This window comes from Pezoporus wallicus, unplaced genomic scaffold (genome assembly GCF_028554395.1).
Source record: "Pezoporus wallicus isolate ANWC-B61680 ecotype Strahan unplaced genomic scaffold, APGP_CSIRO_Pwel_v1 contig_5485, whole genome shotgun sequence".
Taxonomy (NCBI): Eukaryota; Metazoa; Chordata; class Aves; order Psittaciformes; family Psittacidae; genus Pezoporus; species Pezoporus wallicus.
In genome coordinates, this window is record NW_026641550.1 from 1,321,811 (window position 1) to 1,465,989 (window position 144,179).

Here is a 144,179-nt window from a genome sequence, read left to right on the forward strand (position 1 = left end):
ATCTGCCTCTCCTTAAATTGTGAAGGGTTTGGGATAGCAGCCCCAGGGAAGCCAGGTGTGAGTGAGCAGGATGTGTCACCCTTTACTCACAGGAAGAAAAACCTGAGGCAGAGATAGGCCATCACTCAACAAAGGCTTAAATGCATATTTGTGCCTCCTTCTTCTTGAGGACTTTTTGAAACGTGTTTAAATGCTTACTGAAATCCGGACCGCTGCGGTAGGCTTGCAGTTGTGCTTATATACTTCATAATTTGCCTTTGGTCCAGGAAAATTGAAGCAGGTCGCGTTTTTCCAGCATTTCTGTATGTTTTGTCCTATCAGGTGTCACCCGTTGGTACATACAAATGTGTCACCTGATGAGGTGACTAGAAACCCAGACCCGTGTTCAGCCCAGCTTTGACCAAGCTGACACCCTCTTTGTTGCCCCTTCTCCTTCAGGGCAGAGCAGCAGAGGGATTCAGGAGTAGGACCCATCATACAGATCCACCACACATACGCAGCTCATGGCAAGCCAACTCTTTCTGTCAATCTGTGGGCAGCCCTCCCCTCACAGAGCTATGAAAGCCTCCAGCCTAGCAAAACTGTCTCTTGTACCTACCGCACTGAAGACCACAGATCCAAAGCCTACCCTTATAACCCACGCATTTCAGGAGCAGTTCCAGGGAGAGCAAAAGAAACTGTTGTCCAAGCAATATATCCAGATGCAAGTACTTTGTTGCATGATTAAAAACGTAAGTTTGTTTCACCACCTAAAATTCATCCAGAGGGATTTTTTTAATAGATAGAATCATCCCTGGCAAAAGTCTTTTTGAACATACCTACCAGGACTACGCTCTAAGCTTGGCGCGTTGTGGCTTTTTGGCTTTGCTTTGTTTTCAAAAAGGGCTGATGAAAACCATTTTCATAAACTGACAGCAACAACCATAACACACGTACAAAAACAAGATAGCAGTCTCATACGGAAAATATTTCTGCTTTCGTTTTTATTTTATGAATACATATACAAGAGATGCATAATCTTCCATTATCCAGGCTTAAAAGTAACAGGTTGGTTTTGTTTGGTTTTTTTTTTGTTTTGTTTTTTGTTTTTTTTTTTCCAAAATAGCTTAAAGAGGAAAATAAAAAGAAGGATGAAGGAGGTGCAACATACCCAAACCATACAGTTGAAAACCTTGCTAAAATTACTGCTGAAATGTGAACACGTGGAAGGTGTGTCTCTGTGTGTGTGTACTGTTCTGTATTGTTAAAAGCCTCACCCAAGGCATTGATGTATATGAATAAAAAAAAATGCTTTGGCATAACCAGAGATTCCTCCATGCATGTTTTGTTGACATTTCTGAAATACTGGGAGAATAAAATCTGAGAATTATAACATATATCACTTTCTCTCCTTGGCAGGAATAACTTCAAATGCAGGGGGGAAATGAAGAAGAGTCTGTTGACAAGAGACTTTACTTCCATACTGACAGTTATATTAGCAGGATGCAGCAGGATGCAAACAGCTTCAAATAGAAGAGATGGAGATATATATTTTTATATATGTATATAATGTAAAAATGCTTATTTTATATGAGAAAGGAAGATTTGTCACGATAACATAAAATGAACCACTCTAAGACTAGCTTCCAGCAAAACGTTTTGCTTTATTGGATCTATTTTCTAGCTACAAGTCAAGCTGACATCTGTCAAGCTTTTTAACTTTTTATATGGCAGTCTATAAGAAATGTTTCATGCAACGTCTACAACGCTAAATACAGGGTAAATAACTGGGATTAAACAGGTGAGGAATAACAGACTATTATTAGGACCAATAACATCATAGTATGTACATATAGCCATATTATATTCTCATGTCTTCACAGTAATGTGCAAATGTGACAAATATGGCTTTAAATTTTTTTTACTAAAGAAAGTAAGACAGAATTATACAGAATAATGTTTTAAAACGCTTAGGAGGATTTCACCTGTTTGTGAAACCTGTTCAATCTTCATTGCATTAGGGTTAAGAAGCCACCCGAGCACGGAGATGTAGTTCAGGTGTACTTCCAGAAGGGGGCAGAGATTCCTAAGGCACAATATTAATGTTAAACATTTTTAATTTAAGTCATGCTATTTTATTTTAGTTTCGTTTTTAATTTTTTTTTTTGGTTATATGAAATAATAGGTTGGTTGTAGTTATATAATAAGCGGCTGATTGTAAAAAATACAATGTTAAAGGCTATACTACATGCCTACCTGTAGCTCCAGAAACGTCAGCTAATCTGAAAACACACTATACAGCGCTGCATATTAAACCTTTGTGGGTTTTTGGTAATATTCTTTTTCATACACGTAGCAGAGAGTTATAAGGCTTCTGTGGAATAATAACATTATAACTGAACAAATATTTTACACTCTTCCATAATGGTATTTACAGTTACTATAACTCGTATTTTGCCATTTGGTAAATAACATGTATCTTGTATGCATCCTTCTTGCCTATCTAAAGTGCTTGCTTAACTGCATGAGGAAAGAAAATGCATACCTGCTTTAGGTGCAACAAACCCTCAAAAGAAGTAGCTGAAATATTTGTTGTGGATCTGAAATGCATTCTTAGAAATTGAAATTATTGCTAAATTCAGTGCCCTCACTAGGCAATCATCTATATTATTTGTCATATATAAATATATGCATATATACTAGTATGTATGTACATGCATACACATTCATCTATCATGTAAAAGATAGATTTCAATTTTTTGTCCATCAACCTTTTTTAGTTTGTGCTATTCAACTCACTTGTGCTATGACTGAAGCCGGATTAAAATCAAAACCTTAACATGCTACTGCTAACAACCCTATGATTCATTAGCACATAATAAAGACAATATGTAAAAGAAAGCTGAGATGATGACAAATCAGGAGGCTTTTGAAATGCACTGAGAATAAGGCAATAGGCTGTACATTACAGCAGAGGAAAAGCTGAAGAAATTCTGGAATTCATAAACGCATCTTACTGGAGTAGGGATTGCTCTCCCTACTTTGCTGCAGAGTCCTACGCTTTTTTCCAATTATCACTCTCCAGAATGCAAGCTCTATAGTTTCTGCACCTACCAACACTTTTAATGGTAGCAAATTCAAAGCTTATTAAAAATGCCCTGATGCCACAACCTGGTAAAATAAGGCACTTCCAGGGCTGTATTCCAGCGGTGCCATGCCAAAAAGATCAGCACTGGGAAGAAGCACTCCGATTTTGCTGAGTTTCCTAGTTTTGTCCCATGAAATGCGCCCCTCCTCTTTCTTTCGAGATGATTTTCTTTACAAAAGCTGTTTCATCAGTTGAAGGTGAGGAGCTGCTTCTTTGTAAGCAAGAGATAAATCTTCAGTTCCTGACATTCAGTAAGGTGGAAGATCAGAGTGGTACCAGGCAATGTCTTCAGTCTATTCAATATCCCTCTACTTGAGCTGACATGCCAGCTGAGTCAAAAGTGTGTGTGGATTTCATATTAGGCCCGTACTGAAAGCTATGAATGGACATTGGTACTGGAAAGGTCATTCCTTATAATTTCATTTACTGCAAAGAAAGAAAACAAGAGAAAAGGAATGGATTAGCATCCCACTGCTGCAGACAGTTCTCTTCATCACAGAGTCCCTCCAGATTTGCATCCGTTCCTTGACAGCTTCAGTACAGCTCCAAACAGGAGGCGTAACATTACGAGATAGCTTGTACAGGCTGATCAAAGTGCAAACCAGCAGGATTAACCAAGGTTATCCACATGCTAAATACTTTGTAAAACCAGGCATCACAAGACAGCAGCATCCTGGATCCTTGATTGCATCCAACATATTTAACATTTCAAATCAGTTACAGAAAAAAACATTTCATTTGCTCTAGAACTGGATCGGAAATGTAAAGCAAAGAGAATCATAGGAAATCTTAGAATAATCTACTGCTTCCATTAGAAAAAAAAACACATTTGGAAAGTATGTTAGCCATGGTAGGTACTGATGGCAGAAAGCTGCTAGCCACTGAACCTGGGTATGTGCAGCTGCAATGCCTAGATAGACTACAACTTCATGTGCTGATTTTTTCCACTGTTGGATGGTATTAGCTAAAAAAACAACCCCAAAACAAACAGAAGAGAAGAACTGCTGCATGCTTGCCCAGACCCAGGAGCTGGTAACATATATAAATATATGCTCTCCTTTCATGGCAACCAACACACGTGGACACACAGTCTTTGCTCCTATCCGCACAGACAGATGGGAGGGACGAGCAAGTTAAAACCCTTGGCAAGAGTCAGAGGAAAGAATAAACAAGGTTCCCCATCTCAGCATCAGCCAGTCAGACTGCATCTCCACTGATAAAGTGTTGTTTTCTTTATTCACGAGTCTTCTTTCATTCTTTTCCCCCTCCCCTGCAGATCATCAAGCAATACAGTTTCCCACACTCCAATTATGTTCATTTATCAGCTTGTGATTTTTGGCAGATGGACAGGAAATGACTGAACCTGGCAAAGGCCATCTACAGTGGACTACACAACATCCCTTTTATTTCCACCCCACCTCCCTGCAGCGACTACCACCACCTGATTTACATGAAGATAGATAAAATGCCATCAGTAGGGCTATCACTGCTTCTGAGTTTCCCTGACATTGCTGGGAGTGGGAAACACATGCCCACGTCATGGAAGCACCACAGAAAAGCCCATGTTTTCCTTTCCTCGTGGGCTGCTGCTCGCAGCCATCCAGATAACTTCTTGTATTTACTGGAAAAGACCAAGCCTGTCTAAAAACAACTTCCTGAAGCAATTAGTTGGTTTGGGGTTTTGTTTCTTTTTTTTTTCCTTCTTTTTTTTTTTTTTCCTGCAGACCCATTGCCCATTTAGTAATTGCAGCACATGAATCAGGCAGGATTTGTGTCACAGGTCCTGGCCACCGAAACCACTTCTACTCATGGATACGCACACCATACTTCAGAAAGGAAACATCAGTTGTATTTGCAACTACCTATTTATGGCAGCAAACTAAGAGTGGTATGGAAATGCGATGTGAAGACAAAGCATTTCTTTCTCTTGAGAGTGCCAGTTCATCTTTAATATTACCAAACAATGGAAACAAACTCAAGCAGCAATTCCTGCTCTGTGTCAAAGACTGCCTTGCATGCATCCAAACACAGCAAGGAGTGCTACTCTGTTTACATGCTGCAAGACTCAGGACAGCTTTCAGGATCGAGCCTCTGCCTTGAATGCAAACAGCGCACTTCTGTAGGATGGTTCTTCCATGATGCTTTTGTAAAGATAGTTTCTTTGATAAACTTCTCAAAGTAACACTGGGTATGCAGCAAAACCACACAGTGATACCTTGGTGTTGAGCACGACAATGAAAACAAATCCTCATATAGGACAGCCAGTGTCACAGTTTTGCTAACTTTCTCTCAAAGTTTCTGTTACATCAAAGAAAACTAAGATACTACTCCAGGCTATCATCAGTCTTTGTACAGTCTTCAAAGTGCTTCAGCAAAATGTGAGCTAAGCATCATTGGTATTTCACAGAAGGGGACATGGAGGTGGAAAAGCAAAGGGGCTCCCCATCTCAGTTAGGATTAGCACTCAAATCTCAAACTAAAGCTACAGCACACACTGAGGTACTCCTGCTTGATTCACTCAGTAATACTTTCAAAAGTAACACCCTCCAGCCCACAAGCCCCTGCTTTCCTATTGAAGCATCTGTAAAAGTATTTCAGAAGAAACTTGATGACATGAGGGTCTAAGGGCCAAAGGTTCATCTCCAAATTGGCTGACTTTTCCAGCCATGCTAGGCACCCTCACCTGAATCTTCTGTCACTTAACCACTGTAGGACACATGGCTTACCCTAGAGACGACAAAACTTTTCATTTCAGCTGGAAGCCCATGTGCCTTGTCTGAGACCATAAGACCACCATGGTCCTTCGGCTGCATTCTCTCTAGATCTCAGGAGCCAAACCAATCTTTCCCCAGCTGAAATAACTCATAATTTAATTATTGACTCAAATAGGATACAGACTAGACCTTCAGCTTTATTCCTCAGTTTTATATGTTACTTTCTTAACATAGGTGGGCTTCTGGTACCTTTATGAGTAGCAGTCAAGTCTGGAGGCCTCATGTAACATCTGAGAGCTGTTCAACAACAGTCACTAGACGATGTCAGCATGGACTTGGGAGAAAAATGAACCTCAACTAAAGGGCAACCCTTGCCACCAGATCTCACAATACAACAGGGCAAACAACACAAAGAGGATGTTTATCATCTCCCTCATCCATGGTGGACCACGGATGGCATAGTTCAGACACAGGTCTCTATTTTTCTGTTGCTTGTTTACCTTTACCCACCACAGTGTTGAAAATGCAAAAATTCCCAATTAACACAGTGGAAAAAACCTACAGAGAGGGACAAGGGTGCACACAGAAGAAGGCCCAGGTGGGGCGACACATGATTTAGCAAAGCAGCTGATCTTGTAGAGGCAGACTGCTAGCAGAGAGCACTAAACATGAGAGCTGAAAGGGGAAGTGCGCTGAGAGCGGGCTTTCCCAAGCTGCCCGCCAAAGCACCTGAGGCTGGAAGGAAAACCCTCCGGCGGATGTGGACATGGGGAAACAGGTGGCAAGCACGTGAAGTGCCCTGAGAGACACTTGGTGGGTTTGGCCACAAGGATGATCTCCACCACCTCCAGCTGCAGGGTCTAGCACTCCTGTGAAGACACTTCTTTCTCCCTCCAGGGCTGAGAAACAAATGCTGAGCGAAAACTTGTTGGGGTAAAAATGCGTTTTGGGTCACTCAGAGTAGTTTCAAAACTCTTTAGCATCAACATTTTTTATTTTACATTTCTGGAAAATTTGCTTCTTTTAATAGTCCAAAACATATTAATTCTTCTGTTACATGCTAGGAAATGTTTTATTTTGGATCAACTGGAATCTTTTGGAATGTTCTGTTCAACCAAAATTGATTTTTTTTTTTAAGAAAACCTCAAATGTTCTTGTTGTAGGTTGACCCAAGATTGTCCTTCCCAACAGGAAATCAAAATTCTGTTACTGAAGTATGGCTCTGCCATCTGAAGCATCCTGTATGTCTGTCTGTACCAGTGTCACATCAACCAAAATGGCCAGCAGCCAATTTGTTGGGAAAGAGCACAGGAACCAGGTACACCCCCAGAGATGATTTCTCTAGTACACCTTTACTCTGCTGAAGGGCTTAGTGAGTAACAGGAATTCTGCATGCTCATTTCTAGTGAGCTTTGATGAACTTTCTTCTATTAAGTTTTCTAATAACCTTCTGAACCTGTTTTGGCCTTCACAGTTTCCTGCAGCAACAGGTTCCACACTTCAGGGATGTGCTGGTGGAAAAAGTACTTTCTTCTTGGTTTAAATTTGCTTCCTGATAATTTGATTCATGCATCATGTGAACGAGCTGATTGTTCCCTGTTCACCACCTCCTTTGCTGCCCATCACACTCCTTTCTCCTTGGTAACCTCAAGGCTCCACTTGGTCCTGTAGGACCACTGCAGAACTCCCCAGAGAGGTTAAGACATATTGCTCATGGAGAGAAAATAACTGGTGTTTTTCTCTTAGTTACCACCTTTCTAACAAAATGTTTAATTTATTTTTCAGGAGAGTCAGCTGGTTGCTGCTTTGAATGCTTGAGTTTTGGCTTACAAACCTGCTACTACAGGAGGATTGTGTGTGCTCCACAGAACAGCAGTATTCAGTGTAAGTGGTATTTTGGACTGGTTTTGAGCTTCATTCCTATAGCAAATGCTGGTCTTTGATTCTGCTGCTGCTTGGATACAGATCCATTCACATCTAAGTACCATTCCAGGAGCAGTTGTGTTTTGAACGAGTGCAACCTCTTTTGAAGAAAAGCTGCAAAGGCTTTATGCTCATTTTTAAAACAACATAACCTGAGTACTCAAAGACACCCATTCTACAGACAGATGAGATCCAAAGAATTACCTGTCTTGCTGAAGGCCCTACATACAGCTTAGCGGCAGATCTGGAACAGCATGCAAGATGTTTAATTTTCAATGCCTACATTAGCCCAACACTTCCCTTAAAGCAACAGGTTAACCCTATCAGATCAAACAGCTGAGTACAATGATTTACAGCACCTTTGTCATCAGATTTTTTTTCACTGTTTTTCTGCTGGCTTTAGGGAGGGGGGCCACTGTCGCTTTTATAGCTAACACCTACAGTTCCCCACAATGCCTTCCTTCAACTGATGGTTTTCCATTGTCATGTTCAGCTTTTCCACTGACAGAAAGTAAAAAAAATTAATAGTGCTGAGAAATGCAGGTAACACGTGACCTCTCTACCTGTCAAGGCGTCTGAAAGAGGAACCTTTCCTTTGCTAAACAGCAGATGCCACAGTAGCAGGATGTGGTGAGCTGTTACACCACATTTTAGTTTAATAAGGAGTTTTTTTCTTCTTGTATTTTAATTTTGCTTTAAAATGCCCTTGCAATGGAAATTTTTGCTTTACTAATTAGCAAAATCAGTATCTTACCGATGCAACAGTTTGGGTTCTTGCATGGAACAGGACAACCAGATATATCTGAACAAATGTGGGTTCCATATATAGATGTGAACTTCATAGGAAATGGAATATTTTTAACATTTGGTGGCTGTACATGGATTCCATCAACTGGCAAAACTTTAAATTTCTGCAGATTTCTGCTTTCCTTGTATCTGACTACTAAGAAGGGTAACATTGTGGCCTTTTGTTTTAACAGAATACCTTTTCTTCTGAGGTTCTGCCTTTCTGCTCAGATACTGATCTCACTCAAAGAAGCTACAAGGTCAGTGGTGCGGGGACAAGGTACATGCGGTGGGTTTCCACAGTGTGGGAGCTCTCTGGGGCCACAAATACAAAAGCTTGGAAGACTTCATACTCCTTGGGGTGAATGTTCCCAAGAATCTGAAAAAAACGGAAGGTGAGCTGAGAGCCACGGTCAAACACACAATTCAACAGTGCTGGCAAGGAACAAATCGAAAACGTATCCCATCTCTGTTCACTTTGTTAGTGGTAACATTAGGGGTCCAATTTCTGTCTGGGTTAAGCCGCTATCTCTTCACACATCGCACACCAATGGCTGTGGAAGTTAACAACCACCCTTCCATTGATTTCAGTCCACTTCAGCAGCAGCCCAGAAAGGCTTGTACAAGTAGACCGAGTAGCAGAGTTGTGGGTTGTGTTTACTGTTGCCCCCATTTCCAACCGCACACTTCTCTTTTACATGGGAACTCTGTGGCTCTGTGCTCCACTCTTCTTTAAGGGATGCAATAGACTTGAAGCCAAAGGGCACTGAGAGGTTTTTCACACAGCTGCCACCTTGTGATTTACTGGATATGTACATGTCCCTGTTCCTTCATAAATAGCAACAGCATCAGCTCAGTTCCTTCAGGATGGTTTTTAGTTTCCTTATCAATAGAAAAGCCACATGGAATGTCCCAGGACATCTAGGCCTTCAGGGTCACACCAAGCTTTTTTTCCACAGCTGACTAACCAACCTTTGCTTGTTACTTCTTGTTCACCTGTGACCTCTGGGGACCATCATCACTACGATGGAGCAGAGCTGAGGTGAGGGAGATTCAGATACCATAATGCTTTCTCACCAAAGATGAACAAAAGCAACCTGCTGTGACTGGTGCATGTGTCATGGAAAAAACAAGTAATACCAGCTGCATCTTTCAGGACACATGTGTGAAAAGCCTGTGTGAAATCACGTCTGGATTCTGCCATGTCCAGACAACAATGCTTCATCTTTCAGATCAGTGTAATTGCCCAAGCAATGCAGTGCCACGTTTGGGCACCACGTTTGGACCATGTTTGGCGCTGGTCAAACTGCACAGCTAGGTGTCACATTTGAGCAATCTCCGGAAATGAGCAGCAGTCTTGGAAGCAAAACTACCTTGATTTGGTTCATAGCTTTTGTCTTCCAGCAGAATTCACTAGTCAAGCCTTACATTAGTACAACTACAGCAACATCCAGGTCAGGGAACTCTCCAATACTTCATTACACAGTATGGACGTACCCCTAAGTGCTCTGAAATTCCACTGTTGGCAACAGCTCCCTGGTCACAAGCATTGTGGAGCAGGGATTGTGTTCTCCTCTCCACTGAGTACAGCTCTGACTATGCGGTCAGTGATATACTATATATATATATATATATATATATATATATATATATATATACACACACCATATACTATTCAGTATATGAACAGGGAAACATAACTCTGGAGTGAGTCTACAAGTCTGATGCTGACACCACGCTACCTGTAGTAATGCTTCTTAGTATGACGTTCACTTTGCTGTCTATAATTACTGCCCTCACATTTTTCCACCAGCAATGCCACATCTTGCTCCATCAGGCTCTTGTGCTTTTGTATGCCCTTCATTTCAAATGAAATTCTACATGTTAGCACCACTGAATTGGAATTCAATGTTACAAATAAATGCAGAGGAAGCAGAAATGCAGAAGTAAAAGATATGTTTCCTCTTATCTTCATGTACAAATTTTAGTTAAAGAAAAAAATGGTTAAATATAGTCACACAATACAGTGAGTAAAGAAATTAAGCTCCTGGTATAAACTCTATCCCACTAGAAAAATCCCACAGTTTTTATCAAGGTACCTATTTCCTGACTTCTGTCCTTTCTGACACATGAAAGCTGCAACAAACAAAATCACTGAAAGAAATAGGGCTGTCTTAGAGAAATTATTTTTCCAAAGCTAGTAAGTATTGTCCTGTGAATGAAAAAACAAATCAGAAAATTATACAAATTCCTGAGGTGCCAGCATGTAATGCGAAACTATAGATCACATTAAAGCTTAGTGAATTAAAAACCAAACAAAACAAGTCTTGTGAAGCAATGGAAAATATAACTTCAACACGTTCCATAAAGAAGTCAGATCTTCTATTACCTCAGGTGTCCTGGATGCGTTTAAACCTTAAACTTATTTTTATCTGTTTAATCATAATAAGCACCACCACAGGGCATGCTATTTTTGGAGACAGTGAATAGGACAGTGGAGCAAGTGAGTGACAACAAGTAGCAGGTTTTAATAAAACATGATCCCACCAATACGAACATTGGCTTGGCACGATGGATGGTATTGTTGTGCATGACAGACATTAACATGGAATTGTTTTCCTACCTGCTCTACCCTCTGCCTTATTGAGATCAACAACTCCAAACAAATGTGACATCTCCCACAGTGGCTGCACTGCGGAGGGCTAATGGGAACGGTTCCTCGCTGTAGTGTGATGACAGCACCGTGTGGCAGTAATTTAACTGGGGCTCTTGACTAGGTGCCCAGACTAAATTAGTCCCATCCTATCGCACCACAACTCCTGGGTTTGGATTTTTTTTATCCCTCCCATATGCAACCCTAGAAAACGCCCCACGTCTCCTGCTCTGCAAACATTTAGAGATTAATTCCCCAACTGCTGGGAATTAGCACAAGGATCGGGAGAGCCACAGTGATTCCCAGAACACTGGGGTCTAAACTTTAGCTCGTTTTTACTCCTAATCTGAGGGTGACCGTGCTCAACCTGCTTTAGCTTTTATACCAAAGAATCACAGAGTCAACAGGAATTTTCAGTAGCCCTTACTGAGGCCAACCCTGCCTGGAGCAGCTGGGGTTCGGGCTATGCAATGGCTGCAGAATCTGCCCCAGTATGATGCAAGCCACTTTTGACACACACACATACACACACGCGTGAGGGTAGGGCTGGGCAACGGAGAAATAAACCGCATTTTAACCAAAATTATGTGTTTACGTTCCTGAGAGCATCTGTAAGGGAAACAAAACAGATGTATTTTACACTTTACACAAAATTTCCACATAACAGAAGAACTACGCAAATGCTACCTAAAACCAGAGGTCGATACTGCTGGAAGCTCTGTAGGTACCAGTCGGGAAGCAATAAGGAAGAGCACGCACCGCTTTGCTACAGACAACAGCAATTTGCTCTCACTGTAGCAAATACAGCGATACAAACTGACCGTGGTGATCAGTTTTACTTTCTGGTTTAGCGCCCAACAGTCAAATAGCGTTGTCAGACCCTGGCATTCAAAAATAATGCCCCGAAGCATGACAAGTATGGATTCAAAATTGAAACAAATTTAAAGCAATTCTGCATTTGCCCGTTTTTTAGCCTCCAGACATCTCTGGCAGCATTTATTAAAACGCAAATGCAACAGAAATGAAACCTCATTTTTTTCCTCCTACTCTCATAGTTCTGATCCCACCCCACAAGGTTTGCTGTATCTCACAACTAGCAGTCAACTGTGGCATAGGCAACACTTGAGACATGAGGCTCTCAAAGCACCCATAGGTAGAAGAGTAGGGTTAAAGCCTCCCTGATGCCCCACGGGCTGGCAGGTCCTGAAATTTACAGGCAGTGAATGGAAGAGGGTAGTGGGTCTGGACCACGGTGGAAAGCTTTGAGCCCGATGCTGGAGGCTGCTACTTGGAGACCTCCTGCCCTGCCAAAGGACCATCCCATGTGCACGCATCCAGTCCAGCACTTCTGTTTCTGATGGCAGCTGGCACCAGCCTTTTGGGCCTCACATAGTAATTTGTATCAGGCCAGACCTGACCACATAACACAAGAAGGGGTTTCTCCATGTGCTAAAAAAGTGTCAGATTAGCTTTAGAAAAAATACCAAATTCTGAGGGTACAGAAGGAAAAAGCAAAAAGAGAATCCATAATCTCTATGACTTACTGATTTCAGAGTTTTTAAAAAGCCAAATAAGACTGAATTTCTCTATCGATTCTACAATTATTAATCTTTTTAGAAGCTTTTCCAACATTGCACATAATGAGCAATTCATCAAAGCATATTAGGTGCCACAGAAGTTGCATTCAGTATAAAGGGGTCATTAAGTTTCTTGTAATTGCACATTACTGAAGCTTTTGTTAGTTCTAAATCAAATCAATGGGATGTGCACGTATACTCTTTAATTGACTTTATGTAATAATAGTGTGGCCCCTAGTGATCATCTGGAATCCTCCAAAATTAGCCACCTTTTGCTGCTGTTCATAAAAAACAGCTCATGTGCAGTTGCGAATATCAAATAAAGCCAAGAAATAATGAATGGATGAAAGGAAAAAGCACCCTGGGTCACACAGGAGCATTTGCTGTGTGTCTTTTCTTCCTACAGCAGAGAACAGCCAAAAGACTCAGCTCTTCCTCCACTCAACCAGCTTCAAGGTCGGATAGACTTCAGTAGAAGTAACATTGGGCCTCAACAATAAAAGTGTCCTGGAGATATGTTTTTTGAGCAAGAAGGGTTGTTTTTTTAAATGTACCCTACTTGCCCTATTACCATCATCAATACCTCTTTCCTTTATAGCTCTTTTCACCAGCAAACCTCAAAGCGCATGCTAAACAGAAAAGATCAATGCTATTATTCACATCATCTAGCAAAGAGGGCACCGAGGCAGGGACAACGCTAGGATGCTGATGCATATACAAACATGATGTGCCTATGTGCTGCTTTGTGGGGTGACCACTGTTGGGCCACATTCCCACCAACGCTGTGGAGAAGGCTGAGCTTTGTTTGCTGACCCATAATTCACAGGAGGGTTGCTCAGGCGTACAGAATGATGGCCATGAGATGACTCAGTGCGTGGCCACATGCTGCTCAATGGAAGAGAAAAGCTGGGTGCAGCTATTGTGTTTGGTAAGAGAAAAGAAATCCACCTATGAGCCTGCTGGAGGCTAGGCTGGGGAAGGTCACACTAGCTGGGGGAAAGCCTTAGGTGATGGAAGATGGCTGCTAAGCCGTGGGCACAGAAGCAGGGCTAGCTCTGGGAATCTGCACTGGTGGCTGCAAATAGCCTGTGAAAAAACATGATGCAGGCAAATTGTCATGCAATTAATTTGCTTGTGCCATGATGACCTGGCCACCACCATAATGCGAGCTGTACGCAATGCCAAGGGATTTTATTTTAACCACGGCGGCATCTGTTGCTGAAGATCACTGCAGTTCAAAGAGGAATACATGTCCTCTCCGCCGCAGTGCCTTGGAGAAGAGTATTGGCAGTGGTTAATGATATTCTTGTGTTGGTTTTTCACCACACTAACTACACTAAGTAAGGACCTTTCCATGACAAAACTCCTGTACAGTTTGGCTCAAGTTTGATCCAAAGGCTGATTTAGTGGAGCCACACTGGTGACATATCAATACAAGCTGTGCCACAGTGGGGAAACCAACAACTGGGTGTTACAAGGTGCTCTTCCCAGCACAGTAGGTGCAGCTGTGAAAACCACTACATCCAGACAGCTGCTGGACTCCAGTACTCCTCAAATGCTAAAACCACATGAGGATGCAAGCCTCTCAAATTAGAGTAGCTGGAAGAACACTTTTATTCGTACATGGCCCCAGTGCAATAGAGCTGCAACATGGCAAAATGTCTTTTCCTCTTTTCCCCTCTCCCACATGCTGTGTTAAGCTGCAGAATGGCTCCTTAGGCTGGACTGGCAGAGCAATGTCAACAGAAAAAATACCAGGTATGGCTGCAAAAATTCAGTAAGAATCACAGCTGGGCTCTCAGGGAAGTAGGAAACCTTTCCCCTGGCAGCTCAGTGCTTGACATAAGAACTGTGCTGAAGCTCAGTGCTCTCCACTAACGGGGAAATTTATTGTGCCCCAAGAACGAAGCCCACAGGCAAACCTGAGGCCAGCACTAGAGAACTAGGAAAAAGGCACTTGAAAAACACAGGCATACAACACTCATCTCTCAAGCACACTTAAGGACCTGAAATTGTATTCAAAATGTTTGCATTACACTTTCCAAACAACCACTCGCTATGTGTGACAGACTTCTGCCTCATTTTGAGTACTTGGACTCAAAAAAACCCTCACTTCTTGATAGCTGAGAAATGACAGGGTGCTTCCACAGCCCAGGCTGTGATCTGGCAGCACATCCAAACTCCACTAGGAATTTGGCTTTCACTTTGAGAGGTGCTCCAGGCAACAAAATGAGTGGAAGAACTTTAACAGTAATTCAAGAGTAGCTTTAAAAAATTTATTAATGCTACAATGAAGAAAACTGGCTGCTTACATGAGATTCGGTCAGGTCAAGTCAGCCAGCTCAGATCGGGAGGTGAATGCATGGAGCCTAACACAGCAGCTTTGGAAAATCCACACTACTCATTGCTCAAGGGACAGGAGGCTCCCCACTCCCTCGGGCATACAGCCAGAACACGCAGACCCCAGGACCTAGCTGCAGCCATGCAGATGTGCAACATCTGGCTCAATCTTCAGAAGCATCCTTGTGACAGAAGTAACTCAGCAAGGATCAGCTCTTGCTGAAGACCTTGGGAATGTAACATTTTTCAGGCTGGGGCCTTAGGGACATAAAGGACATTTCATTGATGTGATGAAAGGGAAAAGTTAAGTGCAACGAAGGTTTTGATGAAAGGCTGCACAAGCTGATTGTTGTTTGCCCCATGCAACAGCCTTCCACCACACCTTTTGTAAAACACAGTTACACGAAACAAATTATTATCTCCAGTAGCTTCCGTCTACACACATTTCTGAAATACTTTCATTCCAAAATGTTTTGAGAGGAAACATTATAAAGAATGGAAACCTGGCAATTGATCAGATGGAAACCTCTGTTTCCATTTTACAGAATAGGAAAAAAAAGAGAATCATAAAAAGAATACCCAACATTAACTGCTAAGTAGGGAGATGAAAGATAAGCAGAGGCCAGCCACTAGGAGCACTCATGTGCGGCACGCATTTACCTGCGTTTGGACATGGTTCTGAAGGGTGGGTCAGACCTGTATTTGCCGTTCGTTCAAAACCACATAAACACTTAGCTAGGAACTGGGTTTTGACAGATGAAGATTCAATTTTCTTAAAAACTTACAAAACAAATACCCTGATGATTTTTTATTTTTTTTTCAAAGTATGGACGAAAGCCTTTTCTGGTCAAGACACTGAGCAAATATTTACAGGTGCTGGGGAGACACCGTTTCCTCCCTTTAGGCTTCAACCTGGTGTCTGCCACATAATTTTATCCATTCAATGAATTTTTTTTTCCAGACATCTGCCAAGAGGAAATAACTTTGCTGTATTGGGAGTCTGGGAATCCTAGAAAACAATCTTAAATCCATAAAATAATTGAAGTGCAGTTTTACTGAGCTGTTCAGTTCGATTCTGATTTTTACTACAATGTCAACAAGAGTTTAATTTGTTTTAAAGTTTAGGTTCTTAAATCTGAGTGATATACGGTAGTTTACAGCTTGCTGGCAAAGCTACTGTGGAAAAAAAAATGGAAAGTGCATATAAAGGCGGTTCTAAGTTTGACATTGTGAAAGCAGGGAGCAGTGCCAAGAGCAGCAAACAGCATGGCTTTCCCAATCCTGGCTGGCTTTAGGGACTGCTTGCTATTGACATCAGTCGCTATGGGATACATTTCCCTGCTCTAACAAATCTCATCTGGAGCCTGTAATTAAAAAAGAAATGTCTCAAAGTGTAATTTCTTTCCCTAAAACATTTACAGATGTTAACTAGATTGCTAATGGTGTGAGATGTCTGTGGGTGGACATCTTCCTCCTTATCTGCTGTGTCAAAGAGGAAGATTTGTTTATTCAAACCAGTTCTAAAGGTAGTATCTTTTCCGTGTATGCCTTTGTGTATGGGGGTGGTGTCTTTGTTTTCTAAACCACTTGCCAACTGAAAGGTGTGGAGGTGTTTATCATTTCTTCTTTTTTTCTTTTCTTTTAGAAGTCAACCCCAGAGTCGGCCTGATTGATTTAAAGGGTGTTCAAAGTGGCTGAAAATGTCTTCGCTTAGCAGATTAAGAAGTACCCTGATTTGTAAAATAATAATAGCAATAATAATGACAATAACAATAATAGTAGTAGTGATGTAAGCTTCTTGCTCCAGTGACTTTCCATCAGTGCCTTTGGCTGCTAAGCTGTGCTAAAAGCATTTATGGGAGCCTGCCGTATGACCGGTTAAGCTGATCTGCTTCAGGCACACACTAGACACAAGAGGGGAGAGTGTAAAAAGCTATGAGCTTTTAGAAACGCATGTCCCTGGGGAAGCGAGAGGGGGTTTTCTAACTGGTGAGGAAGGGTGCCAGCCCCAGCTCTGCTGCACCGATGGCATGAACGCTTGGAGCATCTCTCCAGTACTCTGCAGGAGGTGATGGCTGAAACTCTCCTTCCTGACACACACAGCCCAGACACAGTTGTCTGCTAGGGCCTTTCACCTTGCCAGCACCACACCCCCCCCCCCCCCCCCCCCCTTCTTTTTTTCCCTTTTTGCAACCGACTTTGATTGGAGCCAGAGCCTGTGGTAAATCAGAGGAATTTCTAGATTTTTCTGAGCGCTGTGAGCTCTCGCTGTTTTCCGGTACCTACTTCCTGCCATATCTAAAATAACAGCAGCTGCAGGGGCCTGATAGAGAAGAGCTCCAGGGGACAAATTCTCACAAATGGGGTGGGAAAGACAAAAAAAAAAAAAAAAAGGAAAAAAGAAAAGACAGTTATTAGGGAGCCGATAACACAGAGAGCCAGCATCAGATTCATTGTTGGAGTCGATAGCACCATAGGCTGTGGATGTTGTTGTCAGAAGAAAACAAGTACTATAAAATGGCCATGGGAATGATAAGTGTCCACGTTGGCTGGGATAACAGACATAGCTTTATAGCACTTGTCCTATTGTATGAAGTATCGTGGCTCGATTAGCTAATGTCTCCAAGGGCCAGATAAGTGAGGATGAATGTTCTGCCCTAGAAGCTTTCATGCTTTCTCTTTGTCATGGCTATCTATGGAGAATTGCAATAGAAAACTGCACACAGAGAGAAGGCCCCCAGCTTCAGAGAAAAAACGGTGCAGAAAATGGAAAATTGTTGAAATTATCCCATTTTCCATGAAGAATGCATGGTGCCATGTTACCATTGTCTTGTTACAGACCACAGGAAAAAGTACAGCAACTCAAGAAACCCCCAAAATGGCAGAAAGGGACCTTACACACCTGTACGACAACTACTTGGAGAAATTTCTCTTTCCAACTGGTATAAAGGGGGGCAGAAACAGGTACAGTGGTGCATTGACCCAAAATATACTTATACACTATTCAATAGAAAGTAGGGCTTCTTGAGATCACTTTGGCCTAGGCCTTGTAACCAACACAAACATTACTCTATATATCAGCACATCCAAACAACATCTTAAAACCCTGCAAGTCAGTCACGCTGTGCATATTGCATATGTCAGTCACTGACATATGCAATACAGACAGTATTTTAGATTATTGCATGTGCCATTAACCTTCACATATTAATGTAACATAATCTTTTGCAGTTACTCTGGGAACGATAACTTGTGTCTGCATCAACCTTTAGGCCCTTAAATTTTCATCCAGTATTATACATTTTCATGCATTTTTTTTAACATAGGACTTTTTAAAAGAAAATTAGGTGATAGGTTCTCATATGATAGTAAACTGGAGCCTAATCCAAGGAGCACAGAAGACAACAGAAGAATTCTTATTTGCTTCAATGGGCTTTGCATCAACTCCTTATTCAGTATCAGGCAGATATTTAAAGGTGGTCTACACATGCAAAAGTTACAGGGTATGATGGCTTGGCAGGAAAGAATCAGTCACTGTGTTGTAAACACCCTATTTTGCTCATTCCCTAAAGATTATTTGAAATGTTTTAATGCTGACATGCAAAAAAGACAAGTAGATCTGTTCTCTTATTTTGCCTGAATTTTGAAGCATGCACAGTCTCTCTGATGTCAGCAGACATACTTGATTCCTACCACTCAAAGAGGTCAATAACACTTATGTGTTTACTTCAATGTGTTTGCTTTAATGCATATGGTGTGTGGGTACAGTTTGATCCTAGAGCCCTATCCGCTTTCTAGGGAATAGTGGAAAACCATACACAGGGTTTTAGTAGCATATGGTTTTTCTTTTCTAGATCCTAAACCATTTCTCTAGGCCTAGAAGTCCTTCCTTTGCTTGCGTACACAGGCCAGCTGACAATTCTTAATTGTTAAAACAAGATGATGTTAAGCTATTTGGTTCTTCCCATCTCCAAAAGAGGCTCCTTAAAACTCAAATCATCTTCGGTTTGTGCTCAGGTAATAACACCTATAATTATGCAAAGCGGCCAAGTTTAGACAGACTAGATAATATTCTAGCCTAAACTCATAAAACCTGAACTAGTTAAAATACTTTGGTTTTATAAAAAGATGACCCTTGACAATAGAAAGAAAGTGAATTTGCATTTCTGCAAAAGTAGGAGTAGCTGGAAAATTGGAGGTATTGCCTAATCCTGTTTTAAGCACTGTTATGGCTGTGCTGTATTACATATGCTTATAGAGTAGTACATTTATGGTAAACTGGTTAAGGAATTTGGGAGTAGGATTAATAAACTTTCCTTTCACACCAGGCTAGATAAGATCACAAAAGGAGATCAACTGTCACAATTCTTAGCTTTTGTTCAAGAAAGGCAAGCATAGCGAAGGTCAGAGACAGACTAAAGAGCAGCACTGCAATTATTTATTGACATGGGACTGGAAAGAATATCACATAGCTACATGGAGCACAATTTGGACTTTAGACACATAGGAAAGAATGGTTCATTTTATGCCACTAATCATAGCCAAGGATTAAGATATTTTGGAAAAGCCCTATTATTTCTCATCCTGCAAACCAGGATTTCATTACTGGTAAATCATGAAATTTATGAAGTCCAGTCATACGAATTAATTTCCTTTTCTGATTTCCATTGGCATGTGAGATACAGATACAGAATATAAATAAAAGTCTGTAAAGGGAAAAAGATACACAGAATGTCTGTTTGTACTTAAAAGTGGGGTTACCTCAAATAAGGATGTAGCTAGAAGAACTGTCCCTGCAGCTAGTACATTCATTCTTAAATAGTGGATTTAGGGTCTGAACAGGTAGAAATCAGTGCAGCTGCAATACCTCTACATGGATTTATGATGACTTACTCTCGTCTCTATCAGAAATAACCAAAGGTAAATTCTCCCACTTTAAAATTTTCATTTTGCAGCAGCAATGTAAAATCTAAATGCCTTTTCCATGTTATGAGAAACATCTCCTTTTAGACATCTTAAAGAATTCTTGCAATCATCCTAGTGTGTCAAGGTATGGGGTTTTCCCCCTGCAGTGGTGCTTCCCCTCAATTAATGTTTTTCATACGAAATTTGAATCTGGCTTCAGACAACTTTCTGAACAGTGACATTTTTCAGGAAACAGGCACAGAAAGGCAGTGGCCCCCATCGCTCAGGGGACCGTGCACAACAGAAAGCATGATAGAGCCTCATTTGGCGTCACAAGCATCTGCCAGCTCCTTCCTCAAACAAGGTCTTAAATGACGGCAGAGAAATTATGTTGGTTGTTGCAGAAATCCAGATTTCATCATCAGAGAAACTATAAATATAGCAAATGAAACATCAGGTATATGGTTGGCTGATCTCTAGATGCCTGACCAAATGCTCTTAGGGTCATGACTCACACAATCAGACACAGGCAATCCTGTCTCTCATCACCTTCCTGACTAAAATAAAATAACAGTAAATTGGTTTCAAATTTCAAAAGCAGATTTTCTTTTCTTTTTTTTTTTGTTTCCCCTGAATATTCACCTAACAACCAAAGAAATGATCCATCCATTTGCAGATTTCTTGGAAGGAAATCTGGCATCTCTACCAGAAGTCTGCTTTCTTTTCATACTCTCCTCTGTGCTGAGTGCTTGAATCCAAAATATTCTTTATAATGATAAATTCTACCCCACTGTTAGCTAATTGTACTGTTAGACAAAGGCAGGCCCTGTTCCAGCACACTAGTTCACTGGGGCAGAAGGTACAGCTTGTGTGCAGCAGCCAGCAGGGCAGAGACTCTGGTACTAGATCTTAACAGTCAACAAAAACCTGGATCATACAGAAATATTTGCCTTTTGTTGCTTCTCTGGTTGAAGATGGTAATATTCCCCATAATAAAATTCAGTGGTAGGGAAGGGTTTAGAGAGGAATTTGCTCTTTTATTTGAGCAGATGATTTTTTTTTAAAAAGTATCTGAGTGATGTTGGTCTGGAAACACTTACAAATTTTTGATGAGACACCATTCAGTCCAGGTGCTTTTCCCAAGTTAATATTAAATATAGCTTTGGAAACTTCAGCAGATGTGCTGATCTTTTCTAGTTCACTTTTTTTTTTTTTTTTGCTACTACTCTGCCTTTATTTAAATAGCTGACTCTAATTGATTCTTTAATACAGTGATTCATAACGTGTTGTGAATCGTCTGTTAATTTACTTGTGACTGTTATTATTTCCCCTGATTTAACACATCCTGTTTTAGAACATCCATCGAAGTTGAAGGAAAATTTTTCTCGTGGCATTTGGATCATATCCTAATGTATTTGAATGCCATCTTTTAAAAGTTGCAAAGTAAGGGGATTTCCTGTTTTACTCTTCAATCGTGTAGCCTTGAAAATGAGCTTTTACAAATCCTCCTCTGCCATGTCAACGTCTTACCACTTCTACTCCTTCTAGCAGTGTTTTTTTCTAACTGGGGAAGAATCAATGGATAATATTTTCTGATTTTTATGATTTTTTATTAAATGCCCCATTAACCTGCAAGAGAAGTCTCATTTGGAGACTGCACACCACGTTCAGCTGATGTGACTATATTTACTCAAAGAGAACTTCCCACCCCTTCTTTGCTACCATATTTCTGAAGGGGTTTTGGGCTCCCTGTTGGAGCTTTCTCCACCCAGTGGTAGCACTGAAGCCCCTTCCTTGCTCCTTAGAAAGCCTGGCAATAGAGCATGGAAATAACTCCCTGGGTTGAGGATTCTGCCTAGTGGACCTGGACCACCGAAACCTCCTATCTCCACTCAATGCATCCATCTCGCTGCCCATCAGATAGATGGGCTCCTCTGGCTTGAGCTTACTCCCCAGATATACTCTCTCCTCAGATATTTGTAAGTTTAATGAGTGCACTGCTCATTCCACCATTCCCTCTCATTTTACTCTACATGTAAATGAGGGTGGGACAAAGTGAGATATTCTTTAGATACCCTTTGCTATGGCAGTCAAATCCTAGGCTATTACTACTCATTTCTACCATTTCAGTTTTAGACAAACTCCTCTCTCTCACACCCACACTCACCCCTCTTCTTCCAAAATTCACCTCTGCTCGTCCTTTTTTTTTTTTTTTTTTTAATGGGTCTGTTATATTTAACCCTCCTCTCATTTCTCTTTTTCTCAAGCCTTCTTTAAGTACACCACCAGGTAGTTTCACAGCCAGTCTGAAACTTCAAAATGCTTGCTAACCATGCTCAGCATCATGAGAAAGCTTCTGAGTTTTTTTTAGTTGTTTCCCAAAGAGAATAAATGTATATACACACATGTACTTGTTTGCACTTGTCACAGAGTGCCCTGATTCCTTGACTGTGCTGAATCCTTGCCAGGGAGGAGCCCCATGCAGAGCCCCTGCTTCAGCTGGGGGTCCTGGAGACCTGTCACACATATGCGACTCTGCCAGCAACTGTGCACCAGCTCAGCTGAGGGCTGCAGACAGCTCTGGACTTATAAGATAGCTACTAAAATAGAGCAAGAAGGTGTTTTCACATTAGCATTCCTTTGAGCAAACCTTTCATTGACTTCAGCAGTGCTGGTTCCTCTTTAGGACTTTAGTTTATCATTGAAATATTGTGAAATATCTGGAATATTGGACTGCAAAAGGTAAGTGTAAATCTGCAAAGGAGATGGCCACATTTACCTTTACAATTCTAGCTATATACTGAATAGGGCAGAAACCATCAGTTTGCCTGGCAACAATGGAGGTTTGCAGGGTCTGCCAAGTGGTGATCTGACACAGAATATCCAGTTGTGAGTCTGTGGTTTAAATGGACTGTAGTGGTGATTGTCTGGCCTGTAAAGGTCCAGCCTGGGTTTCTGGAAACAGTGAGAGAATTCCTGTGAAGTCCTCCAAAGCAGATATTGCTGCCATGCTGTCTGCTGATGCAGAAAGTGTAGTCTGCCTGTGGCTGATGGCAATTTCTGCCCAGGAATCACTTCTGCTTCTTTTTCTTTTGCAGTGAGGTCACATACTCCTTATGTGGAAGAAAAAAGAAGCAAAAATCCCTGAGAACTCTTTCAAAGTTACCTAGGAACTCAGGGACTGAAGCAGAGCAGCCACCTCCATTGCTGGCAGCCTTTCCAGGGCCCCCTTTCAAAGAGACCTCGTGCTGTGCCTGGGTGAGGTACATTGAGCCAGAGCATGCACTCATTACAGCTTTCTGCAAACCCTGAATTTGCACTGCATCAATTCTAGCAACTTCAGGAAGTTCTAGCCTTTGACTGCTAGGGCCCAAGGGACAGCTCTCTGTATCGTCTTGCGCAGCAGTTAACAGTTAATGAGTCCGGGAAACTTTTCACAAGAAAGAAAACAAACAAGAACGTGCTTAATTGAAAATAAATCAGGGCCAGTTTCTCACCTAACCTCTTTCAATATGACAATTTCACACATAGTCGTCTTAGACTGAGAAGAACATTTGAACCTCCCAGTACTACTGACCTAGAGACATATTACTATAAGAAGATGCCTGGAGAAGTTGCTAATGGCTCATGCAGATGCTCTGAGGTGAAAGTCCTTGTGTCAATAGCTGAGTTCAAGCACAGCCCAGAGTATGGTGGAGCAGAGCCATCACAGGGGAAAAAAAAAAAGGCAACTAATAGCAAAAAGATCATCTTTACCAGTTGCTTCGATTTTCAAAATAAAATCTGGAGAGCAAAAGCTCAGATGCTGGAGAAGGATATAGCAGCAGTGACAACGGCACCACAGAGGTATGCAGCAGCATGGAGCCAGGTTTCAGAGCTGCAACAGGCATTTCGGTTCAGAAACTGTGCACGACAGAAGGTCCTCAGGATGGGCTTCTCCTCCTGACCTCATGTTTCTAAAAGGTTTTACTCAACAGGCACCTGCAGCATTGAGTCATTCATGAGTAGAAGAGACTTAACATCACTTTTGCCCACCCCATATATATGCACATGGATACTTTATGTGTGTATGGAACTGCATATACGCAGGATAGAAATAGAAATTAAAATAAATATTCTTTAGTTTTGTATTTTTGGAGGCTTCTCTTCTGACATAAAATAGCATTTATTTTCTTTTTTTCTCCTTCCTAAGTAATTTGTGGAAGATTTTGCTTATGAGGTGGCAATGAAACACGTATTTTCCTTGAAGCACTAGAAAAAGAATGGCCTGCTGCTCCCAGGGTATCAAAATTGATTTGTAATACCTACTGCAATACCTGTTCTGCAACCCCAAAGGCATCACAAGAGTTATGAATGGAACAAATCTTCAGCCCTAGCTCCCATAGAAATCTAACATCAAGAGCAATCTGGACAGCACAGACATAATGAGTCAAATCTTGTCTTTTGCAGTCTCATATGGCTGCAGAAGGGACAAAATTAAGTAGAAAAATCATCCTTTGGTTGTGCAAAGGCAAGTGAGAAATGTTCTTGTGCATACACCATACTTGGATAACATGAGCTGTAACTATGTAAGGACCAAAGAATTTGATCCACTAATTATCAACTTTGATAGCCTGTGGCATCGCTTTTCAAGACTGTTCAAGTGCACATATTGCAATTCATGTGCTCAGGGACAGTACAGTTTGGGAATTTCAATACACTTGCAGCACCATCTTACTCCACTTTCTGGTATTTGTGCTGCAGTAAGCTTCAAAGTATTCAAAATGCAGAAGACTAAAATCAGGCAGAGGGCTCGTCCAGCTCTCTGGTTTGTAAACAAACCCAGCCAGGCTGGCCAGTGAGGGACAGGACCACGGTTTTCCTACTGTATTTCTCACTCACCAATTGTTTCCAGGTATTTTCAGTGACAGACGAGGAGGGGAACATTTTAAGGGTCTGCTTTTTTTCATAAGCTTCCTCCCAGCCTGGAGATAAGCCTGTTGTGGAAAGCCTGTGCCCCCTTTGGTTACAATCAGTGTTAGTTCCTCAGAGAGGAGGAAAGACCAGGAGCCAGGTTATCAAGCAGCCCATTCTCAACACGATGGTCAAGCTGCTATCAGGCCCATGACTGAGCCCCACAGTTGTCCGGCAGACACAGATGAAACAATCAACTGTGCTGCAGAGAAGTCTGCTAGAAAAAGCTCCCTCTCTGCCTATCAGCAACCAGATTTCAATGAATGCAGCTATTATGCACTTTAACTACCAGCCATATGCGTGGTCCTGTTCCCGACGAACCCAAAGGGAACGGTGTTATTGACTTAAGTGGGAGCAGAGGCAGGCCCTTCTTGTCTCTGAGATCAAGCAACACTAGAGCTTGCTAGCACTTAGCCAAGAGCGCTGTACGTGAAGTCAGAGAGTTTACTCATGAGAGTGCTTCCTCTGACACGTATGTGTTTGCTGGGCTGAGCCGGCAGCTTGCTTCAGCCCTGCTCTGCCGAGCGGCAGCAGGGGTCTGTGTGATGCTCTGCTTCCTGAAGAAGAGGGCTTTTCCACAACAACTTCCCCAGCAGTTGTTTCGCCAGGATGGGCTCAGGACATGAGAGCACGGGAGCCATACACAAGCCATGAGGCCACACCTGACTGGCTAACACTGCACAGCTCAGCAGAATTGTTTCAAACAACATGTTCCTAAAATGAATCGCATTAGAACAAAGCTTTCTCATGAAGCTTGTGCTTCTGCAAGCCACATATTTTCACTGGCCCTTCTCCAGGCTTAAAAGCAGATCTAAATGCCACCAAGGCTCACATACAGCAACTTCTTCCCTGATCGCCAAGGAAAGCTTACAGAAAATAACCCACAAAACCTTTATCATTTGAAACAGCAAAGCCAACAGCCATTACTATGGAAATAGGAGAGTGAATAGGGCATGGGAGTGAGAAGCAGCTTCTTCCCTTGCCAACTGCATGGCCACTAGCAAGGCTGCAATGTGAAGATGGCTCTTAGCTGAAAAGAGAGGGTGCAACATGGCTTCAGCTGATCACTTGATGACTCAAAATGTTTTAATGAGAAGGTGCTCATGCAGATGCACATCAAGCAAATACTGGGTTTTCAACACTAAAAATATTCTTGAGTATCAAGACACCGCAAAGTTCTGCCTGCTGATTTCTGCAGCTTTCCCATCACTTGGCTAGCCTCCTGCTCCCTCTGCCAGTGCCTCCCATCACCACATGAGTATGGAGGCGTTCAGGACTTCTCTGAAGGGGCTGGAAACTTCTTTGAAAGCGAGAGACTCAAGGACCTCCCTGGGAATCTAAGGGCTGATGCTAGAAGAGAGCAAAGTTCACTACTAGATTTCATAGCGTACTCAAGCTAAGAAGCAGGCAAGTCTGCTCTGTGGGCAACTGCACACATGGGAATGGAGAAAACCAGGAGTGACACCTAGTTTGGTCAGCTGCTCTCCTGGGGGCCTTCTTCTGGTGGGCCTCCAAGGAAACCCAATTCAGCAAACCTGATAGAAACAGCAAAACCCGATCCTGAAGGTGTGGGTTTTGTGTAAGAGGATACCCCTCAATCCAGACATGAGAGTCCACCAAAGGTCTGACTCGAATGCATTACTTCAGTCCTCCCTTACTCATCGTGTACAACCCAACCCCCAAATGTTAACGACTCAGCATGTTTTATCACAGTAGCATGTACACTTTCAATCATCATTAGAGACGAGGAGGGTCTAGGCTCAGGCACCAGGCCAGATTAAGTAAAACTTTCCATGAGGAAAGCTATTTGTTTTCTCCCAGAGCTGTGAGGCTTGGCCAAGAGAGAGGGAGGGAAAAGCTCTCCCAAGCCAGACTGAAGTGTAGACAGTGTTTCTGGACTTTGCAGACTACCTGCGTGTTGTTCTAATGACATGTGGACTACTAGAAATCACCGAGTGCACTCAGGAGTTTTCAAAGGCATAATTGTGGCAGCAGCAGACTAAACTTAATGCCTTGAGAGCCAATTGCTTTAATCGTGAAGCTGAGATGTATGAAAAAGGATACATTTCAGCAAAAGAATAATTCTGTCTGCTATGGTTCCTGTTCAAATAAACTATATCACCAAACCACGTGTATTTGAAGAATATAGAGGAGCGAAAAAAAGGAACATATGGTTTAGAGGCAGAAAACTTTCATATATACTGTATAGGAGATATATGGACTTGTCAGACATCTAACAGTTCAACACTGTAAGCAATTCATGGGAATGACATTAGCAATAGCTCATATTACATCCACGAGTTACAGCTTTTACTGCAAAAGTTATTTTTAAAAGAGCCATGTTTAAAATGAAATGGCTGGCAGGGCTGCAGCTTTCAGTAACACTTCACCTGTGGTTTTGCCACTTTTACATACTTATTGGGGGCTTAATGCTCCCAATTTACCTTTTCAGAGTAAAATAAAAGTCGCAATGAGTGCATTCATTGGCACAGTGCTATAAAACTCACAGCTGTGCAAAGACAATCACAAGAACAAAAGACTCCTTGTTTTAAAGAAGATGATGATGTGGTTCTGATACTTTCTGTTAGCCACGTATCTAAACATCAGATACCTTCATTTATGGCCTATGTATTTTCATCTTGCTACACAAAGATTTATAGATCTGATCAAGTCAAGATCGGGATAGAGACCTTTATGAAAGCACCCATGTGGAGAGGAGGAGGTTGAATTAATATACAAACCTTCAGACAAGAGATCTGTCTTTCAGATACTGTTATTCCAGTTCTGGCTCCAACACAGGACTCAAGGTGTTCTGGAAAACAGTTTTTTCAATGGTGGGTGGAACCCTGGCCCTGCTGCCAGCAACGGGAGTGTGCTCCTGATTTCAATACGGCTGGGACTGCATCTCAAAAGCCAAGCTTTGAACCCAGGCAAAGATTATAGAAGCCAAGATCTTCAACTTCAGTACTCAAATACACCTTGATTAAAGAATCGTCCAGGATGCTGCTTTGCTTTCCAATAAAGAACTACTTTTGTAAAGTTCTGTGCATTAATATAACAAATGGGGCCACAGCATATACAATACACCTGAGAGTGTGTTCGCATCTGCTGAGAACATAAGTCATACATTTTTTCCTGTTGGTACCAATGTGTTTCCCCCTTGCTTTTTTGAAACAGCTTCATTTTCATCTCTCATGAAAACTACTTTCTTTGATGTTTCTCGCGGCAGGAAGTAATTTCATAACTGAGCGTCATTTTGTGGCAGGTAGAAAATCTAATAGCTTATGGGAGTGCCAGTTACAACCTGAAAAATGTTTCTTGGCATTAGCATGCCTAATTGAACTCTCTCCATCCTGGTGAAATAAAAGATTTGGAGCTCAGTTCTGTGTTCCACCCAGGCTACACTAGGTCCAGGAAAGGGAAATGGGGATAAGGAAGGTGATTTCTAGCCACCTTCAGCATCTCCTGTTGTGAGCCTGGCCAGTTCCCAGCTGCCTGAACATCCTGAAAGCTGTGTGAACTTACACTCCACTGCTTCTGGCTTGGGGTTTCTTCTACCATTAAGAAAAGCATTTAATATTTGGAAAAATTAACTGAGCTGCCCTGGTCAACAAAAAAAAAAGCCGGATTAGTTTAAGAGCAGACCGGCACAGCTTTTGACCCAAGTCCTAGTTAGAGGCCTGGAAAGAGGAGCACGTTCATAAGTGCGATACAAATCTGGAAAATTTTCACATCCCCTTGAGAGGCCAACTGGTTCAAGGGACCAGGGGGAGTCCTTATCAGCTCACAGCTTCCCCAAACTGGCCATCCTTTCCGGGCAATGCTAGTTCCACTTCACGCCTCAAAGGGATTGTACAGTACATTAGACTTATTGATCCCCAAATAAAATGTTTCCTCTTAAAAGCAATTACTGCATGGACTAGTACTGAAGAGGTCCCTTTATGAGCTCCAATACTCTAGCACACCACACTACTCCAGGTTAGATCTGAACTACGAATGTCATGTAACCTTCACTGTCTAGGGCAGGGGTGGCATACACACATGCTTAGACCTTGTGTTGTCTGCCGAGGTGCTCCAGCAAGAGCTTCTGGCAGGGAGGACAGGAGACACCTCCGTTCCTGCTGCAAAGGACCATGGGCTTCTGCAGAGGACCAAGATCAGGCATCACTTTCACCTTTCAACCACTTTTAATCAACTCTTGCTGTGAAAGCAGCAAAGGGAATCAGCCATAATCTACGTTAGGAGGTTGATTTCAGAATTATTTGAAATGAGTGCTGGTATACAAGCGAGGTACCTTTCAATATCAACAGCGCAGCCATAATATATCAGGTATCACTTTATGGGGTGACTTTAAATATGTTCTACAAGTTGACTCATATGTTCACATACTGAAATGGACAGCACATTTAATGAGTAGCCCAGGTGGCTACTGTAGATTTTGATTTAAAATAAGATTGCCAAGACCAAAACTTATGTGCCAAAATGTGCTCTTCATGTGCTCTTCATGTGCTTCCTTTATATCACTTCAGCTGCCCACCATTACAGAAGCAGAAAAATGTCATATATAGGATATATATTTATATAAATTCACTGACTCTTTTTTTCCATTTATATTCTGCAGTATAGATGGTCTATATTTGGAGATACTCCAGACCAAAAGGAATGAATGTTGCTTTGATCCCATAAGCTGAAACTAAAAAATTTCTGTTATACCTAGTCCAAGATTGCTATACATATATTAGATATATAAATCAAACCTCACCGAAGTGGTTACCAAACATAATCTGGCATAGCCAGTTAGATATTTTATTTGTCTGGTAATCCAGTAAACATGTTAAATGTCTATACCTCAAACTCTGTATTACTTTCAGGCAAAAGTGGAGGTATTAAATAGCTACATAACACAGTGAAAATAGATACACTTTTTTAACAGAGTGATGCTTTGAGAATGTAATTTCTAATGTTATTAAAATATTTCATTACTTTTAAATTACTTTAGGGAGGGATGAGGGAAAGAATTGATACACTTATAGTAGCAAGTAAAGTAGCAGGCAAGGAAAGCAGTCAAGTACGTTTGACCTCTCCTGGCTTTCGTATTGTTCACAGGTGCAAACGTTATAAAAATACTGAAAAAAGTTTAAATCATGCTGTAGGAAGGGATCAGAACTGAACCAGTGAGATAACAAATTATAAAGAGGTAAAGCAGCAGTCAAAAAACTGACTGTCCTTACTCACGGGTATGATTTAATATTCTGCTTTTCAGAATATGGCCATAAAGCACAGATATCCCCACCCACTCCTCCTCCAAGGAAAACACTTAAAAATGGATATGATACTAACAAGAAACAACGGTGATGGCTTAAAAGCTCCTATAAAATAAAATAAATAAATTTAAAATAAAATAAAATTAAATACAACAAAATTAAATAAAATTAATAAAAATAAAGTCATGTAAAATGAGTTGCTCCCATTTGGTATGAGCCACTCTGCAAAACCCATTCTCCCTTATTCCACAGTTAGGGCCAGAAGTCTGAATAAAATGGCATCAGCACAGAGGCACGGTACATGTGAAGTGCTTTTAATTTTCATTGCAGATCTTGGTGAAGAGTACCTACCAGGAGATCCACGAGGAGCAATTATTTGTGGTTCCCAGGCAGTTACCATAGTGTCCAAGCTGCCCTCTGAGACTGTGAGAGGCAGCCCAGATGTCATCTTTCCATAACTAACAGGTGAGAAGGGTATTTTTTACTGAGAAAGGATGGGTTGATTAGATAGTTACTGGGGAGGATAAGATAATATCAGATGTAGCTTCAAGTCACATTTACTGAGGCCTAGGGGTGGGCTGCTGCCACCCAGAGGGGTCCCACTGCACTCCCTGACCTGCAGCAACAAGCCTCTTGGCCCTCTCGTGGGCTGGACTCTGCTATTGGACCCAGGGGATGAGGTTCCATGAGCTGGCCCAGTGGAAAACTGTGTGGGTTTTGCTATTTCGGGCAGGTTAATTTTCCATTAGCCTGATCTGCTACTCCATAATCAACTGATATGAGTCAAAGGAAGCAGAAAGAACACATGGCTAAGGGCAAGATGGATCAAGGCCACCCTTTCCATGGGAGCCTGCAGTTACAACATCAGATTAAACGTGATGTGAAGCCAACGTATGCACCTTAACTGGTGGTGGTAAGTTTGCCTCTGTGAAATGCATACAGAATAGACCTAAATGGGCTTCCAGCTTGACTCATAGCTTCATATTGTGTGACTGAGGCATGCCAGGGCTCTGCATGGTTTGAAGAGAGGGTCTTGGCCAGCACAAGTCCCACAAGGTATGCTTCCCGCCTTTAGCACCTCTGACACGTATTTTCTTTCATGACTGCCCAAACATTGAGACAAATAAGACAGGATTAGTTCAGTCTTAATTTCTACAAGGGCTTCATTTTGTCAGCAAGACAAGATGACCTTTTCTTCAGGTAGTGAGATAAGGCACAGGTAGGAAGGGCAGATCACATAGGTTATGCTCCATCAGTGTGACCCCTGAGACAAAACTCAGTACCAGTTTAGACATAGTAAAGGGACTTCCTCTGGTTACATCTGATTGCCCTTAGGGAACAGCTGGTGTTTAATATTTTTGGAACTACATTAAGTTGGTTTTTTTTCTATTATATATTATTGCTATGCCTGTTATGTCTATGAATTCTTTCTTGGTCTACAGTTTTTTGTGGTCAGCCACAGAACCATTCTGATAGCCTGCAGGATGCTAAAGGGAAGTGTATCTGAATTCGGCTAGCTGAAGGTATCTTCAGTATCAGCGCAGATGTACATGGTGACTTCTACAGCTACTTCTGATTTCCTGTCAGAGGACTGGTGTGCGTGTGCTTCCAGAAGAAGGGATGGAAGACAGATGAGGTAAAGACTACGCTTCATCAGAGAGAATGAGCGTTGCTGAAAAAAAAACTAAAATCTCTCTTTCAGACCACATGGTAGCAAAAAAGTTCCTCTGTTTCTCCAAGAGAAACCTGAAGTAAAAATGGCTGAGGAGCTTTACCCTTCATCCCTGAGCTGTAGTCCCATCTCTCCAGCAGAGACTAGCCAAAGGCAGCTTTCATAGTGCTGTCAGAGAAGTGGTTGCTGGATTTTGGAGAGGTAAGGCAGAAAGACTGCCCATTTCTTGTGCTTTTCTAGAAAGACAGCTACAGAGTAGGTTTAGATTTTATCTGTATTCTCTTTCTTCCATAGGTAATTTCTGGTTTCTCTCAAAACCAAAGTTTGGGCATGGCTTTTTGTTTTGTTTTGTGTATGTTTCTTGTTTGGTTTGTTGAAATCTTGCTCTTATGGCGTAGATATGTGGTAAAAATGCATGCTACATGAAGAAAACCTTGTCACAAAAGACATGTTGTGCAAAACTTTAGTTAACTGAACTTCTAATTAGAAAACATTCCTTAGACCTGTCTATCATGTAACCAATAATAACTTCTGTTAAGAAAAATCATTTTCCCAGAGCTGAAAAGCAAAGGCTGCTACTCAAGCTCCAAAACATTCATTTGTAATCCTGATTCAGTGAGTATCATGATGTTTAAAATAGAATGACTAAATGTCCTTTTTTTTCAAAAAAAAAGTGCTATGAATTGTCTTTAAATCCTCCCTGAAAGACAATCACATTCAGATGTTCCTTGGCACCAATTAGTTTCAATGCAGACATTTCAAAGGCATTTCTTCTTCAAACAGCATGGTATGGTTATATAAAGTTATGCGGTTATTGGAAGGGACCACACGTACTGCATTAAGGTGAAGGTCCAGAATACTAGTGGGATACTTAGTCGCAAGTGCTAAATCACAGTTCAGTGAGGTCACATAATCAAATTCCAGATTATCCCTTTTATTATGTTCGCCTAATAAATCTTTGGAAACTAGAGTCTGACAAGTTCATCACAGCATTTTAACTTTTCAGTGGTGCGTGTAGAATACATACAGAATCATACAAAAGCAAAGAAAAGGCAGCAAGGCCACAATAAGAATGGAAGAAAAAGTCGTCTTGATGTCAAATCACAGCACACTGAAAAGCTACGCTGAAAGATGTGCTTCCATTTTTAATTTGAACCTTCTCAACCGAAGTAGAGCAGTTTATCATTTAGTTCCAATGAACAGATTCGCACATCACACATTTCACTGCTTTATGGATGAGGCAATGTTAAATATGTTTTTACTGCAGTTCCACAGGTCACTGGCATGGGCATAAGCCAAGACCATACGGTTAAGATTATTGCAACACAGCTATTGGTCATGCAGCTAGCTCTATGGTAACAGCATTTAATACCCAGATAATATGGTTTCATTATCACAAACGAAATTAAAGAGCCCTTTCCCATACAGAGACAATCCAAGCAAAAGTCCGCACCATTCCACCAGGCTGTTAATTGAATGTTTTTCCACCAGGATTCAAAAGAAGGAGGAGGTTAAGGGAACTCACTGATATAGCAACATGGTTGAATGCAAGCCTATGCTGTGGAAGACTTACCATCATCCAGGTACATCTGGTCCAATTCCTCAGGTTCTCGCTTGATCGTTACAGGAATAGGGGCCAAATTATGATTACTTTCCTCATGCAACTCTGGCAATGACAGTGGTTGGGTTGTTGGAGACTCATTTCTGTGAACCTTCGGCAGTTGCTGCTGCTGTTGACCCATTATGGATGAGTGAGTTGGACTGCAGGACTGCAAATAGGTTGGCTCTTGGGTAACAGATGGAACTGGAGAAGAGGGACTGTTGGGATAGAGTGTTTGTTGATAACCAAGGGGACAGCTACTGCTCAGATGTTGACTCACCTGCGGCTGCAGCATGATGTGAGATGATTGCTCGGGGGAGCTTGGGTGCACAACTATAGACCTTGGCACTTCCTGTATGGTGGGGACACCTCCAGCGGGCTGCTGAAGTCCGAGGTGACTGTGGCCTGAGTTGGGGATGCACTTGTAGGGAGAGGACGAAAGGTCGTGCAGCTTGGGGCTTGAGTTGGGAGAGGGTGACATCACGGCATTTCTCTGCTGACAGGAGGCAAAGCCAGCCACGAGGCACGAACCAGGATCAGGGGGCATCATGATCTGCTGGCTGTAGTATGGTTTAGAGAGAGGGCTTAAGCCTTGGTTCATTGGTCCACAGGTTTGAGCAGGCTCATAGTCATCTGTGGGTTCTGTTTTTATAATTGGAACTGTTAAAAGAAAAAAGTTTTAAATAAACATGAGTTGTGTATTGGTATGATCAAGTTGGCTTGTGGCTAGGATACCCTTTGCAAAACAAACAACGTCTTGAATAAGACTCTGTGTGTCTTTTGCCTAGTTCTCCCACCCTATAAAAAAAAATGAATGAGTCATCAGCACAAGAAAGTCACAGCTGGTTCTAATATTGAAAAGGACTATTTTCTTTGGACTCTCCTCCAGCACTAATGTGCTATAAAAATCTATTTGCAAATAGCTGTGCTTCAGTAGAAGCTTTGGACCCAAGGGCTCCATGGATTTGTTGTAATCAAAGCAAGAATTTTAACTTGGATATACTACTGCATTTCTACGGCTACTGATGGCCCATTTGATAAATGTCTGCACGTTCGGTAAACTGGAAAATAATAAGGTGGAGATGGGGCCTGAAGAGTTCAGTGAAAGTAAAATTGCAAAGATACAAGACAAACTACTATATACAAGAAGTTTTCAATTGTGAGGGCATTTCTGAAAGAGCAGGATTTGATTTATTTAGGTTTTACATGATTGTGTTTAATCTTACTAACCAGCCAGTGGGTGTAAAATATTCAATAAGTTCCATCCAACCCTCAGTGATCCCAAGTCGGATCCAAAATGCTAACGCCGGCTCCTAACAAATGTTAACTCAATCTCTGACTACCACGAAAAACTGACTCCTATTCTAGACCTCTGCTTGCTCTACTCATTGTCCCAAAAGAGGCTCTGACTGAGCTGTCATGCCATGTCATTAAATACCACCAGCACATGGACAGAATGACTCTCTATGAGCATCAACTCAGTCATAACAAATGTAACAGTGGTAATAAATGCTTTCTCAAATCAGAGAAGAGAGCCCTCCTCAAGTCAAAGTGTCTTTTAGACATTGGCTTTCTCTCTCAAATCAGACAGAGTTGCCTTTGCTGCATCTCCTATATCATATTCAGTGCACAGGTAAAAGGCACCCATTTTCTCCTGCAGGAAAATTGTAATCTGTAGATGTATTTTTGTTAGCCAGATGCAACTCTAATGTATACAACAATTGAGTATGGATGCACAGTGGCATTTATCTTCTTTCCCCAAAAGAGATCCACAGGAACAGCTGTGGCTTGAAGGGGCTGTTGGAAATCTATGATGACACCAAAGAGTATCTGTCAGAATATTAGAATAACTGACCCATTGTGGCACAAAGTTATTAATGAAACATCTCTGCAAAACTCAGCTCAGAGCATACCCATGTTGTATGAGCATTTTTAACTGCATTTTTATTTTCGTGTGTTTTACAGAAACCTTTATACATTCTCCAGCCATTTACTATGTTCGTGTACAAGTTTTTTGAACCCCTAAAAATGCACGTGTGTGCATGTGTACATGTAAAACCTCTTTTAATACTCACAAATTTTGCTGCTGGTGAATGCACTTCACTACCCTTGTTTTACAGTCCCCCCAGCCTCTTGTTAACTTTGCTCCTTTTATGTTCTTTTACATATAGATGCTTGTAACACTTGTTTCAAGATTTCTAGCACCCCTAGTAAAAATATGGCTATATATGTAACAGATGCACAGGTGCTGCTCAAGACGAATGTGCTAAGGATAATGGATTGTCATTGGATTCCTCATAATCTTATTTTCACCTGCTCATGTGCTGCATACTGGCTAGCAGGGCTACTAATGCACTTGGTTGCAAAGAAGCAGATCCCAGGTTCAGTGACAGCTTTGTAAAACCAATATCACACCATTTATGAAAATGCAAGACCAAAGAAACACACCTAGATAAACACAGCAGTTCAGGTATTGTAAGAAAATACCTTTAACAAGTTCCTGAACTAGCAAATATTCTCACATGTTTTATATTAGGTTCACTGTACTAGCACTAACCACAGCACAGCTGGAAATATGATGGTTGTTGAACACTGAATTTTCCCAATATATCACTGTTATAGAAACACCTGTGCTAAATAATTCCAAGCTCAACCACTGGCAATTCAACTCCAATAAACCTTGGAGTTGTCTGACTTGTTATAACCTAGGGAAGGGTTATAGCCCTGGTGGCATGCAGGCTGGCAGCTTTAAAGACAGCAGGTTCCTCATCTCAGGCTGTTTTTTCATTGTAGCTCTTCTACAGCACATCTTTGCCACTTGGTTTACCAGACACTTTTTGTCACTTTTTTTTTCTTTATAAAAGCAATGCCATGGGATCTATTTGGAGGTCTGATTAGTGGCCTTGAACACTGGGAATCTGTTTTCATATATTGCTACACTGAAATATACCTGCTGCAACCAACAGAAGAGAACCAGTAAGTCCTGTTCTGGACTGGGCAAAGGACTGATGGGCGGAGGGGACACTATTCCAGCCCTGTTAGTCCAAAAACTCTCTTGGAGATGGTGAAAGCAACCCAGGACACTCCTGGCTGCCCACAACTTCAGAGTTCATAGGGAAAACAGAGAATGGCATTAATTACAGGACTAGTCAGGGTGAGTCACAGTATCTTGTCTGCTGATGGTAGGCTGGTTATCAGAGAAGGAAACAGGAAGAAGGGGTATGAGATTAAGTGGGACCTCCATTTTATTTGACAACTGTTTACATTGTCTCCTTGTATTGCTCTGAACTGATAATCCTGAGCACTGGTTATTTCATATAATGGGAAACAAGCTGTCCTTAAATAGACAGACACTACCTGCACTTAGTCTTACAGGTGTCTGAACTTGTTCAACTGAATTGTCTCCATTACATTTTTTTACCGTTTTTTTTTTCAACACCGTAAAAAAAGTCTCCCCTTGTTAAGTTATTATAAATTTTGTTTTCATGCTAATCTCGTCACTAGAATGGGCACCACACTGAAAGACAGAAGAAGCGTTAATGGTGAAACGGTGAAAGGCTTTGCATCTGATTTGTCAGTGCTTTGCATTAGTACAGACATTTAACACTGTGCAGAGTGAATGTTTGGATCTTACCAAGCTGGGATGCAGCCACTCACGGCCCTCTAAAAAAGTGTAAGTGTCTTCACAGGGCCCCGGTTTGGAGAAGGAAGCACTGCAGGATTTATTTATTTATTTTTTTTTTCTGGAGAAATGATCACTAATGACCCAGATGATGTGGAATCAGACCTGCAAAGCTGAGCATGTCAGAAGAAACCTAAGACATTAACACTTCCCTTGCTGGCTAGACCTCAACTTCTGTATTTCACGTGAGTAACTACATTACTTGACTTGTGGGGGACAGACGTACCACAAATTGCTACCTTACACCAACAGTTTATTTATGACACTTTATACTGTATCTGCTTCTCCCCAGCCTACATAACTTCACCAAATGGAGCAACAGAAGGCCAGAACTCTGTTAATGTTTGAATTTCCAAACTCAGCTCAACTGAGCTGTGGGTCTGACACCCTGGTCATTCTGAAGTCACTTTGAATGTGTCAAAAGTTGGTGTAAGGGCAACTGTTTACTTGCACCTTGCAAAGTACTGCAAAAGGCCCAAGGCAGGAGCTGTGGGTATTTCAAGGCACACCTTCCAAAACCAATGCAGGAATCACCTGTACCTGTATACTCACTGGCTACCCACTCACAATCACAGTGTCTATGGTGTTACTCGAACGAGTTTAAATACTTGCATGTAATAAGGCTACACACCCTACCCTGTGTCTCAGTGACTTTTGGGGGGCTGAGACCCTCCACTGGGGTGAACAGCTGCAGCACAAATCTTAACATGCCTAGCTTCACAATTTTCTCCTAGGCAGGAACCCAGTGAGTTCTTCTAGAGCCGCGAGGGCTGATCTCTGGCCAGTTGTGGACTAGTGTTACTGCTTACCTATTGACTCATGCTTGATTAATGTCAAATCTTTACACACCTGAGCTAGAAAAAGGCGTTTTGTTCTCAAATGCATCCCTGCGGAGGCACGGTGTAAGCTAGATGCCATAATACATATACATTCCTACCATCGCTCACTTGCACAAGTATTTCACACAGCGAAATGCGACATGATACACAAGAGTACAGTTCATTTTCTCAGGATTAATATTTAACAGAGAACAGCATTAGCCTTACTAACTTCCAGCTAAAATACTTCAAATCTTAAATGACCCAGTAGAAATCTGCCAGCTGAAAGAGACACTCCTAGTCACACAGCAGGCCTGGACTGGACACACTGGCAAGCCCTACAGCAGTTCAGAATCTACAAGCACTTCTAGCAGAAACTGGTTGACGAGAAGCTCAACATGACCTAGCAGTGCGCACTCGCAGACTACAAAGCCAACTGTGTCCTGAGTTGTATCAAAAGAAGCGTGACCAGCAGGTCAAGGGAGGGGATTCTCCCCGCCACAGTACTGAGTTCAGCTCTGGTGTTCCCAACTCAAGAGGCACACGGACCGGCTTGAGCAAGTCCAGAGAAGGAACATGAAGATGTTCTTAGGGCTGGAGCACCTCTGCTATGGGGACAGGCTGAGAGTGCTGTGCTTGTTCAGCCTGAGGAAGAGAAGGCTCTGGGGAGACCTTAGAGCAGCTTCCAGTACCTAAAGGGATCCTACAAAAAATCTGGAGAGGGCTTTTTACAAGGGCAGGTAGGGGCAGGACAAGGGGGAATGGCTTTAAGTTGACAGAGGGGAGATTTAGATCAGGTATTAGGAAGAAATTCTTCCCTGCGAAGGTGTTGAGGACCTGGCACAGGTTGCCCAGAGAAGTTGTGGCTGCCCCATCTTGGAAGTGCCCAAGGCCAGGCCCGACGGGGATTTGAGCAACCTGGTCTAGCGGAAGTTGCCATGGCAAGGGATTGGAACTGCATGATCTTCAAATACACTTCCAACCCAAACCATTCTAAGCAGATGCTATGACTCTGTCTCAAAGGTGTTCCATAGTGCTAACACGCAGTCTTGCAGGCTCTCAGCTGGCTAAATGAAAAATTGTGGCTGACTTTGCCATACACTGAGAGGATAATAAATGCTAATAATAAATGGCAATGAAGCCAGGATTTGTGAAATTGTAAACAGAAAATGTTGAGTTTTTTATATACATTCAGACTGAAAAGTATTGTTACTCACTTAAGAGACCCTACTGTGATGAACAGATCCCTGCTATAAAAAGCAAAAAAATGAGTGCAAGTTTGGTTTGTATGGTGAAATTTTAAACTTGTTACTTCACAATGCATTAGGTTGGCTGACATGATTTTAAATGGTCCTCAATTCTGAATATTGAAGTATGACAGAGCTCACCGTTCTAAATTAGTCTGATCAGCAACTTAATCTGTGCTGACTGGTTTTCAGTGGTTCGATGGTGCCTTCTTAGACTTTGGACTCATGTCATTATGTCATCTAATTTAATACAAAGTTCTGAGAACCACACACTGGCAACAGCCTTGGCTATAAATCAAAGCTTCTTACTCAGAGAGACCAGAGTTATGACATCATACCGAGGCACTGGTGGGAAGACAATGGTCCTTCTGTGTGGGTCTGAATCTGGGAGAAATATTCCAAGCAGTTCTGCAAGTCCACATTTAAATGAAAAGCCTTTCTAGCAGGTAAAAACTTAATATATCAAACCTTGAAGAAAAATAATAAATCATGCACATTCAGTAAAGGGAGTCAGAAAGTGCTTAAACATAAATTATACGTATTTCTGACAATTCTAACAAGTCTGTTTGCTTTTACACTTCAGCAATCCAGATGGGTTTTTAAACTTTTTTTTCTATTAAAACATGTGAACTGAGAAAATATAATTGTATAAATTAAACAGATGTTTATCCCGATGAACATTAAACTAACAAATTCCCATTTCCATGTAGTATTATCAATGCAGACATTTATGGCACTATAATATATTTATTTTACCCTTAAGTTTGATTGAATCTATCAAACAAAATAGCCACCTTTCAAGTGGAGACTATGATGTAGTTCCCTGGCACTGGCACACAGATTTTGGTTAGCATATGAAAAGCAAAACACTACTTTTTCATCACGGGCACACACACACATTTCTTCAACTTCTGGACTAAACGTCTCATAATTGGTAAGAATTTGGGATGAGACTTTCAAAGAGGGCTGAGTTAGGTGGCAAAATCTCCATTACTGAGCTGAGCTCTGAAATGCCGTTTGTGCCTTCAAAAATCCTGCCCCATCAGTTTAGAGCCAGGCAACACACCCTCTTCACCACAAACCAGATGTTCCTTCAGAAGATGCTGCACAGGTCATCCCAACTGCTGCCACACCTCTACTGCTGGAAGGCTGGAGACACAGTGAGGGACGTGGACACATTTCCATGTACAGCTCAGACACTCTGGATTTGTGAAAAGACAAAATTCTGGCCACTGTGGCTGCATCATCTGGATCCAGCAGGCTTGAGCAGAGTGAGAACGTCACCCCTTGTTCTTCTGACTCTGGAGCAGTCTGGTGCTGGGGAGAGGCAATGTGCTGGCTGCCTTTAGAAACTATAATCCCCCTTTTTGCAACACAAGAGTGGCAGTGGCTGAGCAAGACTCTCTGAAATGCCCTGCCAACATATCTTCAGCAGTGGCAATCTCAGCAACAAGGGACTGGCACTCAACCCCAGGCATCTTGTGAGACAGTCACTACAGGGGCCTTTACAGTTGCTGTCTGTGGACTGGGTATTTTTCCTTAGGAACCAACTCAATCAAAATGTTTTCTAAAGGTCAAGCTACTATCAAGACTTTGCTTTTTAGTTAGTAAAACCAGATCATGGTGACTGTAACAAAGGGAGCCTCACGCTATCAAGAAGCTGCAGGCAGTACAGATGTGCGATTGGAGTTTTTATCTACTGAAGTATCTGAACTCACTCACTGCTTATGGATACTGTTCATCAGGAGGACTACCCCTAACACATGCCTGCCTGCCCTCTTTGGGTTTATGCGTATATATTTTTATAGGATCAGATGCATATGCACAGTTTTATACAAGAATAGCCTCCAGGTAGATGGAAGCCTTGCGCCTATAATCTTGGACAATGCCATTATCTGATTAGAAAGTGCTTTCCATCCAACTCATTTACTAAATGCTTTTCAACAGCTGTTAAACTATTAGGTTAATCAATGCATATTTATCAGACAGCAGATTATACATGGTAGCTTGGTGCATACACTATTAAACCAATTGAGGGGGAGTGGAAGGTAGGTGGAGGGCATTTGGGTTCTGCTAGTACAGAACACAACAGAAAGCATTAGCTTTCTTCTAAAAGAGGAGAAATTTCTTAAAAGGCACGACTCATTTTTCATCTTAATACCTTACTAAATCCTGCAATGTGGAAAAGGATAAATCAAGTCCTGTGGTATGCCTGCTTGGGCTGCCCTACTGCTGCTCCCACAGCGGCTCCACTGCTGCCTTGATTCGGAGGTTTAAATGAGCACAACACCCAGGCTGCACTGACCAAAGCTTTCTATGTCAGACATGTTAAGATTCACTGGGGTGAGGTCTTGTTTGATGTTGCAGCACAACATTACACTGCCAGTAATGCTGGCATTACTTCTGCTCTCCCAACAAGGGGAGGAGAGTAAGAAAGCGAGGGCTGCAGGCAGGGGTCCCACAAAGCACCAAGACAAGGGCGGCCTGACATCACTCATCCCTGGCAGTCATGTAGGAAGCTCGGCAAAGATGGACTGGCAGGAAGGCATCCTTACTGTGCCAGTCCTACCCACAGATCCACCCTCTCCAGAGAGGTGCCTGCACATGGCTGACCTCAGCCATCTTGGCTCTAACTTGGTCTTTGTCTTCAGTGATGGTTGCAGACCCTACCACAGCCAGAAAAACACACCCTCACCCACACATTTTGCCTCCAGCAGCCATCACCACCATGACCCCTTTAGGATCAATCACTGGGCTACATTAATTATGGTGATCAGCCACTCGAGGAGAACAAAAATAAGCATCTCCTGTAATCCAGCTCATGTAATCCTAAACCCTGTTCTCCCTCATAAAAGTTCTACCTTTGGCTTTTAACCTAATTAGAAGAGCCTAAAGCCCCATGCTTGCTAACATATGCATGTGAAATCACTGGCAAGCAAGGGAGGGAGTCTTCAAAATGCTCATGCAGAGGAGTTTGGTGACCTAAACTACAGGCTGGGTTTTGCCATCTGAAGGGGAATATTTGAAAAGGGAGGTACCACCAAAAGACAACTTTATGCACTGGAAGTTAGCTATTACAGGTGATCATTGCTGTGTGACAGAGCCTGATGGTCAGACACAGCCAGGCCTTTCTATACAGTGCTTGTCCACCCCTGCCTGTTCCAAGGACATCTCACAGGTAATGCTCCTTCTTGATCTTCCAGTTGAAGACGGAGCACCACACAGTGAGGCAGTTTTACCTCTAAAGATCAAGATGCTTGCATGTGCAGGTCAGATGCAGCTGGCTAGGCTCTGGCTGACAGACAAAACGGGATGTCACCTAGATGAAGCATAGGCAGTTCTAGTGGGGACTGAGCAACTGGGAGAAGAAGTACATGAGGCTGTGATGCTATAAAGTGTAATGCGCATCTCTGCTTCACCACAGACCTCATGTAGAGGCTGGAAGGAGTAGAGGGGCTGATGCGCCTGGTGATGATGAATTTTGTGATCCTCTTATATGGAAACAGGACTCTGACAAAAATCTCACCTGCTTTTTGTTATTCTGCCAGATGCCAAAAGTAACAATCAGCCAACTAGCAGCCAAAATGAAATAAACTATAACAGCACATAGTGTAAAAATTAGCAACTGTGATTCATATTTTCATGTAAAATAAAATCCCTTGGGGCCAACATTCACCCATCATCTCTCCTTTTTGCCTGCCCTGATCTGCATAGGCTTTGCAGCAACCTGGCAGCTCCCTGGGCTGGATGGAAGCACTTCCAGCAGGTCCAAGGCTTCAGGCCTGGCTCAGCTGCACTTGGTCCCCTCATACATGGCCCCAGGAATATGGCCCTAACCTAAGGAGGGACAAGGTGTAATGCACTCCTACTGACTCCCATGTCCCTTCCTCTGGCTCCCCGGGCCAGCTGCAAGGTACCATCGAGATGCTGCCCGCCATGGCACTGGTGTGGTCATGTTGCATATGCCACTGGTTAGGACCCTTTCACAACCCAGGCACTGAATTTGGCCTTGCTTCCCCAACCACCCCCAAATCACTACTATTTTGCAGACATAGCTAGGATAATACTTTTGCCAGCCTCAAGCATGAGAACTCAATGAATACTGAAGAGGTGAGAGGTGTCAGGAGATGATCAGCAAAAGCTATGCTGTGTGTGACATGAGAGCGGCAATGCTTTGCATCCTCCTTTTATTGTTTCCAGCTAAGGCGGCCGATTGTCACCTTTTAACTTAGAGAGTGAGCTGTGGGCGGAAGAGACGAGGTGAAACAGGCACGGCTGCTCAATGCAATCACTAGAAAACTGCTGATTGTAGGGCAGGCATGAGATAATTTTAGAGCAGAAGCAGGAAGGTAGGAGGATGCTGACAGCAATGTGCAGTGGGCACCACTCACCCCTTTCAGAATCACTCCAAGAGCTTCACTTTGCGCCACTGGGCTGTAACCAACAATACTGAGGCATATCTAGGCACCACAGGTAGGCTCTCAGCACAGGTCTGTACCCACAGATTCAAAGGACCTCCATCCCCACCAAGCCATTGTCTATGTGGCCAGGTTTTCAGAGGAGCTCAGCATCCTGGGCTTGTGCAGGTGCCTGCAAGGAGGCAGTGGAACTGCAGAAAAGCTAGCCCTGTGAGTGAAGGCAGTGCACTTGGAAATCTGGCCTATGTGTGGTGAAATGTGTCTGAAAATTAAAGTTGCCCAGCATATCAACACCATTTTAATAAATACTTGAAGTAGTGAAATGATTTTTTAATAATGCTTTGACAATGAAGAAGCCTGACAGAAACAGAAAACAGACATACTTTATCAACTCTTTGCAAAAGCATGTTTTTCATTCCAGTAAAACAACCATATCAACTTTCCTTTTTCCATCTTATTAAATATTTCCTAGACAAACTAATCTTTCTTAGTCAAATACCACTACTTGTCTAAATAAATTCAAATACTTTTCTATGTTCACCATTCTTGATACCAATATTCATTGAGATAAGAGAAAGCATAGAGAGCATTCACTCCTGTATGTGAAAAGTAAGTTCTTGAACATGTTTTCTCTATTTTGATGTAACTACTTTAAAAAAGTCTGAATAAACAGAAATCTAACCCTTATCATTCACTGTTTTGTTTAAAGTCTTCCGAACTGGAGAACTCCTTCAGCTTTCTTAGCAGATGAAAGCACAGGATTTGGAACCACAGCATGCATGTCTGGTTGCTTCTGTTCTTCTTCGGCCTTTCCAGATTAGTTTATATCTCAAATGCTACTGCTTACATCTAGTGACTGCAGAAGACTATAACTCCTTTTTGAAATGCATATATGGGCCAATGGTATAACAAATGCGTAGAAGCAAAATGATACACTCTCATAACCAGAAATGAAACCCAAGCATTTTTCTAGAGGGTACGGTTCACAAGTGCAGAGCTCACCAATGATCTTCCAAAAGTGTTCTGCTGCACATAGTGGGGCTGCAGAGCACACCTGCATAGAGCTGCAGCAGTGGAGGGACTTTAAAAGCCAAATATCCAAGCATCTGCTCATTGTGCTTGTCTCAGACTCCTGACTGCAGTGTCCGATCATGTGCCTTCCTCCTCACATTCTGATGGGATGTGGCAATGCAAAATGTATCAGTACTTACCATATGAGCTGCAGGAATTCACCTGTGCCAGAATGGTATGGAAATTACCTGTATTTCTGTGCCAGGCATGTCTGGGGAGGAGTCTCAAGAGCCTACAGTCTGCAGGCTCCAGGACAAAATTGATACGCAATTGCACAGCGATGTGCAATAGTGAAGCAATGCTAAAAAAAAAGATGACTTTACAGTCATTTCTGTGTGAAACAGAACTATTAGCCTATATTAGCACAATATAGGCTAATATAGGATTCTGAGATTGCTTAAATTCAGCAGAACAGTAAATCAAAATTTCAATTAAAACTGGATTACAAGTACTTAGGTTTATGGTCTGTCCTAAGCCAAAGACTTAAGCAAGCCCATTTTCCAGACCTTGGCCCCATTTGTGAAGCCTCTACTTTCTGGTTTGTTTTGTTATTTAAAGTTTTCATTTACAGAGCAGTGAGATTTTAATTTTTACAGCATTTTTTTCCTCTTTCTGAGGCAGGAACTCATCTTCAACAAGTAAGCCCCTGCTTTGCAAAACACTTGAGTTAACACAGAGAAAAAGTACAATCCTGCCAAATCTCTGCAGCATGGGAGAGGCCTTATGGCAGCGAAACCGTAACACTGCTGGAGAGCGCAGCTTGTGCTGGCTGTGTGTCACAGAGCTGTACTCCACAGAGATGCTATAGGACCATCCGCGGGAGATGGGATGAATGAGTCCATGTGTCCCTGGATCCACTGGCTGTTTTCCCCTAGGGAACGAGGAGAGATAGGAGCTACAGGGAAAAAAAAACACCTATTGTTCCATGGTCAGGGTGGGAGCCACACAGTGAGCCCATGGCTCTCCCACTGGTTGCACCATCTGCATGTGCCCACATCCACCCCAGGAGCATGGACATCAGGCTCACACAGTACTGAGGCTTTAATCCATATACAGTGGTTTGCTTTGGCACAATCCAGTTAAGGTGTAAAATAATGTCTGCTGTGCATGATGCAGCTTTTAAAGGATCCCTCATGCAGAAATACCTTCAATATTATGGTAGGCACTGAAATGTTAGCATTTTGACTAGTACTAAAGCACGGAAGGAGAAGAAGCTTACAGGATACCATCTGATTTGTGTAAAACCACATTTTACACTTGATGATCACTCTGACATTTGCTTGTCAAAACCCTACACCTTCTGTGTTCATTGGATTTGTTTAAACAAGCGACAGAGTGTTACCTGGACCAAAACAGAGCTTATCTCGTTTACAGTTTTTTACACTGATCACTCAGTGATTGTTGACGCAAGTATTTTTTTCTTCATGAGCTGAACTTAAGTTTTCTGTAATATCTCAAAACTTTAAAAGAATGTTGTGATTGAAATCAAATAACGCGAACATCCTAAAATGACTCCTAGAAATACAGCAGCGTAAATGACTGATTCAGTCATTGTGCATAGTTTCTCAATATGTAGCCAAGGTGATCATATCTACCTTTGAAAGGCACGATGGAAACAACCACCATCACTATAAGGGCAAAACAGCTGCAACACAGGCCTAATAAAAACATACTAGACTATTAATTCTGATGACTGCAGAAGCACATTCACTATTACCACTGTTAATGAGAAAGTTCACAAAGAACATAAGATATTTTCCAATTACCTATATGCATATATACATACATATTAAGAGAACATGAGTGGAGAACCAAACAGGAAGGTGCAGGTTAGAGGCATATTTACTACGAATACCTGCTTCCCTTTACCCTGCCCCTGTGTTACATTTTTTCTTTCAGGTTTCCCTACACTGAAACAAAAATATTTCACATGAATTTAGATCAGCAAAACAGACTAAACAAGATTCCCAATGTTTTCAAAAATTACCATAATTAAAGATGTCTTTGCAGAATAAAGCTTAGGCTGGTTCTCTGTTGCCTTTCACTGGGTAGATACTCCCATCTCTTCACATCAAATGAAACATCAAATATTTCAAACTGAGAATGGTGGTAGTATAAACCAATTCTGCAGCAGTGAAAACTATTTCCATAGTTTAGAATAAAATGTTAAAAAATGGGCTATGTAAAGGCTGGAAAGGAAAGATGCCACTTAATAAGCAGCAGTTAACAACAGGCATATATCTGAAATACTTATGTGTAGGTGGCAAGGCAATACCTGTTGGCCTCTACAACAGATTTTTGTTGCTGAAAAGTGTTGTGCAAGAGAATAACAACTTTTTCCTTTCCAATTTGAGAGATGAACAGACTTTAAAAATACAGAGACATATCCACTGGGGATGAAGTTTGCATAAGAAGGCTGATTCAGCGAAGCACAGTTACACAGCACATGCAATAAACAGTTGGTTGCCCATGTAGGGTTTCCTGTACTTTTATGTTAATTGAAGTCCTGATAAAAGTCTGGAGCACACTCAAGGTAACTGGGTGAAATTCCAAACATGTATTTTATATGGGATTTCACCTGCAAAAAGTTGGCAGGTCTCCTGTCATCATGTGACATGACTCAAGTATTGCTTTGTGGGGATTTCCCTCAGAAGGACTATTTTCGCTTGGAACATCTACAAAAAAAAGCATGACACTAATAATTTTTCTAATTTCTCTTCCTTCCAAAACAACCACAACAAAACAACCATCCTTTTTTCCTACTTTCCCCCAGAAACTGTTCTCAGAAAAAGAGCCATTTCAAATTAAAGAAACCTAAATTTACTTCTATTAAAATCTTCATAAAAGCCTGCTTGAATTCAGCTAACAAGAGTGACTTTATTGTCACTTCAGAGCCACCAATATAAGTGTCAAAAAAATCTGGTGTTTTTGAACATTTCCTATACATCAAGCATTTCATATGGAGCACTCTGATCTCCATTCATATTGCGCTCTTCATCGCTACCCAAGAGCAAGATCAGCCTGGAGCGGTATTTTCACCCTGCGAGAGACAGCGAGGTGCATGATGACTAGAAGGAGAATCCCCCCACACCTCCAGCTTAGGGCCCATCATGCTAATAATGTTGTTGTGCGAATTCAGAAGTATTATTCAAATGCAGGGTACACTCTGGGGACACAAAGTGAGACTGAGGGTTAACAGCAACTTAGCAGAGAGCTCAGCACATTCACAGTTCGTGGCTACACAGTTGAATTTGTGCTGGGGCTCTTCAACTCCCCAAACCGGAAAAAGTCCTTGTTCCAACAGTTCTCTGCCACCACTATGAAAGAAAATAATCTGCAGAGAAGGTCTCTTATGTGGGCAGCAGAGAAAGCAGTGCTTATGGTTTGATTCTCACTCTCATTTCATAGTACCAGGTATATCTTCAAATTACTCAATTACTAAAGAACTATCAGCACCTTGTATCTAAGTAGTCATTATTATCTCTTATTTTTACTAGCAGAGATATATTTTGTTACCATTAGCAGGAAGATAGGTGAAAAGCTGGTACTGGCTTCTCTTTCTCTTTCCGTTGCAGACATAGAAGTTGACCTGAACAGGGCTGGTAATTCTCTGATTGCGGAAAGGTGGTATCTCAACCACCAACGAATTCTGCAAAAGCAACAAAACAGAAAGTCAAGGCACAACTAAGGCAGTTGAGCCGTACAATAGGATTCACATGTTAACTGCAAGGAGGAGGTGCCTGGGCTCACAAGGAGGAACACACTCTTTGCAAGGGAAGTGGTGGCCTTTGTGGGCAGGGATGGCTACCCACCACCCCAGCATCCATGCCAAAGTTTTCAGAAGTAGGAAAATAAGATTTTAGCATGTTTCAGGTCTTTTCAAAATCACTAGCTTTTATCTCTTCCTTTTCTGATAGGAAATATGACACTGCATACAGACAAGGCTCTGTACCTCCTGCCTCTGACAAGGATCTGGGCCCACAATTAACTTGTGGTCCTAACTCAGGAGGAGAAAGCACAATTGCTTGGCTGGCAGGTCATCCCCAGTATATGTAACCCTTACACAACTAACTTCCTTTGAAAGGAGAATTAGAACAGGCATTTGATTATTCAGATACTTCCATTTTCCACAATGAAATGGTTTTTTCATGTAACAACTCAGAAGTTTTAAACATGCTGGTTTCTGTGGATAGGAGATCTTGGAAGAACATCTGGTGCTACAGGAATCAGGGCTGGAGATGTGTAGATGATCTTCCACTGTCAAAACCAAAATGCTCCAGCATGGGGCTAAGGAACAAGTTAGCTGCTAGGGCATCAGCTTACACAAATGCACAGTGAAATCTGCTACGACCATCAAAACCTCCCTTGGCACTTTTTTGAAACAATGAAAGGGAATGCTCATCTTAGCATATGGCCCACATTCAGGTCTTTGAGTTGTCTGCTTCCATGTCTCCAGCAGGTTTGCAGCTAACAAACTGTTGCATATTCCTGCAGAGGTGGAATAGTGGCCTTATTTCCCACTTACAGTCATGACTGAGGGAGCCACACTTTTCCAACCATGAGGCTGATCTCCTGTGAGGGGACTCACATTTCTTTTGCCGAAGACAGACAAAAGCCAATGAAAATGCTCAGAAATTGCTTTGGGAGCAAAGGGAAGAACTGACCCAGCAAGACAGAAGATGAGCAGATGGGGCTGGCCCATCCCGGACAATGAAAAAATATTTTCCAAATGGCCTCTCCTACTTTTGGGATAGCTTCCAACAAAGGCTTTTTACCCCATGCTCCCATTAAAGAAAGATTTCCAGGAGGGGAGGCCTAAGTACTTGTTCTGTTTCAGTGCCAGAGCCTTGGAAATCCCTCTTTAGCAACAGTGCTGGAGAAGGCAATATATATTTTTTATCTTGATGTTAAAATATTTAAGGCAGACTTACTGGCTTGCACATTTCTTTGTCGGTTTTGGCTTCCATTTCCCACACATGGTGACCATCTAAAAGACAAAAGAAAAAGATATCTAGTTCCGTCCTTTTTTCCTCTCCCAAGCCAACAAAAGAATGACTTTTGCAAAAAAAATCTCTTTGAAGGGGCACTGCATATATGAAAAACAGCTCTCAAAATGCATCGTCCAAGTGTTGCCCAACCAGGATGCCATCTGGGTAACCAGCGATGGGAGTTCACTTACTTAACTTTTTTGAAGGGGGGAACCACAGTCCAGAGTGCATAATACTGCAATGGGGGAAAGCCACCAGGAGTTTATTCTGCTACTAGTTTGAACAAAAAACTGTTCTACACCTTAGTTTCCCAAACTTTCAGAAAAAATACACTTCTACCTGTGAGGCCTTTTGATCACTAAAAAACAAAACAAAACAAGCAGTATTAAAGAAGCTCCTCAGTCATGAAGTATTTAATTTTAATATACTCCTAACTTGGCTTGTCATAATTCTGCTTCTTGGATCAAAAGGCAAGGCCACAGGCTTGGAAATACAGCTTTTGATTTCATTTTAAAGTTGGTTTAGTTCAGCTACAGTGGTCCCACTTAAGAGTTTTCTGAAGCTGCTTCTAGTGGTGTGTTTGGTCCTCCTAATTTACTAAATTCCTGTTTTCAAGCAAACATGGATTTAAGCCACAGCTATCACTTTTTCTGGGACCTTTCTTTTGGACTTTTCTTTGGTTTTATCTAGTCATTTTTCCTGTAACTCACTGATACAGGAGTCACTGATCAATAACAGGTATTTTTATTTCCTTGCAGCTTCAAAACTCAACAGAAAACAGAAAAATAATACAAAACATACAGTTTCCATTCTGCAAGCCTAGAAAAACACAAACATGTATGGAAGGCCACAAGCAGACTGCTAAGTTGGGCAGTGGGGATACATGCAGCTTCCTGAGTCGCACCATTGTCAGATGTCACCAGAATGGAAAGGAAAAATGAGACTTTATGTCATCTCTTTTGTACCTTTATTGCAGCATCGGGACATGCAAATGCAAATATTAGTTATTTTGAACTTCATCACATAGACGTGGACCTGCCTTAGAAAAACAGCTCTTGGGAAGGTAAAAAGACTGAATACACTTTTTCTTCTCTCTTCACTTTCATGGCCAGGATGAAGGTGACGCATTTAGAACTGTCTGATTTATTACAAGTGTCTGTAAATAATATTTTTGTGTACAGCTGTCCTACTGTGAAAGGAATGATGCTGAGGGACTAGCCTTGGCGATTGTTTTAATGTCCAAAACCCCTTTCTTTTTAATGTATGGAAAGAAGTGCAACGTGAAAGCTGCAGCACAAACAGCACAGTGGATTTGGTAAGTCTTTCTGTAGGAAACAATTAGCAGATCCACCCTTAGCTTCTTCCTACGTTTTAAATTGTGACCCTGGAAAAGGAATCCCTTTAATTGGTACTGCCACGTTCAGCTGAGGCGAGAGAAGGAGCAGCCAGACTGTGCTCAAGTCTCCTTAACGATGCCTTTGGAGAGAGCCAGAATTGAAGCAGACTTCTCGGGAGGACTGGCGATCACTTCACAATTTATCCAACAGATGCTTCCCCTGAGCTGTCAGTAGAAAAAAAACTGATCGAAATTTGGCAAGCCAGGACACATCCCTTGTCTGGAAGCAGCCTCCTTCATCTCCAGCCCTCTCCCTATAGAGCCCCTGTAGCTCCACCTCACCCCCTTCCCCCTCTCCCCCCAGTTAATTCAATCAGTGCTAAAAGTAATATAACGCTACCATAACACTGGCGCTGACACATTTTGCTCTTCTTCTTTGTAAGGGGTTCGTTGGTGCTTTGGGTTTTTTGTTTTCAATCTACAGACACCCAGACTAGTAGTTAACATGTGTTCAATTTGCCTTCACAAATGGATTACCAGAAATTCAGCTTTTTTTGCTGCATTTAATTTCTGCTTTTCAAGAGGAATGATCTGATTCAGGTTTCTGGTTTTTATTTCCTGCCGATACTTCAGTAAAATTCAAAATGACTCCATCTCTAGCTAATCTTTCAATTACTTCACGCAGCACTGCCTTTATACGCTTTTGAAATTTTTATGATGACAAAGAGAGTTTGCTCAGAAATATTTAAAATGCTGTAATCTAAACTATTAGGAAAATAGAAATCCAGAGCCATGGCTAGTCTTTGGAAGCTAGTAAGAACAATACAGGTTTTGCTCCAAGAAATTCCCTTGAGACTGTCCAGACCATTGCTGCTCAGCAACTGAGGGGAAGGGGAAGAGAAGCAAGAAGTAGGGAATAGACAACTCATTAACAGCTAGTGACATTTCATTTAACAAAAACACAGGGAGGAAAAGTTGTTATGAAGCAAGAGACAGAAAGAAGAAAAAAAAAGGGGGGAAAGACAATTCCTCATATTACGTCTGGTGAACCAAGAGGGAAATCTCAACGCCCACGGACTGGGACCAGCTCCAGGAGGGAAACCTTAGACCACTACGTCAACCTCTTACAGTAAACATGTTTTGCAGGTTTATACAGTTCAGCTGAAATATAAAAAAAATCCCCAAAATATAAAAAATAAGGAGAGAAAGGAGTAATGGCTTCGCAACCATCTGTAGAAGTCCGGGGCCTCAAGACAATCTGCCTATGTCGGAGAGAGCGCTTTTGCCCCAGTGCCCGTTCGCCGGGGACCCTGGCGAGCAGGCGGGATGCCGCCTCCTGTCAGCGTGTGCTGGAGGAGTGAGGGCTGCTCGACCACAAAAGTTTCCATTGTAAGCCTGCCACATCTGCAGCAGCCCGCCTGGTTCGGGGCCCGAGGCAACTCCCTCCTGGCCGCCGGCCAACCAAAGTACACCAGAGCAATTTATACCTTTCCAAAATGCAAATAATTCAAATTACAGACATAACACAAAGCTGAAGCAGACACATTTCAGGCATTCCCGTTAAAGTTTACTCTCTGGAATTACCGTACCCAAATGGGCAGTTGTTATACGGGGGGGGGGGGGGGGGAAGATGGAGGCAGGAGAGGAAGGAGAGGAGGAGGCAGGGAGGAAAAGGGAAAAGGGAGAAAACAGCTTTTCCAAAGATCTTATTTCATTCCCTGTCATTTCACTATTTACTTTTTACCAAGTAATAAGAAGTGTCTTCTCCAAACCAAATGCCTGGCTTTGTTTTGGCATTTACAGTGTGATATTTTGAACAGCAAGACATCACTTTATATAGCTAGAAAGTTGTGTCAAGGTATTATACTGGATTTGCTTTGTTTTCTGCTGGTTTGTCGTGTTTTTGTGTTCTGGTTTGTTTTTTTTTTTTTTACAAAAGGGAAATAAAAACGTAACAGTGCCTTGCACAGAACCACAGTGCAAAAGCCCTGCAGAGTCCATGGAGGAGTGCCCTGCTCCCCTGGTGCCAGCAGCAGTGGTTGACCCGACACAGCCAAGGCTTCACCTGGGACCCATGCCAAGGGCTGGAGGAAGTACCCTTGAATCCCTCCTTCAAAGAGGCAGCACAGGAGTGTGGCAAGTGCCTGGGGAGCCAGAACCCCCCTGTTTCACACAGGCTCTGATGTGCCCGGGCTCGGTGCTCCACTGACAGGTGGCCATCAGCACTGCCACCAGCCAAAGACACTGGGTTTTGTCAGGAAGCCTGACATTTACAGACTGATCAATGTTATTTATAGCCATTCCTGCTTCGGGTGCGCTTCACCACCAACGGCTTCAGCCTTGTTTTTTTCAGCGCTGTGACACTTGGAGCACCAGGGATTGCTAATGACGAAAATACCATGAACCTACTGCGTTATGTGGGGTGGATTGTCAGCTCTGCAAAGCATAAACACCCTATTTCAACATGCAGCGGCTGAACGGTGAATGGGCCTTTGTAGTCTGCTCTTATCAGCCGCTCACTCCAGCGTTAAAGGAAACTGTGCACAAGTCCAGAAGTAAAAATACTCTAATTCATCAGGGAATTCCCTACAGTATGAGTCACTGAACGGCTTCCCCACCACACCCAGCTACAAGATTTCCACATAAAAAGACACTGTAGAGGCCTGTTTTTACACAGAAGCAGTGCTAAAAAGTAGTTGTGTAAATCTAGCGGCGTCAGTTATTCACACATAAAGCCTAGTAGACTACAATATACAGAATTTCTGCACGGAAGAGCAACACGAAGACCTGTGAAGACTTTCCAAATAAAGTTTTCTACAGTCTTCCCCTCCTCAGTGCCCATCAGGACTCCTACAGGGTTTCCAGGGCTGGGTTTACCTTCTCACTGCAGGGAACTGCAACCATAGTGCCAGGGGTTTGCAAGCTCACAATAGCCAAACCACCAGGATAACTTGCATTACAGGCCCATGGATGGCAAGAAGGAAAGAATGCACAGTACCAAAAAATCCTAAGCCTGGAAACTCATGAGGGTATAACATCTGGCAACCACCTAAATCTTGCCTCTATGTAACAGGCATAATGGGAGTGTTCAGATATATTTAAGTGATTTCACTTTACTACAGGAGGTTAAAACAGTCTATATTCTTAGTAGTCCTGTGTTTGCTTGAGATATGAGAAGAATAGACATAATCTAGGATTTCACTGCCTGTACACAGTGTACATTTTATACTCTTCCCGCCTGCAGCTCAACAGTTTGACTGCACTGGCTAGACTGTAAATCTGTATTTACATTCACATATTGCAAGTAAGATGGTGAAACTAGCTCTACTCTCCCAAAGGAACCCACTACTTGATTAATGCGTTGTGAGATTACCTTAAACAATAATGCCTATACTACACCACAGATTACTTTAACATGTCCACAACAGGCAGGGACAGATGCAATGCAGAATGATTATACAGTGAAATTTTGAGGTGTTCTGCAAAGGTTGTCTACCTCCCTATTCAGTCCTGTTAATGCATATTCAAATCCCTTAGGAGTGATGGATTTGCAAGTTTTCAATTTGCACCCAGTCCTTTTCCCTGGGAAGTCCACTCACAGCACTGAGATAACTGATCTGTGAATACGTCTAGAAGGAAAGGATGCATTTCCAGCCAGAGAAAAGGATGAAGACTAAGGCAAAGTCTTGTCACTCAGACTTACGAGTCATCCAGTTGTGTGAAGAGGTGCTTCCAGCTTCCAGGTGAAGAACACATTGGGCTTGGGCTAGCAATGAAAGTGGCTAAGAGGACTTTCCTAGGCTGGTCTTGCAGGCATCAATGTGAACAACATTTCCCCAGCTGGACACCAACAAGCCCAATAATCTGTGGATGGGAGTCTATGCCATGTTTCACACCAGCATACATTTTAAAGACATTTACAATGGAAAGGCTGTAAGGATGAACCAACAGCCAAGCAGTCTGCCACCAGATGTACAGGGAAGACGGGGCAGAAAGACAGCAAGAAAACATTCAGAAACACAGAGAATAAATATCCACAGTGTAAACGGCCAGGACCTTTCTTTCAACCACCCCAGTGGCACTTCACTTCCCTGAGACCTGCTGAAGGAGCAGGATGCTTCTCAGTCATGTGCGGGCCCACAGCCACCTGCAGAGCAGCTCCACCTCTCAGCACTGCTCTCAGTGCTGCCATGGCCTGCCTGCTGCCCAGCACCTCATCCCCACCTGCCTCCAGCCATCTTGATCTCCTCTTTGCTCTTCCACTACTTTTGCTATGGGACCACATGGCTGGTCTGATTTTTGCCTCTTTTATTTCCCTCTTCCTAGCCAGGAAGACCCCCAGTTGTTCTGCCCTTCTCACAGCCTACTCTCCTGCTTCCCCGATATCAAGACTTCCCCAATAGCGCTGTTCCCTGCCCCAGGCATGTCTTCTGGCATGCATCAGTCCATGTGCAGCAGGGCTCATGCATAGCTGACGTATTTTATTTCCACATCAAAGCTGCTATATTTGTGTCTCCTCCTAAGCATCTTTTGCAGCATAGAGATATTGTCCATTCCTTCAGCTATATATTTTTTCAGTATGGAGCTGAGTATTATGTAAACATAGGTGTGTCTGTCATGCATATGATGCTCTCAAGTTACTTTTTCTTTTTTACATGAACTTAGCAATAAAAAAGTCATGCAGCAATCAGGTGATAAAAATCCAGTACAAACTGTATCTTGCAGTACTTTGGCATCTGTGCCAGACATGCACTTCTTCTCTGGTTGCTCAGCTGGGCAAGCCAAAAGCTGAGGGACTCACTTTACGTAAATGCTGAGCCTTTTTAGCTGCTTTTACCACAGTATGTCTAACAGGCTTAATTATTCTGAGATCAAGTGTTTGCAAATGAACTGTAATTTTAGTCCAGGTAATTAAAAGGAGGTACTGCGCTGACAACTGACTGATCGGGTTCATTTTGAGCCAAAATCATTGGAATGACCTGCCAGATCCTATTTTCAGCAGAATAGAAGCTGGTTATGCAATTTGTGCTTTCTGGCACCTCCCCCTATTGAAATTACTGTTGGTCTGAGGGTTTTATATTCAGTAAGTCTCAGTAATTCCAGATCTAATATACTCAACTTCCAAGTAAAACTGCAGCTTGACATCCCTGCAAAATCTCTCTAGAGCAGGCAAGTTGAACCAAGCACACCCAGCACAGCCATCCACCAGCAGTCATGACAATACTCTACTCTGTTTACATTCATGTCATCTTGTCTTCACGATTTTACTTTGCTCTGGGAACCTCTAGTAGGCTGAACCTCTGACTTTGCAGCTGAAACTGAGTAAAATATTCCTGGTCCACCTTCTTCAGTCTAATTTGCCTCATATTTTCTCAGAGACTGCTGGAGTAACAAACCTCACAGCCAGTTTAAACCAAGTTCCAAATTTTCCTTCCATTAACAATTCTTTTCCTCTACTTCTTCTGTGTGGGATGCCAACACCACCACCTGTACTATAGCTACTTCTTCTTCTTTCTCAAGATGTAAGTTTGATATAAATGCTTTCAATTCTTCCTTCTTAATTATTTTTTAAGACAAAAGTTCTTCATTTTATCTATATGGCTGCAATTTCTCATCTTCCAGAGACATCCCATTATGGCAACCCTGCATGACATTTTAGCAGAGTCTAAACATCAAACGTTTGAGAGGCATTTTTATTTTTTTCATCTCATTGTCCTTCTCATGTCCCTTGTCTTGTTTCTCTTGTCCAGCAAGGTTGGGCTCAATCTTAGAGGTCCCTCCTCTTCTCCTCTGATTATCTGCCTTGGCATCAGTTTCCCTGCAACAAGGTATCTCTCTATTCTTCTCTTAAATGTCATTGCAGTTTCTTACACATTGCTTTTGAAGGTGCAGTCTTAGTCCCTCAACAGACCTAAAATGAACATGTTCCTCTTCCCCTAGTTCTCCCCGCTCTTCCTGTGATGCCCAGCTGAGACACGAACCATCTCTTAATGACGTCAGGGAAGTAACAGAAGACAATGAATTGTGCTTTTCCAAGAGATTTAGACATTTCCCCAAAAACTAAGTACTTGGGAAGTATCCCCTTGTACTGGTTTACGTGGCAAGATTTTGGTAGTGGTGGGGCTGCAGGGATGTCCTCTGGGAAGGTGCCAGAAGCTGCCTGCATGTTGGACAGATCCAGCTCCAGCTGGCTCCAAGATGAACCAATTGACGGCCAAACCTGAGCCCATCAGCAAACCTGGTGGCATTTCTCTGACAATGTATTTTAGAAGGGGTAAAAATGTTGTTTAACAGCTGTGAGAGGAGTGAGAATATGAAAGAGGGACCGCCCTGCAAACATTCTCCCTCCAAGGTCGGTGAAGAAGGAGGCGGAGGCCATGTTTCAGGCACTGGAGCTGAGATTCCCCTGCAGCCTGCGGAGGTCACGGTGAAGCAGGCTCTCATCCTGCAGCCCATGGAGACAACCACCCCAGACCAGTCATCTACTCTGCAGGCTGTGCAAAGCCCATGTTCCTGGAGCAGGCTCCTGGCAGGAGCTGTGGCCTGTGAAGAGCCCATGAAGATGCAGGCCTCCTGGCAGGAACTGCGGACATGGGGACCCACACCAGAGCAGTCTGTTCCTGAAGGACTGAACATCATGGAGATGACTCACACTGAAGTTCATGAAGGACTGTCACCCACAGGAGGGACCTAAGCTAGAGCAGGGGAAGAGTGTGGGTGCGAAGGAGCGGCAGAGAGAGGAGCTGTTACGGACTGACTGCAGCCGCATTTCGTGCTCCCCAGCACCACTCAGGGAGGAGGTAAAAGTTGGGAATGAAGGAGTGAAGTCTGACTTGGGATGGGAGGAGGGGGTAAAGGTGGGTGTTAGTTTTGTCTTTGTTTCTCACTACCCTATCCTATTTTTAATTGGTAATAAATAATCTTCCCCAAGCAGAGTCTATTTTGCCTGTGACAGTAATTGGTAAGCAATCACCCTGTCTTTATCTTGACCCATGAGCTTCTTCATCCTATTTTCTGCCCCCTGTCCTGCTGAGGAGGGGGAGTGAGAGAGCAGCTTGGTGGGTATCTGGCAGCCACAGAAGGTCAACCCACTCTTTTCCCCTCCTGTCTTTAGGCACTGATTGCTTCATTAGACTCTCAGTGCTCTGGTAAGGGCTGTAAATTCCTGTGTGTTTGGACAGAGCGTTCTACTGGAACAGTAACAGTAAAAACTATCTGAAAACTTGTGATAGTTATAAAAGTTCAGAGACAAAGGTTTGATTGCACAGATAGGGCTTCTTGAAGTCACTTAGTCTGGCAAAGACATGAAAAGACAAATTTCAAGCATTCAGTCACAGTTTCTGTAATAATTAAAAATTTACAGGATTACTCAGACAAGTGACTTTTAGCTAGAGACCATATGGTTATTCCTTATTTCTCTGTTGTCCACAGTAAGTATCTGTGAGATACTGTATCTTCACTGTGAGAGCAACACCCTGGATGAGGCTCATTGCCACTGATACCACCTCATGCATATGGCTGCTGTCCCATTCTGTCTTCACCATTCCCTAGACTAAACAGCCAGGAAAAACTGAAATGTGCTGACATTTCCTACAAGCTACATCACTCCTCGTGCATGCGTGTGAAAGGGTTCCACCATCAAATGACTCCACCATTTGATGACATTACTTGCCCAAGGATATCTATTTCTGGGCAGTGGCCAGAAACCCCTTCAGCTATCAATACACCTCTAGGAAATAGGTTCAAGTGACCTTCACATGAACTCTGTGCTCCCAACTTGTATGCCTTTGCAATTTCCAGTTTATCTAGTTTCCAGGATTTTTAGCCTCACTGCGCATGAGTCAATGTGCAACCACTCACTGCCAACTGGAACGTGTGTCCTGGACTCAGATAAACAGACAGATAAAGACAAAATTACGTAGTATCTGTCCATCTGACTAGAGGGGGAAAGGGAGTTCTGCCACTTGCTTATTTATTATGTGAGCTACAGTATGATTACCAGTGTGAAACATGACCCCTTTTTGGCCAGTTGCCCCCCAAACTGTGACTGCTACTGGCCATGGAAAGAGCAATGGAAAGATCTCTGAGAATGTAAGATCTTTTACCAAAGGGAGCTCTGCCAAGGCTCAGGTCACCCGTCTCCCCATCACATCACGTCAAAACAGACTCCAAACCCTGAGCTCCAAAGTGTAGCTGAGTCAAACCAAGAAGCCCACATGCTTCCCTAATGCATCTGTTCCATCCACACGCCAATCAAATGTTTCATGAACATATCCTTTTCCAGAACTTTTTCTAAGTTTTCCTGAAGCTAAAATACTGCACTTGAGCTACCTGCTATACACAGCAAGGTATCTTTTGCTCACACAACATGGGGGAAACAAAACTGAGTTTCTCAGACTGACATTTGTACCTTAAAGCAGCAACTGATAGTAATCTTTGCCAGAGACAGTGATATTTGAGAGGAACAAAAAACCTGTGAAACACTTAAATTCGTCCAGCTTCCTTCTTTTCCATATCATATTTACTTTGCGCAAACATTTGGCTGACCACTGTTGACCACATGTCTAATGGGAGGCAAACGGTAAGTCTTCCCATCTGAAATACTTACAGAAAAGAGTGATTACCTTTGGCATAAACACAAAAAAAATTTAGTGATTTCACTCAGCTATCTTTCATCTACTCTAGTACAACCATTATCATGCCACATCAGCACCTTCATGTTCTAAATGCAAAACCTGCTCCAGCAGAGAAAACGAACAGTTTTGATACAAAAATCCATTTAACAAAATAAAAACAGCAGAATGAACACTTTGAAGCAGTAACTAAATCTTAAGAATCCCATTTGACAGTATTAAAAAAGAGAATATTCCCTGGAGGAAGCATTGCTTAGATGTTGTTTACTTCTCTGTCTGTTGGGCACTTGAGTTTCAAATGCTTTGAGCGTAATAACTGATGATATTATGCAGTTAGGTTACAAAGTGCGTAGGTGTTAGGATCACTGTCGATTTGAAGGTTGAGTAATTAACAATATGTTCAAAACCCCTGAAGCCTGTAAGCCTGGTGTTACTCAGAGATACAGCATTACACATCATGAACTCCATTAACATCCATCAAAGAGAGCAATACATCTTGAGGGAGGGGCATGTGTCACAAGAAAGCTCAAAGGCACGTCTTTGACCAGGACAAAATGGCCTTCAACTTTAACAACTCAGAATCAGAATTTCAAAGTCAGTGTTATTCGAGAAGCTATTCCTGTAGTGAAGTTGGGTGTTACATCTCTACCTTTTTGCTCTTTAAAACTTTGCCTTGACCTCTGGTCACTAAGCACAAAACCAGAGAAATGGGTTTGGAGCTCTAACTTAACTAGAGGAAACTCAACTGAATGACAACTAGTAACAACACACTAAATAGCTATTTCTTCCCATAGCTTGCAACTTGCTAATAATGAAAACTTCAGTCAGTTTAACCTGATCTCTTAGGTATGTCTAGACTTGGCCAAATCCATGAAGTTCAGAAATACATGACCTAGCTCCAGCGCCAAAACCATTCTAGCTATAGGAGCAAGGAGCAATTTTTGAGCAAGGAGCAATTTTTGAGCAAGGAGCAATTTTTGAGCAAGGAGTGATTTTCAGGGTAGATTAACTCTTTAAGATCTTAGTGTGAGACTCTAAATCCCAAAACATCCTGGACAACTCTGCAAAATCCTATGGCATGCCAACAAGACATACCCACAATGTTCCTGTGCTTTGGTGCTAGGGGTATTTGCTTTATGTTTTATCAGTAAGCTTTCATTTGTCGGTTACAGGAAACACTTTGTGAACTGAGTGAAACTAGGATTTTTCCACCACACTCATTTTATAGATCACTAATCATAATCTGATACACCAGCAGCCAAAAGCCTGGTCATTTCTGTTAGGCTTTTGAGCTGCTTTGTGTTCAGTAACTCACATTAGCTTTGAGAAACTAGCTTTGAAAACAATACACAGTTTGCAGAAGCTGTTACCAAAAAAAGGCAGCTAACAGATATATAGTCCTTAAAACATACTCTACAAATACCTCTGCATTTTCTAAACTTCCCTCAAGATTTTTATGTCGTGGTACATTTATAATCTAGAAACAAAATAAGAAGTTTCAAAAATATAAGTAATTAAATCAATGTCTTTTATTAGAATTCCAGATCACGATCTGTGCTCTTGCAGATGCGTGTGTTAGAAAGGAAACATTTTGTCCCTCCTAGCCCAACACCTCCTCCCACAGTGTCGTGGTTTAAACCCAGTCAGGTAATTCGTTCGCTCACTTCCCCCCCTTTCTTGCCCTCCCCCTGCTCTCGGAGGGACGGAGAGGAGAATCAAAAGAATGCAACTCCCACGGGTTGAGATAAGAACAGTTTAGTAACTAAGGTATAACACAAATCACTACTGCTACCACCAATGATAATAATGATAAAGGAAATTACAAGGGAACAGAATACAACACCTCACCACCCGCTGACCGATAACTCGCCCCCCAAGCCCGACCAAGCTCCGACCGATACCTCCTCCAACCCTGCAGTCTCCCAGCCCTTCCAGCTCACTCCCAGTTACATCCTGGGCATGACGTGCTGTGGTATGGAATAGCTCTTTGGTCAGTTTGGGTCAGGTGTCCTGTCTCTGCTTCCTCCCAGCTTCCCCTCCTCCCTGGCAGAGCATGAGGCTCACAAAGTCCTTGGCCAAACCAAAACATCTCTATCAGCTCTGTTCCGGAGCCGAAAGTCAAAACACAGCACTGCACCAGCTACCAAGGAGGAGAAACATGACTGCTACTGCTGAACCCAGGACACACAGCTAACAAACATCAGCTTCACTTCACCTACTGTTGTAACTAAAATGCACACCTTGCCTGTACAGCAAATACCTGCCTACAGACATCAAGGGCCCTTGCTGGTAAGAAGTTGCAGACTTTTATATGTTTTAGAAAGTACTAATTCTTTTGATGACAAACAGATTAGTACTGGATGTCCTAAACCTACCACCCAACAACCATGACACGCAATCTCACAAGACCCTTTTGAAACTCATGAACAGAAAAGCATGACTACAAAGACAGACAGAAAGTGAAAGAAGGTAAGAAAAACAATTATTAGTGTCATCATGGAACTCCCCAGTATAAGGAAATCCTGAATTTAAGAAAGTGAACCTCTCAAAGCACATTCACCATTGACATTTTTACTACCACTAGGTTTCTCGGACACTCGTTTGATATCATTGCTCATCACTGGAAAATATGGTCTGATGTGCAAGCAATAAAACATTGACCAAAATCCTGTAAAATAAGGACTCGTTTCAACATGAGAACTTTTTTATGGTACTGTAAAAGGCTTGAGCAAATTTTAGTCCACTTCTGAACAGACTCATTTATCCAAAGGGTTGCCTTTTGGCCGAGTGCTAGACCACACTGTGAGGGGTTCTCTTTTCAGAGGAGGTCTTCACAGTGCTCCTCCCATGTCCTTTCAGTGTGCCTTGCCTCCATCTCTCAGCCGCCTTATTCCTCTGTGACATGCAGAGTCACAGGGCTGCAACCTTATGTCCTGTTCTGTTTCATATGCTTCCCGGCTAAAAAAGCAGGCAGTAAGGGGTTAAGCTGAAAGTACCAAGCTGCTGCCTCCCCGGCTGAAGGATTGATTTGATCATTCTTCAGGGATTCCCTCTTGTATGAGTCACTACACAGACTGACTCCCCACGCAAGGAGGCCAGGATAATGCCATTCCTCCAGAGACCAGAACAGCTGAGGGCTAGCCCTGAAGATGGAGAGCTTGGGACTTGTGCTTCAAAAAACATTCAGCAGGCCACAATGCACTCAGCAGACTTAAAGAAATTATTAAGACAGAAAGGAGGGGGAAAAGAGCAAACAAAAAGTGTTTGCAAACTCTGCATTAACCAATTAAGTATGCAGATTAGCATGAATTAGATGAGCTTCCAGAGACTGCCTCCTGGTTTGGGGACTCTGCCTGAGTGGGGACTCATGAGCTCATGCAGTATAATATTTAAATTTTATATAAAAGGTATGTTCTCTTCATGAGTGCAGTGATTCCTATGATCTATTACTTTGTAACAGCTGTGTTTGGCTGCTACCCACTAGGAACGTGATTAACATTTCGAAATCAAAAACAAAAGCAGGAAAACTAATGAATGTCTCCAGCTAATCACAGAAGTTCATAACTAGCTTTCTAAGGGAAAGAGAAACTATGTTGGTGTTCCAGTTCTTGACCTACTTTAATAGATGTACAATAGCTGAAAGGAAAAAAAACACTGTGCTGATTTACAAAAGTGAAGGTTGCTAATACTTGTTCATTTTACATTAAATACCCTGCTCAAAAATGGAGCTGGAGCAGTCTGCCACTAAGACAGCAATGCATCGTGCTCAATTGCTTTTAATGCACTGAGCTGTGTTTGCCAGTGTAGCCCATAACTTGTCACAGAAGCCCTAGAAATTGCTCAGCCTGGATCAGCCAGCAACTTAGCTTTTTGTGTGCCATTCCTAGTGACACAACTGCAGCTTCTGCAGATGCTGAACACTCTCGACTTTGAAGGCTCAGCTCCTGCATTGTACCTCCATGAGTCAGTATAGCCCTGCAACGGCAACAAATCTACCATTAGACTACTAAAAACAGGCAGGCCAGTTTCAAATCAGACCTCTCAGTACTGGCTTAATGATTTTGATTACTCTTCAATGATAGCAGCTCACTGACTGACTTCTGGTCCATCCTGTCAACCCATATACCCAAGAGATTTTCAGGGTGACAGCAAGTCCTTTCAACCACTTTCTTCCTCATCAGTACACACAATGTGTGCAGCAGTACACTCCATCTTTTTCACAGTGTTAAGAAAATGTCACTTATATAAATTATTTTCTACCTTTATGCTGTCTTTGGGCAGCTTCAAATTCCTTTTGCTCAAGGGAGGTATCTGTCTGGTTAAGAAGTACAAGACTGGCTCTATTTTGCATTTTTGTAATTTAAAACTATAGAGTGAACTTCTGCATTTGGTGTACTTAGTCCTAAGGGCGACAGTGTCCAAATCCACACTGTGCTACCTGCTGGTGAGTGATTCAACTTAATAAAGGAAGAGGAGAGAATGTACCTCTGAAGGAAAGCACACATTAACATGGTTTCCTTCCTGTAATGAGACAGATCGAGGACTTTGCTCCTGACATGTCACACTAACCCACTTCTGTGCAGCAAAGAAAGTTTAAATATAAAATAGACAGTCACATTCTTCCCTCCCCTCATGCCACGTAGAGCAGAGTTCAGATGATTTTAATCGCAATACCACCTTCTTTCCTTTTTTTGTTTAAATTTCATAAGAAACAAAAACAGTGTTCTGCTAATCTCACAGCCACAGCCCAGCTGTGTAGTACTTGGCGGTCACAGGAATGGTCCTGACTGGCTCTCAGTCACCTCTGCCCCATGTGCACTTACGGTGACTGAAATCTCACCAAACCAGGACTCTGCTGGTGAACTTCAGGGAATTCTTCTGCTCTTCCTCTGAGCTCACTGAGCCCAAAGACTTGGATGCCTTTGCCTACATAACCTCCCCTGCTCACCCTGGCGTCCCTTTCTGCTTCCTGCAATGCTGGTGGGGGCCACGGGGAGGAGAATTGTGTGGGAACCTCACGGAAATGAAGGGTTAAATGGGCTCAGTGTCAAAGCCAATGCTGGCTGCCTGAGGAGCTCCCAAGACTGTTTAAAGTTCAGAGGGGTTTCAGCTGGCAGCTGAGGAATCCATGGCTTGTGCCAGCGCCACGGAAACCCTTTCCAAAACAAGACTCAAAACTACCCGTAATGATCTTGTTTCAGAGCCTGACTTTGACTCACAGCTCTGCTCCTACCACCTTTTCCCACGGGGGGCATTCACATTATGCACTTTCACCCTGTGACCTACTGCTCCTGCACACATCCCACCACTCATGCAGACACCTCCTGCTCCAGCCCCAGCTCCCACCCCGTGATGTTTGCCCTGCTTCAGCCTGGCCTGGAACCCTTTCGCAGGAAGAACAGCCACAACACCAATGCACTGCAGAAGCAGCACTGGGTGAGGAGGTGTCAATTGTGTCCAGTCCTCCTCCAGTCCTCAAAGTAAGACAGAAACACCCTTCAAATGAATGCATGTGCACTGCAAGGCCTCCTCAGACATCAGCTTGTAAATGCCACCAGTCTTGAATGCCACAGAAGGAAACACAGGTATGTACACACACTCCACCAGCAGCAGCTCCACTCCCTCTTCCACAAATTACAGAGATTTAGCATGAGGTACCATCTTGCAGGTTTTACGGGGACATTCATTAGAGACTGTAGCGATAGGACAAGGAGTAACAGGTTAAAATTTAAACAGGGGAAGTTTAGACTGGACATAAGGAGGAAATTCTTTCCTGTTAGGGTGGTGAGGCACTGGAATAGGTTGCCCAGGGAGGCTGTGAGTGCTCCATCCCTGGCAGTGTTCAAGACCAGGTTGGACGAGGCTTTGGGTGACATGGTTTAGTGTGAGGTGTCCCTGCCCATGGCAGGGGGGTTGGAACTAGATGATCTTAAGGTCCTTTCCAACCCTAACTATTCTATGATTCTATGCCATTAGAGGCTTCGAACTCCTTTCACAGATCTTATGGGGTACAGCCACAGTTTGCTACAAAAACAAATGCCAAACATTGACTTTCAATGACGCTATTGTCTACCTGTAACTACACCTGCCATAGTGTGAACCTCAGCATAAGGCACGGCTCAGATCGCTTTCACAGCTTTGCCCTGTGACATGGAAAACATATTATGTGCAGAAGAAAATGTCATTACCATATTTATGCTTTCATCATTTGGCAGAGATTTTAAAACTGAGGAGAAAAGGCAGACTGGAGTCTAGATTGAAAAGACATACCTGGTGCTTTCTCCACAAAGATGACTTTGGAATCTTGCAGAAAGTTATGGCCAGTCAGTATCATTTTTTTCCCTCCAATAACAGGAAAGCTGTCTGTACTTTGCTTCTCCACCAGAGGCAGTTCTTGGGCAGATCTCTGAGCTGGAGAGTTATAAAGGAGATTTAAAAAAATAGTAAAAAAGCAAACACAATCACACAAAAATAAGTAAATACTGCATTATTAAGTAACCTAATGCCTACCCTCATAAGATAAGCTCACTTTGATATAGCAATAAAGAAAGGTCAGAAAGTTTGCAGGAAATACGGCTGGTTTTCAAATGCCTTGATCATAAACAATAAGGTTACCAAACATAGCAGTACAGATTCAAAAGGCTCACAAAGGTGTTTTAAAACTTAGCTTCATCTGTACTATATCAAAAAGTGCATTTTTAATGAAACTCATTTCTTTTAAATAATTTTATTTTATGTAATCTATATGTGCCATGTGTTTGTAAGAAACACGTGACAAAATAGACCATCCATGTCCAAAATGCGTTGTCAGTTCTGCAAACTGTCTTGCAGCAGCAGCAGGAGCAGCCATGCGTATCACAGTCCAGCAGAAGCTCACAGTTTAGAGAGCATATTTCCATCAGAACTTGAGCGCCAAAGCACTCATGGATCCATGCAAACAGGATCTGGTATTCTCGTGGCACATATTTTATCCCCCCCAACTGGGACACAAGAGTGAGCATGGCTGTGCTTCAAGGAATGACGTGACATTTTATCCAGATTACATGGTTCCTCCTGGTGTCACATGCACTAAGAGATGCATGAAGGTTTTGACCTCAGCTTGTTCCACATTCTGCACTGGAAATAACACTAGCCCTTATTTTTTCTCCTGTTTTCCACTCCTCCAGTAGGAATGTACCATGCATTTGCTCATTACACAACCCTCAGAACTGCAGTTCAATGATACAAATCCAAACTTCATATTTAGTGTCTTCCTGAGCTTGCATCCTTGCACAGACCAGCTCAGGATGCATTCAATTTGTGCCTTATCCTGCTATATAGCAACTGAAAAGCTCTCATCAGCTTCAGCAGGACCAGGATGAAACCATGATTCATCACATATTCTTGCTTTGCCTGTTAGCCTAGAACTTGCCCTTGAATAAGAAACAAAGGGGAAATTATTCATTTCATATATATCCTGGACATAAGACAGGGCTTTCTGCCAGTCTACCTGATAAGAAATTTAACTTCCTATTCCTATACCTATATATTCCTATAGATAAGGCAGCTCTGCTATTCTTCAGAAATAACTAGGCTTGTATTAATATAAGTCCTTTCCCATTGCCAATGCTCATTTGTTTATCTAAACGAATTTCAGTGAAGGAGAGAAGCTATCACTGTTTGTCTAACAGCACTACCCTTTCCTATGATTTCTGCTTCTCTTGCAGACGCGGACTACTAGAGGGGCAGTGGTGCTACCCCAAGCAAAAGGAAGGAGTACTGTCACTGGTCTAAAAGTATGTCACCGATGCCACAGCTTTTGCAAGAGGAATGCAGGGCTGCTCTTTCCAGCAGCCTCACTATTAATGACCCATGTCTCCAAGAGATCAAATACTGCCAGACATGTTGTGTGGGACTCTAGACTGGCAATGATGCATGGACAAGTGCAGACACAACCTTCTAGCATGTGTGGAGATAGGGATGATCAAGGCTTCCTTCCTATGCTCTCTGCTCTCCCACCCAGGGCTCACCCCCCAACATACCTGCCAGATGCTAAGTCAATCCCTACCTGGTGGCATCAGAAATATCTACTTTATGTAATCCAAGAAAACCTTAAAAACCTGTTTCAGTCCATCCAGCTGAACAAATTAGCATTAGGACTTGGACTGAAATTCAGTTTTCACCACTTCTGCTGGAATGTTAAAGCTGCATAAAGCAAATAGGTTTTGTTTTGTGTGTGGGAGGCTGACGAGGCTTAAAAAGCAAGAATGATCTACGTGTCCTTGGAGGGTGCTCCAGCGCATCTGATGAAAAGCAGTCTGCTCAATCAAAGAGATCCCAGTGCAGAAACCTTGTTTCTGGAGGTTTTCTGAAGCTGCAAGCAGCTTGTGCCAGTGTGTCAGCTTTACTATACTGCTAGCTCCTCATCAAAGGGGTTGGGGTTTCATTTGCTGGTTTTTGCTTTAGGATGGAGAGACAAGAGAATTAATAGGACATGATGGCTGTTTTCCAGAACTCCTACAGCAGTTGCCTATGTGACAGGGAGTCACCAAAAAGGAAAAAAAAGAGCCTTGTCACTCCCAGGTCTACTATTAGTTAAAGTGCCCCCTAGGTTTAAGCACATTGTTTCCTATAAAAATTAATGCACAAAGCTACGCTTTCTGTTCTAAGACACAGGTATTTACTCTTCAACAGAAACCATGTGCTTTTGAAGAGAAAATGCAGCTTCACTGACTAGACAGGTAAAGCAAAATCAACGCGTAGCATGCCAGTGGACAAAGACGGCATTTGGGGTGGCACAATGCCAAGAACAAGGATGTTTGTTGCTACTTACAGCACTCAATGGGGTTGGAGGCCACTTGCAAGGAGAGGGTCCTTCCATTGGCTTGTGGAATATGAACCCTGAAGACCAGCCGAACGCGCGTGTTCTTCCGACCAATATCTGTCTCTCCCTTGCGCAGCTCGATGTCCGAGTTTCGGAGCTTTAATATCCCAGCACAATCAATGCTATCCAAGAAGAAACACAGAGCAATTAATTTCATTTCAAGCAGACTTCAGGAAGATACGAACCTGCAGTATCTTCCCTCTCTCATACATTCTTAAAATCTGAGCCAGGTGTGACCCAAGGACTGGGCTGAACACATCAGACTTTGTTAAGTCTAGTTGTTGCATCCACAGGTATCTAAATTGGGGTTATCTGTAGTAAAACGTAGTGGCTGCTGTTAGGCACATGAATTTTTGATATGACTTCAGCTCCCAGAGGAAGAATATCTAAAAGATTCTTTCTCCCTAACACATCCTGTAAGAATGGAGCTTACAGATTAACCAAAGCCCAAAGAAACAGCAAGACTAGAAAGTCAACGGGATGAGATGGAGGCACACAAAGTATTACTAACCTAAAACACAGGCTTGCTTATAATTTCACTTGTTACAGCTAATCTGGAGAGAAATCTGGCATGATTTTTATTCTAGGGCAAAGTCCTGAAAATGCTTATTAATGAGCACACCTCTTTCCAAGGTCAGTTCTACTGTCAATTTGTTTGTATTTGAATAAGCTGGAAATACTTCCAAGCTGAGTGATGAGCTAAAGTTCTGCTTGAAAAAAAACCCTAAACTTAGAGTCCTCCCTCCACATTAGGGGAAAAACATGCTTTTCATCAGCTAGAACTATTACTGTTTCTGACCTCTCTCTCCTTTCTTTTGTTTTTTTTTCTGGATGAGTTTAGAAGTCAGGATTTTTGTCAACGCACATTTCAATAGAGAAAGTTCCCAGAACAAAAGATACATAAACATACACACTGAAAAAAACACTGCAAAAATACCTCTGCTTTGGCTGTGACTACAAAGCCTACATGGCAATTTCTTTTGGGTACTGGTCTCTGGCATGCATTTTATTACACTGAATATGCATAGTTTAATTTTATTTTGCATTCAAAGAGTTTAATTCCCCCTCCAGACCTTTGAAGCTCTGTTCTGAAGCAAACTGCAAACAAGAACTATGGCAACATGGTTTTGATCTGCATTTTTTCTAAAATATGCATTTCAGACTAACAAAAAGGCCCTTGCTGATACAATCAAAGAAACTAATAAAAGTATTAAAGCTTCTCAAAACCAAACATATTAGGAGGTGAAGCCGTAAGAATTATGGAATACTTGTACGGATGTCAAAATTCTACACAAAGATGCATGACATACGGAATAAACAGTGTGCTTCTCAATATTCTCTCTCCCATATCAACATTTGTAAAATAAAGAAAAAATACTTAATGACAATTAGTTCAGAGCCAGTAAAGTTCAGAGGAGAAGCAGCATTTAAATTCAGGCTTGTAAAGTCATGGACATTAAAATCTAAAGTCAGTGGGAGTAGCTAAATGCACAAAAGTTTAAACGTGCAGATGAGCTTCAGGGTTTCACTGAATCAAGGCCTGAATACATAAAGTATGTGTGAGAAAAGTCCTTGGCTCCAGATTTCAACTCATTGTTAGTGCTACATGAGGTTTTAGACTACTGACGTGTAAGGCGTACATATGCCAAAGCATTGTTTGTGGTTCTTGAGAAAGCACTACTACAATCTGGCACGCATATCATGAAAATATTCAGCTTGGCTCCCACACTGTGTAACTACCTTTATTCTAGGGAGAAAGATGATTGAACCAGCAATAATGTTCCTAGGCAGCCAAAAATGTGATTCAAACTGGATAAATAAAAGGCCAAATAAATATGGTGTGGATACAAATTAGTGAAATTTTAATAACCTCAATGGAGTTGTGCCAGCTTAGGACAACAGCAAATGAGGCCAATAATTCTGCAGGCTTGTCACGGCTTTTAACGCAGTGCACTGACAAGAAGTCCTCAGGTCTTGAGTGATCACCCTAAGCCCAGCTGGCAATGCAGCTAAACACATTCTAGCTCTTCTTATTTACATGAGGTGCTCCAGGGCATGTTGTACATGACACTGCAAACCAGCTTCTAATAACCACTATGTGTGGAAGGACTTCAGGTGTCTGACACCATTTTTCACTTTGTTAAGGCGTGGAAAACTGTATGAATAACAAGGAGTGAAATTGTGATTTTAGTAAGCTCCCTGGGATCTTCCTGTGGTATTCAGTTTGGTGGTGCCAGGGTATCTTGCTTGCCCTCTATCTGCCTACTTACCTTTCTATCTCCCTATATATGCACACAAAGGTGCATGTATTTATATATAAGTATGAATACGTTCACATTTATACATGCACTGAGAGTTGTACATGCATTCAAGCATACACAAATTCCTCCCAAGGTGGACACTTCAGATAAGCACTAGGATCATTTCAGTGAGGGGGAAGACAATTCAGATAAGGGCTGGGAGCATCTGAACAAAGCAGGCAGAAAGGATGGGATTAAACAATGTGGAGGCTTTCATGTAGGTCATACACACAGAGGGATATTTGAACTGTTATATACTGAATCCTATAATGAAATATACCTGAGTGTAATGGACTTACAAAACCCTTCCTATCATTCAGACTGCTATCAATTCAGAGATCCTAAGACACCCCTGCCTGGTTTTCTGCATAGGACTCAACTTACTCCAGTTTAATAACTTCAGTCTGCAAAATGAATCACCTTTACTCATCTTCTTAGTTCCAGAAACTTTGCTTCTAAACAGATGTAATGAAAAATACTGCTGATTTTTATTACGTAAGAAGTAAGAGGGGATTTATTAGTCTAAAAAAGTACTCCAGGGTACTCGGTAATGCTAAGAGTTTCCTTTGACATCCAAAGATAAATTTTAATAGGCCCTGTTCCTTGTGCTAGTGCGTATAGGAGCAAGAGGTGTCATATTTAGAAACTAAATGCAGGAGCTGAGGTAGGAGATATTTACAGCTTGGTAACTGAGATACTTATTTTAAATGGCAAATAGGCACATTGGCTGAAACATTAGAATGAAAGCAATCAGTTGTCATAAATATTTGTGAACTTCTTTTAGTTGTTAAGCTGATTAGGGGCAATTTGTCCTGGCAAAGTCGTGAAAACCTACTATTACTGAAAGACCTTTAAAACATAAATAAAAAAATATAGGGAAAGGAAAACTGTGTACAAAACCCCCTCAAAACAACACAGAAGAAATCAAGGGAGGCAACCAAAAGGAAACTGCTAGGAGTCAGGTATGGTGCCTGGGTCTTACATTGCTCTCATGTTGTTCTCTGGAAGAAGAGGAATCTCCAGGACTTTGGTGTTGGAAAGTATTGTTTCATGGCTGGTGGTGGAAACGGTCTTCCCAGTGATTCGATGAACCTGGTAGAAAGCATGGGGTCGCAGCAGGCGGTCGTCTGCAGTCCCAATGAACAGCTGTAGCGTGAGCGGCTCGCTTTCTAAGTAACCATGTAGCTGGCAAGAGAACAGAAAACGCCCACTGAGCACCATGCACATAAACTGCTAGGAATCAATTAAATTTTTATAAGCAGGAGAGCCTAATTCAAGGAGAAAACTTGTGACAGGTGCTATGTGTTAAGTTCCCCCCTCCCATTTTTCCTGTAATGTAATATTGGTACAATAAAAAGGCGCACTCAGAAAATGTCTCATTATCCTAAAGGACCTGAGGCACTTTAGATGGGGTGAGCTTGTGAGCATTCCTGCCACATCCACAGAACACTCTGCATTAATTCTGCTGTAGTGTTCAGCAAAAAAACACAATGAACTCAATGTTCCCTCCCTCTACTGAGGGTGGCAAGACCAACAGCGTCTGCAAGTGGAAAGGACACACAGCTCATCCATCCCTGAGCTTCCCAGGTCATCCCTCATGTAGCAGCAGGTTGCTGTTCATGACACGTCCCCTCATTAACTGATTTTTATGCTGGTAAATACCTCCTGGGACAGTGTGGAGACAGATCACATATACACAAGTAGCAGCTCACCATGTGTGTCAAATTCTTGTTATAATCGCACAAAAATCTCATTGAAGCTACTGGGCCTGACTTGAACCTCATCCATGTTACAGTGACCACGCTGATGACAACAAGAGTTATTTCTGCCACAGGCTGGGGAGGGAGCAGTAGCAAAGTCTGACCTCATCCCCACGATCTTCTGAAGAAGCTGCTCTGGGTTCACACTGCTGCAAAGGAGACCATGGGTGGAGCTCTCTGGGGACAGCTCCAAACTCTGCTTAACACTGCTGCCTGTTGCGGGGAAATGAGTCTCACAAATACAGTTATCTTGCAGTAGTTAGCTACAAAGCCTCATCCCAGGGGAAGGGAAGGGAGGATCCAGCAACTATAGGAGAGGGGAGCCCAGGAACGGCATCTGTCCCAGGAGATGCACCATCAGAGAGCGAACCTGCTCACTGCATTTCAGGTTTAGTTTCCCCTGTGAACAATTCACATGGATCTGGGCATGAGATACGCACTATTGCTGCACCATCACTAATCTGATAGCTCAAGATTAGACCACTGACCATAATTTGATGAGGAGCAACATTTTTGATGTATGGTGCATGCAAGTTCAAAGCTGAATAAAGCTGAAAGCAAGCAGTGAAACCCACATCATACGTTGCTGGTATTTGTGTTTTGCTTGCTTTCACTCTCCTTAAATCTTATAAAGTAATTTGCGGCTTCATAGTAACTTAAGAACTATCTCTCCAGGGTGTTTTACCATTTGACAGCAAAAAAAGTCACTTTTGCTCCTTGAGCACTGCAAGATTCTGGTGAGTGCAAGCACAGGCACGAAGCCTTCCCACTGCTATCAGACATGCTGATGGCAACAGGAATGCCTAAAGGCAATGTTTCAGATACCACAGTGACCAATGCATGAGCAAGGAAGTACACAGACACATCTTCCATCACTAACTGGGTGTACTGCAGAACACAAAGGCAGCTCAGTGCCTGGGGGTTGTGATATGATATGGGGGGGGGGGGTCCAAACCAGCATTGTCAAATTTAAAACACATTAGAGGCAATTTGAAAATCTGCGGTATTGGCAAAACAGTGGAGAGAGAAAAGCAGAGCCAAGCATGCACGCTGCCTTCAGCAGGGTGCTGTGGGCTACAAGCCTCAGTTCACCCCTACACGGAACATGCCTCCTACAACCCTTGACATCAACACCAGTGCTACACTGCAAAAAAAGGGTTTTCTGGCTTTAACCCCCATAGGGTGATCACAGCCAGCAGGTGATCACAGGCACGGTCCTGGCACAGCAGGCAGCACAAGGGAACCATTGTCCCACTCACCACCACCCGTCCCTCCACCTCGCAGAGTGACCTGGATTCAGCCTGGGCTGATCTCAGCCCACCAGACCCTCAATGGCAAAGATGAGGTGACGGAGGAGACACAAGGTATCGTGGGGTATTTTTGATCAAGAGAGGCATGCAGGTTTGCAGGGGAGGAAAGTAAGACAGTGTGACACACCAAATGATTACATTTCTATGTATTAACAGCGGTCACTTCTCCAACTCGTCATGGACGGTGCTTTTTATGGAGAGTGTAAAATTAAAACAAACACATATTGAATTACAAGGCCGCTTAAAAAGTAAAAATAGACTAGCGAGTAACTCAAACCCCAATTCAGCAAAAGCAGAATCACACACCAAGGTGCCCATATGTTTTACTGAATCCAGGCAAAGGGGTAAATAAATGTTGGTCTTGCATTGGGTTCTGCTATTTCAGGCTTTATCTTTAAATCTGAACTCAGCTGCTGCTGTATCCCATAACCTACTGCTGAGTCTCAGCTTGTGCTTTTCCCACAGGTTTCCTATCAGGAGGCAATTGAACACCCCAAGTCCTCTGCTTTGCACACCTGCCCTTCCATGATTAGCATTCGCATGCTGGAAAATAAATAATAAGATCTCAGATGCATTGTTTTTTTAAGGGCTGTGATTTTCAAACTAAATTTATGTTTGTTTGGTTTTCTTTTTAAAGGCCTTGGTATACATACAAGGCCAGGTTGGACAGGGCTTTGAACAATGTGGTCTGGTGGAAGGTGTCTCGGTCCATGGCAGGGGGTTAGAACTGGATGAGCTTTAGGTCCCTTCCAACCCAAACCAGGCTATGATTCTATGATACAGCTGTGCTGGGCTTTGCTTTGGATCCATTACGCACAGTTACTTACTCCCTGACAGCTACTCTTGCACCTGAAGACAAGTAGTGACTACAGCACTGAACAAACATGAGTTTTCAAGAGCTGGGAACTGTCAAAACATCCAGACAGACTAATGTAATCATTATACAGTGGCTTTTACTGCCCTCAAAACAGGAAAAATCCACATTCATGTCACCTCAAGTTTTATGTTGTATTCTGCGGTAGGAGGTATCTGATTTCTGACATGTATTTCCCTTTCACTTTTACCCATTGCATCACATTATTTACTTTTATATTGTGTCACATAATCAGGTATGCCACAGAAGCAATAAAAGAAAACGATGCAAGGATTACCATTTAAAGGGGCACCTACTGTGAATGACTAATTTTAGAGTATGCACCCAGCCCATGATTTCTGTGACAGTGTTGAGCTTTGGGAGTTCTCAGCATGCTGTAGGTGTCTGGAAAACATGCAGCATTTTGCTTACACTCAGCTGGAACATCAAGAATATTTTGTGGCTCCCTCAAAATACAGGAAAGTGGCATTGCTCTCCCATTGTTCAGCAAGACAATGAGAGGAGCAGTGGAAGCAAAGCAGGGCAAGGGGGATATTCAACAAGACATGTAGAACGGGACAGGGTGAAAGGGGAACTGAGTAGTTTTCTTGGTGAGGAAAGATCTTGCACATTCACATCCATGCATATTTTCCACGAATGCTCTGGAATACTGTACTCGGTGGTATAATGATTCTGTTTCCTGGCGTATGACATGGGATGCATGCGTCAGACACCCTATTTTTATCTTTTCTCTCTGTAACACAGTCCGAAGTTCTCTTAATAACTCAGTGGCTGAGTATGGGTGACAAAGGCTGCTCTTTGCTACAGCCTTCATAATAAAGGATATGCGTTTCCTATCAAGCATTGCTTTGCTTGGCAATATGTAGATCCAAGTGGAAAGAGCTGTTCTTTCCCCTGCTGTGAAAGTTCAAAAGGATTTAGCTTCAAATAAGGATCAAGTGCATGATATTTTTGAATGAGTTTTCCTTCCCAAATAAAGGTGAGGATACCACAATCACCTGATTTAGTACAAAGGAAAGATGCAGACTAAACTTAAGTATGCAGTAAGGCCTCTGTGACCGGTGTTTTGGTTTTGAAATGAAAGTAGGTCATATTCTCTTGTTCTGACTGACCACTGACTACTGTGCTCTACTTTTTGAGCAACACTGTTAAAAACACTTGAACTGGTCTCAAATGGTATTTGCATTTATATTGTCTGAAGCTGCTAAGATCAAAATCAGACTTAATTGTGGGCCTGTTTTACACTCCTCTAATTCTATCAAACGCAATGCAGTCACTGCTAATTAACACCAGAACAGGACCGATCACAGTTAAGCTCTGTGTCACCTTACGTCATCTTACGCAAGTGCGAGGGAAAAACTGCACCGGCTGGCTGACTTCTCACCGCACCAAGCTTTCCCTGGGATTCCTGCACCTCTCCGTCATCGCTTTCACAATGTCCTCTCCCACCAACATGTCCTGATTCTCACCAGTAGATTCCTGCTCATCTCAGCACAGGGTGCCAAAGCAAATCTCAGTCTTTCCCTGGGGAGATGCGCTGCACACCATGCACTGGGGCTGACTGATTTTGGGCATCCAAATGCCACAGCACTGAACACCAGGCGTCTTCTGCTCTGGTGAGACCACACCTGCAGTACTGCATCCAGCTCCGGAGTCCTCACTAAAGTAAAAACATGGGCCTGTTGGAGAGGGTCCAGAGGAGGACCACAAAAATAATTAGAGGGATGGACCACCTCTCCAATGAGGAAATGCTGAGAGAGTTGGGCTTGTTCATCCTGGAGAAGAGAAGGGTCTATGAAGACCTTATGGTGGCCTTTCAGTACTTAAAAGGGGCCTGTAAGAAATATGGGGAGACACTTTTTAGCAGGGCCTGCTGTGACAGGACATGGGTTTTAAAGTAACAGAGGGGAGATTCAGGCTGGATGTGAGGAAGACATTTTTTACAACGAGGGTGGTAAAACACTGGCACAGGCTGCCCAGAGAGGTGGTGACGCCATCCCTGGAGACATTCAAGACCAGGATGGATGTGGTTCTCGGCAACCTGATCTAGTTGAAGATGTCCCTGCTCATTGCAGGGGGATTGGACTAGATGCCCTAGAAGGTCCCTTCCAACCCAAATTATTCTATGATTCCTCTGGTGGTCAGCAAAGATTGAGGGAAACAGTGCTGTTTCACCCCTTACAGCCAATGTCCAACTGCCCGGTAGTATCTAATTCAGTCCCATGGCAACAACAGCCTGAGGTTTATCACAGATTTGAGTATACATAGTCTGCCCAGATTCCAACTGCGTGCCTGATGCATATCTATGAAATCTGGCTATCAGAATTAAACAGACTTAAGAAATGATGAGCAGAAGCAGGTGAGATGCTTTTAACAAGAGCATTAGGGGGGAAAAAAAGGCAAAACTTCCTCAAACCTCCACTATAGTTATCAAATTTTGAGGAATTTTTGCAAACGTCATATCCAGTAACTCAAACACTGTTTCAGCATGAGTGGTTATTCTAGAATCAGCAAGGAAAACTTCTATTATTTAAGCCACAGCATTTATTTTAAGAAATGCAGCTGAAATATTCTGGGTGCTCCCTTCCAAGTGCTTTATGCTTCTGGCATGCCGAAGCATCTGTTGAAACGCTCAGAAAGCTACCTGTCATAACAAGGAGCCCTCTGTGCCTGGACAGGCTCCTGGAGGCCACTGAAAGAATGGTCCTATTCTGACAGAACACAGCAGCCAGGTACCACCCGTGCCATCAGGAAAAAAGGGAGCTACACCACCTAATAGCTTTTAAATGTACTTATTGGGAGTTCCAGGAAAAGACTGAGAAACCTCTACAGCTGTGCATTCCTCCAGACTCTGACTCTGTAAATATGTTAAATGACCATAGTGGCTGATTTAGGGCTGAGCCAGTCCCAGTGCATTCAGGACAGAGCTCCCACTAATAGCAAACTGGAGCACTACCAGAGACTTAGCATTCATCCTCTAAACTCATCAGCAGTTTGTGCCTGAGACTCTGCAGGCTACTAGGGGCTGCATCCTTACCAATAATGAAAAAATATCCATCGGTAACGTCCATGTCGGTGATGCATCTACAAGCGTGTGTGCCTGCTCCTTGTACGCTCAGTGCATAATAAAGAAAACAAGTAAACACACCCATTTATTACTCTAAAAATACTAAGAATAACACCTACATTTTCTCACCCAAACATGTAACTATCTGTCCCATTTGCATTTCTAGAACTGTTCGTGGAATAGCCTGAGTCAGTCTGGAAAGAATCATTAATGAGGCCAAACACCCAGTCTGGGGAAAGGGGGCTTCTTTCCCTTTTTTTTCCCGTCAGTGTTTTGGAATGTAATTCCAGTGCTTTCAAAAATGTCAAACAGGATAAACCCTATAAAATAGTGAACTTTTTAAAGTAATTGCTTTTTGTCTCTTTAAGCCAGAGACTGGGGAGCTACACACCAATTAGCTTTACTGCTCTCTTAAGCAGTTTTTTCTTGTTACAGTAACTACTCAATGATGAATGACAAACCAACATGTTTTAAAAATGTAACCAATATACAGACTCAAAAAGTAACATGAGTGCTCAGCGTCCTGATTTATTACAAATAAATTGAAGATCAAACTATAAAGAAAGTGCACAAACATTCTGGGTATAGATTTTAGCTGTGAGCACCAAGCATGCATAAAAACAGGGTCATCAATCTGATTTTTAACAAGAAGAATTTACTTTTAGTTCCCAGGTAGAGGCAGTGGGAGACATAAGCCATTGCGTCATGGGTTTAAATGGGAAGGGGGAAAAGTTGGTCTTGTGGGCAATGACGGTCATGAGAAGTGAAGGCACTGGGAGAGAGGTCAGGAGACCCAGGCATCTATCCTTGAGCACACTGCAAAGATCAGAGGCTGACCTTTGCCTGGGCAGTCACTGAACTTCCCTGTCTCTGTGCCCCTGGGCTGAAAATGCCCAGGGACCTGCTGCTGAAGGTTCAGGGAGCCTGCAACCTATGGTGCTGGGAAAAAAAGACACAAAAAGAAACTGAGAAACCTGGAGAGGGACTTTTTACAAGGACACGTAGTGACAGGACAAGGGAGAATGGATTTAAACTGACAGACTGGAGACTTAGATCAGATATAAGGAAGTTCTTCCCTGTGAGGGTGATGAGGCCCTGGCACAGGTTGCCCAGAGAAGCTGTGGCTGCCCCATCCCTGGCAGTGTTCAAGGCCAGGTTGGACAGGGCTTGGAGCAATCTGGTCTGGTGGAAGGTGTCCCTGCCCGTGGCAGGGGTTTGGAACTGGATGAGCCTTAAGGTCCCTTCCAACCCAAACCATTTTGTGATTTTGTGAAAAGTCTGTCCCACTCATCACAAAATTCCCTCAACCTATACCACTCCATTTGGCTCTGAATTCCTTTGCTAAGGGAGGCTTGAGGGAAAAATGCACCTCAGGTGGGCTGAGACAGGGCATTGTAAAAGCTGTCCACTCAGCCTCCTCTCCCAAACCAAGGGGCAACTGCACCATTGCTTATTGACTAAAGGTAGCTCAAACCACCCTAGACTTGTCTGCAGCACCCACCTCACTGCGGGGTCTTGCAGCATCCCTGTCTCTTTCCAGTTGTTTCTCTCATCCTTCAGCATCAAGCTCTGCAGATGTACATGTTTCAGCCACTGCCATACCACCCACATACCCTCTGTGCTTTTTAGGTCTCTAGCCCGTAAAGACAGAAGTGTCTGCAGCTCACAGTGTACGCAGGACTGAGAGATGCACATCATCCTGAGCTGGTACCTCTTCCCTTTGCCAGCAACCAGGCATGCAATAGTGGGTGCCAGTTTCTGGATGAGGTGCAAAGCTCAGCTCTAGACCACTTGTCAGTGAGGATTCAACATGGAGGTGCTAAACTTGGGCCACTCAGATGCTCCTGTACAATCTTTCCTCTGGTGAAAGCACAAACCAAAAAAAAAAGACAAACGTCCTAGTCAAAACAGCAGAGCGGACTTCGGAATTAATAAATAAATGACGGATAAATAAATTAATTCCGGAACAAGCAAAACTGAGCCAACCAACAGCAGCAACAACAACAAAACACACAAAAAAAACAACCAAACCCAACCAAACAAAACCCCAGAAAATAAAACACCTCTTTAGGAGCTGAGGTGCCCCTCTGGCTGTGATAGCTTTTGCTAAATTCTATCTGACACAGTTAACAAAGAAAGTGTGCAATTTATGCCCCGTGGAACATAACATACATACTACTATCCCTTAGTCCTTCACTTATTTCCAATAAAAATGTAACAGGAATTCCTGTGTTTTTCTGTGCTACTTTCAAGACTTCTTTTTCCTTTCTAGAACTAATTTTCCTTGGATTCACTCAAGCTCTGTTTCAAGATCCAAATGCAGTCAGAGCTGGTCCACAAATAAAAATAAGATGGCTTGCTCCTGCAAAAGGCTAAATGTGGGCAGAGGGTGAGAGCTGGACAGGAGGAGTGAATGGAAAACAGCAGGAGTGTGTTTTATGTGGCACTTTCCAGTGCTGCCACTTGGACTTTAACTTAGCAGTGCAGCAAAAGAGCAGCTGTTCACATCATGATGAATAAAGATCTATATAAAACTTCCAGCTGCAAATATGCTGTGAGGAATTATTAATCTTAATGTAATAGAGATGCTGGACACTCAGTCATTGGCTCACAAGTAATTTCAGTTTCTATCCAGGGAAAAACAGCCTTCGTGGCTGCTGGCTCTCAGCACAGCCATGAAATCTCCGTTTCTAAACAGCCGCAAGACGCTGCTCCCTATTTCTAGGAAGGATTTTCCTCCCCAAAAATACACGTACCTAGAAAACAACCCAAGTCACACTCTTCCTAAAACTGTTAGTTTCACAAGAGGGATGGCCATCAGAAAAGGAGTTACTAACAGAATGAATTTGTAGGCCCTGGGCACCTTATTCGCTGGGACACAAAGAAATCATTATTGCTCTTGTGCCACCTTTTACCATGAGACCAAACGGATGTCCTTCTCCTAATCCTTGTTGCCTCATCACACTCCCTAGCCTCACTTTCAGGTGACCAGAGGCAGCCAGCTGCCTCCGCACCATGGCCCATCTCCACAAGTGCAGCCATGGGAGCTTCCAAGACCACCTTGCAGGACAGGGATGGGGAGAGTTGCTTCCCTATAGAGGGATGAGGGTGGCACCCACACCAGGCAGTCCACTTAAATGAAGTTCTCCTCTTTGTGAACAGCCCTATGCTTCCCACAGAGGGGTCACCACTGACCCTTGTGTGGTAGGACCACCTTTCCCCTGAACAGCTTGTCCTACAGCATAGCCACAATGGGTGACCTTCTGGGGCTCTCAACCCTAGCAGCCTGCATTTGGATGGGATCCTTAGCAGTATAAAGCTGAAGCATGGGAGGCATTTAATTTGCTGTTGAGTAAATGGAGGATGACAACAGAGAGAGGGGCTCTAAAAACTGCAGATTAACAATCCAGGTCTGGATGTAAATCCAATGCAATAGTGCACTCCCTGAAACTACCCAACCCCTCAACCTACTCGGTTTCTACTCAAACATTTGCCTTCAGCATCCATAACAGCTTTCAGTTTTTGCAGTCGTACCCACGGCCATGTAAGAGTTAAGAAAAAAGTCACAGCAGCACTGCAACAGGAATTTATTAAATATTCTGAGGCAGATACCCTGGGCAAGCTTATACTTGTGATCCTGCCTTTCGTCATGCCGCTGACGCACCACTCACATCTACAAAAGCTCCTATTTGTGGGTAAGCACAGGCTGGCCCGGGATCCTCAGGCGTGTGTCAGGTGCCATCAGCGGAAGGAAGAAGGATGGGCGTGATGCCCTCCCCATGCCCATCCCAGCAACAGCACAGCACCACTGCCAGTGTCCATCGGCAACTTTCCCAAACTGAGAAACCCCCAACCCCAAACGCTGCATTATCACTCGGTGGCTCACTACTGCACGCAGACTCACTACTGCAGTTAACTGCATGACTTTTAATTCCCACCCTCGCAAATTCAAGGGCAACAGGATGCCCAGCTACACCCAGAGGTTACCTGCTATGGGGCAATGCTTTTGAGATGCTTTTCCTGCACATGAATATGAACACTGCTTCACACAGGACTGGGGCAACACAGTTCCAGGCAAAATTCCTCTGGTGTTCATAGCCACCACTGATACAGTATTAGATCAGAAATGCTCGCTTCCCCCCTAAATTTTAACTCCTATCCAAATGACATTTATTTAAACTGCTACTGAAGACAGAAAGCTGGGGCTATGTTTAAAGGCTTTATCTCTGTAAATATTTGGAGAGCTATAAATACTGAGCTGTATTCATAACATGAATATTGGACTTACTGTTCTGTTGCCATGAAAATTACTATAAATACACTTCCAATTCTCAATTTCTCTTATTTTTCTCTGCCGAGAGCTCCTTTAAAAAGACAAAAAATTCTTATGTAGGACATCTTGCTATTTAATTAGCCATTGGAGTCAAAGGCCACATCACAGAGCAGGAACTGAAAACAAAATGACAGAGGCAGACAAAGCACATAGTGCACTAGCATGCTATATAGCTGTGTATCCCAAGTGGGACTTACTATAATCAGACAGTCCATGAGTCAAGCCCTGACTGCTTTCTGTGTTTGGGAAAGGAGGGAGTGGGAGGGAAGCCTGTCTGAGGGTCTGAAATAAACCTTGCTTCTTCTGCAAGGCACATGAGTACCGATGGCTTCCAAATTTCACAGTACCTCTGTCTTTTGGGGGGGGTTTAATGTAGAAATGAGTTAAAAGAAGGAAAGCAACTGAAGGCATTTTGTAAGAGTGCAGAGCAAGGATGGCTTTGCGGCTGAAGGAGCAGCAAGCTGGGCACAAGGTGATCAAGTTCCCATCTCTAGCTCTGCCAGATAGTTTTTGCTTCATCACAGATACATGACTCGATTAGAGCAGAGAAAATTTCATAACAAGTTTTTATGTATTTCCAGGCTGCTCTATGTTTAATCAGTTTGTGCTTCAGTCTTCTTATAAAATAGAAGCTAATAACCATGCCATGTGGCTGGGTAACCCTTTCTTCACTATGGAAAACGCAGTGCTTCCCAGCCCTCTGGTTCCAATCCTCATGTGATTTACATCCACGTTCTTCGGGGAATCACAGAATTACAGAATAGTTAGGGTTGGAAAGGACTTTAAGATCATCTAGTTCCAACCCCCAGATTAATGCAAATCAATGCAAGCCCCTTTCTCTTCAGAGTCAGAACATGCTGTCTACATGTGTATGTTCCTCAGGACAGGCTTTGCTTCCATTTTTCAACACCCAAAAAGTGTTGTCATCACATGCACAAGATTCATAAACATGCTATTTGTGCCTCCTGTGTCAGAGCAGAAAAGGGCAGTGTTGTTTTGCCAAGTCACTACACACTTCTGGTCCTGCTCTCCCTCCACAGGCCACCTTTGATCCACCAGGTCCTACAGCTCTGATTACGCTGCAGTTTTATCTGAGAGCATGCCTGCCATGGAAAGCATCTTAATGCAGCAATAAAAATAGGTCAGGTATATCTGATAGCTCGACTTCAAGCTTCTGACCTCCAAGACAGTCTGATTAACCTGTGAAATATCCAGAAAGCTTGCTTTCCACACTCTAAGTTGTTTGAGAACAATGGTGGTGCCACTGGTTGATGTCACTTGTTTTACCAAAATAAAACAGATGCAACAGAGCAGATTCTGACCAAGGAGCATAACAGGCGACAGTGGCTAAAATCAACGGGAAGACCCGTGATCTCCAACAGCAACTAAATAAAATAAGCATGAAAGACTCTTAGATAAATTTGCTCAACATGTATGCACTATTTTCAATTAATTATTCTAAATATTGTCATGTTGAGTAACATTATTTAGCAACAGCTGTTGCACTAGAATTTCATCCAAATACTGACGAGCTAATACCACACAACACCGTTTAAAGCCAAATAAAATGTTGCAAATATTAATGGCAGAACTTGCCAATAAAAACGTTACAGAGTATCTTATCTGCTCCTGCAAATGAATGATGCTGGTGTAGCAGGATGTCAGTGCACGATGTGAAGAGGACACTAAGGGCAACACTTTCTCCTACAGGAGGTACGATGAGTACCAGTGACCAAGACCTGTGTTTTTACACTAAACCAAGACAGCATCTATATGAACCTGCTGACTTCAAACACAAGGCTCTGGTATGGGTCAAGTCCCACGCCAGAGACAGGAATGCTGAAGTCTTAAAGGGCACTGCTCCTCCCCATCATACTCAAGGCTTACTTGGGTATCTAACCTAAGAAGTAAACCTTGGTCCTGGTGAACTGGTAAGATCTTAAAGCCTGATGGCCCCAGTTACACATAATTATACACAACACATCAAGTCAAAAAGAAACAGGGAAAAGCCAGGTGATTCACATGACCTAACTTTAACACATGCAGGCTGGGCAACAAGTGTCTAGTCACCTTGGCTGTCTTCGCAGCCAGCAAAATGAGACATGCACTCTGAAGGTGTGACTTACCTGAGCTGCTTCAGATGTTCACATCAGAATAAAATTAATAGCTTCCCAAATGCTATACCGACAAGCTTTCCCCTGATTACAGAGAGAAACTAAGGCAATTAGCTCAGCTGCAGGCATCTACAGTTAGCCAAATAAACCTAAAAGGTAGACTTGCCCCTGTAACCAGCCCAGGCCACAGTAGTTCAAAGCGTGAGTGTTCCACAAACCCAGGGCAATGCTGCAAGAGGGGCACACTGCACTTCGCCCAAAGAGGCACAGAGCAGTGCTTCTGCAAGAAGCTCCCCAGTGTGGCAGAACCCACTAGAGACACCATGTTTTGTACTTCACCATCACACATTTTGGGCAGTCACCCACAGCTTTTCACATCAACCTCAGTGGTGGTACTTTGCATTTCTTTTCTCTCCCAGAGGAAAAGGTCAAAGTCAATTCCACCAGTGCATGACCTCAGCGCTTCATCTTCTCTACCCTCATTTTGGAGGCCTGCTGTACCCTGGACCTAGAGTCAGCCCCAACCCAGGGTGGGCAGCCGGTGGTCATGGCTGGGAGATGGACACTTAACCAGCTCCACCCGCAGCCTCCGTCACCATGACTGAAACGGGACTAAAATCCCTTCCCTCCCTCAGAAGAGAGCTGCAGTAAGGAGCAACTCACTCACTTCCAGTGACTGCAGCAACCCACCCTGGTCCCAGCCACACTCCAGACCTCAGCTCTGGAACACACGGGACATTCTGAAGCAGTGTCGAGTACATGTTTGGTGGCATTGCTGTTGCTGTTGTTTCAAAATTGAGGTGCAAGTTAAAATTGTGAGAAAAATACAATCCAAGCACTATTCCTGCTAATGTTCATTTCTGTATTAAATTTAAATATGTACTACATTCTTTCCTAATACAAAAGGGGAAATGAGCATCCACAAATAACTGGAGATATGAGAGGTTACAGGTCATCACATTTTTCTTTATAAATAAATTACACTATTTTACTCCATACTGGAGGAACCAAAGAATGCTGCTACTTCTCAGGTGATTTTCCTAAAAACATCTGCTATTATGGCTAGGCTTCTAGATTAACACTGCCCTGTGATTAGAGCAACTACCAGTGTAAAATCTATTTGGGCTGAGAGTTTCAGGGGCTTTATTTATGCCAGCAGAGCTGCAGAGCCATAACCCAGTGCCAGCATTGCCACTGTATTGTGCTGCTCTTTGCAAAACCTCTCCTACTTGCCTCCATTTCAACCAGGTCTCTTGCAGCCAGTGGTGGGGCTATGTCAGTTCACCCAGGAGGGATTAGAAAATGAGGCTTTGATGTGTTCAGGACATGTGCTTGAGATTACTTGTGTATCTAGATGTTAGCACACATGCCTGCAAGTTGTGGTCTAAATTTGTTTGTCCGTGGCAGCTCATGTTTGCAGCTATGGATGGAGTTTGTGTAAAATTCTGTAACTACACTTTTTAGTCAATAATACTCTATAGCCTATATTTAGTAACAATATTTGGGTCTCTATTGAGGAATACTATATTACTGCACAGTAAGAGCTATAAGGCCCACATAATGAAAACAGTATCATTGCAAGAGAAGTGAAAATTAATTTGAAAGCCATTTGGAAAATTATTGCAAGATTATTAAGGATTATCGACGAATAAATGCCATCTGTACTAAAAAAAAAAAACCACCACCACAACAAAACACTGCACATTTCAAGCTATTTTATGAATTCCTGCATATATGAGGAGAGAGTTTTACATATTTGATGTAGCTTTTTTTAATTCTTATTTGACAAGCACTATCTAGGTATTTTTATACATACAAACATGACTGCTCCATGCTGCATTGTGTTTCAACCAGACAAATACTCTCCATAGCACAAGAGGTGTTACAAGATCCTAATACAAAGTTCTGTGCAGAACAACAGGATTTTGGGGGGTTTTGCCTTTTTTTCAACACGTGTTATCTGTGGACTTCTCCAAGACTAAAATCCAAACTGACCCATATCAATTACACTTTGTCAGCACTTTACAACTTTCAGACAAGCTATTCCTCTTCAAGTCAATGAGTTTTATGGCTAAATCTAACCCTGCATGCTTTCCCAATTTTCTCTGGTGTTTTTCTCCTAGAAATACAGGCACTTGGTACATATATAGCAGTGAGACTGTATTAAAAGCCACAGCAGGTGGAAAATAATACAGCCCAGGGAAGTTTTTGTTTTTGACTCTCCTAACAATCAAAGCTATGTGCAAAGCACGATGAAGCACAGTAAATAAAGACATTTCACACAGACAAGCACGAAAATCTTCCAAAACAAAGAAAATTAAATTATCTTTCAACTAAAGAACACACTGCAGTGAAAGACTAAATGAGCGATTCTAATTAAAACCATGCTGTGAATCTCCTACTTTCCACCACAAAAAAAAAAAAAAATCAGCTAGTGTTTGTGCATGTACAGCCACCCTCTAAAACCAGTCAAGCAGCTTTCCAGCCAAACAATGCAAGACACAGCATCTCAAAACTACAAAACATATTGAAATTATTTCCATAGCAATCACAACAACAACATGCCAGGCCAGGATCTGCAGGGAGTGGGGGTGATGGTGGTAGCATAGCCATATCCAGCACCCCATGGCTGTATTCAGAGCACCACGGACTGGTGCTCACTTTGGCAAGAGCTGGTCTTATCCAAAACAGGTACTTGCATCCCTTCTCTGCCCTGTACTCACGACCAAAGCATTATATCCCAGTGCATACATGCAGGAGAGCCACGGTGCTGATAGTCCTGGCCCCAGGCAAGCACAGACAGCGTTGTACAAGCCCTGCTCGAGCTTCTTAATCCTGACATGTTGCAGTCACCTCCAGCTCAGGTCTCTCTCCTTGCAGTGCTAAAGCAAGCAGTGGCCTCAGTGAAGATGCTAAGAGGGGGATGAAAACTTGGGACTAACTCTTTGTGCCCAAGCTATGCCCAGGTTTCATGCACAACTCAGCTCTTCAGAAACAAAACATCATCTCTCTTCCAACTCACTCCCTTGTAGCTCTTTATATATCTGTATGGCCACGATGCACTCTGGGCTTCCTGAACACTAGCCACTGTCCTTTCACGGACAGAGAGCCAAGGAGACAGGAACATGCAGCTCATTAAGTACAGCAAATATGGGTATCCATGTCCTACACAGAACACACATGATATGCTGATACTGCTATTCTGATGCAGGCACGGGAATCAGCTAAATGTAGCAGACTTCAGTGACCGGTCTAAATTACAGACCTAAATGACATGAAAAAAGGTACAGTTTGCTCAAAGAAAGAGGAAAGTAATGAGAGGATTTTGGATGGTGATAGGAAGCTTGGTGCTAATATCATCATTAACATTATGCCTGACTTGCTACCAAGACATCAGTAAAAGCTTCAGAGACACTGGGACTTCATGCCCATTAGATAGGGGCATGCATAATGGTGAAGGGACAAAAAAAACATGCAATCATCCTAAGGGATCCCAAAATCAAAGGGACAGAAGGCAGAGGCAGAGGAAAGGAGGATCCAGTTAACAGCATTCATCTAAAAACCATCAGAAGGAGCAGCAACACACGGGCAACCTGCAACCACTGCCCAGAGTGCAGTGGATTTTTAAGATGGAAAATGTAATAGTTCTCCTCAAAAGCTGCAATGAGGTCTGCAAGAGCAGAGCACAGACTCTGCTACTTGCTCCCTTTCTTCATGCTACTTTTGAGCAGTTGGCAGCCCCACATGCTCACGTGTGACACCCAATCTCTTACAACACTCGTGCAAGGCAGTGAAAGTGTCTTAATCCAGATTTTGCAGCTGAGTAACCTGAGAGACAGTAAGTGACACAATAAATTGCCATTTGACCAATGTAACCTTGCTTGGTAGAAAACTTAAACAGACGGTCAATATTTAGTCCCACTTTATGAAAATTTAAGGATGTATTTAAGTGCTCTGTTGCACTGTAATAGATCACTTTTCTCAATCTCTTTTATGTTTTTCCCCTTGCATTACACAGAACTGGACCAGCAATATTTTTACACAAGTAGGATTGCAAATGGCAAGGAAAGAACTCCCTTTCTGGTGAGGATGACAGGGTTTTTTGCCAGGATTCACACTTGGTAGTAACACCGTGCTATCAGTGTCCCAAAGAGCAAAACTCATCGAGGGGTACTCTGGTGTCTGTAACTGAAGTGCCAAGGAACTCCCAAAAACATACTCACACTGTGCCTGCAAGCGTTGTTTACTGCTTTCAACAGGGCTGCATTTGAAACCTAGGCAGCAGACTTTTAAATCCCAATGTACATAATGTACCTAATGTCTGCATGCAAACCAAAAGCAGGAGCTCCTCCACTTTATTGGGTACTGAAACATTAAAAACAGGTGTTTAAAAACTATATTAAAAATCTGTCTGCAACCTGTATTATTTTTACCATGTGCGAGTAAATTGATCACTAGTGTGCTTCAACTGTTTCAGTGAAAATATGCAACTCCTGCTAAATTACTTCTTAAACATGCGGAGGGAGGAGAAAGTTTATTTGATTTCACTGCACTGACAGCATGCAACATATCTTACTTATGTGTATGTATATAGCAGATGCTGCTAAAGGATCATCTCCCTTTTGCGGCACGTATCAAAGATCTAGAGCTATTCTTCACAAGGAAAGAAATGATAAACCTCTGCTCATAAGGAAAGCTGCAACATACTTCAAGAGAGCAACTGAGTAATTTGACACCATATTTTCCACTGATTCAGCCTGTCAGTTGGAACAATGACTGATTAAAATGAAAAATCTATACTATAACCACATATACCGGCATTCCAGATTACAAGGTATGTTACGGATGTAATTTTTTACTCTTCTTACATATAAAAATTATAAAGTATAAAACCAGAAATTATTCCAATGGAGTTAGTGATACGAAAGTGATCTAAAATACAAACTAACTGTAATATATCTTCATACAGAATGCACATAATTTTCATGCTATGTATGTTTTATGCAACTTGGACTACCAAGAAGGGGAAAAAAAACTATTTGCCCTGAGATCTTACTTTTAGGAATAGAGGACAGATGTCTATTTGCCAAAGCAGACTTGTAAAAAATTAATCACCTGCCTCATGCAGGTTAGCAGTATTTGGCAGGTAGGTTAGCTCAGCTCATAATGAAGCATCTGGCTTCTGCTAAAGCTGCATTTTAATTTTAACCGTGTTTCATTTCAGCTTTTGGGTGCATGTCAACGTGCAATAATCTGACAAGTCTAGGGTGGATTTGCTGATTGGTAACTTTGCAGTAGGTCTTCTCAACTGCAACCAAAACTAAGTCAAGCAACAACTGTGGTTCATGCCCAGACCACAGCTTCATATATCATCTGAACCTTCCTGTAAAGCCCTTCTGAACCCAGTCCTCAACATGTTACTCATCTTATTTTCTTGAAAACAGCTAAATTGAGAGTCAACAAACACCTCAGAGTGTGCTTGAATTAAGCAGACTAAGCTCACTGACTTCAGGAGCACCTCAACACTGCTTGAATGTGACTTGCTTTGGGGTTGGGTTCTTTTTGTAACTGAGGTCTGGCAATTTGAGGCAAGCAAATGCTCTACCCATGTTGTATTTTTCCTCAGAAAAGTGGGTACCCATTTGGAGCACTACTGGTAGCCTCTTTTGCTAACCAGAAGGATCTGCAGCACTGGGAGGGCGGAAGAAAAGGTGCTGAAGCTCAGAGAGGCCTGCAGAACTGTGGCATTCTGATTCTGTGACTCTCATCACCCCTAAGCATTCCCCCTGAGGCGCGCATTTTCAGTGGAAGAATGCTTCTACCACAAATTTACTGAGAAAAAAAACACCAACAACAATTGTCCTTGATAGAGAGCAATCACTGCAGATGCAGGAGCCACTTTTTAACATGAATAGATCAGGCATTCGAATAATTCCAAAAGACAAAGTTCTATCAGAGCATGAATTAAGCAATTGCCAGTTTTTACAAGATGACAATGTTTTAAGCTTTCAAATGTGCCAAAACCCTAAGGAATCTCACTGGCTGTTGTTACATCTCACATCACTTAAGCTGAACTGTTTCTTCCTAAGAATTATAAGAGAGAACAGATCACACTACGGGTTCCTGAGCTCTAGCAGATCTTGACAGAGAGTATAAAGGAAGGAACTGGGGACATTCAGCTCCATGAGGACATCTGCAGAAGCCTCACTAGCAGTACCGCAAATGTCTTTGATGGGCTGGTGCGGCTTGTGAAAATATTCTCCTAGCACACCACTGCAAAGAAATCTCCCATTTCAACTGCTGATTACATTAATTTTGTTGTTTCCATCTTCACTGAACATCATCCACTGACAGATACTCCCCAGGCCCACAGATACACTTCACTTTATTTAGTTATGTAGGAAAAACAAAGAAAGGGGCATTTGTCTTACCTTGCTTGGAGGACAGGGGAATGGCAACTTCTAGAAAGAAAATTCAGAGATAGAGCAAGAGACATGGCATCTTCTAGCAGGAGTGATGCATTATTAAGCAGGGGGCAAAAGGGATGGAAAGGACAAAAAAAGTATGGCAATCAAAGAGCTGAGGATGAGTCCTGATTCCTCCCTGGAGAGCAGTGATACACACTTCTCAGGTATGCTTCCAAAATAATGATGAATCGCCCTTTCAGATAATGTGCAGAAAAAAATCTGTCCACACTGCAAACGATTCACCAAGTACAGGTTGCAGCATGAGACCTGAGGACAAAGTAAATGAGGAATAAGTGAAAAAAAAGGCTTCTACATGTATGTTTTGTCTTTCTGGGTCTCACAGAGCCTTCCATCATGTTGTTTTAAGACACTCAGGGTGCATGTGCTGCTGGTCACCAAAACCAGCCCAACAACAGCAGCAAAAAGATCTCTCTGTGAGCAGTGGAGGAAATAAAGATGATTCCTTTGCTTCCTTCCTAGGTCAAACCTAGAAGGTCTTTGCCTTATCCACCACCACCAGAAGACAGCTAGAAGATGCCCCACAGACCAAGAGCAATGCCACCAACTACCCTGTCACAAAGGATGCAGCAGAAAGGAAACTGGGAGAGGCCAAGGAAAGGAAATGCTGGGAGCTGATACCAGCATCTCCTTTGCCAAGGGAACAGAGACAGCAACAGTGGCAAAGTGGGAACACTTTCCATTCCCTTGTCCCTAAAGGCCACCACTAACTCCTGCTTTGCCAGCAGCCAGCAACTCCAAACTGAAGGGAAAATTAGGGTGTTGGGCTAAATCCTTCAGTCTGGAAAGCCAGATTGAGTATCTCGGCATCCTAACAGCCAGGCTATGTACTGTGGCATCCGCCAGGCTGAGTGTGGGAGAGGTATCCTTTTTAAAGGAGAGCAGAGTGCATCCCCCAAGCGCTGGCTGGTGGAATATTCATTTTTCATTTGGAGGGGGCTGTTGCACCAAACAGTAGAGGCCTGTCCCCAGGACTGCTCATAGATCAGAGCTGAAGTTGTGTTTTCAGAGTCATGAAACCTTCACTGTCTGACAGTAGCACACTTTCCAGAATGGCTCCCTTCTGGACCTGACCCTTCTCAGGAAGGCCATAAGCTACCTATATGGCTGTGCTTGTGGAGCTACCCTGTGGGATCAACTTCATGTGAAACACCAAAACAGAGAAACTCCCCTTCCCAAAATGCAATCTTCTAATGATGAAAAACTGTGATAAAAAGCTTTCAATGGGCTTTGTTCCATTTGTTGGATTTATAGAAGCAATAGCAGCCTTAAAACATCTGCCAAAACATTCTACTTTTCAGTTTTGATTATCTGTCTGCTAGTTTGAGGTTAGCTTTAACTATACAGATGCAAGAAGTGAGAAAGCCATTCAGCTTAGATTTATTCTTAAGAAGTACCGGCTGTCTAAAACAAGGCTATAAAATGTAGGCTCCCTGTCTGGTTTGTTGTATGGTTGCATGGCTTTGTGCTATTAATTGCAACCTGGCTAACAGGTGCTTGCCAATGTCTTAACGTTCTCACCATAAGAAAGCATTATATTTCCATCTGGATATGACACTGTCAAAGAACTTAAGACGAGCACAGAGCGGAAGCCCGCTACAGCATGACAAGTTGAATCACTGCTTACTAACAAGAATATGCCCTTTTCTCATCTCTGATAGACCCAGAGGGAAGGGGAAAGCAGCTAACATAATTTTTACTGTATTAACTCCTCTTGGTCAGATGTCCATGAGCTGGTCCCACCAGGGACAGTTTTCCTTCCAGTTCCCTTGACTCACCCAGCAATGGTGGCAGACGTTGTTTTAAACAAACTCACAGCACTGAGTGACCCCTACCAAGAAAAGTACTTATGCACACACTTGCACATATATGCGAAGTCCCAGACTATATACTTAAATTAACCACGGGCTCAGTCTTGCTGTGCAGCATCAGACCATTGCTATGAAGGACTTGCCCCACTCTGTCTGGAAGAGTCGTCCTATCGGCTTCTTTACCTTTTCATCTCCTCCCTGTCATCAATGGTGAACATCTCTCTCCAGTCTTTTCCTTTAAGCTCTCCGTTTCTCTTTTCTTCCCATCTTGCCTTCTGTGTAACTGCCCAATTCTATTACCTCACACTGTTAACTATTTGTGAAGCTGGGTGCATGTGAAGTGCTGTATGTGAAGTGCTCTATGAAGCTGTTATGCAAAACATAAAGCCCCAACCTGAATGCATTTGCAGCTTGCTGGACTGCCTGCTGCCCCCTGAAGTTACAACGATTTGATCACAAGGCTTTCTGTTCTCTGAGGTGTTTGCAAAAGTATTCATAGCTCTCGAGTCCAGAAGATGAAAAGAGAAAGGATTCTAACAGGTACCTGCAGTGCCCAGCACCTGGACTACTTGAGCTCATTATCCAAAAGCAACAAAACCAGCTGATTCATGGGAAGCAAATGATAACACGTTACTGGGGTGCACAAATAGCTCAGAGACATGTTGGTGCCTAATTGTGGTGATGTAGAGATGTACAAAAAAACCGAGACAACAATTGCTTTAGAGAAGAGTTTGACCCTTGTTAGTCATAAGGGGTTTTAAAATCCCAACATATGCCTCAAGGCCTTTGACAATCAGACCCAAAGTGCATACTTGAGATCTTGTCAAAAAATGACACAGCCAATTCTTGTGAGCAAGTCTCCTGGCACAGACAACACTTTGCCTATGTAAATCAGTAGACAAATCATTGTGTTTTGCCTGCAAAATGAGAGAGTTCTGACTATTCACCTGTTTAGAGGTTCAGATCAAATTCTCTACTGGAGCACATGTGCTACACAACCTCTTTAAACCTCGCTGCAAAGTCATACTTGAAAGGCAAAGAAGCATTCACTGTATCTTCAATATTAACTTATTTTTCCAAGAGGAAAACAAATTCTGGCTCATAGCAGTTACCTAGATGAAAAAAAGAAAACCCCTACAACCTCTTTTCTTCCCTTTTCCTAACCAATTTATCTACCTCACATCAAGAGTGATCTTAAAGAACATTCCTGGCATATTTTGTGTAAAAAAAAAAAAAAAGAGTAATAATCGTGACTTTTTAAAGTGCTTACTAGACTGTTCTGTGTATTTGACTATTTTCTTTCACCACTTAGTCCAGCCTTCTATGGGAGTACATCATACCCTTTAATTAAACGTTCTTGAGTATTTGGATTTTATCTCACACATATACCACACCCTGCTTGTAAAAATTCCATCTCAGCCAGCCAAAGTGCTTGACTTTTCCAAAGATGAGTTATTAATTAGGGTATCTACAGACCATACATTTATAACCTGGTGCCATCCGTCCCCGGGGAGCCTAAACTTTTATCTGCCAGATTACTTACTTGTAGCTGAAACAGAGCCATTGCTGGCTGGAATGTAACCCCTATCTTGTGCAACTCCTCACCATCGCTCTCAAAATGAAGAATGAGAGGTACAAATAGAGGACCTTTTTAAGGATGTAAATCCTCTGAATTAAATTCACCTCACTTAAAATATGGCTGTAGCTATCCAACTCCATGAGTTTCCTAAAGTCCTGATTCACTTCATCCTGCTTCATTCAGAGAAATCCTCACCCTAGTCAGAGGATTTCCAAACAGAGAGGTGCCAGAAAGATGCTTAGAGACATGATGATTTTGCTCTCCAAAGGGGTCGCAGGTTTCACCCTCACCTGGCAGGGCATGCAGCTTCTTAACACCCTATGATATCTGGAGCACCAGCCCCATTCTGACTCAGAGGCGGGAGTATCCTGGTCTGAAATCACCAAAGGCAACAACAACTCACAAAATACTTCTCCAAGCCAAGGGGTAAAAGCTGGTGCCAGCTGTGAGCTCACCAGCACCGCTCCCTGGCACCACTTGCTTGCCAATCTTCTGCAGCATTTTTAGCTCGCTAGGTGTGCCAGCTCATCCCACTCTCAACGGGAGTGAGCAATGGGTTTAGCAATCAAGACCAGCAATGGCTTGGGGCCGCCATGGCAGCCAAACACCCAAAGAGGCAACGGCAAAATGAGAGAGAGAGGAATATTATGTTACCAGGCTTCTCACCCCTCACAGGCAACTTGAAGTGCTCAAAACCGTATTGTTCCTAAGTGCATAAGGGAGAGCACAGCCATCCCACAGAAGAAAATCCATAGGAAATTCTGCTGGCATGAAATACTCCTGGGAGGCAGCCTGCAGGAGCCTCCAGTGAGCAAGCCCCATGCAGATGATGGAAAGATTATAAGGAGCGAGTGGCACCTTCCAGCACCGAGGTGGAGCAAGACTCTGCTGCTGCAGGCAGCTGCCAGTACCTACAGGTTTGTCACTTCCACGGGTCAGCATAAGCCCCTCCAGTAGCCTGCTACACTCAGCACTGCCTGCCCTTTCCCAGGGTCAGGTTTGGAAGAGGAGAGGAATCTTACACACGAGTGGCATTCAGCATGTGCCTGCATCCCAGTGCAAAGCTCTTCAGCTTCCCATGTGTCCCTCTCCAGCTCCAGAGGAAAGTCACCAGCCTGGAGGAGCTGCTAGAGCCAAGGAAAAAATTAGCCTCCAGCCCTGGACTTATGTCACACCCACAAGAAACTCCTGCCCTCCTACACCGCTGCTCTCCTCATCCAGCATGCTTTGATTCTCAGACCTTCCACCTCCTACCAGAGGAGATGAAGGAGCAGCAAAGAAGCTAATGTTGCCTGGAACAAGAAGATAAACAGACTCCAGCTGCAGAGAAGGCAACCTCCTGGCAATTTTGCTGGAGAACCGTGCCATGAGCGGAGTATGATTTTTGGATTACTTCTCCTCTGCCTTAGCATGCCCTACAGATATGTGGAGGTATCAGCGTAAGAAAACCTCCTGGCTTAGGAAGCAGGATGCTGTAAGACAGGGTTCGAAATGGAGAAGGGAGGAAGGGACCTGTTCTTCATTCTCCTCTTGTTGAGGGTAAAAGGTTTTAACAAGCTCTCCCAAAGCAATGACATAGGAAAGAACTGACTGTCCACATGGGGCAAAAAAATAACACAACACAAAAGGGTAGCAAAAGAGGTCAGAGCAGTTTTATGACAGGTTTCCCTGAGTCAACACAACTGAAAACACTGAGAAATATTAGGGAGAAAAGCTTGAGCCAGAATCTCTCACCTGAAAACACTCAGATAGCATCCGAGCTTACACCTGGGTGTGAACTTTGAAGCTTGGGCTTCTTTCTGTCACACAGTAGACTGAATCAAACATTACTTAAACACCTGCAACATCTGGAAATATGTTGGTTCAGAGGTGCACTTTACAGCTCTTGTCAGCCACTGATTCATAAGAAGTTACTCCTTAGATTTCCTCCTCCTCCTTTCATTTATTCATAAGTACTCTCAGTTTTTAAGTTCTTTATTTGTAAGCACTTACTACTTCTTTTATTAAAAGTATTTTTAAGTATGTTATTTCTTTTTGGAAGTACTTTTCGTCCATCTATCCATCCCTCCCTCCATCCATCTCTGGTCAAAGTCAGAAGATTTTAACTATTTCCTCAAATAGGTAACTCTGCCTGGGATGGCAATCTCACCATGGTGAAGCTTTTTCTGGCCCTTTATGTTTCTGTTCTTTAGTTCTTTTGCAAGAAAAGGATATTCAGGTTGTAATAAAAGGACTGAAAAATACATTAATCCTTATTAAACCGGTAGAGCCGATTGACAGGACTAGGACTGGCTGCTTCCTCTCCTTTCCCTTCATGCCCTTCCGCAGTTTCCTCTCCTCTTTTCTGACACTTGTTTGTGTTTGGAAGCAGCACACTCAATCCCAACAGGGGATGAGAAGGGAAATGTCTGGACACATTTAGTCCAATTAAATGTTGGCATCACATTCAGTCTTTCCAAAAAGCACGTAGGAAACTTTAAACACCAGGCTGGTCACTGTGAATTAATGCATCCCCATTTACATTTCCTTGCATTTGCCACAAACTGAGTAGGTATGAACTGTCTGACACAGATCCCTCTTAAATATCATTCACAAAAGTTCTGCTAAAACCTTCAGTCTTTCAGCGGATGACTTCCATAATCCTATGTCACTGATGAGCTTTGGCAGAGCTGAAGAGAAAACTGTGTTTGCTGCTGACAACTCCCCTCACTTTCCTTTTTCAGCTGCTGCAGGAGCACACAAACTCTGCAGCAGCATTCCCTGCCCAGTGTCATCTCAGACTTGCATCGCTCCTTCAAATGACATGTTTGCTAACAGGGTTTTACAGCAAATAAACAAACACATGTGAGCCCTGCACATGTGACCTGTACATCATCTTGAGCCATCCAGATTTTCAACAAGCCCCTGCTCTTATGGGAAGAGTTGTGGCATAAGCCCAAGCAGCGCAAGCGGGGCAGCAGCACCTGCCTCCTTCCCACAGGCTGTGCCCTGACACCCATGGGTGCCATGGCATCCAGGCACTGATAAAACCTGCACTGTGCCGCACAGGGTGTCACCACCCTGACAAAAGGCACTGGAAGTTTAACTTCTAGGTTAGAAAGAAGTAGCCGAGGAGGGACAGGCACAGCTGGCTCTCTCCCGCTACATTTTTGTTTTAAACAACTAAATCTTGTTCTTCCCAGTCCTGAGAAAAGCCCTTTAAAAATGAATGAGACTAGTCATATAAATGAATTAAGGGTCAGTTTACAGCGTTATTAAATTAAAATGCTTTCTATACAGTAACTGAAGAGCTGAGTAGGATTCGTGAAACTAGATTCAGACCTCAGATGCTTTCCAGAGCGGCTGGAAGGGTTTACAGAACTAAACAGAAGAAAGTCAAAAAGCCTTGTTTCCCTCAGTATTCACTGCAACATCCAAACCAGCAACATACTTCCACATTACTGCTACAGCTCTGATTAGATCCAACTGCAAGTTAAGGACTAAATGTACTGAGGCACGTCCCCAGCTGATTTCAGTATAAACTGCATGTCTGGAATCTGACTGCACAGATAGGTCCACGGTCACTGCTTGCCAGCTGAACACTTGCTTAGTTGTACATGGACACAGCAGCAATCCGTGTACACCATATTCCCATTGCTAAGAGCAACTGGCTGCTCTTGCCTTGTTTTTAATAAAGGCTTGGTCCGTCCGGTTTTAAATATGCACCAAGGCACACACAGTAACCTCCGAGGACAGGAAAAATCTCCTTTCCAGTTTTGGAGAAGAAAGGGTGCTCACCACAGAGCGCTGAGATAAACAACCTGTGCTTCTCGTTACACGTTTTGGTACCTGCACAATAGGGTGGCCCCCTGCAGATGCCTTCACAGCCCCTCGACTGCCTTCTGTCTCATAATGAGCTCGGTGGTGGGATTTCGGCTGCACTTCAATACGCAGTTCATAAGGTCCTGAGTGAGATGGCAGCTGCCAATCAAGGGCAGGCAGGGATGGGCTACAAAAGAAAGGAAAACACATTAAAAACTAACATCAAGTACACTATCACAAACCACAAGCATCCAGCGCTAGTGCTCTGAAGACCATGTTTCACAGTTCATCCTTCACCATCTTACATTTAAGATTTCACCAATGTGTATAATGCCATGACATAAGTAATTTAGAAGGTAATGGTTATTTTATGAAGATTTATGGGTTGAACACATCTGATGGCCCAGATACTATCCAATTTGTAACCAAAATGGAAAAATGTTAAGACACAGCTTACAACTATCTTAATAAATTGATTTGTGAACCAAAAGGAAAAAGGTAGGCAGAAAAGATGCAGAGAATTTAAGGAACAGGACTTGTTGTGAAATTGAATGCCAAACCAGCTCTGGAGGAGTTCTGCTGTAATGAATCTAATGGATTTCAACAAATCTTCTCAGTTTACAGGGGGCGGGAAGAAGAAAAAAAGCTATTTCCCAGCTTCCTTTCCAACACAAAATACATCAGTCTCAAAGTGAAGCCGATCTCCTTCTGGTTCATGCACTACCAGGGAGGAAGCTCTGAAGTCAGAACTTGCTTACAAATCCTACTAACGATGATGCGCAAGCCTGAAGAAAATTCAGCTCATTCCTCCAGCCCGGTATTGACTCTGCAATTAACTGAAATATTAAGGACTCATTAACATCACACAAGCAAGCAGGCCTGACAGCATGCGATAGTGGGGAAGTGTCATTCTTAGAAACCCACTTTTAGTGTAAAACCACACCTGAAAACAGTCAGGAGAGCTCAGCTGTAAGAAACGCCAAGTTGATGCTTTGGGTTGAAAAAAGTGGAAAAAGGAACAAACAAGAAACAGTAGGTCTGAGACAAATTTATTGATCTTAAAATCGAAGCAAAAAGCTTCACAATGAAAAGACTGATTTTATGTCCAGTGCATGTTCCTTACTTTGGTGGATTCTTCTCACCAGGTGTCCTTCAAAAGCCTTTACAAGTAGTTAAATGGCACAACTGCAATGTGCTACCCTGCCCTCTTACATCAAACTTTATTATCTCTCCCATCAACCTGGAGAACACAATCAGCAAGATGAAAGTAAGGGTCTCTGACCCTTTCTTGTCACCACAACAGACCAGGGATACTGGCAGCATGCAGGTGAAGAAGCTAAAGAGTTAGTTAGTTCTCATCCAGGGTGTAAGGAGGCTGGCCACTGGGGATTTATTGGTTCTGCTCCTCACTGTATAGTGCTGGTGCAAGGACAGCCTAAGCAGTGTGAATCACGGCTGAAATGAGCTGGCTGGGAGGAAAAGGATGCACAAGAGCTTCAACGCTGGATGAATATATTACAAGCACATATTCAGCTGGAGAATTAGTACTTTATTTTAATATCCCAGTGATATTTTAATATCCCTGAGTAAAATCCTCAGGTATTACAGCTCTCATATTCCCCAAAGCATCCTTGCTATCTCTCACTACAGGACAGAGGTTTTAACCACTTGAACCAGAGGGGATTTTTGGTTTTGTTAAGTGCTTATCCAGCCCTTTATCACTGGTATATTTAACTCATATCTGCTAACTGCACGTGTGCATATACACTAATGCAACTTCAGGTGGTGCCCAGTTTCTCTACATTATCTTTCTTCACTGCTTATAAAGGTGAGCCATGTGATTTGAACACCTACAGACACACACTACGTGCATTACAGGGGTCAGCTTGAGCCACTAAGCCCCAGCCCTGCGTGAGGACCAGGACCATCCTCACTCCCTGGGCACTCCTTGCTACCCCAGCACAGCTTGCTGGTGAGCCACAGGCTCCAAACTTCCAACTACTCTGCTCTACGGCCCTCAGGGCATGGAGCGTCCTCAAAAATAACAGGGAAAGAGAAGAAAGCAGCCATACAGCTCCCAGCTCAGCCCAAATGCGAGCTCATCCAGAAGAAAGATGTTGTCTTTGTGAGGGCTCCCAGCTCCTGTGAACATCTGGATCCAGCAGGAGCCAGTGGGGCACTCTCTGCAGAGGCAAGACCCTGCCAGGGACAAATCCTGAATTTGGATGCAGTGCCCGTCAAGCATAGGAGCCCCAGCCTTTCCTAGAGGCAGGAACCTACATGTTTTGAGCTCCTCTGAACACCTTTCCCCCAAAATGGCCAGCACACACCCAAGGGCCAAGGAGAAGCTATTCCACACCTCGGCACAAGAAAGAGTGAAGGAATGGCCAAAAAAGCTACAGGCAACCAGTCTATAGCCACTATTCCTTGCGTAGCATGTTAGGTACACACACTCTAGTCTGAAAAAGTCAAAGAAAAAAAAAATCTGGATAAACCAAATTTGAGTAATGATAAATGACAAAGAGCAGAGCAAAACAGCTGTGTCTCTCCTGGTGATGATCAGCACACATTTTTAAACAGATGTTTCTGGTTTTAAGTAAATTTTCACTTGATGGATCTCTTTTTTTTTTTTTTTCCTGCAGACACAACATCTACCAGATTAGAAATTTTAAGAACTTAATTAAACAGGACAACTCTGACCAGCAGCAGGTAGCCCTCAAGTGAAGAGGGATTTTTTTTTTGAAGACACATGGAAGCAAGAAGTAGTTTCATAACTAATTATATCTCCTAAAAAAAAAAACAACAAACCAAGCCAAAACCAAAGCAGAATTCTTTCAAATCATCACCTGAAAATACCAGTATAACTGAGTTGTAAAATTCAGGTTCTTAAATAATGCCTGTAAATAAAAATACAGTTTGCTGTTAGCCTGCAATCTATCATCGAAATTCCAAAATACCACCTGCCCAATTATAAATTGACAATTAATGGCAGTTTTCCTGATAAAGGAAGCAGAGTGATGCATTTAACAGTGTCATGGGCTAGGGCTGTCAGAGCTATTTCCTATGTTAGGTTATCTTCATCGTGCACTTAATTTCCTGCAGCTAAACACGGTTAAAGGAAAAAATCACCAAGCAAATGGTGTAGTGGTCAAACCTGGTTGATGCAAATAAGCCTTATCAATTTGAAAATGCCCAAACTACCTCATCTAGCCAGAATCACACAGAGGGGAGGAGAGCTCCTCCACAGGGGTCAAGAAGAGAAATAAAAGGTCTTCACACAGTCTTCCTATCAAATATACATTGGTGTATTTCCCTCAGATCAAATTTTCCACCAACTGAAAACCTGCCCCATTCCTTTCAACACCATAATAAATCTAACTGCAGTCCTTCTAAATGCTGTAATGAGGGTTGGTTGTTTAAAGGTAGGTTCACAAAACCTGGTGTTAGGCTATAGGAAATTCGCTCAATGTAACTCCTCTGTCCTATGTAAATCAGATTACAAACCAGATGAATAGTGATTTATTTTGCATACACCAGATACACAATATGATTAAATCAAAAACAGATTATCCAGTCTGGCTGACTTCTGCTTTTAGCAGAAAGATTTATCAAGTTACCAAAAAAAAAAGAAAAAAAAAAAGAAAGAAAAAGAAAGATACTAAGCAGCACACTGGAATATAGACAAGGAGGAGCCAAAGCCAAACATTTCTACTACACTTTGCATAGGTGTTTGAGCCCCATTTTCAGGTGACTACTATGCATTTGGGAATTAAACTACCGTCACACTTTCTAAGCTACTAGATGCACAAGGCCACTTGAAAAAGAGATTTGCAAACATCTTTGTCCTTAACTAGGCTACTGCGCAAAAGGTGTCGGAACAACTGCCCATATCAAGCAGGGACTAACTCTGCTCACTGGCCAACTACCACAGCATGGGGTCATCTACCCCAGATAGCTGCCTGCTAGGAGCATAAGCCACTGCCTGGAAGAGCAGGATGGTTAAGTGTGCTTCAGCACCAAAAGTAAAGCAAGTGACTTAGGAGTGTGGCTGAGACTGGGTGCCCTGCACTAAACTTATTTTTTCTATGTGGGAGTGTTCCTTTAGAAACAAAAACACAAACTAGAGAAACCACAGGGCTGCTGAAACTTTTACCAGGCTGCTAGCTTGCCCCTGCTCCGACTGTGCACCAAATGCAAATAGAGTTGTAATTTATTATTTATTACCCATGTCTCACATCGGAGCAGATAGCTGCTAAAGATCCTTGTGTGGTTTCTGGAAGAGTAAGAAAACAACGATGATGCCTATATGACCACCAACTTGACAGCGGTCAGAAAAAAACAGACCTGCTTTGTATTTCACCTATGAGTTAATGTGGAGAGATTTTGCTCTCTTTTTTTCCTTTTTTCAATTTCCTGTATGACAATTGAGCAATCTGGCTGCGAGCTGTTAAAATAGATGCTGTGTCCCACCCTGGACTTGGCTGCGTTTTGCTGGCATGCCGAGCAAGTAGCTCCTCCGTGGAGTGCACGCAGCACACTGGAGTTCCTCACGCTGAAGTCTTGAAAACGGGAGTCGTCATCAAACTCCCAGATAATACTTAGCACCACTGTCCTGAAATTGCACATTCAGAGATCAATTTGCATGGGAAATATTGCATTTGTTAGCTTAGAGAGAGAACAAGGAACTACTGCTGCAGGAATGGAGATAACAAGCAGCTGGCATCGTGTCTCTGCGCGTTCTGAATTTAGAATCACACGGTGCTAAAACGAGCTGGTGAAGGAAGACCATTAATAAGATGCTCACAAGGGCGTACGAATGAACTGGAAAACAGGCAGGAGAAAGCGTGGGGAGGATTAAATCAATCAAACAAACAAACAAACAAATCAGTTTACTGACACAGGCTCCCAAGCAGTCTTCAGCCTTATGGTACAGCAACCTAACACAATCAAAAGCCACTGCTATGTGGTGGCAAACCGAACCTGTTGATGCATCTAAATATTCCCATCCAGCATAAATATATAGCAGGAGAGAGAAGGAGGTTAGAGGCACTGCAGGCTCTTCCTCCTCCACTCCCCGTGCCCCTCAATTAACACTAACAAGCCCCAGGAGATGGTCACTGACACACAGCCACAAGTCCCCATTTCACTGGGTCTTGCTCAGACAATCCTGCCTTTGCTTTGTCTGAGGAACTTCCTCTGGCTTGCCATAAACACGCAAGTTTGCCATGAATGCACAGGTCAGCAAATCCGGCACTGTTGAGCTGGTGACTCTCTCATCTTAAGATAGCTGGTGCCTTTTTCCACCTTCAGAAAACCCAGATTTCTGGAGAAACTAACTTCTCCCAAGTAAGGCTGTCCTCTGTCTCACAATCTGGAACAAAATATATATTTAATTAAAAAAAAAAAAAAAAAAAAGCATCAAGAGCATCAGAGCATCTGGAAAGTCCAGAAATCAAAAGAAAGAAGGAACAGATATGCCGCATTTTAAAATCACAATTTTTAAGGAAATCATATGTTTCAGGGCCTCAATGAACAATTTTTGCATGCTTGAGTTTAATACTGTCATAGTCACAAAAGTGGAATCCAGAAAATCCACAAAAAAATAAACCAGCCCATTGATGCAGGTAAAAGCCAAATGTACTTTTGCAATGGGTAGACAGGTATCCACCCATACATTCTCTGGGTGCAAACTACAGCCTCTATATGTAAAACTACATGACCCCTCGCCTGTGAGGTCAAGAACATACATGTGTATTTTTGAGGTTGAAGAAACTGCAGCTGAAGAAAATGTGGCTTCTGACGGTTTAAAAAACTTAAAGTATACAAGAATAAACAGTAGGGAGCTTTCATAAGCACCTGGAACTGGGCGTCTATTCCTGGAAGCTCCTTTTGGTGTGGTAGACCTCACACATGCCATTTGCCTGACCAACAAACCCAATCATTTCTCTTCCTCCTCCTCCCCAAAAAACTCTACATTTAATGTAAACTCAAGTGTTACAGGCAAACACACTTCTTGGATTAAACTGATGACACTTGAAATAACTACAGTGTGTTACTTTTCAATGAGTAAGGAAATGTCTCCAGGAAATTTCAGGTTGTATTTAGTCAAATACAGTGGCTAAAGAGGAAGTCATAAAAAATGTGCAAGATACTCAGAAAGCCTTCATTTTTGTGGGTGCCTATACTTTTTGTTGTAATATCAGATGATTTGGGACATGCTACTAAGTGGGTAAAAAAAAAAAAAGGGATTTCAGTTTTGGAAATCATCGCTAATCCTGCCCCCATACCAAGGGCAGAAGTCCTGTACTTCCATTTTATCTTTGACATTTTTGCCCATGGGAGATTCTGCATTACACAGCACTAAGGAGTGATGGAGAAGTATCACAGAAAGGAACACAACTGAGACAGCAAGAGCTTGAGAAACACAGAGCATTACCTGCTCATACAATAACTGCCTGGTAGAGTGCTTTTTTTTGAGCTATTTGCTACATTAACTGGAAAAGAGGGACCAAGATGGAAACTTCTTGCATTTGCATCTTGAGCGCAATGCATAAATACTGTAATTAAAAAAAAAAGACCTCAGAACTAAAAGCAAAGTGGAATTTCACAAAGCCATTGTTTGACTCTCTTCATAATGATTTACCTCCAGTAGTTTTTAAGGTAAACTTGTATATTTAGGTAACCCATTTTGGTCTGGAAATGTACGACTGCCATCACTACGCCAGGGGTTGTTCCAAACTTCCCCTGGAAATCTCTGCTTGGTCTCTAAATATTTTCTACATCCAAAGATTTGGCGCAAGGCCATGAGCAAAGCACCAAAGACAAATCCCCAGCAACCCTGGGTTACCCTGTGCAGCCTCAGCCTCAGCTGCGGTGTCAGGTTCTACCTTCCCACCTTGTCTTGCAATCCTCAGCACCCGTGTGACAAGTCCCATGCAGGAATAGAGTCACTTGTTCATAGCCCTTGAAGGGGATGTGTGAGCCCAAACCTGCTGCAAGGAGCCCACAGCCTGGGGACCAGGCTGAGCCTCTGAGCTCACAATCCTCATAAGCAACCAAGAGAAGCATGAGGCACAGAAATGCTGTGTTTCTGTTAAAGCAGGCATTATCATACTTTTGTTAGTACATATATAATATGTCATTATATATACTCTTTTCCTTCCTCTGGGACTTGAAAAGCCTAAAGCAGATTGTGCTTTAATTACAATAAATGAAAAACATCATCAATTTTAGAAACAACACAAAAAGGTAGTTTCCCCTTTAGGGTGATGCCTGCTATGAAACCCCAGGAAGGGAGACAGCACGCAGTCGACGGTCTGCCTGAGCCTCCTCCCTCCTGCCCCCAAAGAGATGGGAATGCAAGAGAGGGAGGGAAAGGTTTTAGTGATTTTCCAAGGCACGCTGGCTTTTGATGAAAATTGTACCGCGTATTCAGGAAGAGACAGAGGAGGTAATCAAATCTGGTTATCTCAAAATCATTATGAGCGAGTAGATTTTGGAGCCCGAGTTGTTTGCTGGAACCCACCCCCTAGCCCGCGTGTTTGAAATAGAACAGATGTGTAACATAACAGGAAAAAAAATCCAGCTCTGTTGTGACAAATTCTTAACCAATTTTTTTGGAAAGATTTAAAATAACAGTTTCTGTTGCGTAGGCTGTGATCCTGTTGACGTCCGTGCTCGTTTGCCCAGCACTTTCAATATACATAAAACGAGAGGTATTTTTGGTGGAAGGAAGCACGGTCAGTGTATCTGATTGGTAAAATAACTTAAAATCACGTTTCGACAGTTACTTCCAACTGCCCCAGAGCACGAGTTAATGAGATCACATGGAAACATATTGTGAACCAGGAAACATATTTTATACAAGACCAAAACAGTGGAAAAAAATGTTAAATACACAACGTAGTGGGGCTCCATTCTGTACGCTTCACCTTTCTTGTTTGTGTTAGCGCACAGGCATGCCGGGTGCCTCCTGACAGACTGCAGCAGAGTGCCTATGGGCCACTCGCTGCAATGGAAAGATAAAAGCCTGTTTGGTCAAACTCTCCTATTATTGCCCTTGAAGTCTTCAGCAAAAAGCAACCCCCGTGAGACTCAAAAGCCAACAGCTGGCCTCTCCGATGAATGCGGGCTACTCGGCACTTCTGTGGGAGAACATAAAAGGCTTTTTAAGGATTCAGGAAGGCTCTGACGGATTTGTCTGATGTTAAAAGTCTCTATCCCAGCTCCTAAAGGTATCAAGCGCTTACCTCTGGATGGCTTGGCCAGACCCAAAGGGGTTGCTACACTTCCCAGCACTGAACTGAATTGAGTCAGGGCCCCGCAGCCCTTGACTTGGGTTGACTTGGGCAATGCAGGAAGGAGGAGGAGGAGATGATGAGGAAGGGGACCACAGGACTACATGGTGTGACGTGAAGGGCCGTGCACCCCTCAATCTCAGTTTTGGGAGATGGCACATGGCAGAGAGGTGCTGGCTGGAGAAAAGTCAGACTGGCAAGTTGAGAGCCAGGGAATGTTACCAATAATTAAAACATTTCAGCTATGTTCCCTCTTATTCCATTTTCAGAAAGACAGCTTTGCTGTCAAAAGTAAGAAGCCAAGTTTACTTTTGGGGTGGAAGAGGAGAAGGGGTGGCCATTGCAGCCAGGGACTGGGAACTTTTGGAAAGCCAAACTCCTTTCCTGCACCATATGCTTCTGTGTATACAGCCTTCAGGAGACTTCAAATAAAGACTATAACTGAGACTCAAAGTAAAAGCAATGATGCAACTCAAATTCTGGCTATTCTGTGGTGCTTCCTATCAACAATCCTCTTGTGATAAATCTATGTGACCAGTATATTGAGTATTATCAGATGACAAATAAGGTTTTCTTTTTTAAACATAAAAAATGGTGGGGAACAGGGGGGGGAAAAATCACTGTCCAACACAGACAGGAAAAGAAGGCTGATGAGCAGCTTTTAGATGAAGTGAAGCAAAACCTGAAGTAATGCACAAAAGAACCATATTACTATTTGGTTTGTATTCACTATCTATAAAGCATAAGTGTCAAAGACCCTCTAACAGCCGCAACAATGAAACCATCTCCTTCTTCTGCAAGAAAAACATACTAAGATATGATGAACTATTCAAGTAAACCCCCAGGTTTGATGGCACCGAAATGTCCTGCTGCTTGATGAGTTTCTGAATACCCCATCTCCAGACAGCCAGGACTGCAGCTTGTCTCCTGGGAAGCAGTTGCCAGTTATAACCCATGCACAGCCAGCTCCTAGAACAGCCTCTTTAATCCTTCAAGGCTTTACTCATGGTCACACCACATCAACAACAGAGGCAAAGTCACAATATATGGCTAAGTGGAATGAATTGATGGGCAGATTTGCCAGGAAGCAGAGACAGGAAGGGGAAGGAGATAAAAAATGAAGCATGCAATAAAGATACCATCAGGACTGCCCTCTAAGTCGAGGTTCCTTACCTCATGTAGGATGTCGGAGACAGAGACTTTGGTTTGGCCCACTGGTAGGGATGCTGCGGCACAGACAGGTACTGCTCACAGAAGTTTCCTTTCCTGATGTGCTGAAAGCTGGAGAAGTCTTCTGGTGACAAATCGGCAGTTGGCGATATGGTCCCGTGATCCTCGCCAGCTGGTTCAGTTTTAAGAGTCATGGACGGCGTGTGGTCGATGGCGGTCTTCCTCGACTTGATGGGAATCCCGTCATTCATGTCGATAGTGCTGTCGGTGGTGAGGGCGTTGATGGCGGCAACGATGGCAGAGCTGGTGTACTGGTTGGTGTTCCCCAGCCACGTCTCATCCGTGACGCTCACCCGTGGTGAGTTCTGCGGGGAAGGCGTTGGGGAGTGGTGCGGGGAGTAGGAGGTCTGCCGGCCATTGAGGCTGTACTTTCTCTTGTTGCAAGGGGACGGAGGCCTCGAGTTGCGAGCCCCCAGCCAGTTCTCCTCTGTGATGCTGGTTCTGGGAGATGTCGACGGAGAGTGCCTTGGAGAACTGAGCAAGGTGCAGGCCACCATGCTGCGCTGGTAGCCCTCCTCTGTGTCGGTGGTCTTCGGAGAGACACACGGGGACTGCCACGGAGAGGTCTGGGGTGAAGTGTATGGATACGAGTAGTTGGACTCATAGGAAGATGCTTCGGAGTTGCAGCTTCTGGAAGACAAGCTACTTGCTGGACTCAGGCAAGATGGGTCTCTGTATGCCTCAATGTTCGGTAAGTTCAAAGTGGCAGTGGAAGGTGACCGCTTGGCATTTGGGATGGCCTCCTCAACCTCATCGTGGAAAAACTGGTTGTTGTTATGGTGAAGTCCCATGTAAGAAGTGATCTCAATTCTAGGGCTCTCTAGCGCTGGAGCTCCATTAGGTCTGATGTTCGGTGGCAGGTAATAGTCAGAGGCCCCACTGTCCATGTGTCCTCCATATCCAGAAGGATGGTTTGTCGATGGGACAACGGAAATGACAGGATTTGATGTCTGAAGGCCATGACATGGAGTTGACAATGAGGAATGTGCCACATTTAGAGGCATGACAGCATTTACGTTTGAAGATGTGTAATTATAGTGTTCTGGAAAAAAACAAACGAACAAGAATGATACAAGGTGCTGCACAAATGCAGTCACTTAGTAACCAGCTGTATACTTAGTATATCCAGCTGGAAAGGAGCGACATGGTACAACACAAAAAACCACAGCTCTCCTTAACAATCCAGCCCACAGGCATGCCATGCTAGGCGAGAAGCTACAGACTAGCTTCTTTGAAAATAGCACTAATTGAACCATACAAGACAAGCATCTTGGGAGGATGCACATGGACTGAGTTTGTCTCAAGGACACTCTTCTTATGTGAAACTTCACAGCAAAAAACTGAGTCTTCTAACAACATTGCTTCAGCATTCAGAGACAGCAATGCTGCCCAGGAGATGTGCTTTTATGTAAGTGAGCCTAATTCTCTCCCTGAAAAGTTGGAATACGCAAAAATGACAGGACAAAAAACAAAAGTGGAGGCAGACTAAAGCAAAAATCATGATCAACTGCATTTTGTTACAAAAATTATACAAACCAAAATTTCCATTACAGTAAGTTTCCAACTGGTTCCAGTTAACTAGGATTTTGGAACAAGACGGATCTATTGACCTGCTCTGGTTTCTGGGACCACTTATCCTCTAGCCCAATTGGCAGAGGCCAGGTGAAGGATAAACAAGGATGTCTCACTACTCCATGACAGCCGCAGTTCCACTGAAATTGCTGGTTATTGAGCACACCACATTGAATGCTGCCAGCAGTGCGCTCTTGGCCAGTGGTCTAACCATTTAACAGCTGCAGGTATACAAAAGCAATAGCAGAGCTGCACAGCCAGCGTGGAAAACCTGGAAGGTGACAGATCACATCACAGACTTGTGCTGATGGGCCCCTTGACCCAGCACAGGGGAACAACCCCACCTTAGCATGCCTCCACCCGTTGCGCTGCGGGGACCAGCATCTCAAAGCTGACCTTCGCCGCCTTGCCTCACTGCTGGCCTGCTGAAGGGACTCCTTCAGCTCTGCTCACCCTCCAGAGGGCTGCATATGTGTCTCTCTGCTATCTGGACACATCAGTGGGCTGCATCCAGGGCAATGTGTCCCTGGTGCTGTGAGCAGTGATGAGATCAGGAGTCATCCTACCCATGCTTTCTGATAGATGGAGGCTCTGCATTACCAGCACATGAGCCTGAGGCCCTAATCATAAAATCATAGAACGGTTTGGGGTGGAGGGAACCTTAATGATGATCCAGTTCCAAACCACTGCCATGGGCAAGGACACCTTCCACTAGACCAGGTTGCTCCAAGCCCCATCCAACCTGTCCTTGAACACTGCCAGGGATGGGGCAGCCACAGCTTCTCTGGGCAACCTGTGCCAAGGGCCTCACCACCCTCATGATGAAGATTTCTTTTTTTTCAAATGTCAGTACCTCTTGCCCTACTGGGCAAAGAGAGCAAAACCTTTCTATCAGGGACAACAGCCGCTGAACTTCTGAGTATTGGTAATGCTGTTCTGCAGGTTCCTCTCAGCAGGATAGAAATGCACCCAATTCCAGCCCCAAGCTGTGCTTGCGGCACATCAGTCTTCCCTGAAGGTGTATCACAGCAGTGGCACTTTTCCTGGAGGACAGAGGTAAACTCTTTGTTCCCCCTAGCCACAGCCAGGCGAATTGTCCTCTTCCCTCCCAGGAGGCAAGTACCCTTGGCAGTCACCCTTGCCCACCTTCCCTAGGGAGATAAGGAAAAGCTGTGGTAATTACTGCATCTGTTATTCCCAATGGGTGCTACAAATGCAAACGAGCCTCTGAGCTGGCACCGCCAGCGCAGCCGGCTATTCTCTTTCTTTTGTTTATCAGCTCAGCCCTCTCTGGTGTCATCCTCCAGCGATGCCTTTCTCGCTGGCAAGGACTCCAAGGCAAACGGTACTTAGAAAAAATTAATGTGCTGTCGCAGCTCCACAGCAACTCTGCAATGTTCCAGCTGATGTATGTCATGTCAGGTAACAGTCAGGAACGATGAGCAACACCACCTTTTGAACTCACTCTATAGTCTGCCTTCAGAGACGAGCCGTTTACTGAAGAAGGGTCATTAAATTACACCAGAGTGTGCCAAAAATAAAACTGGATTATTCAAAACATGCTGCAGCTTCACACTCTATTCCAACACCATGGCAGGCAGGAACTATGGAGAAAGAGGTGATACTCTGACAAGGATAATCCGACTGCAGTGGTCACAGCAAAACGCAGATCTGCCTGGAGGATCAGAGTCCCCCTCCTTCCAAAATTAGCCCCCTTTCATTGCTGCCCTGCCACATGGCCACATCGCTCAGTGTCACTACAATCACCACCACTTAATTCCCTTTCAATCTTCATGGAAACAAAACCCCAAAGTGGTACAACAGTTGTAAGACCTCCTCAGTTGTAGAAATTAGCTCAGAGAAAGGGTCTGAGCATCACCTTAAAGGCAGCTTCAACCCCTTCTCTGCTTCCTCCAGCTCTAGAGGAAGATGATGTCCTTGGCACCATACTGCTGCTTGGCCAGGCTCTTCTTCCACAGATGCACCATGGACCCTTCCATAGCCTGCTGGCCTGGTGTGTAGGAGATGGCACTGGTGACATGGCACAGCTGGGTGCCGCCTCCAGCCTGTCCCCACTGTGGAGCCAGGCGCCTCTGGCAGAGGACCACAGGCTCTGCAAGCTGCCCAGGCTCTGTGCCCATCAGGTAGGCTTTGCCAACAGGTGCAACAACAGCATCTGCTGACTGCAGCACCGGTGTCTTTAGATCTTTTATTAAAAATAAATAGGGATAATTATTACCTGTGTGAAAAGTTCTGTGAACCCAGCAGTTCTCTTAAAATCTAATGCATGACTCGGGTGAAATTCAAACACTGAATTCTGCTGGAGATGTGCAGCCCAGGCTGCACAGGCAGTATAAAGGATTAAGACCAGCCTTCGGAATCCAATTTGAAAAAATCAAACTAAATTAAAAGACAGCCTCAAGTGCTCCAAGCAACGAGTCTGCCTGATGCACATGTTAAGGAACAGCCTCTTTTAGAACTATTATGCACAAAAAGTCAACTTTTAAAGGGCCAAGAAAAATACCATGTGATACAGCTTCTCACACAAGAGTACTCAACGTTGAAGAAGTGAGATCCAAAGCCCTGAAAATGTATTTAGGCATCCTGAATTTTCAGGTAGCGTGCAAAAAGTATGCCCACCAAATACAAAAGCCCCAAAGCCAGAACTAGGAACAAGACCGAGTCCTTGGTGTGTGAGCTAAAAACCACCAGCTACAATTTCTGAGAAACACATTCCTCTTCAAAATTTCCAGATTTACAAAAGTAATCCGATGCACATTCATGGTCAGCACTGTTACACGCTGATCTTCTCCTCAGCAGGGTGAATGAGACACGTAGAAATAAAATGCCTATCTTGAGGGATGAGAGATGGAGGTGGCTACAAAGGCATGAAACTGCCTCAACAGAATGCAGCTGTGTAAGGAATTTCAACAGCGCTATTAGGGACAAAAGGATGTAACGCTTTAACATGGAGTTGCTGTCATGACCGTGATCCATAGAGGCCCCCAGAACCCGTGCACTTATTACTTACTACCAAGACACTGTCAGCAATGTATTTTGTTATCTTGAGCCAAACCCCACTATCAGATAGACCAGTGCAGGTCTGCAACAGTTCTGTTCCAACAAACCCCCTTACTTACATTAAGTATAACTAGGACAAGAAATTGGACGCCTTGATTTGTGAGCACCTCTTCACGTATTACATTTCACTTTGGGACAACATGAAAAATTCACACTCACTCCCTCCCTCCCCTCGCTGATTTCACAGAGCAAAGGTTTTACTCCTTTCTATCATTAAAGGCTGATCCTGCAAGGCACGGGGCACCATCAGCTTTTATTTACATTCTTTAAATAGGAATGCTGAACACCTGCAGCTCAGAAGGGCTTCAGAAAAAGGGAGGGCTACTTTACAGTTTTAAAGATGAAGCCCCATCCAGGTCTGTTTAAATTCATGCTTTCAAAGCTGCCTGATGGAGTTCGGTACTTTTCTCACTAGGATTTTGACACTTAATTTGCTCAGGCTCTTCCACTTTCCAGGTGTCTATAATCACCAGGACACACCTGAGAAGATTGGTGTGAAACTCTTAAAACCGCATTTTTCTAAAACCCGTGAAGCTCCTAACATCTATTTGGACACTGACAACGTTATCAGAGATCTGGGCAATCGGGGAGCATTTCCAAGGGGGGGCACTACACCTTCACCTGCATCCTGGCAGGCTGTGGTATGCTAGCAAGGACTTGGGAATCTGCTTCAGTTTAGTCAAAGGATAAAGCACAGACACAGGGAGAGCCTTACTCTGAGGCTGTGTTAAATCACATACTTGCATGAGTGCTTTTTATGGTGATCTCTGATGCCATAGCACTCAACCTCGTGCCAGGAAACAACTTTCTCTGTGTGTCAATTCCAGACTTCTTGTGCCTCATTCCCCCACCTTAAGTACTCTTAAAGTCATAAAAAAGAGAGAGAAAAAAAAAAAAAAAAAAAAAAAAAGAAGGCAGCCGGGATGAGACACCAGAGTTGGAAACCGTCTGACTCGTGAAAAATCCAGGCCCGTTATTTTTATTTATGGATGACCTTCAAGCTAAACCCTGCGCCTAACTAGCTCCAGCTCCCGGGGGAAAAGGGAGGGGTGGGGAGATGTGGCGTTTGAACCGGCCCATCTCAGTAACGGGCTCGACCCAGAACCCCCTGTTCACCCTCCAGGGACTCGGGGGGCGGTGAGAGCGGGGCGAGGTGGTAGCCTCCTGCAAGTGTCGGGCAGCCGGCCGGGGGAGGGGAGGGGGGGGATGGCCGTGCGGGCGGGCAACGCGGCGGTTCGAGTGCTCAAACAATCCCCAAGTTTCACAAATCAGGCACCGGCTGCCTCTGGAGTTGTTCTCTCTTGAAGGCTCGCCCGGGTGCTGCCAGGGCACAGCGGCGGACAGTGCCGGCCGCCGAAGCACTGTTTCACTCCCTGCCGCCGCGGTTCCGCTAGTCGCTTCCCAGCGCGGCGTAGACGAGAAGCGCCGACCGGGACTGGGCCGACCCCCCCGGGTGGGACTGCCAGCTCTTCCGCCCCGGCCGGGGGGATAACATACCCCGTCCCGAACCGCAGGAAATTCCTCCGCCAGCCCTCCCGGAGGCGCCCCGGCTCCCCCGCCGCGACCCACCTCCGCTGCTACCCTCATCGCTGTGCTTGAACTCGAAGAGGAAATCGAAGTCAAACTCTTGCTCGGCCTCCACGCCCGTCATGGCTCCCGCCGCTCGCCGCGATCCCCGCCACACTCTGGCACTCAGGCAGCGGCGCAGCCCCCGGCCCGCCCCGTCGGGTCCGCCCCGTCGTGCCCGGACACCTGCTGCCGGCGGGCCGGGCCGAGCTTCCCCTCGGCGGCAGCGGGCTGCCAAGCCCCGGCAAGGCGCAGGACGGCGGCCGCTGCGGGCGGTAACGTGACCCCGGCCCCGACGGCCGGCCTATCTCGCTGCCGCCGCCGCCTCTGATCCGCCCTCCCTGCTGCTGTTGATGTTTCCGGGTCGATGCAAACAACCGCGGTGCCCGGCCCCCCCGCCACCCGCACTTTCCCGTTCGGCTCTGCCCCTACAGCGCAGCCTGCGTGCTGCGGGGAGCACCTCTCAGACGGCGGGGAACTACCAGAGGCGACCCCGGACCACCGGCTCTCCGGGGTGGAGATGAGAAGGCTGGGAGGAGTCGGGCAGTTGGACTTCACCTGCTCCCCCCAGGTGGTAACCAACTGCAGCAGGTGCCGAGCTCCCGGTAAAAGGAGCGGGGCAGGAGCGGCTCTTTACACCTTCGGCCGGAGGACTTCGAGAGTGAAAGGGAGGGGAGCGGCTCTGCCCGCCCGTGCGGGACACCGGCTTGTCCCCCCTCTTCGTTGAGGAAGCTGTTAAGGCTTCCTCCGGGGCTCCCCACCGCGCCGCGTCTGCGAGCCAGGAGGCTTCGCTTTCATTTATTTATTATTTATTTTATTTAGTTGCAGCACCCACTAGTGCCAGCTGCTATAAAAAGCGCATTAAAGTGGGACTCGTTACCGGCTGCCTCCGTGCGCCGGGGAGCGAAAGGTGCTTGCTCCGAGACCGCACACCGAGGACGGGGGGGGGGTTCCAAAGGACCGTGCGGACAGTGACATGCGACGGGGCTGGCACCGTGCTCCCCTGGCCCCCTGCCTGTCCCACTTTTACGGGTTAAAAGTCAATTAGGGAAAACTAAATCGGTCTCTGTTTTTGTTCAGAAATGCACTTCTGACAGATTTGAAAGTCTTTGCCAGGTAAAGGGCCTCCCCTCCTAGACCTTGAGCTCCCTGAGCTTCAGGCCGTATTTCAAAAGGAATATTTTTTTTCTAAGCGTTTGGTTATGGAAACGGTATTCCCTTATAAACTCAGGGAATACCATTTTCCAGGCGCATGGCTGAAATCTCCGTTACAAAGTGCCAGGAAAACACATTTTTTTTCCATCAGAGCCCGTTATGCTTTCCTCCCCCCTCCCTCCACCCCGCCGGGACGAGCCGCGCTGCAGTCTCGCCTCCCGCAGGAGCCGGCAGGCACCGGCAGCGCCCGGGACTGACGGGGCACCCCCGGGTCACGCAGGACCGCTCGACTTCGAGGTGCTACCCCGGCGGGGCCCGGGTCTGCTTTGCGGCGGCGGTGAGGCAACCGTGGGGCTGCCCTCCGTCCCCCCGCTAGCAGCCGCTTCCCCGACGTGTCGGCGCGGAGTCACCGTAGTGTACGAAACGCCTTGGCAGCAGTGAAACCCCTCCGCATGCGACTGCCGGGGCCCTGCCCTCACAGAGAGGCCGAGCATCCCGCTTCACCCGCATCCCCTGCCCCGACGGCGGGAGCTGCTGCGCCTCCCGCTGCCTGCCCTGGCCTACTGGAGGGACAGCCGCCTCGCCGCTGGCTTACCCCCCGGCCACCTCTCCGTGCTGGACTGCTCTCTGCTCCCCATCTCCTGCTGGGGCTCCCCAGAGGGGAGATGAGAAGCTTCCCGGTACTCGCTGCTCTTGCTCCTTTGCCTCTCCTGCGTCTGGTACCTGCTAGAGGGTTGAATTGTCCAAACTATTTACGGACAGCTTGATTTGCCAGGGCTATAAATGTTAGTGCTGTCAATGAAATATTTCGACTGGCATCCTTCCCTTGGAGACAGAGGAAAGATGTACTACGGAAAGGCAAAACCGAAGTGATGCCACATGTGAGGATGGAATAACAACGTCCCGCCAGTTAATAAGCCAGTTTAGAACTGGGAGAGTGCCATTAAACTAGGGAAAGCGAAATGAATGGGGTGGGGAGGAAGGGGATGTATCCCAACAGGGCCATCCCCCTGCCTCCAGGTGCCGTTGTGCCACCCACTGACAGACCCACCAGCCAGACCCGCGGTTAACCTGAGTTGCCCGGATCTCCTGGTCTCCACGCAGGTCCAACGAGAGACCCAGCGGCCGGGCTGTTCTAGCTGCAACCCTGCAGCCTGAAGGAGTATTTAACTTGAATGCGGTATTCTCAGAGGCAAAGGATTCCACCCCTCGCTATGACCCACAGATGAAACCGGGGTCCTCCCACCGGGACACTTTGCAGGAATGTCTTCCCAGGCTCAGCCAGCTATGGAGTATTTTCTTTGATTGTCGTAGTTTGGAAATCAAGGGGCACCTTAATCTGCAGGCAGCAATCCTGACTTGCAGGGCTCCCCTACGTGTTTCCTGGATTGGGTCACACTTTCTGGCTGGCCTAATTTTTTTAGTCCTTTACAAAATACATCAGCAGGGAAGAGAACTAGCGACGAGGGCTAGCGACATTTTAACACGGGCATCAGAAATGGCACAGAAATAAAGGGGGGGGGGGGGTATCCCTCCGCTTTTGACAGGAGGCTCCAGCACTCTTTACGTGTCAGTTGCCTCTGGGTGTAATTTTTACAAGTTAGGGGATTCAGTGCCCTTGAAGACCAGAACTCTGGAAACGCCGTGCGTGCAGCCCTTGGAAGTCCAAGCGTGCAAAAGGCACGCAAGCCAATGCTATTAAATAAAACGTAATTAACTTCCATCCCAAAAGGCGCTCGCATGCTCCAAAAGCGGAGCCGCACTCACAGCCACGCTCGTAGCTTTTGCATTGGCAGGGTCCTGTCAACTGAAATGAACCCCTGGAATGAAAACATCTGTGTTAAAAGATGGGCCCTGAGCGCCCGTCCTGCTTCCCGGGGACAAACCCATAGAAGGGAGCCCCTTTGTTCCACGCGGCGGAATAAACACTGCGGACATGGACGGGACCCTCTGGCCCACTTCTCCACACCTTCCTCTTTCCGCGCTGTGTGGGCTCGCTGTGCCCTGCCCGAGGCCGGCAGGCCATGGTAGCCCCAGTGTTGTCCCAAAACTCGCTCTACATCACCAGCAGCAGCAGCAGCAAAGCGGCGGTACCACCAGATCGGAAGGAAACTTGGGACCCCGGGAGCAGCCGGGGGAGTGGCGAGGGGGGGAAGAGGAAAGCAGGGGGTGCCCCCCCCCGTCCTGCATCGGGGGCCGGGAGCTGCCCCGCAGCTGAAGCGGCGGCGCGGAGGTGATGCGGGGCAGCTGCCTGCGGGGTCCCGCTTCCGGAGCGCGGTGCTGCCTGAAGGCGCGGGCATGGAAAGAGAAGAGCTAAAGTTTCGCCGGTGGGCACAGCCGTGCTGGGAAACGATGCTCCAGGGACAGAAATATGTCCCGACTGGCACAGGAGAGACTGAAGCCGGTCCCGGCTCCAAAGGCCAAACGCTGCCCCTGGCAGGACCAAGCTCAGTCCGGAATCCACTAAAACGCTTCCCAAGTCCCTCGCCCGCGTCCTTCTTTCTCTCTCTAAACTTTGCCGCTGTGTTTTCAGAGCACTTTTCGCAGCAGGATTACTATGGGTCATCGAAAAAAGTGGCGACAGGCAGCCAGGGTGGCGGAGCAAGCATTCCTCCGGTCCCTCAGGGGTGCGGGGGACCCGGGGCGGCGGAGCCCCGCAGCCGACCGTGGCGTGCCCGACTGTTTCGGTGCGCTGGGGAGGGCCGGCCGCTGGTACAGCGCCTAGGACTGCCCGGGACCCGTTTTTTTTAGTAGGCTCCCTCATTTCCCAAGAGCCAGGGATGGCTGCAGTTACAGGGTGTATTCTGATCTCCCCCAAAATCAAACCGGGGCTGCGAAGGGAATCCCCGAGCCGGCTCCCAGCGATTTCCCCTGACCGGACCCCAGGCTCCCTCGTAGCCCCGAGCTGGCGGCGAGGAGCGATGCCACACCGCTGCCGCGCTGCCCCGCTGGGCCGGGACGGGCTGGTACCGGGAAATCTATCGGGAGCGGGCCCAGGCCCGGCGGGAGCCGTCCGGGAGCGGTGGCGCTGCCGAGGCGGCACCGTGCGAGAGGCGAAGGAGACACCTATTGGCAACCGGCCGCCAGCAAACCTCCGGCCGCCGCGGGGAAACACCGGGGGACACCGCCGCCCGCCCGCCCGCCACCCGCCCGCAGCGCCGCCCGTTACCTTCCTCCGCTGCCTTCATGGTGCTGCCGAGCTGGCGGGCTCCGCGCTGCGGGGCAGCCGCCTGCCTCTCTCTCTCGCTGCCTGGGTCCCGCGACGACGGCGCGGAGGCAGCCGGCGGGGCAGCGCTTGGCATCCACCCGGCGGGGCAGCGGAACCCCGGCGCCGCGTCCCGGGCCGCTGCCGGCCCCTCGCCGCCTTGCCCCGCACCCGCGCCCCCCCGCCCTCCTTCACGCCCCGGGGACCGGTGCCGCGCCGCCCCCGGCGTGGTAGCCGCGCCCGCGGAGGCACAGGAGCTCGCCGCCGCCGCCGCCCCCCCGGGCCCGGGGCATGGAGAGGAGGGCGGGTGTGCGTGGGGACTTCGGAGGCACTGCCCGCTCCGCTGCGGCGGGACGGGGCGGCGAGAGCTACCCGCCCGCCGGGTGCCGCAGGCGGGGGACGGGGGTGAGGGAGTGTGCGGAGCGGGGAAGTCTCGCTCTGACGCAGGGCTGCGCGCCCGGCGCCGCCTTTTTAAAGCTGGAAAACACCCCCCCACCTCCCTTCCCCTCCCGGCCCCTCTCCCCGCCCCTGCCCCGTGATGTCAGCTGGGCCCCGGCCCCGCCGCCGGCTGCCGGCCAGCGGTAGGCGGGCACCGGCGGGCACCGACGGGCCCCGGACGCCGCGCCACCCTGCTCTCCTTGGGGACACGGAGGCCGCCCGGCCCCCGGCCCGCCCAGCGCCGGCCCCACCGCTGCCTGCGGGGTCCCCGCAGCCCGCGGGAGCCGGGTGCCCTCCTGCGGGGGAGCGGGTGGCGCGCCGGGGTCGCAAAGTGAAGGAGGGGATGGAGGGGAGACGGGGGAGAGAGGGACGCAGGCAGGGAGGGAAGGAGGGAAAAAAAAAGGAAAAGCGAGGCAGCCTCGCATGCTGAAATCATTATGTAAAAAATCGCAGGCTTCCCCCGCTGTGGAAATTTGGAAAAGAGCATCAACTGGCAGGCGAGAGAAAGGAAAATCCCATTCTGCTAAATTACTAACAGACCCGGTGGACTCGGTTGCAGTCGCTCCAGATTTATTATTATTGTTTTATTTATTATTATTCTGTAAATATCTCAGCAACCCACTTGTATCTCATCACTTCGTAGCGGGGAAAGGAGAGATTTCCAACCCACAGCGGCTCCTCCTCCCGCCTCCTACCTCCGGGATGCCCCGTCCCGGCCCCCGCCGCGGCAGTGACACCCCGACACGGGCCGGAGCCGCCGGGGTGAGGGATGCTGGAGGGGCCCCGCCGCTTCCAGCCCCGTTGCCCGTTCCCTGCACTCGCTGTTCGCCGTCCCTCTGCCCCCACAGCTGGCAGGAGGGGGCCGTGCTTTCCTGTTGGAATTGGACGGCGGCGTGCTGAGCGCTGGGGTGGTTTTATGCGTATCTGGTGTGTGTGAAGAAAAAAAATAATAAAATCATAAATCTAGTGCCTGACACCCATATGTGGTTGAAAATAAACCCAATATAAACGAAATACAGTCTGCTCCTGGGGAACAGGAGGCCGCGGCTGATCCTTCGGGGCGAGATCCTCCACTAAATCATGGTGGAAGGCAGTCCCCACCAAAGCCAGGAGCTCAGCCATCCCCCCGACACCACCGGACCCTGCTGTCCCCTCAGGTGGGGAAAAAAACAAAACCGAAAGGGGATGCTTTTACTTCAAGCAAAAACCGAGTGGGAAAGAAGAGGGAAAACCCCTCAACCCCCAAAGCTATCGTTCCCAGTCTTGAAGTCTCTCCTAAGGCACCAGGTGAAGGGGAGCCTGGACGTGGCAAACGCGGAGCGACCGCGATCTCGGAGCGTGATGGGACCCGGGCCCCGCTACACAGGGGCGCCGCCAGGGGGCGCTGCTGGGAGGGGCAGGCACAGGGCGGCACGGCAGCGCCTCCCCCCGACGGCGCGGCCCCGGTGCAGCGCTCGGCGCTACCGGCGGGGAGGGGGTTGCGCGGGGCCGTTTCCCACTGCCCGGTAGGGGCTGAGGAGATCCCGGCGCCTTCCCGGGAGGCCGGAGCGGGGGTGAGGCGCGGTGCGGGCGGGAACCGCACTCCCCCCGGCGGGACTCTCCTTTCCTGCCCGCCCCCCCGCTCAAATGACGGAATCCCCCGTCTGTTTCCTCCTGTTTAATGCCGTTGCCCGGACCACCGTGGCGCCGCTCCAAGGCCCCGCCAGCCGGCGCAGGCAGACGGCGGCGGCGGCGGCGCAGCGCGGGGCCTGCGGCCGCCCCTCGCCCCTAGACCCCGGCCCGGTCCCAGCCCCGCCGCTTCCCCGGCCCCACAGTCCCGGTCTACCGCCCCGGGGCCGCCCGCCGCCGCCCCGCCTCTGCCCGCTGTTACTCTTCCCATTCCCTTGCGCCTCCCTCCCGCCTCCCCAAGTTTGTTTACAGCTGCTACTAGGAGAGACTGTTACACGGAGCTTATTTTGGGAGCTGGTGATGACTAACGAAGTTAAAAGGAGCTTAGTACAGAAAACAACCTTATTTTTAGACGGCTGTTGTTTCGGTGGATCATTGTAGCGAGTGCACCCTGGCCGTTTTTAAAAGCCACTTCCCAGATGCCAAGTCCTTTCTTCTGTGCTGTCGAAAAGGTGAGCACGCCTGGCCGGCCCCTGCATTGTTTGCTTTGTTTCCCTGCGTCTACTGGCTAAACCCTTCCCAGAATTGCTGGGGCTACAATTGGCTTTAATTAATTTGGCCTTAATTAATTAATAAAGTTCTGACACACAAACCTACAACTCCTTCCACAGAAAAGGAGAAAGAAATAAAAATGTTACGGAGTATTTGGAGCAGTTTACAGTGATCTCCAGCCGTGGGTCAGCAGGCACTTGAAATTGGATCCCCCTTGCCTTTTGGGACAGCTAACTCTTCTGCAGGACTTCTCCCAGGTGGAAGGGGAAGGAGGAAGGGCTCTGGGTTCCTCTTCATCTCTGGCAGTCCCCTGGGCTACGGACCATGTGAAGGGAGAGTCTGTCCATACACAATGGTGGGGAGATGTGGCTGCTGCCACTGCCTCTCTCCCCATCATCTCTCTTCTTCCCACATGGGAATCACTGCATGGCAGCTCAGGCTCTAAGATCAGGCAGGCTCAGTGGTCCCTGTGTCTGAGGCCGGTGTCTCACTGACCAGCCGTGATCCCTTGTGGGTAAATCACAGCAGAGCTAGCGGGACTTCAGCAGGCTCTGCTCCCCTGGAAGCAGTGAGCAGACGGGTACCCCAGCAATAAACCCTTCCCTTGTCACCAGTGCTGTGCTGGGCCATGTCTCACCCCATTCACTGCTGTGCAGCCAGACTTCTCCAGCTTTCCACACAAGTGCTTCTGCTGGCCCCTCTTTTATCACGGTCTATCTCCATTGCAGAGAGCCGTATGGGCTTCCTGGGCAGCTTTTCTCCGTCCACACATCCCACAGCATGGAGGAGAGGGTGAACTGGCTAATAGAACTGGTGCTAATAGCAGAGGCAGTTGTGCTTGAAAGCAAAGCACTTGCTGCATTTAGCTACTAATTAGGTAAATTGTCAGGGAGAGTACAGCTGCCCCGCTCTACCTTTCCACCTTGGCTGGGACTGAGCACACAATGGCTTGCGTGGCCCAGGTCAGGCTGAGAAACTCGTCTGGTGGTGGCACAGCTCTCCCTTATGGGGAGTGTCCGAACTGGGGTGAGGGTTTGGGAAGAAGGGGATATAGCGCAGCCACAGAGCAGGCCACAGAGCCTCTGTCTTGGGGCACAGCCCAAGGTTCCCACTGAGGTTCCGCTGCCCTGATAGCGATCAGTTTGTACTGTAGCAATCACAAGCAGAAAAAATCTGTGCATTGTAGAGGCACGTGGGCAGGAGTAGGAAAGGAGCCTTCCTTCCCCCTGTCTCTCTTCCCACCCATCAGCGGGGTGGGTGGGAAGTGCTGCCACAGCTCTGCGGTACATCCCACCTGCACCCCTCCAGCACTGGAGCTGCCTGCACTCCCTGGACTGTGTGTTGGCTTTCCCTGCGCAGCTTGGCGTCTGACATGTGCTTCCTCCAAACCCCACACACCACTCCTTTGCTGTGGGAAGGAGCTAAATGACACAGGCTCGAATGGGCACTTTTTACCTCTTGTGTTCATCTTTGCAAGCAAAGCTATACATTTGCCCTCTGTACTCAGCTCTTGCATGTAAAGGTAGTGCTGTCCTTGGAAAAAAAGGAAAACACTCCCAAGACTGTGGAGTATTTATACAGGATGTTTCAATCACCCAAGAGTCTGATTCATGCTCACTAGATTGATTTCTCATTATAGTAAGCCATGCGAGCGTGTGTATTCCCTCCTGCATTTTGCTTTTCTCTCATTTTTGTTGGGCCTCAGCAGACTGGGAGGGATGGTTTGCATGGAGCTTCGTACACAGTAGCTACAGTATTTCTCAGGGAACCTCTAATTTAACCAAATGCCCCTGTTGTCACCTCACGAGAAAATATAGGTTAGTAGCATGGCCCAGCAGACAGGCAGGGCTGCTGTTCCTGACTTCCACCCTGACTGGCTTGCAAGACTTGGGGTAAATTGTTTCTCTGTGCAGTGTCCTGTAAGATGAGGATCTCTCAGCTTCATCTGCACAGAAGTGTTTTGAAAGCAGGATGGGGGGGGGGGGGGTTGGACCTCTTTCCCCATTATTTACCAAAATTATGTATCTTCTCACAATAAATGCAGAGAATCCCATCCCATAACCCAAGGTACAGATGGATCAGAAAAAGCCACCCGTGCTCTGCAAAGAAATTTTGTTCGGTTTTTGGGCTTCTTGCCTGTATATTTCCTTACAGCCTTTTATATCTAGCGTATATAATAATGGCCATCTCCTAAGGGTCTGCGTGCCCATCCTTTGGGTCTTGGCAGCTTCAAAAGCATCAGCATCTGTTCGGAATTTCATTCACTGTAACAAAAGATTTATAAGTCTCAAGCCTCCCTAACCAAGTCCCTAATTAAAGTCTTTCTAATCCCCTGCTTTGAAAACTGTAACAAGATTTGCTGGAAAGTGAGAGAACACATGGCCAGTGTTTGCAGCCGGTACAGCACCATTCTGAAAACACATCCATGAAACTTTCAATCAAGACACAGAGCACACCTGAGCGGTGGCCAGCTGCTGCCCAGAGCCTCCCAAAGTTATAAGCTGATGCAAAGGCAGGGGCTGTGCTCAGCCTCCCATCCCCCAGACACAGCCCCTTTCACAGGCTGCCAGAAATCATTTCACCACTTTTAAGGTGCATTGCACTTAGCAGGACAAATGCCAGAGGAGGAATTTTGTGTGCTTGAATAATGTTGTAATTTACCTTATAACCGGTCTCATTACAACGCTGAGTGCTCTGTTGATTTACCTGGCTTTTGATTTAGTGGACTCTCTTTCAAACGACTATTTAGGAACGCAGCCAGGGACTGCAGGCAAAGGACCTTAAACCTTCTTGGAGCTACAGTCACCCGCTCAGACACCGACTTTTTGAAATCAAGACAGACAGCAGACAGCCACATCAGACCCATATACAGAACGCAGCGACTGAATTAAAGCGAGACGTTAGCTCAGAGCAATAATTTAATGATGATATACGCTGCATCGGTGCCGCTCTGTTTCCTTTTGGGTTTGCCCCTTCTACAAACCTGAGTCGCGAACAGGTTTGTGCTCTGTGCTCTGAGTAGACCCCTTGCTGCTGGCTGGGGCCAATGTGCAGCATCTCCTCTCAAAGGCTGGTCCAGGCTGAGGTAGGTGCCAGCAGTGGGCTGAATCCTGGCTCTGTTGTGTGATACTGGGGTCCCGCTATGGTGATTCTGGTGCTCTCTTCCCACGAGAAAACAACCATCAAAAGTCAAAGTACTGATACACTGCATTTCTTCCTGGGCACTACCAATGAAATGGCCAAAAACTAAAATGTGAGAAGTTTCACCTCAACATGAGGAGGAACTTCTGTACAAAGAGGGTGGCAGAGCACTCGAACAGGCTGTCCAGGGAGGCTGCAGCATCTCCCTGTCTGGAGACACTCAAAATCCACCTGGATGTGTTCCTGTGTAACCTGCTTTAGGTGGCCTTCCAGCCCTAATATTCTGTGTGGTTCTGTGAAATGTGCAATACGGTGCATGGTTAAAAAGTATGAGCATGTATAATGCTCTGTTTGTGAAACAGTACTAAAGAACTGGCAAATTTTTATACTTGTGCAGTGTAGACAGACTTGCAAAGAAGCAGTGACAAAGCTTTATACCAGACAATGTATTTTAGCTCCAGAAATATTTCGCATGTCTCAGACTTCTCCAGTTGTTGTATAGAGGGTGGTAACAAGTCTTTCTGCCTCACTCAAAAGCACTTAATGAAGGAAAGGCTGGTTGGGTACACAGGGGATCAAGCTGGCAGCAGAGCAGACCCTTCTCCAGGGGAAGGGAAACACCAGATTTACAATGTCTGGAGGAGACTGGGACTCATGTAGGTTCCTGCACACTGCAGGGATGGTGGCTTTCACCTCATCCATCCTCCGAGGCGTGGGGTCGCACCTTCGTTTTTGGGCAGAGCGAAGCAGTTTTTTCCAGATGTCTATATTTCATCTGTAGGAGCAGGGTTCCTGCAGAAGGCTTTGTGGAAGTGGTGACCCACGAGTATGGTTGTAAGGCCTGGGCTGAGCCTGTGACGGTCAGGAGTTAGGAAAGGCTGTGTGTGGATCTTCCACTGCAAAAGGGGTTCCTTTCCCTCTTGACATAACTCATAAACTCATAAGCCTATGAACTCTACATCCCCTGTAAAGTCTGCTTTTAGTGACAGGCCCCTGTAACTCGTCTGGTTCTCTCTTCTCTGCTGGTAGTTGGTCCCCGAGTACATCTCCCTCTGCAACCAGAGGAGACCTAGACCAATCTGACTTACACCAAAGGTGGCATGTGTGGTTGAGTTGTGGTCACACGAAGTGCACTGGGGGACCAAATACGTCCTTAGTGTCTCTGCCAAGACGTGTGCTACAGTAGCATCTCCTCTTGAACATGGTGCCAAGAGCACTCTGGTTGCTGCATGAAACAAGCAACCCAATGTGAAGTCCTGGACTCTCTGGCTGCAGCTTGAGCCCTGTTTTCCAAAATCTCAGCAGCACTATTATTTACTTGGCTGCTGCTATCCCTACCGTTCCTCAGCACCAGCTCAAGTCTTCTCCTTCATTAGTTTCCTCTTGCTCTAAGTCATTACACTTGCATTTAAATGTGCTATTGGTTCTCCCTAAAGGAATAACCTTCCATTGTGTAATACAGAATTCCTGTGTATTAGCCTGTTCCCCCAGTGTCTCCAAATCCTCCTGCAGTCTGGTGCATTCCTGAAATTTATCAGCAGTCTCCCCTCCTATCATGATGTCATCCGCATCTGGACGCCCCGCATATCGCGCCAACATCGGGCTCATTTGTACAACACTCTTAAACAGAACAAGTCCCGGCACCGAGCCCCAGGAGATCTAGCCTGTTGGCTCTCTTCGTGTGTACGGTCCTATTTATTGCTCTTCTCTAACCCAAGTTTATCCTCCTAATATCGACAATCCAATACTTGTATACTTTTTACTGACCTCATTTTCTGATGCAGTCAGTAACCTTGTTAAACTCCAGCAAATGCAAAATCACTGCTTTAAACTTTCTGGGCTCGCCCTCACAAACTTTATGAATAGGATTTGGACTACTCTAGCAGCAGTTTTGATTATGACCCCGTGTGCCAGAAGCTTGCAAACACCAGTCCCTGCTCCCCCTTGTGCCAGATGCTTGCAAACACCAGTCCCTGCTCCCCCTTTCCCCAGTACTTCCAGGGTGATAGAACAACTCAAAGGATGAGAGGTATTGAGGGAGAAAGGAAATATTTTCCAGGTGATGAAATAAGGTGCCAAGGTTTTATTCACTCACTTGTGGCTATGCACTATTGAGGGGCATCCTTTACATTTCATGTAAAGTAGGTAATGATAACTACAATCGATTGGTGTAAAGCAAGATTCTCTCCTCCCCTCTCATTTTCACAAAACATTGAACTTCCCAGTGTGGCTGTGGACAGGGATGAAACTTGAAGCTTTTCATCTGAAAAGATGAAATGATAAGAGACTATCAGAACTGAATGGATATGCTGAACACAGATATGTCTAGCTGCCTGCAGCATACTACTTTGGTAGCAATGGCATGCTTCAGATACAGTATTCAGCAGTACCTAGGTCGTGGCTGAACTGCACCAGCTGTGGAGTTGGAGGCACCACAGTGGTGGGCTGGCTTTGATCCCAACTCCTGGGCCAAATTTGTGCAACCCTGCCTGCTCTGGCTGTCCAGGGGTGCCACGGATCTCAGCTAAATCGTGTCTTCCACAGCAATTCCCCATGGGTGAGGGGTTTCTGAGAAGCCCTTTGATCAGCTTGGCAGAGCCAGAAGCTTCCCTTTACCAGAAGGCTGGCAAGAGATTGGGCTTTTAACATATACCTTTCCCTCTTCACAGCTTGAATTGTATCTGCATCATTCTTTTCACACTGTGTGTCATGCACAATGGGTGATTTCTTTATAGGGATGATTTGGCTGAGGTGACCAGCATCCTGAAATGGATTGCCAGATTCCTATAGTTAGGTCAAGGATGCAAGTGTTTAGCTCTTCATGTAACAAAATGACGTATGAGCCCAGTGCCTTTGTTCCATTACCTAATGGTAGCATTCCTGTTTTGTGACATCCCTGCATGCTGAAATGGCTATCTCGAAGAACAAATGCTGAAAATTAAAATCTTCTTGAGTCAAGCTTCCTCATTAGCAGCCTGCCTGGCTAGACTCTACCTTATTATTTTTTGCTGGTGTGTAGCTGTAAAGAGAAAACCAAGGAGAAAAATAGGCAATTAAAATGCATTAAATTGATTTCCAAATGACTATGCAGAACCAGAAAGTCTCCGGAAGAACCCTATCTCTTTTCTTGCATCTGTTGCTGTATGTTCACTAGCAACTAGAACAAGACACATTTGCAAACATGAATAAGGTCAAACATCTATCTAGTCAAGTCTCTGAAAACCAAACTCATTAAGTCATTGCAGTTGCTTGGCACACATGGCAGAGCAGGATTTTTCAAAGGCCATGCAAAAAATTGTCGGGATGAAGGCCTCGGCCCCAGCAAGCACAAGATACTGCTCTGCAAAGCCAGAGAAGCTTTCTCCTCCTTGTTCAAAAAAATGCCAGAAAGGACCTCACGATTCCTCTGCTACAAATTGTGTTCCAACACAACAGTGAAACTATTATCGCTATGAAACCACACAACTTCCTCACACCAGGCACTGGGTCTCCTCTGTAGCTCAGGCCTCATCAACAGACTGTTCCATCTCAAGCTAATGCAGATATATCAAGTGCAAGCCTGGAACAGTTAAAGAAAACTAGGAGGATGATAGAAATTAATCCCTTCCTCTTTCTTCCCTTTCCTCCAGGACTTTCCTCTCCCTACTCCCTTCCTCCCAAGAGTGCAATTAAATCTATTTTCAAGTTGCTTTTTAAGCACATTAAGTAAATGACAAAATTAAAGGAGCCTCTCAGCTGTGGTGTGTGAGAAGGAGGCTCCCCACAGATGTGTGTGTGGTACAAGGGAAAACAAAATACATAGACAGATACGTGCAGACAGTAATGCCTTTGTTAAGCTAAGAGCTAAGGCCATAGCAGAACAACCTACCTGACCTACTGATGCAGGATGAATCTATCCACCAAGCTTATCCTGGTGAATGCAGGTGTGAAAAGACAGACCAAAGACAAGAGGTTAACATTGGTTCACAGGACACTTTGGGACTTCTGCTGAAGAATCCATTGCTAGAGGTGAGTCTTTGAGATTAAAGCCACTTGCATTTACTGCTGAAGGGCTGCTGCCTGCTTGCTGCCCAGCACTGATGCATTGAGCAGCCCACAAGAGCTGTGCCAGAATTGAATACTTTCTTGGTATTTCTCAAGCTACGAGTCAAAGCTGTCAAGTCTGGAAGTCTGGGATTTGGCTCCAAGTTTTGCTGGCTGCACTCCAATAAGTAGACGTAGACCGATCTTACAGAAGTAGCCAGCAACCTCTGTCAGGACAAAGAAAGGCCATTCCCACCAACATATATAGGCTCTGCTTCCATCCCTGGAAAGCTCTCTGACTTGGTGGTGGGCTGCAGAGGTCCAGTGCTGCATGGGGCTCTGGAGCACCTCGTCTGAGGGCTCCTGTCTCCCGTCACTGTTCTCTGGATGCCAACAGGTACAGTGACCCAAGGGATTAGGCAGAAAGATGCCCCAGCAATTATGTATGTGTGAGCACATACACATGTACTCATATCCCCTACATTTGGAGTGCATGGCTGGCTAAAGTTGGTGATCTCAGGGTAAAAATTCGTCAGGTGGTTCAGGGTGACTGCTGCCTGGGTACAAAGCCTAGTAAAAGGCACCTCTTATATCCTGGGATTGGCTTGGATGAACAGCCAATTTAGGGTTTAAGGCAGATTATCAGTGGTGAATCAGAGAAGGGTAAAGGCAGGGTAGTAAGAGATCAGTTTGGGTTAAGCATGGAGAGGCTGAAGCATGAGATCTTGGTTCAGGGATAAGGGTCTTTCCTTTGGTGCAAAGTGGGTAGGAGCAGGCCCGGGAAGGGTTGCCGGGATGTTGGTTTACAGACCAAGCACAATACTTGGTCTGGCACAGCAGTCCCGGGGACTTCAGTGATTCAGAAGCGGTGAGGAGGGAATGTCTTGCTGAGAAGAAACATCCTGCCCAATGGGAACACATTGCTTATGATGATCAGCAATACTGGCTGGTGAATATGTCAGAAGGTGGTGAATGAAGGCCTTGGCATGAAGTCTGACCTTACCCAGCTGTAAGTGCTACCTGGGGTAGTTTTCTCTGAAGGGCTTTTTCTCTTCATTTTTTTTCTCACACAATTAAAAGTTCAACAGAAACCACAAACTCGCTTCAGAGAGCAAAGGCTCCAAATGACTTTAGTTTGAAGGCAGCCTAGGTGGACTGCTGTCAGAAACCCCTCCACCTTTCAACACCTGCACTGACAAATGAGCCTGTCGGGTGGAGACTGTATTCCCAGTGGCAGATGTTGGGGCAATGGTGTTCAACAATTACTTCACTGGAAATAAATCCTTTCTATGACAGTGATTTCTGTCTCATCTGGAAGATTTAAGACAGCCATTAAAGAAACTTTTATTTCCCCGTACTACTGAAACACAGCCTTAGAGAACGGGCACTGCATACCTTGAAAAGGTTTTGGTTTTTTTTTGGTGGTTATTATGACAGTACAAGCAGGGTTTTACTCATTTGTTAGCTTCCACTGCCCCCTTCAGGCTTGTGTAAAAATACCAGCTTCCACAAGAAATTCCTGCAGTTCTCTTAGAAATTAAATAGTAAGACAAACCTCCCATACATATTGATGCTGACTCTGATCTACATAAACGCATCAGTTACTCAAACAGAACCCAAGACTTTTGGAAAGCAGATGCTGAATTAGAAGGGAAAGGATGCAGGGGCTGCTTCTGGCTGGGTGGCATGTGAAACCATGCTGGCATGGAGAGCTGTACAGTTGTTTTCTCTCTCTGCCTTTGACTCCCCAGCACTAGTTTACAGCTATTTCATCCATAATGCTGTGCTAGGAAACTCCAGTTCTATCGATTAAGTACCACGATAATCACCTCTGACAATGTGACTGTGCTTTCCATTGACAGGATTAACAGCAAGCATTCAAGCAGTTCACAGGCTGGAAGTCAGGCAAAGCAAAGAACAGATAGCCAGGCTCTCTCAAGTGAACTCATGGGGCAATGTAAGAGGGCAGAGCAGGAGGTGGGATGCATTCAAACCAGTACCAAGGGAGAGTACCTTTGAGCAGGACAGAAGCCCCTGGAGACGTATTTCTTATACTCAGAAGTGCACATATTTGCATAAGATTGCAGTAATAAGGAGGATGAGAAAACTGAGTGACAGGTATGTAATCACACTGAAGTTAACCAGCTAGCTCCTAGAGTCACCACTCTTGAACACAGCAAAAAAATCATGCTGTGTTTTAATGAAAAAGAATTAAAACACATGAAAATTCAAAAGAATTAATGGAAGCAATGCTTAGGGTGAAGTGCCACTCAAACAAAAATGGGATGGTGAAGGTTAAAAGTGAAGTCCTTCCTTCATGCCTTGTTCAAATGACACCATCAAGCTCCCATATAGCCAAGACTTTAAGGTAGCAGGTTTAGCACCTTAAGCAAGTTCTTCCTCCTTGTAAGAAAAAGGTACCGTACCACCATTTCTTTCCTCACAAGTCACTCAGGGGAGGTCTAACACCTTTCCTCCTTACACACTGGCTTTAGCCCCATCTCGCTATTCTTGCCATCTTTCCTCGCTTCCATCCACTCTCAGTGATGGCAAAACCTTCCCCCTTGACAATCTCTTAATTAACGGGTAAGGGGGCTCCTTCCCTCTCTCCAAATAACCCGTATCATCTTCTCCAGCACCCTGCATAAGGCCCATAATGTGATAGCAATAATGATTATCTGTTCATTGCTTCTGTACTCTTCTTTTTATTCCCTTCTGACTGATCATTTTAGTCACCCAGGTTGAGATCTATCAAGAGCCTGAAGGCTTGTCCAGTGAGTACCTAGTATTTTTTGGAAACCAGCCTCTTACTTACAAAGCAAACATCTTAAAAATAGGAACATTTACAATCACCAGTCACTTCTGGTGGAGAGCCCATCCAACTGGGAACAGACATTGTCTGACAGGCAAACCCATGGAAATGATTAGTCTTCACCCGCCTCATGTCTCTTAAGTTCTTAGATCCTGCCTTGAGTTTTGATACTTCTTGAAATTTGCATAACACGAAGCTGATTGACTTCGCTGCATTCCAGGCTTGCAAGCAATTCCCATTTTTTGTTTCTCTTAGGAAGAGATAAAGTTCCCACATTTTTTATGCCTTGGAAAAATATCAAACCAGAAAAAGAGGGATGCAAAGTAGAAGAGCTGGGAGATGTCTGGAACTCAAACAGGACTGGCAGGTAACAAGAAAGACTATGGCAAGGCCTTTGTTTTTCATGTTTTTGTTGAGTTGCTGGAGGACTCTTTATCCAGTGTCGTCCCTCCAGAATTTCTCCCTTAGCTGAACTGGAGGCTTATGTGCCGAATTCAGCTTGCCCAAAGCAGCTCATCCACGAGTAGCTGCTTGGTCACGCTCTTCACATGATCACTAGATGAGTCTCTCTCATGGAATTTGTGTCCCATCTTTAAAAATAAATACAACACAAATAAATGAAGTCTTGACGATAGTCACCATCCCTGACCCACAGGCAGCCGTGACTGTGCCTGAGTCAACAGCCACAGGCTCAGCAGGCTGCAATTTCAGAGAGGCCCCAGACACCCATGTTACGCAGAAGGGGAGAACACAAGCAGGAATGGTAGGAAGTTGCTGAGGAATGGCTAGGGCAGTGAAATAACCTACAAGATGGCTTGCAGGATGACCAGCTCCCAAAGCAGACCTCCTGATGTTCCCAGGGTGGCCCAAAGGGCTGGCTGTAAGTGCAGGGTCTGGCTTCAACCTGTGCCAAACCAGCATGTTGTATTTAGGGGATGTACCTCCATGCCGAGCGCTGGGTAGCACAGGACCAGGCATTCATACCCCACAGACTTGGCTAAGGGCTCCTTCAAGATAACTGTAAGCAGCCTTCTGATTTATCCCTGATGAAGTGGGAGTCACTAGCTCCCTCTGCTAACCATAGCAGGCAGAAAAGGAGCTGGGTACAAGGTAAAAGAAGAAGAGCAGGAATTCAGTACCTTCTAACAGCACACCCTTTCCTGTCACACTGGTGAACCTCAGGTGGAAGACACAAAGAGCTGCACTGACCCGGCAGCGTGGCACTGCTTGGATGTTCCATCACATTGAGCAATGCAGTGTGTGTGGAGGCAGGAAGCGAGGGCTGAGGATGTTTTTGCTGGGTCTCGGGCACAATTCAGTTTCCCCACGTGCTTTCATTTCTCCTCCAGCCTTCTGGTTCTGAAGGCATTTCCTGTGGTTGACCGGAACACGTGAAGTTCTGCAGCTTTGGACATCTCCACTCTTGCGCCCTGGGGTAGCTGCCTGGAGGTCAAGCTTTGCTTTAAGCAGCCTTTCACTGATTCTCCAGCAGTGAACTCCATCACTCACCATGCTGGAATGTCTGAACTGGCAGAGTGAGTTACCTGCATGTCAAGAAGAGAAACTCTTGTGCTGCTGAGGACCAGATCAGTGGCTCCAGCTGGCTCTGCATTACAGCTGAGCTATAACCTCGTTCTCTTGCCTCACCTGCCATTTCCTAGTAATTGCTTTTGGACAAATGGTAAGCCAGTAGTGTGGTTATGTGACTAGCAGCCTGGCTTTCTTCCCACTCCCCCCAAAGAAATCTGCTTCAGGTTATACAGACAGCTTATTTTTTTCTCTGCCCTGCTTCCCTTCCAGCACTACAAACCAGTTTACACAGAGGCTGATTGCTTCAACAACTGGAGAAGTGCTTTGGCTATGGGCTACTTAATTACCACTTACTTGTGTCTTTCAACATTCAAGTGGGCAAAGCATGGAGGCACTTTCGTATGGTTGCCGTCTTCAGGATAACAGAACGCATGTGCAATGTGACAACAGACAAATGTGCAGAGATCCTCTTGATGTCAGCAGAGCCCATGATGGTCATTCCTGGTCAGGAAAAATCTCTTCTAATGTGAGCAGGGCCAGACTGGATAGCAGAGCTAGGCAGAAAGGCAAGGCATTTTGACTGCCTGAAATGTTTTTTTTTTTAGGCCTGTGTTCCTGAGATGGGTTGTTAAAAACGTGATTTCCCTCATTAGTTCCAGGCATACAGGTGTGGGTTGTCTTAAAAGGCTTATTTTCTTTCTTTTTTTTTTTTTTCTCCGCTAATAGGATTGCCATGTGGTGGTTTTTTTTGCTCTGAAGTCTGCACAGGTTAAGGGCATTGCAAAGTTACTGTGAGCAGCAGATTTCTTCCTCCCCTTTCCTTTCTAAGCCTAGACAATATACATAAGCGTAAAAAACACTTCAAGATACTTATTTCGTAAATTTTGGCACCCTTTGCTATAACATCCAACTCCTAACAACTGCACAGATGCCTTCATATGTTGCTTTCAGCTCTCAACCCTCCATCTATTCTAGTAACAAGCATAATGTAAGAGGACCTACCAGAATTACAACTAGCCACACACAGGTAGGAAGGTAACGAGAAGGCCTCCAACTAGGATTTTTTTTTTTTTAAATCAGGTTATTATTTTTTAATAACTTGAAATATTTTACATTTTCTCACATGAAAAAGTTTATGCTGAAACCTGAAAGGATCTATAAGCAAGGCAAAATTACTACAGCCAGAGGGTAGAAGTCTCAGTATCATTAAACCTTGCTTCCCTTCAGCTCCTTCTTAAAATTTGATGGAACTGTGTATGTTTGGTTAGTTTCAGATTTTGTTGGTTTGGGTGTTTTTTTTTAACCCACTTTTGTTCTTTCTCCTTTTCAATCAGAGAATACCTACAATTGCTTTAGTTGCATTTGGATGGGGACAAACAAATATGTACTAGACTGAGTCTGTGTCATCCATCTTGCTCATGAGATGAGATGGAAAAATTACCTCCTACAGCTAGGATAAACTCCATTCAGCTGGGATCAAGATAAGCAACAAAGTTATATTCAAAGTACTGTCATGGAAGAGCCAGTATCCTGACAAAGGCAGGAGGTACTCTGGGAATGAGAAGCTGTGTTCATGCAGATGAGTTTGGAATTCAATGGCAAGAGAAGGCAGAAACACACAGGGGAGACAACAGCTCATCTTCCTCTACCGAACACACACAGCATAGACATTTTCCCCAAGGGAGCATCTTGACTGATAATTCCCAGATCTCTCCTTCAAATAGGCAATGGATGATTGCAATAAATACAGAACATATGTACATGTACTTACCCCTTGCAGGTCTGCTCATCCATTAACACTCCCCAGCCTTCCAGCCCAAATGGCCAGGAATTCATTTTCAACAGACTTTTGAAGTAGTTATCTATAATTTGCTTCCACACAACGTCTGTTTACTTTGTAAAATCAAAGTCATGCTTAGAACTCAGAGCAAAACACAGAGGGCCCATGGAAAAAACTAGATGTGTACTTTATAGAGAAACAATGGAAAGCAGTTCTACAAATAAGAATTACAATGGTCTATTTTGTGTACTGCTTGCTTAAAGCTACATGAACATTGTAACTAAAGCTCTTTTCATTCTTACTACTTTTGTCAAGAAAAGAGGAATTACTTTACTGCTGTAAGAAAAAAGGCAGGGCCATAAATACTTATCATGCATCATAGTTACAGAAAACAGTATCTCCTTTTCTCAGAACAGATGACAAATTTTCTTACAGCTCAGCACTGCAAAAAGACTAAGTATTCCTCAAACCCGCTTTTTTTTTTCTGAGCAATTTAGAGGTTTACCATTGCCAATTACAATCTCAAGCTGAAACCATGCTGGAGGACAAGAGGAGACAACAATCAGGAGAAATCTTAGCTACAGTTTGGCTAAAACCTGGTCAGGAATAGAAAGAAGTGGAATTGTCAACTCAGCTGTGGAGCGCTCTCTCATTCTGTTCGAGGCATCCGGTTTTGACAACTTCTGCTGTGAAACATTTTGATCAAAACTATGTTTTTGGTCGATGAAGTAGCAAATAGGTCTTTCAGTGCAATTCCCTGTTTGAGAAAGATTTTGTTGGCAATTGGCTGAGCAAATTCCCACTCACAGTACCAGCTGTGAACCCTGCTGAGGGCATCTGTTGGGTAGTTAATACTTGTTGGGAAGTAGCACACTTTAAGTGTGTTTTGTTTACAAAAGGAATTCCTACGCTTTTTAACACAGTGTTAAAGATACTGCACCTCCTGTTTATTTATATGTAATGTTCGATCTGTGTTGTCTTTGTTCACTTGTACTGATTTTCCTCCCTACAGGGGGCTAACATATTGAAGGGCTTTTTTGATTGCCTTCAAGTTTCAACTGAGTTATAATAATAACAGCCTAGAAAGAGAAAGGTTATTAAATTAAGCATTGTAAGAGACTGCTGGTCCAATTCTTTCCCCTCTAGCCAGTAAAAATAAGGAGAAACTCCATGGAAGCTGAAATCCAAATGGATATCAAGAGTAAGCAGGCTCCAGAAGAAGTTTTTGCAGCAGTAGTTTTTGCAGAACAGCCACCTCTCCTCCTGTGGCTACTGCTTTTTAAGGAGTACTGTTCATCCAGACTCCACATACTCTAGACTAAATTCCTTTGACCTCAGGGGCTGTTGGAGCCACATGAATACCTCTGGACATGGAATACAAGTGTGAAACAGATGGAAGCCTCTTTCATGTTATCTTGCCAACATAAAACCCATGAATACAAAGCTCTGCAAAAGTGGGAAAAGAGGTCACTTAGGAGTATCTTTGTTAGCGGTGCATCTTAAAACCTCTAAGGGAGTCTACACAGTAAGCCCTTCCCCACTTGAGCCTCGTTCACCATCATTCACGTGGTAAATACGCAAAGGTGGATCAGGCATGAAGAGCCCCAACCTCCAGCGATGAAGAAGCCCTGCAGTGTACCCTATATAAACAAGGCAGAGGTGTGCACCACTGCAGGAACAGAGCATGACTCCAGGAACACACTGCGTAGCAGAAGACCTGGGGCCGGTTCCTCCCTGAAGTTACCTGAATGCCTTGAGATGGCAAGAAGGTTGCAGAGGAATATGGAGACTGTACTGCATAGGCCTACTCTCTAACATGCACAAATAGGCGTAAGTAAGGAAATCATTGTCTTTTCATGTACAGAAGTTGACCCTCATGACTACCAGCTGTTTAACTACATGTGTGAATATTAAAATTCTTGCTTAAATACCTGCAGAACTAGTGTCCAGTCTGAAAAAGTTCCTGATGGCCCTTCTTGCAGACATGTTTTAAAAAGGAGATTGAAAAATGTTTAGGCTCACAGACTCTTGTGGACACAGGGTAGGAGAACATTTATAATACAGGTTGGCTCAAGTGGATGCTACTCATTAATACACACTTCCTATGTATGTACAAAAGCAATGGCGTGTTTTTGGACAACCATTCAGAAATTTTAGGAAGAAAGCAGGAGATACCACACAGCTTAATTCTGATGGCATGTGTTAGCAAGCTCAGTTTGAACGTAAAACCACTGTTGTAAACATTTGCATTTGTGGAAGAGTGCTACAGATTTAATGTTAAGTATGCAAGGATTTAATTTTGGCTTCCATTTGCAAACTAGTATCTTGTGTAGTAAAATGTCTTCCAGCAGTTACACGAACAAGGAAGTTTAGAGTAGCATCATAAGAAACCAATATAAGAATTACCAGTACTACTATTCTGCAGGATCTCTCCTTTTCCTTGTGTTCTTCCATCAAGCTACATAGGAAATGTAGCAGATGTTTAGTTCGTATGCTTATTAAACACGATCCAAATAGGTCAGTATTATTACGTATGTTACTTTGGTGAAGATGTATTTCCTATGCGCATCTTGCTGCTCCAATTCTGAAATTAGTTTCCAAGTATGTTTTCAAGGCAACATGATTACCATTTCAGAAATACATCTGCTATCTGACACAGCAGCTCACAAAAGTAAATATTTATTTAATACCAAATACAGCTAAGGTCCTTGTGGGTGGAACTTGCAGGTCCAAGGCCTAAATCTGTGTTTATGTAAGCTGATCTGGTGCTCCAGACTTACTCCTGACATACACTGATGTGAAACAACAACAGAATTAGAACCTTAAAAAATAATTTATTCACCTGCACACCTGAAATGTTACATTCTAATCTGTTTTAAGAGCCAGGGATTGCGATGGTATTTAGCTTACTTTGTACCGAAGCTCATAATACAGTAAAGTTTTCTACGGAAAAATGTCATATTACAATTCTTAAATTCTGTATTGATACTGTTAGCTGTAAGCCACTGTGATATGGTAGCACTATCCTGTACAGGGCTGTGGCTGGGTGACATGAATGAACAGAAAACGCAGACTTTCCGGGTATACATAGATTTAACAGTGACTGAACCTCAAAAGCAAGGCAAGCCACCTGAATCAGACTTCTTCAGTCTTCAAAATGAAGTGCTAGATGAAGCTAGACCCTTTGCCGAATACTGAAAATATTCCAAGAAAGCAGGCACTCTAGAGAACTGACTCCACTTTGGAAAGGCATGTACCAGTGTGTAGAATCTATACATTTGCAATCACACTAACCTCACAGTTTTAATGATGAGGATTAATATGCGTACACTCTAAATTCTGCACACATGGGTACACTACATCTCATACAGCTGTATTACAGTAACACTAAGCTGTATTACAGTAACACTATCACTTTTATACTGCTAGTTTAATTTCTGATTTTTTACTCCTTTTCTGCCTAATGTCAAAGACGCGACGTATAGATGAAGGATGACCAGCTCTAAGCTTTTGCTTATCTATTGAATCTTACGCATATGGTTGTGAGGTCACAATGTTTAGGACAAAAAGGTCTGAAGAAAACATCATCTATGTTTCAGAACAACTGCACACTGGTGACTTTTCTTAATTGATTAAAAGTAATTACCACTTATTGTGGAGAAATAGGAAATTAAAGCAAACCAGCAACAAAAAATATCACAGGACCAACTAAACTAAAAATACAATCCAGGAGTACTGTGCCAAAACCACATGAAATGAAGAAAGGCTTCCGCTAGTATGCAGAAACAGTGACATCTTGCGGGAGTTTTGTAGAAGTGAGACTACAGAGGGACAGAGCAAACTAGCCTGCAATGTTGTGTAATTAAAAGAAGCACTACTTCAGTAGTTTATTTAATACATATAGCCATTAATAATATTTGGTAGAAATTAGGCTTTATTGCTTTTATAATGAGGAATGAAAATTAAAAAAAAAAGGAAAAAAAAGGCAGATAAATAGCTGGTAAGAAAAGCTTTCAAAACAAAAATTAATGGAGCGGGGTGGAGTCCAAATAGCTCTGAGCAGTTTCCTCTGCTCTCCCAGGAAGTAGTTATATTTATCACTCAAATATTACTCATCCAATATAATAATGGCATATGGGCAAAGTTATAGGAGACTAAACAAAGAATTATGTTGTAAAGGCATAAAGTCAAACATAAAAATGAAATCCATATTAAGTGTTTTTTAAAAACACACACATAAACATTTAACCAATAAAGCATGGATAATTATGCTGTTCCTTTCCACTGATTAATAGACTATGCCAACTTCATTATATGTACTTCTTGAGAAAGCAAAGTTTTATCATGATGGGAAACTAAAATAGTATATCCTACTTTCCAGCACAAAACGCAAGATTTGGACCCTTCAGATTGTATCAGAGTATATGAGTTTCTGGAACAAATCTTCAACTGCTGTAAAGTGTCATAACTCAGCCAAAATACTCAACTCTGACATTTTACAACAAGCAAGAATGTTTTGATTTTTTTTTTTTTCAACAAGTCTGCACCCAAAATAAGTTATAAAAACATAACATTTACAGCTTGGAAAATGATAGTTTTTACTACCATAATGTTCATGTATTTGTCTTATTTTCTTTTACCTGAGTAACCTAAGTAAACAGATTACAAGGCAATTTAAACATATTAGCTAATACAAGGTTTACTGGACTTCTCATATATATATAAATGTACTTTGACACTATTTGCAGTTTTACAAATACAAAATGAATAAGAATTTTAAAACATATTTACTGAGCAGCCATGTCTTTGATATCTGTACAGATCAATAGGTGCAGTGGAATTATGTACAGAATTTATCTTTTGAACTTTTAAACAGCTTTTGTGCAACCTGGCTGTAATGTGCATTTAAAGAACTGCTGTCAGCATCACAGATCTGTAATTAACTGGTGCCAGAAATGCAGAACAGAATAGGACAACAGCTCCTAATATAATACTGTGCTATGCAGACATCTGTACATAATTCAAATAGTGCATATTACTCAATGTCTGATGAGGAATAATAGCTGCTAATACAGACATGGGCATTTACAGGTATTAGGTGTGTTCTAGTAAGTATGGACAAATGAACTTTTCCATATATAGACATTAAAGGAAACAACTTGAATTAGGTAGTTATGTAATAATTAAAAAAGGGAAGTTATGTAATAAATAATGAAACTTTCAATTCAATTTGCAGAAGATTAGTACAGTAGGAAAAAATCCTTTACAGTAGCAATGAAACCATTCAGAAGCACTGTCAAATCAAAGGTAATTCAGTTTTATTTTATAATCACAGCAACAGAAAATAGAAAAAAAAAAGAAATCAACATGAAGAATATTTAGTTTATCTCTGATAGTCCTGTTAGTGTATGTCTGTGTTATTGTACCTGTCAGATGTTTCCACCTCTTTTTGTGCTCTATTCACTTTATCACTTATTTTTTCAAATTTCTTTAGTCCAACAGAAACCCATAGACATTAAAGCACAGTGAATGTGCAATTTGCAGACTGGTGCAAGTGAAAAAACATAGGGATACAATTACTTTTACGAGGTAAGCTTTGAGTAACTTGGAGGAGAAAATTTGCGCTTCAAGTACTTGAGAATGTAAAGTGGAAGACAGCTTACAACAGTGATTGCTGACACTTTCCACAGGAAGGTCACAGTTGTGATAAAGGCAACATCTGCAGAAACAGAAAAGGTAAAATAAGTAATGGGAGCTGAAACTTCCATAGTGCAAAGTCAATAAAACTCTGTTAATTGTTTGCTTATGCTATTGTTCAAGACCATGCAAAATTAAAAAAAAAAACAAACCAAACAACAAAACAAGAGAAAGTTAACCTCAACATTTTGTTTTTGCCAACTATTTTCTTTAGAGAGGAACTTCAGAGTTCCTTTGTGGTTCCTATGCTGTTTTGTAGCACAAAATGATGTTAGAGGAAACAGAATCTCAGTTTAAAAGCAAGATTTTCTCATAATAAAAAGTCAACTTACTTTTCTACTAGTAAGAATGATTTTACCTACTATAATACAAGCTTCCAACCAGAAATTCTGCTACCATTTTGGATCCTTTATTCCATATTCAGATTGTTTTTCTCTGAATCTGTCACAACTAGACCAAATGATGCTTAAAGCCTTAGAGATTAAACCAGAGCCCAAAAATTTAAGGGTAAAACAATGTAGTGATATTGCCAGAGGCCACACTGAAAAGCTATTTTTTTCTGTGACAGACATTAACAAGAATGGTGACACTCTTCTTTGACGGTATTTGGTCAGGTCAGGTCATACTTCTTACAGAAAGATCTCAGAACCCAGGTAACCTGAAGAATTGGTGTGGGTTTTGTTGGCTTTTGTTTTGTTTTTTCTTTTTCCATTATTTACAAATGTGTAGATCAAATAATTTACTACTCTTTTTAAAGACTTAAACTTCAAGTCAAACTTCACCTACCTAAGAAAGCTCCAAAAGACACTCTGCCTATACCTGTTTCACAAAGAGGGAGAATGAAAATTAAAGGATAGATTTACAGAAGATAAGAAAGTTATGTGAAGAAAAAAACAAACAACAAAACAACAAAACAAACAGGTTAGCTACACAAATGGAAATTGAAAAGATGTTAGTAGCATTAAACAGAATATTATTACATTTCACATGACAACCAGAGCATTTTAAACAGCAATTATGCCAATCATTTTGAAAACACAGAGGTTTTCAATTTGGTCATGTTTTAAGAGTCTAGGTAGGTAAGAAGTTTTCTTGCATTTGACTTCAAGGTGTAATTTACTGTGTAAACAACTTGATCAGAACTGGTTTAATGCAAATTAAAATTCACTTCAGAAAATGCAGAAATGTTTTACTGCTCCATCTTTACTCATTAAAAATACTTTGTATATTAGATTTCAATGTATAAACTTGTTACACAGTTTTAGCCTAAGCCTGCTTAGACATACTAAAAGCCTATATAACATACTACAGAGACATGCCTAATAAGGTGATTGAGTGCAATTAACTCGGAAACCTGAAAAGTGATTTACTTCCATGAGTCAGAACTGTAGAGCAGTATCAAATATTTCTGTAATTCTAATTTGAGTGCCCTGTCACGGCATCATTTCGTTGGGAGGAGATGATGCTTATAAGTAACATCACTGAAAGAAACAGTTTATTTGCTGATGAAGTCAAGCAGTATTGGACTGGATTGTCTTCCCTGATGCACAAAGTTGTGCTATACCTTGAACTGTAAACCATCACTTAAGTTTATACTACATTACATGCACAAAAAAAGGTTCTCTTCTCCAGCTCTAGTATGACAGATAAGAGTAAAGCATTAACAGTGCGACTAGCTGAAATGCATTTCCTCAGATTAACTGCTGAATATCACACAGTAAAATACATCTTTATAAAAGCCCATGAAATGGCACCCTTTTCAGTACCCTTTATGATGAGAAATACAGAAGTTAAGTCCCCAGGCTGCAAAGAAGCCATGCAACCATTTATGTACTCAGCTACTTGGACTTGTCCAGCAAATATATGAGGACAATAAAGCATTCCCCTTTACAGAAAAAGTCTGCAAGAAACAAAAGTCCCTGTAGTTTTTACAAATTTATGAACATCACCGGACAGTATTTCTGACTGAACAACACCTACTACGGATGGAAGGTTCGGCTGTCACCAATACTAAAGACTTGTAAAGATAAAGCAGCCAGTTCTGTCTTATAAAGTTCCTGAAGTTTGGACCAAAAGCCAGTACCTGCATCTGTTCGTGCTTGCTCCTTTCATTTGTAATCTAGCTGTGGACATTGAGGAATCAACCCAGTAATTTCTATTTAAAGAGTCTGTGCATTGGTGTCAGAGAAAAGAAAAATGTACTCTGGCAAACCTGAAATAATGTACAATACAAGTAAAAAGCCCAGCAGGGTTGTTTCTTCATTAAAATTTGACTCTCGAGAAATCTGGGAAGTAACAGAACACTGGGACAGGCAGTGAAGCATTTACTGATTAAGAATATATAAATACACTACCCTAGTGTTGAACACCTGGGACATGAGAGAGTAAAAGCAGAACTAAAAGACTCCTAGAAATTACTATACAAAGTTTAATTCTGCTATGAGAAGTGATAACTGAAGAAGGGTACCTCCTAAGCCATCTGCTCCTGAAAATCACAAAGAGAAGGAGCTGGTTTCTTGTGAGGTATAACCAAAATCATTATATGTATTTCTGTAAAAGTTAAAATTTGTAAAATCAAATTGAGATAGTTGTTTCTGCTGAAGGATAATTTGATATAAAAAGACATATGTATTAATTTGATGCTCAGATTCTTCACTGTTAAAAGTTCTGCAGTTTAAAATTATTCTTTCATTTTGTGACCTATGAACAATCACAAAACCTTAAGACACAGTATGGCATACAGCAATTTAAAGCAAAGCCTGTTTAACATAAGCTTAATGTAATTATGAAACAATGATTCTTATATGAAGTGTCTATCCCAACAGGCTTCTGCCTCTCAATCTAGCAATACTTCAACTCTTTTAAGCTTGTGGATTAGATCTAATGAGGTCCACTTGGTCTGGCATATCAAATAATTCATCACCTCAGTGAAGATCTTGATTTTTGAAAATCATATCCATTTGAAGATCAGATCAAGGATGGGAAAAGCATGCATGGCTTGAGTAAGCTTTAGATAAATCATACTAACAGGAATAAAGATTGTCAAATTCTAGGAGGAAAGGATAAGCGCATATTACAACCCAACATTAGGCCTGATTTCATTCTTATTTCTTACGGAGAAAGCTGTTTTTTCACAAAGCATAACATCACCTATTCTTAATGACAAGAAAGAAAAAAAAAAGAGAGAAAAAAAAAAAAACAAACCAGTTATTTGCTAAAATACTTTCACTATTACTCACCAAAGTATTCATTTAGAAATGCAAGAGAGGCCACATAGCAGCCAAGACTGAGAAATTCAGCCACCACCATTAACCAGTGCCATGTTCGTATGGTCAGTGCAACCATCAAGAGCTCAGTCAAGATTAGGGCAGTGAAGGAAATGGCAACGACATGTACAAATTCAGATTCAAAAAGCAGCAGGGCTCCATACATCAGAATACCACCTAGGAAAGGTACACAAAATTATCAATTCACTGTGCAATGAAATTTTGGTGCACCAGTTTTTATAGCCACCCGCTGAACAGTTGTTTGCTTGTTATGAAAACTGGCCCAGTAATTTTTATAAGGTAACAAGACTGATCTTTCTAAAAGAAGTGATATTTACAGTACTTGGTGCATGTGAAGCAAAGCAACCAAAGTAAAGCTGTAAAGAAATTAAACTATTAAACACCTTTTAGGTGCAATATATCTGATGAACTGTTAATTAACCTCATTTTGTCAAGTGCTACAAATAAATGAGATATTGTTGAAAGTGTAATTACTTTTAACTGATCACATAATTCAGATTTCTTCAACAGTGCTTCTGTCATTCCATGAAAGAAAACTACTGTGTAAATATATGCAATGTGATAAGCACTCATTAAAATTTTTCTGGATTAGCATTTAATTAAAAACCTGTCATTTTTTTTTAGGTGATATGGATCAACAAAAATACCAGTCTGTGCTGTGTTTTGAACAGGCTTGGCACACTACAGGAATATTGATTTACAAGATAAACAGAAAGTAATATATATGTAACTGCTGATGAAATGTTAAGCTTTGCGAATTCAACCTGCAGCTGAAAAACAGTATTAGCGAAAGCAGACAAAAAATTCTCAGTTCAGTAAAATTAGGACTCTCTCCTACCTTGGTAAATACTGATTAAAACCCAGATGAGGAAGGTCTTAAATGACAAAGATCTTCCCTAAAGGAAACAAGTGAGAGGCCAATTAAGACACAACTTAAAAAAATATTAATCCACTCAGTTCATATATTTTTAAAAGTTAATCATTAGAGAGACTTTACAAGTAAAATAAGGAGTCTTTGAAGTAACACAGGCTAAAAAGCTTCTACTTGTTTTTGTGATTCTTCATTGCAAACTTGTACAGAAATCACACAAAGTCTAAATTTGGGGTAGGACAGTTAATGCCTTAAACGGCAAAGATACTTTAGCTTGCAGTGCTCTGGCTGGTTTTCAGAGGGATAATTACAGTAAAATGAATTTATTTT

The 144,179-nt window shown here is 43.9% G+C and overlaps 2 protein-coding genes across 13 annotated transcripts in view; both read right to left on the reverse strand.

The window, feature by feature from the left end:
* Positions 1-1,909: 1,909 nt before the first annotated feature.
* Positions 1,910-118,542, reverse strand: NFATC1 (nuclear factor of activated T cells 1). Of its 6 annotated transcripts, XM_057424228.1 has the most exons (11): positions 118,075-118,542; positions 107,475-108,573; positions 98,032-98,191; positions 71,853-72,055; positions 68,520-68,692; positions 65,978-66,118; positions 49,682-49,737; positions 48,267-48,399; positions 33,795-34,174; positions 33,488-33,683; positions 1,910-3,553 (listed from the first exon to the last, which is right to left on the reverse strand). In XM_057424228.1, the coding sequence occupies exons 1-11, from the start codon at positions 118,205-118,207 to the stop codon at positions 3,504-3,506; spliced, it is 2,724 nt and encodes a 907-aa protein (XP_057280211.1). In that variant the 5' UTR covers positions 118,208-118,542; the 3' UTR covers positions 1,910-3,503. The 6 variants fall into 6 exon arrangements, with proteins under 6 accessions (XP_057280211.1, XP_057280215.1, XP_057280209.1 ...); XM_057424232.1 differs by lacking the exon at positions 33,488-33,683; XM_057424226.1 differs by having other exon boundaries at positions 33,488-34,174.
* Positions 118,543-137,905: 19,363 nt separating this feature from the next.
* The window catches only part of ATP9B (ATPase phospholipid transporting 9B (putative)), a 170,136-nt gene continuing 163,862 nt past the window's right edge, over positions 137,906-144,179 (reverse strand). For 6 of the 7 annotated variants that reach the window (XM_057424399.1, XM_057424401.1, XM_057424396.1 and 3 more), the window contains 4 exons: positions 143,817-143,874; positions 142,931-143,134; positions 140,478-140,510; positions 137,906-139,713 (listed from right to left, as the gene is read on the reverse strand). In XM_057424399.1, the coding sequence (XP_057280382.1) occupies positions 139,577-139,713; positions 140,478-140,510; positions 142,931-143,134; positions 143,817-143,874 (432 nt within the window). In that variant the 3' untranslated portion in view covers positions 137,906-139,576. The remainder of the gene's footprint in view (positions 139,714-140,477; positions 140,511-142,930; positions 143,135-143,816; positions 143,875-144,179) is intronic. The other variant, XM_057424397.1, reaches the window with a different exon arrangement.

Bases quoted from the DNA above. Each gene is read 5' to 3' on its own strand.
- NFATC1 (XM_057424226.1), bottom strand. From the start codon at position 118,207: ATGCCAAGCGCTGCCCCGCCGGCTGCCTCCGCGCCGTCGTCGCGGGAC. The intron at 34,175-48,266 runs GTAACAAAATAT...TTCTTTTAACAG, and splicing joins CACCTATCTTCCTGCTAATG to TTCCAATTATAAAAACAGAA. The intron at 3,554-33,487 runs GTAAGTCTTCCA...CTTTCTTTGCAG, and splicing joins CCAGATGTACCTGGATGATG to TAAATGAAATTATAAGGAAT.